Here is a 144,179-nt window from a genome sequence, read left to right on the forward strand (position 1 = left end):
GTCTACTCTGGTCTGGTCCAACAGGTAAATTAGCTAGTCTGGTCTCCACTAACGTTAGTGAAAGTGTTGTTATGAATGATATTAAACAACAACACAACACGGACGAACCATTTTTGTCTTCTTTTTCTGTTTTTGTCTTCAACACGTCAGTTTGTGCCGTCCACCGCCATTATAATGTGTGGACCTCAGGGGTACCCGGAAGTAAATGTAAACATCCCTGCTGATTTGGTCTATAGGAGAAACTGCGATGCCAGGGGCCTGTACTACGAATGTTGTATAAGAAGATCCAGGATCTGTCCCTTGATCTGGTTTGTCTAAACCAGATCAGCTCGATTGTAGTTAACTTGTACTACCAACGTCGATTGCCACTCGTTAACTCGAACCAGGTTTTTCTAATCAAGCTCTCAGCTCGTGCACATAAAAATGCCCGTGCACTGGAGCTCGTGCCCGCAAAAGAGGCGTGGTTTTTAACAACTGCCAATCAGAGTGCAATATGGACTGCTCCAACTCCTACAGCGCAAGACACGCCTATTTCCTCATTGAATGAAACCGCAAATGCAAATCTGCGTTGGATATTATTACTGTTCCCGAATGACTGTCTAAAGTGACCACTTTTATCCACACCAGTAATTTCTTTGAAGAGCGGTTTCGTAGGCTATCTACAGCTCTCTATCTACAGTCTTTTGTGGAAGCAATGTGTAATCTATCTCAGTCCAAAATCCGTATGTAGCTATAGACCATTTAGGCTCAATGAATAATAATGATCCGTGTCTGTACTTTGTTCAGTATATTGTATTTCAATTTGTAACCGTCAAATAAAATAAAATAAAATAAAATAAAATAAAATAAATGTGTTTAGTCGCACTGATTGAATAATTCCTATAGGCTAATCAATAAAAAAAAGAATGATAATAAAATAAAATAAATGCTTCTGAACTGAATCGACACGGTACGTGCGGGCATAGATTTAATTTATAAAAAATAGCCTATTTTGTGGTCACATATTGTCAGCAGAGTCGCATATCTCCATATTTCATATAATGATGCTGGAAATATGAAGTTCAATCGAATCATACAGGCCAAAAGCAACAGAGTTGCAGCTGCAAAATGCAGGAGTAGCCTAGATATGAATCATCTTAATATGGGATCGCCTGTGTGCAGGTGATCCCATATTAAATTGCTTAGATGTAGTAGGCTATTCCAGCATGTAGGCTATGACCATTTCAATTCCAACCCAACGTCAGTCTCAGTGGCGCCGGAACGAGTTTGCAATAAGGGGGACACAAAATTTTTTCATTTTTTTTTTTTTTTTCAAATATATATATATATATTTTTTTCGGGCGCCGTTTTATCGGCACCCGTGAGGGCGCCGATATTGACGTTTCTATGGACGTTTGGATGATTTTTAGCCATATTTAGGTGAGGGCGCCGATATTGACGTTTCTATGGACGTTTGGATGATTTTTAGCCATATTTAGATGAATATCTCATTTTAAATTAACATTAGGATTATACTGTAGTGATGTAATTATTCAGTATTTTTCCTTTTCTCACTCACTTGGTGACCTGCTCTCCCTTTAGGTCATTTTATAATTACACTACAACAGACAGCAACACAGGCAGAAACACTGAACTTATTATTATTATTATTATTATTATTATCACTTCGAAACACAGTGCAAAACTTGTCATCTCAACACAAAAATAAAATAACAATAACCGTATACGATTATAGCAGCAGCCAATGACAGTGTGTGCAGTACAGAGTCCAGGTCTGTCTGTCTCAGGTGTAATAATCCCACAATGATCACGGCTTTAACAAGCATCATAGGCTGTGTAAACAGTGTAAAGTGGGCTCTCTGTAACTTGATCCCTGGGTCTGTCTGTCTCAGGTGTAATAATTCCACAACGATCACGGCTTTAACAAGCATCACAGGCTGTGTAAACAGTGTAAAGTGGGCTCTAAGCGTCAGGGGCAGTTGCCCCCTCAGATTATTATTTTTTTTTTTTCTTTTTTTTTTTTTTAGGGGGACCAAATTTTAAGGGGGACAAAATGTCCCCATGTCCCCCTTGTTCCGTCGCCAGTGTTGCGCACACGGCACCATGCGCTTTGGAGACGTTTATGTAACCTTTTTATGCCGGTTTAGTGATATTTCTCCACTCACTATTCAGCTGCAATCGATCAGCGGGATCAAACAACGTATCTAGGCTACTTAAAAGCACAAAAATGAATATATAAAAACATATTCCAAAGTGGTAAGTAGGGCTTAATTAAAATAGCCAACAAGTGCAAGGCTTTAGTCCTTGATTAACATTAACATTGATTAACATTACTCATTCAACATTACAATTCGTGCTCCTTCCTAGATGGGAAACTCATCCAGAAAGGGGTTGGCCATTTTTCCAAACTGCTGATTTGATTGGTTCGTGGGCGGTGTATTTAAGGTCTAATCTTATCCTTGCAACTTAACCTGCTGCGGACCAGGTTAAGTGTGAAGCATAAGTTGCTATGGAAATATATGTCGGTAAGAAGTTAACTTGCTTTGTAGTACGGCCAAACCAGGTTTAAACCTGAAGTTACCTCGCTAAACCACTAATCTTGCTTTGTAGTACAGGCCCCTGGTTACATAAAAATAATTTTAACAAAAACAACAAAAAAGCTGCAAAAACTGTTGATTGGTGTTCTTTATTTAATGTTTTCATTTAGAAATTCCCCCTGGCTCTGATGTAATGTGTCTGTATGATGTCTTTGTTTGTGATTGTTTTGTCTGTATTCATGTTTTCCAATAGCTATGTAATTTCTGTTGTAAATAAAGATGAAAAAGAAAAATACCTGGTTGCTTGTTTCTCTCACAAGATCTGGCAACACTGGTCGGGCAGTTTGTGGAGTTTGTAGTTTATCAAGGTGGGACCCCCATTTGGTCCATGGACCCCCATTTAATGACATTTTGTGTCTCATACCCAAATCTGTATTGCAGGTAGAGATAACAGAGAAACTATGATCAAAACTGTCTTTTTTAGTAGTAGTACTTTTTTTGTTACATAGTAGCATAGTGTTTCAACATTCTCTATTTTGTTACCTTCTTGTCAATGAAATGATGTTGAAGTTTAACAATTCATCAATTTGCTGGGGTCCCCCTGGAACTCCCTCAAGGACCTCTGGTGGTCCCTGCACCCTACGTTGAGAACCACTGGTCTATGTGATAGCTGAGGTGTCACAAGTTATTTTTTTAACAAAATGAGTGATGACTGAATGAAGGAAAAAAAAAAAATCTTAGACAAAAGGGAAACACAAACTTTGCAATAAATGCATATTTCCGTTTTTTGTAAAAGGAAAAACTGAAAAAAGCATCTTGATTAATTTTTATCTCACCGATTTGAATCTTCACACATTTGTATTGATTTTTAACTGTCTCATGATTAGAGTTGGGCATTTTGAAGCGTTTTCTGAAAATCGTGTTACATTTTTTTAAGTGGTCATAAACGTGGTCCTCATTTGTGAAGATTATCTTGCTGGACAGAAAGTTCACTGTTTCATAAACTTTTGTTAACCACAGACTTATTTCATGCATTTAACCCAAATTCCCAAATCCCATTGGGGTACTAATCGCACTACTAATTGCTTTGGATAAAAGAGGTCCGTGGTTCGATTCCTGTCCAGTCTGCATGTTGAAGTGTCCTTGGGCAAGATACTAAACCCCAAATTGCTCCCGGTGGTGTGCCCTGCGTGGTAGCTTGCCGCCATCTGTGTATGAATGGGTGAATGTACTTACTGATTGTAAAGCGCTTTGGATAAAAGCGCTATATAAATGCAGGCCATTTACCATTTACCATTGCCTTTCCCCCTATGAACCAGCAGCGCAGGGACTTCTGGGTAAGCCTACACATAGATGTCATCCCTACGTTAGTAACTTGTTTTCAGGCGACGTCACGTCGAGGGCAAGACCATTGACCATTGGCTTGTTTGCAAACCATGTGATCATGCTGGATGGCAACCAGCAGCAGGCTACATAGGTGCTAGGAAAGCATTAAGCAAATCGGACAAGTTGCTGGAAAAATGGCTTCTCTTCATTGTACAGTATATGGATCATATCCTATATGTTTCGCAATCTTCTGGCGATACCTGCAGTGTGGAGCGGCATCCAACCCTCTTGCATACTCACTTTCCTAAATTCTCCATAGGAGCTCTGGGAGAGCTGCCCCCAGTGACGTCATTGGTGTCATTGGAATCACATGGTTGCAAACAAGCTATGAAGTGTGCTGCAGGGTCGACCAATCAAACAAGCTATGAAGGCATAGCCTGGGTAAACCCCAGCCTCCACGTGACCTCTATGTGCTATCAGTTACCTATAGGCATAGCCTGTGACGTCACGTTGAAGGCTGGGTTTACCTAGTGTCCTCTAGAGAGAGAGTGGCGTCAGCGGAGGACCAAAATGCGAGACTCATTAGCCAATGAACAGCCAGGAATGGGTCTCACGCTACTTTTGCATGCTAAAATAAAGCTGATAATGTACAATTTGATTCAAGGGGGGAAAAACCCTTTCAGAGTACAACACAAACTGTCTATTTTGCTGCAACTCGACAGTGCTGCTTAATCCAGGACCTATACTTCCTGGAACTCTTGAGCTTAAAAAACTGGTCCATTGGAGTGAATGGAGATGTCGGGACTCTTCTATCTAAAAGGCTCTGGGTTTATCCAGGCTAATGAAGGCAGTGTGCTGCGGGGTCGACCAATCAAACAAGGTATACTAGCAGTGTGCTGCGGGGTTGACCAATCAAACAAGCTATAAAGGCAGTGAGCTGCGGGGTCGACCAATCAAACAAGCCATAAAGAAGAAGGCAGTGTGTGCGGGCTTGACCAATCAAAGAAGCTATAAAGGCAGTGAGCTGCGACCAATCCGCAGCCACAGCTGGCCAATCACTGTTGATTGATTTCACCTGTGGGCATCAAAGATCTCTCACATGACATGACCTCTCACTCTCCATCACACAGGATTACACAGACACACAGAAATGAATAAAAGTGGAATGTTACACAGATAAAATGCACACAGTCCAGGGCCGAGGCCGTAACAGTATGTCTCAGTTAAAATCTTTGAAATTAAACTTCATTAACCAAAGGTGAGCCGCAGGTCAGCATTCTTGTGCATGAACCCCCTTCTGAGTAGTAGGAGTGTCATTCAAACTGATCACCTCAGATAGACAGGTAGGTTATGATCCTGAGTAGTAAGAGTGTCCTTCAAACTGATCACAGACATACATGGTGTCGTCGGTTATGAGACATCTTTGAGTCTGTAGTTTGTGGGACAGCATTAGGATGTAGGCCATCTTCTGAAGTGCTCCGATTACTAAAAGATAAGGTGTAACCTATACTGTGACGCAGTCGCAAAGCCCAGACAATAGCCCTGCTTTGTTCTGCCTTTAGTGAACAAGTTGATATGCCAGCTATTCATTCACTGCAGGAGAGACCAGGACACACATTCTCAACCTTTTTATATCAAGAACCCCTAATTTAGTCCATCAGAGCCACAGCCCCCTGATGATGTCTCTCCAACCCAAATCTGAGCATATTTTTATTGTTGGATACAATTTTGCCCAGAATGACAAGAGTAGCCCATAGAGACACTGCATGAAATAGGCCACGCCCATCACGGGGGAAAGCTCTCCGTGCACTTCCACACACCAGCGTCATATTCCTTGAATTAAACATAACTAAAAGCTGTTGTGTGGTGGGCTGCACAGACAACAAATGTTGGCGAGAAGAAAAATATGGATGTTGCTGTCAATGAAGTAAGTTGGAGTGTTCATCTTCTAGGGTTGTTTTCCCCCGTTTTGGGCGTGGTTTCTCAATGATGACGTGCTCCGCAGTATCTCTATCTGTGTTTTAGTCATCAGCAGGTGCATCATCTCCAGAGTAAGGAGAGTAGAGGGACAGAATGTAGGGAAGAAGCAGTGGATGGATAAATCCAGAAGGAGGCGGTAATGCAACATAAAGGATGCCAACTGCCATTAAACACCACAGAAGAAGGTAGTCATCATCATCATCATCATTCAAATTGGCTAATGGTGTTAGTCACATTTTGGCTGACTAGGATCAATTCCTAGGCTCGCCAGCTATGCTGGCTCGCCCGTCCTGCAGCTCACTGAGCTGCCCCTGCAGCTTGCCAAGCTGGCCCTGCAGCTCGCATTCGCATGCTCGCAACTCGGCTGCTGTGTGGCCAATGAAACCAGCATCACTGATGATGTCAGATTTATGACATGACTGATGATGTCATCAGTGGGATTTATGACATCACTGATGATGTCACAGTGGGATTTATGACATCACTGATTATGTCACAGTGGGATTTATGACATCACTGGGATTTATGACATCACTGATGATGTCACACTGGGATTTATGACATCACGGATGATGTCACAGTGGGATTTATGACATCACAGTGGGACAATCACAGTGGGAGAGAGAAACAAACAGATACCCATTTATATACTGATGGTGTGAGTCACAATTTGTGAGTGACATCATCAGTGATTTGTGACACAAATTTGACGTCATCAGTGACATCATAAATCCCACATGTTGCGCCCATAGCACATCTTCTCCAGAGTCTCCACCCTAGAAATCGAGTGCGCTCTACACAGTGACATCATCAGTGATTTGTGATGCAAATCATGACATCATCAGTGACATCATACTCGTACAGTAATAAATTCCACATGTTGTGCCCATGGCGCACATCCTCTCCAGGGCGCACCTTAGAAATCGAGTGTGCGCTACACAGTGACGTCATCAGTGATTTGTGATGCAAATCGTGACATCATCAGTGATATAAATCCCACAACATCGCGCATCGTCTCCAGTCTCCACCCTAGAAATCCAGCGTGCGTAGATTGCTAGTTCTCCTACATTCATTGTTATCTTACATGAAGTAATGCTGAAGTTGATCAGTTTGCTGGGACCCTACGATAGCCCCTCAAGGACCCATGGTGGTCCCTGGACCCCACGTTCAGAACCAGTGGATTAGACACCTACTCTCAACCTTTTCCTGGCGAGTGAGGAACAATTTCTCGGATGCTAGGCCGAATATGATTTATGAGCCCTTAAAAGAAACCTTGTCCGATATACTGTAGCTTTGATAGTGCGGACGATCACATAGAGAGCCAAAGTCACGCCCTCTTTCGGTTTCGGCATCTGCACCAAGGGATTTCATTCCCCATTAATTTTTCCATATTTTTCCATTTATAGTTTCCTAAAATGCTTATAAAAAGAGCTTTACTTGGTCAAACCATTCGATTCAGCTATTTAGAATCAGGAGAGACCATGGACTATTTCACTCATTTCAGACCAAAACCATTTTCACATTTTTTTCTCCACTCCAGGCTCTGCAATAGTAAGAAATTGTGCTCTTCCAGTCCCGTAAAAGGATGTGGTTATCAGCTTTTGATTGTGGGTGTGGCAGTGGCGAAACAGATACAGGAAGTGACTGGAAGTTGAGGTGTCTCTATATTTAAAAGTCTCTGGCCCGACCTCCCGAGGGCATTAACGCTCCCAGAGCCAGATGGCTTTACCTTCCCCTGTTGGAAAGCTGCCCGCACGGAACTCCGGTCCTCCTCATCTCTTTCCCGTCAGCTTCATCACTGGAGAGAGATTGCCAACATTAACACTCAGGGCCCTCACCAGTGGCCGCAAGCCACCGCTGCATGCTACGTCTCTGCTGGTTACACTGCGGTAACGCTTTATTAAATGGTAAATACCACCCTGCTCCGCGCAGCCTATCATTTACGCTCCCTATGGACTCAGACCATGTTCGCCATGCTTCCAACGTTCCCAGTGAACTCACATTCCATTCCGGTTGTCTAAAGGTTCTTCGCTTGATCATTACCACAGTTTGGGCCTACTCATTGAATGTACTGCAATTTGTGCCCCCGAGTTTGAAAAATGACACTAGTTTAGTAACAGCCCATGCTACATTAGCTGTGCGTTCACACGGTATAGTAACAGCCCATGCTACTACATTAGCTGTGCGTTCACACGGTATAGTAACAGCCCATGCTAGCTGTGCGTTCACACGGTGAGCAACATGATCAACAAGTATATTGCTTTCCTGACCAGGGAAACTCAATGTGATTTTGTTTCATGGACAACAGTTCCACCAGGCAAATGCAAGTGCAATATGGAGAAGCTTCTCCACATTTGAAAGACCACAGGAATAAACATCTCAGAAATTATGCTTGGAGAACGGTATATATGAATGCATCAAAATGATGTAGTGTTACGGAAGGCAATACCAAAGCAATGGAAAATAGTAATGTTGCAGCTGCAGACAACTGCATAGATACAATCTGAGCGTTTGGCCACACCAACAATCGCTCAGAATACCAATATCATCTAACTGCAGCGTCGGAGCACCCATTGCCCTGCCCACCCATTGCCCTGCCCACCCTGTACATTCTCAGATCTGGAAGTGTACGCGTACAGACCCGAGGTCTGCATTCTTACAACGTGGTGCTACCAGCCGAATAAGGTGCCTATGTGCTTATAAAATATGTTGTGCATGGGATCCCACGCAAGGGGTCCATGTGAAATCAGCTGGGTGAGTCACTTGTCGCTTTTAACCTCGTCAAAGTAGGCCAGAAACGGGTCCCAGATAGTTGAGAATATTTTAAGTGAGTTGGTCCTCAGGAACCTAAGTCTTTCCATCCATATAACTGAGACCATGTTCGTCAACCACAGCTGAAAAGAAAGTGGAGAGGGGGACTTCCATTCCTTCAGAATGAGTTTCTTGGCGACAGTCGTCCCCTGTGTCAGGGACTGTTCCACAGCCGTAGTGAGGAGCAGAGAGGATTCCAAGCAGCCGAAGATGACAAGTTCTGCCTCCAGCTGAAGGGTTATTTTGTAGACCTTAAAGTACCAATCAAATATTTTGGCCCAGAATCCCATTAGTGAAGGGCAGAATCAGAAGGCATGAGACAGTGTCCCTCTGCCTCTCTTCTAGATGGATAACTAGCAGTACAGGTGAGAGGAAAAATATGTCTTTTTCATTCTGGGGTGAACTGTCCCTTTAATAGCTAGATTGTTCATACAGAGGGGAAATAAGTAAGAGTTGGTTTAACCAAGTTAGTTCTGATGTGCCAGCGTTTTACCAGACTGTTACAGGCTGTTACAGGCCCATATGATGTGCCAGCGTTTTACCAGACTGTTACAGGCCCATATGATGTGCGTGTGTTTTACCAGACTGTTACAGGCTGTTACAGGCCCATATGATGTGCGTGTGTTTTACCGGACTGTTACAGACTGTGCCATATGATGTGCCAGCGTTTTACCAGACTGTTACAGGCCAATATGTGCCAGCGTTTTACCAGACTGTTACAGGCTCATATGATGTACCAGTGTTTCACAAGACTGTTACAGGCCCATATGATGTGCCAGCGTTTTACCAGACTGTTACAGGCCCATATGATGTGCCAGCGTTTTACCAGACTGTTACAGGCCCATATGATGTGCCAGTGTTTTACCAGACTGTTACAGGCCCATATGATGTGCCAGCGTTTTACCAGACTGTTTCACGCCCATATGATGTGCCAGCATTTTACCAGACTGTTACAGGCCCATATGATGTGCCAGCGTTTTACCAGACTGTTACAGGCCCATATGATGTGCGAGCATTTTACCAGACTGTTACAGGCCCATATGATGTGCCAGCGTTTTACCAGACTGTTACAGGCCCATATGATGTGCCAGCGTTTTACTAGACTGTTACAGGCCCATATGATGTGCCAGCGTTTTACCAGACTGTTACAGGCCCATATGATGTGCCAGCGTTTTACTAGACTGTTACAGGCCCATATGATGTGCCAGCGTTTTACCAGACTGTTACAGGCCCATATGATGTGCCAGCGTTTTACCAGACTGTTACAGGCCCATATGATGTGCCAGCGTTTTACTACTAGACTGTTACAGGCCCATATGATGTGCCAGCGTTTTACTAGACTGTTACAGGCCCATATGATGTGCCAGCGTTTTACCAGACTGTTACAGGCCCATATGATGTGCCAGCGTTTTACTAGACTGTTACAGGCCCATATGATGTGCCAGCGTTTTACCAGACTGTTACAGGCCCATATGATGTGCCAGCGTTTTACTACTAGACTGTTACAGGCCCATATGATGTGCCAGTGTTTTACCAGACTGTTACAGGCCCATATGATGTGCCAGCGTTTTACTAGACTGTTACAGGCCCATATGATGTGCCAGCGTTTTACCAGACTGTTACAGGCCCATATGATGTGCCAGCGTTTTACTACTGTTACAGGCCCATATGATGTGCATGCGTTTTACCGGACTGTTACAGACTGTTACAGGCTGTTACAGGCCCATATGATGTGCCAGCGTTTTACCAGACTGTTACAGGCTGTTACAGGCCCATATGATGTGCCAGCGTTTTACCAGACTGTTACAGGCCCATATGATGTGCATGCGTTTTACCGGACTGTTACAGGCTGTTACAGGCCCATATGATGGGCCAGCGTTTTACCAGACTGTTACAGGCCCATATGATGTGCGTGTGTTTTACCAGACTGTTACAGACTGTTACAGGCCCATATGATGGGCCAGCGTTTTACCAGACTGTTACAGGCCCATATGATGTGCGTGTGTTTAGGCCCATATGATGGGCCAGCGTTTTACCAGACTGTTACAGGCCCATATGATGTGCATGCGTTTTACCGGACTGTTACAGGCTGTTACAGGCCCATATGATGGGCCAGCGTTTTACCAGACTGTTACAGGCCCATATGATGTGCATGCGTTTTACCGGACTGTTACAGACTGTTACAGGCCCATATGATGGGCCAGCGTTTTACCAGACTGTTACAGGCCCATATGATGTGCGTGTGTTTTACCAGACTGTTACAGGCTGTTACAGGCCCATATGATGTGCGTGTGTTTTACCGGACTGTTACAGACTGTGCCATATGATGTGCCAGCGTTTTACCAGACTGTTACAGGCCAATATGTGCCAGCGTTTTACCAGACTGTTACAGGCTCATATGATGTACCAGTGTTTCACAAGACTGTTACAGGCCCATATGATGTGCCAGCGTTTTACCAGACTGTTACAGGCCCATATGATGTGCCAGTGTTTTACCAGACTGTTACAGGCCCATATGATGTGCCAGCGTTTTACCAGACTGTTACAGGCCCATATGATGTGCCAGCGTTTTACTAGACTGTTACAGGCCCATATGATGTGCCAGCGTTTTACCAGGCTGTTACAGGCCCATATGATGTGCCAGCGTTTTACCAGGCTGTTACAGGCCCATATGATGTGCCAGCGTTTTACCAGACTGTTACAGGCCCATATGATGTGCCAGCGTTTTACCAGGCTGTTACAGGCCCATATGATGTGCCAGCGTTTTACCAGACTGTTACAGGCCCATATGATGTGCCAGCGTTTTACTAGACTGTTATAGGCCCATATGATGTGCCAGCGTTTTACCAGACTGTTACAGGCCCATATGATGTGCCAGTGTTTTACCAGACTGTTACAGGCCCATATGATGTGCCAGTGTTTTACTAGACTGTTACAGGCCCATATGATGTGCCAGCATTTTACTAAACTGTTACAGGCCCATATGATGTGCCAGCGTTTTACTAGACTGTTACAGGCTGTTACAGGCCCATATGATGTGCCAGCATTTTACTAGACTGTTACAGGCCCATATTTATTTTCATTTATTGAGTTTAAAATTACAGGGACAGTGCACATTAATAAATATTTCTGTAAATGTGCCAGTTTAGCCAGCTTGGCTAGTTTTCAACCGTAGTCCCTGGGCAGGCATGGTGACAACTGCAAAGACATAAAATACATTAAAACAGGAACAGCAGACACTGTACCTATAGTGCAGCACACTTCATAAAATCACATACAATAACGGGATTGTCTCTCAACCAAGATTTTATGTTGACTTTAAAGAATGATAAGTGTCATAGTCTCTGAACTGTGATGGGAGACTGTTCCATGTGTGAGCTGCTCTCACTGAAAAGACTGCTTGACCGAAGGCAGACCTCCTCATAGGAATTATACAATCCCCTCTTGCCACAGACCTGGTGCGTCTGTGATCAGTTGTTTTTTGCTTTATAAAAGCACTAATGGGGGGAGGAGCCAATCCATGTAGAATCTTATAGACAAGACAGGCATCTGATAATTTAATGAAATTATCCCAGCTCAGTAGATTTTGACTTCTTAAGGTGCGTTCACACCGAGATATTTATTTTGCTCTCAATTAAAAATACGTTACATCAATCAAACCAATCAGATTCCCTTCTCGCATTCCCTTTAGTACAGTTTGAGCGGTGCATGCTGTAATTCTCTCCATGCGAAATTTGGACATCTCACAACAACACCATCACATCATATACCTGTTGAAAACATCTGTGATTTGCAGCTTTTAATTGATGAAATTCTGGTTCTTTGGTTGACTGAAAAATAGGGACATTTGATTGGCAATAATATTGCAAGTAGGCTACAATGTCCAAGTTTTCTCAATTCATTTCCCATTAACCCCTCTTTGTATTTGTTCCTGTTTATTTGTCCACAGAAAACCCGACAGGTCTGGTTGGATAATGCCTTTCAGTAGAATTTATTTATTTTCTTTATCACTGAGAGGGAGGGCGAGGTAGGCAGTGACAATCATGATGGGTGTTTGGCTTCCTGTCACTTTAAGAGCCTGGCGGTGTTGTAAAGGTTTGAGTGCTGTGTGCCTGTGCCCAGCTAGTCAAACAGTAAGACAGATGTCACATGATCATAGCATGGAAATATAGTGTTGCTGATGTGCAGCGTTTTACCAGACTGTTACAGGCCCATTTGATGCATCACACAAATATGCTTTTAATTTGCACTTGCAGAGACACAGAGGGGTTATTATGGGCTGTTGTGCAAGAAAAACATGTCAGAAAGGCGAGCAGGAGTGAAACGTACGCTTTCGAGTGCATCACCTTTTCATTCAAGCAAGGGTGATAATTAAAAGTGCATAAAACCTCTCTCGGATTTCCCACATAATACCCAAAGTTGTTGAATGATGGGAGTGGAAGGGAAGTTTTTGGAGAAGTTGCTGTTTGCAGACAATCCTGTACTGTCTTGCCTCTGTTGATGACTGTCACATCAGAGTAGAAGAGCTGTTGATTTTTGACCTCCTTGAAACAGGACCCTTTCAAAACTGGACTGTGATATAAGACTAGCGTAAAACATAGGTTATATCGGCACTATGCCTATTTCTGGACTGGACTTTTTAACCATAATAACCTCTGAAAAGCACAATAACAACACAAGAAAGACTACTATTCAAAATCAAATAAAACATTTATTTCACAGCAGCAGGCAGCAGATTAAGGCATTAATAGAGCTGAGCTTTGCATAATGTGAAATGCGGGACCTGTCTGGAGCACTCTGAACATATATGTCTATATGAAAAGTCATAAACAATTGCTGCAAAAATCGACAAAAAAATAAACAAAATAATAGCCAGTCAGTGCCAGGTTCATTAAATTAAAGAAATAAAGTGATCAGATGCGTTGTCTCCACCTTTCTGCTCATGGCATGCTGTGTGCTTGGGTGCAGCTGATTTCTCTCTCTCTGTGTGTGTGTGTGTGTGTGTGTGTGTGTGTGTGTGTGTTTTAATCACGTCATGATCACTACAACATGCAGTGAGGTTCAAATTTAATACATTAAATAGCTACATCTCTGACACCTTGTGACAACCAAAGCACAGCAAATAGCGCTTCCCTGCCAATTCTGAAACAACAGAGCTATGTTTATAGGGGGTAGCCTACATCAACTTAAACTGATCAAATTTGATGAAGACTGCAGAAACAGCAGCCGAAACATGTCAGGTACAAACATTGCCTAACTGGCCTTTATAGATGAACTATTCTATAAAAAAAAAATGGCGCCGGGCCCGCTTTGAGCTAGAGTCCAAGTCAAGTGTCAAGTCTTTTAGCTATAGTCCAAGTCAAGTCTCACGTATTTGGTCACGTTTGGTGTCGTTTGAAGGAAAAATGTGGGAGGAGTAGGGTTTAATTAGTTTTACAGTTTTTGGACTTCATAATTGGCCATAGGTTGCAGCGTACAAAAGTTTCTATCACTTGGGCCCACATTTCAGTGAAAGTTGCAAAGCCGTAGCACGCATGCCTGATTTTTTTTAAATCATTTTTCAAAGTTTGAAACTTTAGACAGTCGCTGTAGCGCCACCATCAGGACTATTGGCACCAGATTTGCATCAACAAAGCTTGGCATGGGTGATGGGACTGGACCTTTGTGCAAAGTTTGGTTTATTTTCATGCATGGGAAGACGAACTTCCCGGGAGAATAATAATACAGTGCACTCCTCTTATAGTGATCACCTTGGGAAAGGTCAAATTGCTATAAGCGGAGGATCATTATAACATATTTTTTTCTTTTTCTTTATTTCTCATGCAGATTGCCATCTAATTGACATTTGTATATGTATTACATGAAGTAAAGGAATGTTATTTACTTTAAAAATCCATACAGTGAGTTAGGCCTCCAGCTGTTTCAAACAGTTCACGTAGACAGAGATGCCGTGCAATAATAATAATAAAATTGCTGTAGTTCTCCCCCCCCCCCATTCTCAGGTGGGACAAGGCCCAAAATGATCACTGTAATGGCCCAATTCCACCGCAGCTAGTAGCGCGGTCCCGCTCCGCTCGACTCGATAAATGGTCTCATCCCACCGGTAAAAACCGGCCCAGCCCGGTTAGATTTGAGGCTGAGTCGTGCTACTTTTGGTCCCTGCCTCGTCGGGGTTCTATTCTGCGAACCCGGGTTCATACGGTGACGTGAAAACATTGTAGATGACTGATTGGTCAGGCAGAATCGTGTTTACTGTCTATCCTACTGACTGTCAATGCAGCGCTGCATACCAGTTTAGTGGGGGCTTACCTTCTCTTCTATTATGTTATTTCCATCAGTCTTTTGTGTTGCTGCCTTCGGCGCTGGTGAAATAAAATCGATCTCCTTGCTCAGCTTTAACATGCGCTCCTCGGGAAGCCCTTTGTAGTTGCCTCCGCTAGGCCGCGGGTCTTGCATGTTGAGCTGCCGCTGGGGTTCTCCTCGTAGCGCCTCTCCCGTCCCCGCGCAGTGCATGCATGTGAGTTTGAGTAACAACAAAGTGATATCCATTCTCCTAGCCGATTGTCACATTTGCCCATGTACACTGTAGGTCATTTAGAGGCACCAGTATTTCATAATCAGTTTAAAAGTTCCGTGTATTGATTTCATTTTAACGTTATACTTATAGCCTACTTCGGCAATGGGCGGAGGGCAGATATGCGGTCGCTATGACGACCAGGTGTGGGCGGAGGCAAGTAAACTTGCTATGGAAACAGAGTCTATATCAAGTAGAGCCGAGTAATACCAGATAGAGTGGAGCTGTACTGTGCTGTTATATGTGGTGGAAATGAGCCATAAGTGGAGTATTGATCACTCTAAGCTAATTATTTAAACAGCATGTGTATAGGAATGATTCAGGACCAAACTTTTTGATCAATATAAGCGTTTGATCACTATAACCGTGATCACTATAAGCGGATCCCACTGTAATAATTATAGCTGCTGCGCAGCAATGGGTCGTGGCCGGGCGGGCACTGACAGAGATGCTCATGTCATTTTTTGCAAGTCCAAGTCAAGTCTCAAGTCTTTGTGCTAGAGTCCAAGTTAAGTCTCAAGTCTTTGGTCACAAGTCCAAGTCAAGTCTCAAGTCTCTTATGGATGAGCTATCATCTGCTGCATGCCATCCAGTCTGCTCAGAACACTGCATAGCTAAAACTAAGGGATTCAAAGCATGTAGGATACTGTATTATCCGCATTGATTAGTTGACATTATTATTAGTAGACCTTTCCTTAATGTTAATACTCACAAAAATAAAGATTGCTCACAAGTCCAAAATCTCAAGTCCAAATCAAGTCTCAAGTCTTTAAGGACTGTGTGTGACTTAACACATTCACTGCCAGCCATTTTTTTTTTACTGTAGGTAGGTTCTGCCAGAGGGTTTTTTTGAGGATTCTGGCTCATCTTTCAAGACCCGAGGATTCTTTTCTGCTAAGATTTTGTGAACACACAATATCTCAAAAGAACTAATAGAATGTGTGCTTTCTCTGTCTAAAAGAGTTAGTTTGTAGAGTTAGTAGTTATGTAAGCATTAGCAGTTGAATACAGCATGGTTTCAGCGTCAGAAAAATTATTCAGAGATAAACGGCTTTTTGTGAAATTCGATAGAACAGTCACTTTAACCATTCATTTTTGGCATCAGTAAGACGTCAGACATCTAAACAATAGTTTTGAACAGTAATTTCCTCCATAACAGCAGGAAACCCCCCTCTGCTTCCAACTCCTCCCTCCGTGGGCGTTCTTCTTGGCTGCAGCGGCCGTGTCACAAGCTTGTCACCAGTCTCACTGCTTTGCTGCTGCTGCCTGTGCCTGTCTGCGCGGCCGCTCTTTGAGGAAGTCTGGATGGACTCGCTCGCTTCTTGGAGTTTTGGTTGAGAGCTTTGATGAAGCTTTTGCGATTCTGGTCATATTTATGCTGCGTGTTTCAAAGTGTGTTCCACCTGTAATATATTATGCAAATTTGCAATCCCGCACTGCCAGCAATCAGCGCGAAAACAAAAGCGTTTTCGCCAATCCATTTTCATGAGAATGGCTTCTTCACACTGCTTTTTGCTTGCCTTCCTCTAGTCAGGAAAGCACTGTCGCCACTTAGTGGGTCGGTGGAATGGGTTGTACACGTTGTACACGTCCAATACTTATATAAGAGATGTAAAAGGGTTAGATGCACATCCCACCGTCAAAAAAACAAAATAAAAATAAAAAAAACAAAAAAAAATTGACGTAAAAACACGTCATTGGCAGTGAACGGTTGGATTCTGTTTGACGTAAAAACACGTCATTGGCAGTGAACGTGTTAAGTGCGACTCAAGTCCAAGTCCCCATCTCTGGGCACTGATGACATCATCAGTGATGTCACAACACTGATGCACAATTGCTAAATGACATCACTGATGACATCATCATAAGTGTTTGTGTTTTCCCAGGATGGCGAGGGCATGTATGTCCCACTGTTCCACAGGATGGCAAAGGCATTGATGCTCTTTAGGCTATATATGAGGGCAGAATTCAAAATATTAGATACAATTCTGAGATTTTACACACTTCAACTACTGTGACAGAAAAACATTGTAAAAGAAATTTGTGAAGTTTCAAGCTTTATTTAGCGAGAATTTGCAGTAGTTGTTTACAGTACCGTTTACAGGAAAACATTTTGATGCACTGTGGGGTCAATTTTGGATCAAACAAAAATCTTGTTTGGTGTCGTTTGAAGAACAAATTTGGGAGGAGTAGGGTTTAATTAGTTTGACAGTTTTTGCGGTTTTAGAGTCTTTGGACTTCATAATTGGCCATAGGTTAGTGTACAAAAGTTCCTCCTCACTTGGGCCCACATTTCGGTGAACGTTGCACAGCCCTAGCACGTATGCCTTATTTATGATTTTTTTTTATTAAGACGTGAACTCTCTCACACACGTACACACAATCAGACAGACAAGGCGAGTCTGAAGCCGTCTGCACCTGCTGCACTCTCTATAGCCTACATGGAGTAAAGAAACGCTTCAATGAGGGAGCCTATGTGCTCTCAAAACAAACATTTAGGAAGGATTATTCGCTGTAATTATTATTTGAAGTGTCCATAAAACTAATGCCACCGCAGATTTTCTGTGTGGACTCGACTGTGATCTATTTGTCAACTTTACTGCAATGTGACCAATTGAGAGCGCATGAGGTAATTAAAAGAAATGGGAAAGAATAAGATCTGTTTCTGTAGCCTACCTACCTGTAACCTAACCCTAACCCTAACCCTTGCGTTCAACGACATGAAAGCAGCCGCGCAACTCATCCAGAGCAGTAAAACTGTTGTCGCGGATGCATGTGAGTGTCTGTGTGTGTGTGAAAGAGAGAGAAAGAGAAGGGGGGGGGGGGGGGGGGGAGACAGTTTGCACACCTTGGAGAGCTCTGCTGCGCTCCTCCTGAGTCCGGAGACATATATTTGCCGTTGCGGGCTGCTGGGTTGGGTTGGGTTGGGTTGGGCATTTTCAGATATTGTAACGGGCCAGGTGGGGCGGACTGGCTCCAATGACGGGTTGGGTTGGTGCGGGCGTTAAATAACCCTGACCCGCACATCATTACTCTCTGCCTTCCAGCCTGTGACAGAGCAGCAGAGCGTCAGGAGGCGAGTGGGTGTGTGAGGGAGTGTGTCTCTGGCTCTGCCCAGCCTGACAATGACACAATGTATTTTTGCTTCAGCGAGCATAACCAGCCCTACCCGACCCGAGCTCTAAATGGTTATTTAAAAATGCGGCCCAACCTCGGAGCCCGTCGGGTTTGGGTCGGGTAGCAGCGGGAGGGGGGGGGGGGGGGGGGGGGGGGGGGTTGGGGGGGGTCAGCCTCACTCAAACGTGAAGGATTTTGTTTTCACCACACACCACGCAACCTGCACGCAACATGTCCATAAGTCACTTGTCCTCAGGAAATAGTAATCCAGTTCCTAAACTCTTGATGCGGTGTAAATTTCAGCCGGTAGATTGCTCCTGACTTACAGTAGCCTACACAGACAACCAGTCGTCCCCCCGCGCAAGATGAATGCGCGATCCGGGCTTCCCTCTCAATGAGCGGGGTGAAACTTTCGCACACCGGTGTTACGATAAAAGCTGTGCCCACGGGTGAGTTTGACCGGAAGGGGAAACAAAATTATTATGGGGTTCATAGTTGAGTGTAACACCGCCAGTATCCACCATCAAAGGCATTTATTCGGGTCAGGAGCCATGAAGATGACTTCTTCATTTACAAATATGCCATTTCCTCCGCTTTCTGGTCAGCCAGAGACTGCTGTTTTTGGTGAAAACTACCTACATTCAGGTATCGATAACTAAAGAACGGAGGAAGGTAGAATCAAACTTTTTTTTTCACATGAAATTCGAGGCTCTCTTTTTTCTTTTGGGATATTCAGTCTTTATGTAGTCATAGAAGAAAATATTCTGTGGGTCTTGGAAAATTAATGAAAATGATCAAAAACCCTGGCGGTGGCTAGTGACTTTTTCCTGAAAAACTCTGTCGGCTAATGAGTTAAGTCACCAAGACCTCGAGGAACACCATTAGAAAAATGTATGCTGTGATTTGCTATCAAAAACGTTTGACATTTGGATATTAACATTTTCTGTAAGAATTGATTTTTTTTGGCGATTGGGTGGCGAGCACTTCTGTTCTCGAAATTGCTCAGCCCCTTATTGTCAGCATACCTAGGAAAAGCCATACATCCCCTGAATGCCCTAGGTTGTGGTTGTAACGTTTCATGATACTGTATAAGCATCTTCACTAAAGTCCCCCCATTGCTCTTTTCCTCTAAAATCTGTAGCATGCCCAATGCAGAATGTGTGTTAACATGAGAGTGATCCATTCATTGTCACATTCCCTCAGTAGCTCCTTAATTATTATCAATTATGCCTGTACTCTTCAAAAGTGGCTGACAAGAAAAGGCCAAAATTGCAGAGAAGTTCTCTATGATTATCTAAAACAAAATACAAAATGCCCAACATGTGATCTGATAGCTCCTAGCCAGAGTTGAATCACAACCCTTAAACCTTTGCAGGCTAAACAAGCTAGCAAGCATGCCAACTTTAGCAACTGAACCAAACATGCTAACCAATTTAACATAATTCAACCATTTAAAACAAGTTGGAAAGAAAGCAACGTTAATGTGCAGTATAAACCTAATAAAAACTACCACAGTTACAAGTCAGCAGTGACTAATATTTACATTTGAGGGATAATGTAACTTACGTTATTCAGAGTTTTCAGCCACGTCATCCGACCTGCATGTGCTACCATGTGATGTGACTGATCTGATCCTGAATATAACTTGTCCCTTTCAGATGGCAATGTTATCTGTTTTGGGGAGCTCTTATAGATAGCCTATAGTTCATTATCAGCTAAAGGACAATGGAAAAAATCATGAGGAAGGTCTTCTTCTGTGGTGTTTTATGGCATCCTTTAGGCCTATGTTGCATTACCACCTCCTTCTGGATGTATCCATTCACTGTTTACCTACGTCCTGTAAAACACAATCCTAGTCCAACATCCAGTCTCCCCCGCCCTGCAGCTCGATCGCTGTGCGGGCATGAGGAAGATCGATCGATCGATCTACGTATCTATCTATGTATCTATCTGTCTCTATAAAAGGGAGCAAGTGGGCAATGTTTGTTCTCTGTTTCAATTTTTGTCCCACTGATGAGGTCATAGGCACTCGAGCAATTGTGGTTTTTGGTTACACACTCGAGCAATTGTGACATCACTGATGATGTCATAGACATTGTGACATCATTGTGATGTCATCAGTGATGCAAAGTTGCGCAATTGTGCGATGCACATGGCAATAGAGCAGGCGAGGCCATGCAGCAGCCGAGCTGTGGGCGAAGACTATTAAACTCCAAACATGTTTTAAGATGTATGAAGACTATACTTTGTTTAATCATTTGTGTGATATGGTTTTTCCACACAAAAAGGTGCACATAATGTGTGAAAGCTGGGAGAGCACGTGTTAAAATCTAGGGAGTAAAAGTAAAAAGTTGTCAGAAAAATAAATACTCAATGAAGTACAGATACCTGAAAATCCTACTTAAGTACAGTAATAAAGTGTTTGTACTTAGTTACTTCCCATCTCTGTTTGTAACAGGGTGAAAAATGCTGTCAAACGATTCTTCCGAGGAAGATGGCTTTCGGGTATTTGTCCCTCAGAGCAGCCCACTGCACAAAGAAGTAGTCTGAGACGGAGTAGAGGATCTGTCCTGACAGCGACAGTGTCTCCACGCGGCAGACGCTCTCCACGTAGACCAGCAGCACTTTCTTCATTCCCAGAATGCCGAGCAGCAGGCCTGCGGCACACAGGGGGACGCAGGTGCCCGGGCCGTTACACAGCACCTGAAACAACACACAGACACAGACACACAAGACTCTCAGTGTGATTATCCGTGGATGTGCGCATACAGATAAAAATAAAAATAAACAATCTGTAGTTGGAACAGCCGCCCTCAAGCAGAACAGCTGGTTTTGCGTCACAAGCCTTAACAGTGGGCGGAGTCTACAATATGCCGTCCATATGCAGATATTTTCCAACTCTTTTGGCGATATATGCGTGCAGTCATGCACCCCCCCCCTAATTTCAGAGAACATCAAGTCCCTCCTGTAGGGAATTATCACGTGCCTACTCTTATCCTGGCCCACACTGGTAGATGCAGACATACATACAATGCTTTGTTTTCAAAATGGACACATTCACTGGGCAAAATAAGAAAACTACTTCAACTTAGGTTATGTAAAACAACCAATATTTTTTCTTATCCCGATTCTTTTCAGGCAGGATCCCAGATCTTATCACAATTCTTTTTCATGCTGGTTAAAGACTATTTTGCAAGTTACTGAACAGTACAACAAGGGCTGAGCGATATATGAACCAAAAATCATATCGCTGTATTTTTAGGCTGAATGGTGATATATCTCTTAGTATTTTGTACGAAGTGGGCTAAATGTCCCGTTGTAAGCAAAAGCCACTGTTCTGCCTCTACAACTTTAGTTTAGTTTGGTTAGATTGTTTATTCTGTAGCATGCCCTGTACCTTTAAGAAACAGACCTTCTTCTGACATCTGCTATGTGATTGGCTCACAAGTGATCACGTGATAGGAAGTTAATTAATGGAAGCACATGGAAATTCCCATGGATGTATTAAAAGAACTGGATAGGGGACGAGTCACGCCCACCCATGCATTCGGACAGACGCTGCTCACTGGCGCATGGAGCCATCATGGGGGGTTTTTCTTCCGGGTTTTACTTCCATGCGGCCCAAGGCGAAGTGCGCATGTGTGCCATGACATATTCGATGACGTCTCCCACCCCTCCCACCCATGGATTGTATTATAAGAAGGAAATACACCCTTATACAGCTCTTAGTGGCTTCTGAAGAAAAAATGACCCCATAAAAAATATTTGATAATTAAAAGAGTCGTTTTATACTTTGAGTGACACCCGGAAAAAATTCCACTGGGTTTAACAGCTGCCGGGATCCCCATGCAAGTGGATGGGAATTTTCCTTTCTGGGCTGCATGCCGTCACGTGACTTGCAATACAGAGCTTCGCCACCATGTTCAAATGGCTTCACAGCCATTCCTGGGGGCTTGGAAATTCCCCTTTTTTTTCCTTTTCGTTTTTGCTCCCCCACTCTTAACAGTCATCAGCTCCACAGTTTAGATGCTGTTCTTTATTTTTCCTGTTTGCTCAAGCAACGTCTGTGAGTATGATTCTTCTTGACATGTTAATATGACTGTTGTGTTATTTTGTGTCTGTATGGGTGTTGAGGAATATGTTTAGGATGGTTGAGTTGCTAAGCTAGCTCTATGCTCTATCTCTATGTTAATATGCTAATTGCCATCAGACTATCTCTGTATCTCCATGCTATTTGGCTAGATACCATAGGATAATTACTTGTGTGTATTGCTTTGTGCTGTTCAGTGATATGCTTTGTTTGTGTTGTATTTGCAGTTTCACAAGATTCTCAGTAAAAACCTCAAAATCAACACCTTTGCCCACAGGGTTTTTCTGGGACGGTTTATCTGGTTGGATAGCTAGCATGTCCAGCTAGTGAGGCCAATTCAGCCACGTTATCAAAACACATCTTCTTAAAACAAGATCAAAATAAAATGCAAAGACAAGGTTTCCATCCCTGACTTGGGGAGACAAACTCCTGGAGAGTGAAAAAGGTGACAGATACCAGGGCAGACACAAAGCCACTCAAAAAATTATTCGCTTGGGGTAAGTGCCCTATGTTGAGATCAAAAAGGCAACTGTCACCTAAAGGTGATTAGTTTGCATCCTGCCTATTGGTGCTTTCACAAAATATTTACACAATGAGATTTTTGATTGATCACTAATGTGGACATGATGACTAAATGGGTAAAGGCAAATAATACAACACCGAGAACAGAGTGGTAAGTAAAAAAGAAATTACATCACTTCACTGTAATGCAGCCTTTAAGACATCATCACCTTACAAGGAAGAGAAAGAGCCGAGTGTTTTTAAGCGTTGGAAACTTCAACACCACAGACTGCCTGATACAAGGTCGCTGTATCACACACAAACAACCTGACAGCAGCAACAGTAAGAGCCACAAAACACACTGCCATCCACGGTCAATTCTTCAGCATAAACACACCACAATATCACGATCAATACGTTACCATTCCCATCTAGAAGTGAAGTCAACTCTACGCACTTTCTGCATAACGAAGCAGCAGATTAACGCTAGGCAAAATAAATCCTAATGAACACACTCCAATAAGTTGCCTCAGCAGTGATCATAAAGTCCTCTCCTCCTGCTGATATTTTAGTCCTTAGTCCTTAATTATAATTAATCCCAAAAGTCAGCATCTTCCTTGAAAACGCCAAATAAAACTAGATTAGCACGTGTGTCCCTGTTTACAAACACCTTGATGTGTAAATTCCCCTCCCCCTTGTTTCACGCAACACCAAAGTAGGGGAGACCAGGGACAGTTGTAACAAGGGAGGTGTGTGTGTGTGTGTGTGTGTGTGTGTGTGTGTGTGAGTGAGAGAGATAGGAGGCTTAAAAAGAAGCAGCATTAGTGCATTACCGAGTCTATGTTCTGGGCTATATAGCCTTTCATTTAGGGAATACATATTGTTCCATAGATTGATGATGTTTAGATGGCTGGGTTAAGCAAAGTGCATTGGTAAATTTATTATTAACAGCTTAGTCGTATAAGCGAGGGAAAAAGATTGGATCGGATTGATATCGGTATCGGCAGATACTCAAGGTTGTGGTATCGGTATCGGATCGGATATGGAAAAAGTGGCATCGTGCCATCCCTAATATCTAGTCTCATATCCTGATCTCAATATAATAATATTGCTATATTGACCAGCATAAATACCAACATAAATAAAAACAATATTTTTTACATAACTTAAGTCAGGGTGGTCAAACTTTTTTGGTTGTGGGCCGCATACAGAAAAATATAAGGAGTTGCGCGACAGTTCTCAACCTGTTTAGACTGAAAGGAGAAATAGACCATGTTCTGTATGTTCTGATCTGTATGTTTTCAAATCTTTTCCTGTTGACAGAGATAATTTCACCAACATTCAGTATTAAAATGTAAAAAATAAAATAAAAAATGAATAGACCAGGTCAGGGTACAAGTAACCCATTTTCCAGTTTTACATGGAAAAAGCGAAATGGGAAAAAAAGTTTTTCAGTTTTTTGTTTTTCCGTTTCCCCGTTTCAAACTTTAACACATTCACTGCCAGACGTTTTTTTTTTACTGTAGTTAGCTTCTGCCAGAGGTTTTTTTTGAGGATTCTGGCTCATCTTTCAAGACCCGAGGATTCTTTTCTGCTAAGATTTTGTGAACACACAATATCTCAAAAGAACTAATAGAATGTGTGCTTTCTCTGTCTAAAAGAGTTAGTTTGTAGAGTTAGTAGTTATGTAAGCATTAGCAGTTGAATACAGCATGGTTTCAGCGTCAGAAAAATTATTCAGAGATAAACGGCTTTTTGTGAAATTCGATAGAACAGTCACTTTAACCATTCATTTTTGGCATCAGTAAGAGTCAGACATCTAAACAATAGTTTTGAACAGTAATTTCCTCCATAACAGCAGGAAACCCCCCTCTGCTTCCAACTCCTCCCTCCGTGTGTGTTCTCCTCCTGCCTCCCTGGCTCTCCAGCGGGCGTGTCACAACGAAGTTGCTGCTGCCTGGCTGCGGCCGCTGTTTGAGGAAGTCTGGGTGGACTCGCTCGTTTCGTGGAGTTTTGGTTGAGAGCTTTGATGCGATTCTGGTCATATTTATGCTGCGTGTTTCAAAGTGTGCATCCAATCTATTCTTGGAACCCCCCACCGTTGCCACCGCTGTGCATCAGCGCGAAAGTGAAAGCGTTTTCGCCATCAATTTTACAGTATGAGAACGGCTTCCTCACGCTTTTCCCTCCAGTTTTGGGTCGCCTCTTTCTACTGTGGAGAGACATGTCGACACTCAGTGGGTCGGTAAAATAGATTATACACATTCAATACCTCCAATTCTGGTGTAGGAGACGTAAAAGGGTTAGATCAACGTCCCACCGTCAAAAAAAAAAAATCGATTCTGAAAACGTGTTAACACGTCGTTGGCAGTCAACAGCTGGATTCTGAAAACGTGTTAACACGTCTTTGGCAGTGAACGTGTTAAAATGGAAAAATGAAAAAACAAAAAAAAGATTCACTGGCCAAAAAAAGAAAAAGAAAATGTAAATTCATGGCGGGCCACTTAAAAACGGGCAGCGGGCCGTGGTTGGCCCGTGGGCCATAGTTTGGCCACCCCTAAGTAGTAGTTTTCATATTTTAATTCAAATCAACAAGGAACGCCAGCACGCAATGAATATCCTTTCAAGGTTTTATTCCGTCATCAAGACCATACACAACGGACGTTTCAGCCAACAGGCCTTCTTCAGCGTTGTCCGTTTATAATGTGTTATAAACGGACAACACGGTGTCAAAAAAACTTGCATCCCTAATCTGCAACTCTCTGCAGGAGAGAGAGACATCCCAGGTGAAATGCATTGGTCACATTTGGGGCCCTATTCTCCCACAGGCCTTCGGCGCTAAAACGGGCCTTAACCGCAAAAAAACGTGCCTTGCGCCTGTTTTGGGACGATATCAACATGGCTTTACGCTGCCAAATGCGCTTTAGGCCGAATGGGCGTGGCGCAGTCCCAGAATGGGCGAGACTAGGCGTGTCGGCGCTAAATACCGGCCTACTGATATCTTCCGACCTGGCGTAAATTTAGCGCTTTGCGCTTTTGAAAAGCAGGCCTATTCAGTGCCGGGGACAGGATAGTGAATGGAGAATAGAATATATAGAAAAAAATAGTTTAGAACACAATAGAATATAAGATTGGAAGATTACAGCATGCAGTGGCAACCCTTCTCAGGCTTTGGGTGAAGCTGCAACGCACAGTTTCATTTATTTAGTTTAGGCTATCATAATAATCCCCATTTATGTGCAGCATCCAGACAGCAGCAGAGTTATATCTGTCAGATCTTTTTCAAATGGGATAGCTGTCTAACTACACATATTTGATGTATAAAAAAATCGTTTTGGAACATTTTGATTAGCAATATTAACTTTGTATTAATATAGCTCAACGTTTTATTACCCCCCCCCCCGAAATTAGCTAGGCTTCTAATATTACTAATATTCCTAATTAATATGTATTATTATTTCATTCAGATAATTGACATTATAGGCATGTATATCGTTTAATGTGAGAGAAAGGGAGAGAGAAAGAAAGAGAGAAAGAAACTGGAGAAACTTTTGTGTAGCGCTTCTTCAAACCCCACTCTCATTACAGCTATTCATTACAGAATTGTCTGTTGTATTTATATTTTCTGTTTGCAAAGCAGAGTAGTTAGAATTATTTCCAAATGTTTCCCCCGTCTGTGGCAGCGGAGCTGTCCGAGGTGCCGTGTAGCCTACATTAAGTGCAAGAAAGAATGAGAAAGAGAGAGGGGGATATTTAATTAGGCTACAATTCTAAATAAAATATGAAAAACAATGACAAAGCAAAAGATTAATTTAACACGTTCACTGCCATTGACGAGATATCTCGTCTTACAAAATCCAACGGTTGACTGCCAATGACGAGATATCTCGTCTTAAAAAAAAAAAAAAAAAATTTGACGGTGGGACGTGGATCAACGCCCCCCACGTCTCCTATAAAAAAATTGGAGCCACCGAATGTGTACAACCCATCCCACCGACCCACTAAGTGGCGACAGTGCTCTCCAGACTAGAAAAAGCAGAGCCAAAACTGCAGGGGAACGCGGGAGGAAACCATTCTCTCATACTGTAAAATGGATTGGCGAAAACGCTTTCGCTTTCGCGCATTATCGCGCTGGGAGCTGGCGGTGGGGGATTGCAAATTTGCATAATAGATTATGGGTGAAACACACTTTGAAACACCAGCAGAAAGCGCAGAATCGCACACAGCTTCATTCCAGCTGAGCTCAACCGAAAACCCAGAAACGAACGAGCCTCATTCTCATACTGTAGGCGAAAACGCTTTCACGCTGGTGCACACGGGCGCACAACGGTGGGGGGTTCCAAAAATAGACTGGGTGGAAAACACACTTTGAAACACGCAGCATAAAGCCTAGAATCGCACAAAGCTTCATCAAAGCTCTCAAACCCAAGAAACGAGTGAGCCCCATCCACACTAGCCGACGAGGGGGCCGCCAGGGAGGGAGGCTGCTCACTGCTCAGACAGGCAGTAGAAACTCGCTTGTGACAAACGCTGCTGAAAGCCACCAGACACGCCCACGGAGGGAGGAGTTTGAAGGAGAGGGCGTTCAGAACTATATTGTTTAGATGTCTGATCTCTCACTGATGCCAAAAATAAATGGTTAAAGTGACTGTTCTGCCTGTTTGATTGAATTTCACAAAACTGCGATTATCTCAGCTTTCAGTCTCAGACGCTGAAACCATGCTGTACTCAACGGCTAATATCTACATAACTACTAACTCTACAAACTAACTCTTTTAGACAGAGAAAGCACACATTCTATAGTACTAATTTAGTACTTTTGTGAACTTTGTGTTCACAAAGTCCAAGCAGAAAATAATCCTCGGCTCTTGTAAAATGAGCCAGAATCCTCAAAAAAACCCTCTGGCAGAAGCTACCTACAGTAAAAAAAAACGGCTGGCAGTGAATGTGTTAATAGGGGCGTCCTCTACGTTCTCCTCTCCCTGCACGGCAGGCCCGGTTCTACGGGGGTGCAAAAGCATGCATTGCACCCTTATTTTAATTGTCTGCATGCTCAGTTGAAAAGTAAAAAAAAAAACTTTTTTTTTTTTTTTTTTAAATAAATGCTACAGCTGCACACTTACTGTTTGAACTTGAATTATAGTTGTTGTTTTTCTTTGTTCTTTGATGTGATTTTATGGCTTTTTGGCACCTATATGTAACCTTTTAAGGTTGAGATAATTGTATTATCATTATATGGTCCAAATATTTCAGTAAAGCACTTGAAACACTTGAAATATTCTTGCTTGGGTGGTATCATTCTACTTGAAATGATGGTCTGCATTATGCATTATTTTTAGTAAAATAACATGTCAAATTTTTCGGGCGGCCGGCCTTTGGCCGGGCATCTGCACCCCTTCCTATCTAGGATGCACCCCTAGTCATCTTGTTCTGGAACCGGCCCTGCTGCACGGGGCCGTCCTCTCCTCCTCACAGGATGCCGGGCATCACGCAGGAGATGCGGGGAGCGGAGCCGCGCTGGTGCGCTATGAGGCGCTGGTGGTCGTGCAGGCGAGTCGTGCAGCAGTGGAGCTGACTGACAAACAGATTGAGTGCTCATACAATTATTTTATTTACAGCAGTGGAAACCACTGAGTCGGAGGGCGAGGGCTATCATCCCATCCACTCCCCCTCCCCTCCACCGGGACCTGGGGTGTGCGGCGCCTACTCCCGCAACCGGCCTGGATCGCCGACAGGCCGCTCGAGGCCCGGCAGCTCCCCTCCCAGGCACCCCCTGGCTTTTAAAGCCAGTCTGATTGATTACTGAAGATTTTATTGAGAATGAACATATTTGTCAGAGCCTGTGGGCAGTAGGTGGGGGGGGGAAAGCATAGGCCAAATAAAATACAAATACTCAATAATAAAATCCAGTAGGCTAAATAAAATAGAATAAAGTAATCAGATCCAGTAAAAGTGATAGGTGTCATTCAGAGGATGTTGCATCGTGCAGTGGGGGAGAAGAGAGAAAACGATATCATTCTGGCCAAATTTCATCTACGGTAATCTCATGACATCCAGCCGGCTATATTTTTTTCTATCCGATGCGTTTAGAACATTATTTTCACTTTGATCTTGCTATAGTGTAGCGTATTTACATGCTTGCAGTATTTAAACTGCAGTTAGATTGGTTTGAGAAGCATCATAATATGGAATAATAGCCGATATATGGAGACAGACGGGATGAAGGGAGGTGGGGGGGGGGGGGGGGATCAGAGGCTTGGGTTTCGTCTGGTTTTGCTGGACCACTGGAATGGAGCTTAAAAGGCAAGCATGCGATTCGTTTATTGCACTTATCCAATGAACTGACGGTGCATAATTTTACGCTTAAAAGGCGTGGTTGTAATGGTTGAGGCTGCGTCTAGCGCCAAGACCAAGATATCAAGTGCGCTGGTCCACGCCCACTGATTTGCGCTGCGCCAGGCGCTCGGCCTAGAAACAGCGCCGATGCAACGATAGGGGCCAACGTGTTTGGGTGACCCGCCGCCCTCCACCCCCGCATATCCCTCTCCGCATTGTTTAGTGTGCTGGTACATCGGCAGTCCACGCCTGGCTGAGAGATCACCGAGCTGAGCCTGCAAAGGAATGTGCTGAATACACAGTCTGCCGATATGAATGCAACGAGAGACAGTAAGAAACAAGTCAAATAGGCGATTCAGACCGGGGGCACTAAAAGCAAGACTAAGAGAGTGAATAAGTGCCTTCAGAGCGAGAGCAGGACGATGGGAGTTTAGGGAGTTGGGGGTTGAGGGGAGAGCAGACAGCGTCGCAGGCCACTGGGTCTGGAGAACTCATCATGAAGCAGTACAGACACACTAGCATTGTAATATCCTGTCCACATGGCTCTGGAAATGATGTGCTCTGCCGTGTGGATGGAAAAGTCACACCATTTATATAACTGTTACTGCAAACTGGAAATGCATACAGTGCAACAATCCTATAACAATCCTATATAATAAGAAGAATGTGAAGACTGAGTGAGTGAGCAGAAATTAGGGATGCGTAACATTTGGATTTTATCGATACCGGTACTGCTTATCGATACCGATACTTATCGATACTCTTATCGATTCTAATCTCCATAATTTGGTGCAAAAAATAAACACATGGCATGAAAAGATGTGTAAAGATTCAAAAGTTATTTTGTTATTGCTGAGTACAAGTTAAATTCCTGAGAAGGTCTATTTCACCGCTGTGATGATTTATTAAACCTTTTCCCCATGTCATTCTTAAGGGGGAATCATACCACAACACCCAGAATGCATTGCGCACCTCACTTACTGGAAACTCGACACCAAGACAAAGTTGGCTGGATTAAACTTTACTGGGCATATTTTCATTTACAAAACGTTTTCTTCATCTGGAAGAATAGAGAATAGATAGAGTCTGGATAAATCCCATCCGTTTTCAAAGGATTATGAAACAAACCAGCGCGATGGAGTCAGTTATCTTATTTGGAGTGGTAAAGTTAACACCATCGCTGTTCATTCTTGTTCTGTATTCAGAGTTGGCAAAGTCCACATAATATTCTGTCAGAAAATAGGTCAGGTTCAGCAAATCACTGTCACGTTTGTGCAACACGAGTTTTCTCGTGTCATGTGATTTAACAGCGCGATGCCTCCTATCATGAAACTAGTTTTCTTCCAAATATACTACTGATCTTTTAAATATTTTAAACATGCCGCAAGCGTAGTGACAGGACAGGAGCAGTGTTGGGGGTAACTCATTACAAAAGTAACATATTACATGTAATATATTAATTTTAGCAGTAACTCAGTAATATAACTTATGACCAATAGGATTTCAGTAATATTATACCAGTTACTTTGTCAAGTAACAAGTTACAAATTGACTTAAAAATAAATAAATAAAAGCACATATTTAAATAAAGATACAATAATTTCCAAATCAAATTGTGTGTTTTTATGCAAACCACTAACTAAATTTTGGATGGTTTACACTGACGTCAAGAGGGTTGAAATTATTTTTCAGGATGGTTCAGGGGCCAGGATGTCATTCTGCTACTGCTGTTATTTTGGTGAAAGTAATCCAAAAGAAAATGTTGTCTATTTTAAAGTAAAATGCTTCAATCTGGTGCACTTTGAGAGCAAAATTAAGAGTCTAGATCTATAAAGAAGTACAGACATCATATTAGATTAATATCCTCTTTACTGTGCTGTTGCTTTAAAATTATACAAAAAATAAATGTCTCCCCATATAATACAATTTATATTATGCATACAGGTCACATGGCAGAATACTGCTCAATTAAATACAATGGCTTATCTACACAAACATCACTTACAGGGGAGTTACTTACCCATTCACTTCAATAGAACTGTCCCCAAAGTCTAGCCCCAATCTAGCCCCAATGCAAAATTTTAACGTTGTGGTGAGTTATGTCTCTTCCTTCTATAGCACACAGAGAGGAAGCAAATTGTTGCATTTCTGATCAACTGTCATATATCATGTTATTTATGAGGGCTTCAAAACATCAATGACAGATGAATAGATCTGGGGGCCATGGCTATTTTTCTAAATATTACCTCAGTATTTGAAAATACCAAGGTCATGACCTCGGTGTCCTCAATGGTAGCTACGGGCCTGCTTTCAAATGAAAGTAACTAGTATGTAGTACCGTATATTACATTTTGAAAGTAACTTGCCCAACACTGGACAGGAGTGTAAACCTCACAACATCAAACGCCTGGTGCAGTTTCGTCATTGTTAGGGAACGCTAAAAAAAAATTAATACTCATAAAAAATAAAATACCGATAGCAGCACCAAACCTCCAGGATGTTATCGATACTCCTGATACCGACCAATCAGGAACCGGTAACAATTGAATACCGGTGCTCGGTACCCATCCTTAGCAGAAATTGTGTTCAGCCACAGCTATGCCATTTTAGGTGCGATTGCGCTGAATCTTTCAGGAAGTGTAAAGAGCACCCCTGCGGGTGACCTAACGGAGCCAGATTTTATGGCTCACTAAAAGGGCAAAAATGTCTAATTAGTGGCCAAAATTAGTCATCACAGGTTCAGCAGCACGGAGAGCTCCATTCGTTAGCTACTGTACTCATGGAGCTCACGTGAGTGGAGGAGCAAAGCTGAGCGAAGTTGGAATCAGCCATGGAAGTAGACTATGAAAAAGCTCTGGGGAGAGAGAAGAGGCATGGCAACTCTGAGCGAGGCCTGACTAAATGGCCAGTGATTGTGTGCTCCAACGGGTATCAGAATCAGAAGTTCAGAACTATAATAAGAATGCAAAGTCTCAGTGTGTGAGTGAGTGAGTGAGTAGACATTTTGTTCGGGTGACTAACGGAGCCAGATTTTTAATGGCTGAATTTGCGATGGCTGTGCAATGGCTGCGCAGGCCGATACACTGCATGGGTATTCTGCTAGTAAAAACAAGACAAAGATTCTAATAACGGCGTGGCTTCCCTGCAATCTTGAGCTATGGATATAGCAAGTTACTCTTTATCAAAAATAATAATAATAATAATTAAAATGATGGCTAATTAAAGGAGAATTTCGTTTTTTTACACCACGGTCCTCATTTCCAGCTTAAAATATGTTGTTTTACTCACCGAAATATGTTTGGCTTCATTCGGATGCCCACGGAAGATTTTGAGCTCGTAGTATCATCCTCAAACAGGCTATAACGAGAGCATACGGGGCAAGGTGCTTACGCTCTGTAAATGTCACTTTTTCGGTCACATCGCGGTTCGTTATGGTTGTAAATATAATTATGAGAACATGAAATCGATATCTAACTAAACCATCCTCTGCTGGGAGTCCCGACAGCCCACTCCGTTTGCTGTCCGGGTGTCCATCACATAACATCTCCCGCTGCTGTTGTTGTCGATATGTGGCATGATTCCACACGAGCGGTAATGGAATTGAAATGTCCATAATCTTGACATCAGATATCTATAATAATGCCAAGCTAAAAGCTAAGCTAACAACAACACAACAGAGAGCGAGTCAACTCTACTCTGCCCCGGATGGGCTTACAGTGCTTATGTACTTCTTCTGTGGTTTCTCTTCTTCTACTGTAACCAAACAGAAGCGCTTCTCACTGCATCTTCCCAAGCACATCCGGGGCACCCGGACAGCAAACATAGCAGGCTGTCGGCACTCGGGAGCAGAGGACGGTTAGTTAGATATCTATTTAATGTTCTCATAATTATATTTACAACCATAACGAACCGCGATGTGACCGAAAAAGTGACATTTACAGAGCGTAAGCACCTTGCCCCGTATGCTCTCGTTATAGCCTGTTTGAGGATGATACTACGAGCTCAAAATCTTCCGTGGGCATCCGAATGAAGCCAAACATATTTCGGTGAGTAAAACATCATATTTTAAGCTGGAAATGAGGACCGTGGTGTAAAAAAAACGAAATTCTCCTTTAATAGATTATGACGATCTGATGTCTATCGCAAATCTCTAATGGCCACGATTCGACGATATAAAAATATCGACGATTGAGCAGCCCTATGAGGTGCGCAGTTGGTGAAAAAAGTGTTAGCTACACATGTGGGCACACACAGGGCTGATGACATCACTCACTGATGACATCATCCCCGGTGACATCACAATAACTCAAGTGACATCACTGATTGATTGATTGAAGATTGATTGAAGATTTTATACAATACCAACATTATACACATCAGCCCACCATTAATAGTTAGGGCCGGCTGTAGCTCAGGAGGTAGAGTGTGTCGTCCACTAATCGCTTTGGATAAAAGAGGTTGGTGGTTCAATTCCTGCCCCCTCCAGTCTGCATGTCGAAGTGTCCTTGGGCAAGATACTGAACCCCAAATTGCTCCTGATGGTGTGCCAGCACCCTGCGTGGTAGCCTGCCGCCATTGGTGCATGAATGGGTGAATGTACCTACTGGTTGTGTAAAGTGCTTTGGATAAAGGCGCTACATAAATGCAGGCCATTAACAAAAGGATTAACGCAAAAAAGCTGATAGCTTGTTTCCATTGCGGTCCGTAATAATAATAACTGTGTGGAATATGTACTGGTGCGTGGGTGCGTGTAATGTAAGAGTGTATGGTAAGACTACCATTGTCAGAGCCTGTGGGTATGCGTGGGTGTGCCCACCACGCAGGGGGGGGGGGGGGGAGAACATAATGAAAATAAAATACACTCAATAATCCCAATAACAAAATCCAGTAAAATAGTTAGAATCAAATAAAATACCGTAAATTCCGGACTATAAGGCGCACCGGTCTATAAGCCGCACCTTCAAAGGTGACTATTTTTTTCTTATATAAGCCGCACCGGTCTATAAGCCGCGGGTGTTTTGATGTTTAATTACCATATGTAAGGCTTCGTGCACAGAGGGGATTGTCGGGAAAGAGATGGCTGTTTGGGGAAGCTCCCATTTATTAACATTTCAACAAAACAAAAGTCAGGTCACTAATCCCCAGACAAAATCACACATTGTGAGATGCTTAAAAATCACCATCGGCGGGAGCTGCTGTGCAGCCAAGAACACAAGTGAAATTCGTTCTCTCGTGACCTGTGGTTCTCAACGTGATGGACGATTCACCTTTCTTGTTAACAGTCCTAGTGAGAGGCAGGTCGAACGTCAAAGGCACTTCATCCATATTTATGATCTGCTCCGGTCCGATGGAATATTCCTTGATCTTTCTTTGTGTGAATTCGCCGAAGTTTGTAATTTTCTCCTGGTAGTCGGGAGGGAGTTGCTGACACACAGTCGTCCGCGCCCTGACGGACAGTCCCTTTCGTCTCGGGTTTGTGCATGATCCTTTGCTGCTGCTGCTGTTGTTGTTCCTGTCTCGCTACTGTCTCAGACATGGCTTTCAGGCTCAATCGCCGCCATCGTCGTAACACAGCCAGTTCTCCATCTTTTGAAGCATGATGTTAGATTACAACGAGCTAGTTGTGTGGCTTAGCCTTCCAAAATGTTGCTGTTAGTTTTTTAGAATGTAATACATAGAATTGGGAATGTTACATTCAATTTCATTCAGACTGTCTTTCAGGCTCAATCGCTGCCTTTTTCCCCCCGGAGCGAGGGAGGAGGGAGGGAGGGTGTTTTACCGTAGTGGCTGAGAGAGAGTAGTGGCACAGTGCTCCAATCAGGTCGCGAGGCACATTTTTTGCAACATCATCCAATCAGGGTCTCGCTCTCATAATGTCTGTCTTGCTCTCGTTCTGCCTCATACCAACATCCATAGATTTTGGAGGTTCCCGAGTGGCCGTTTGCTGGAAAAATCCATAGATAAGCCGCACCGTTATATAAGCCGCAGGGGGCAAAAAAGGCCAAAAAACGGGAAAAAAGCCGCGGCTTATAGTCCGGAATTTACGGTAATAAAAAATCCAGTAAAATAAATAAAATAAAATAATAAAATCTAGGGCTGGCACGGATCACGGATAATCCGTGACCCGTACGGATCAGCCCCCACGGTTCGGAACGCGGTTCGGAACGTCAATGGTCCGCGGACCCCCCCCCCCTTTCGTTTCATTTAACGTTTAACGTTCGTGTATGAGAACGCCTGCAGCGCAGACAGGCATCATCATGGCAAGCACAAGTGAGCTTCCTCATCCCTTGTCGCCGCTGTAAAGTCTCTCTGAAGGCTGTGGCTAGTGGCTACTAAAGACAGCATCACAACAAACTTATTTCAACACCTCTGAAAAAGCACAGGAATGCGATCAGCGTGTTGCGGGCTGCACAAGATAACGAGAGCCACAACACACACACAGGCGCACGCACACTTTTCACGAACACATTAACACCGGACGGTGAAATGTTGCCTTTAGGACACATAACAACAAAACAACACGTGGGGCCACTGAGTAGCTTAACCTAGCATCAATGTTATGTTTCCAGACTCAAGTGACTGCAGGTTAGCAAGCAACAGCCAGGAAGTTATGCATAGCAGTGCCACCTAAAACAGGAAGTTGGGTTGTTCTGCCTTCAGAGTAAAAGCATAAATTGTGTCACTTATGAGAAAAAAATATTTTTTGAGCTGTGCAGGGCAACAAATGGTTAGAGAAGTATAATAGTATTAAAAAATCTAATCGAAAATCTAATTTTGAGAGAAAAAATCTGATATACCGTATTTCCCCAAATAGTAGCCCGGGCGTTTAATACACAAAATCGATTTGGACCTCAGGCGTTTAAAAGAACCAGGCGGCTATTTGCTGCAGGCGTTTATTTATTTTTGCACCAGGCCATTATTCGGTGACAGTTCCTGTCCAGCATGTTTTTTAGTGCAAAGGTCCTCACTCCCATCAACTGCCACCGTCAGCCCACACACCTTGGAGGATACCAAAAATCAGCAATCAGCCGTGGCTACCTACCCTGTAGCCTACACACACACACACACACACACACACACACACACACACACACACACACGTCGTCTTCTACTTCTCTCGCACCCAAATAATAGATATGGTTACACTAAATGGGGCATTTGGCACTGCAACAATGCACTTGCAAATAAGATGACGTTGGTTGACCGACGCAATTCTATCAACACCAGCAAATAGGCTACGACCAGTCTGAACATAGCCACATCCCAAACACAACACTACAACAATGTGCAAAAACACTACACACACCACGGCGGGTGCTGATTAAACATAGTCACACACAATCATTACGCACGTAATCGGTATAAATATAACACAATTTCAGTCTTACCATTGACGTGTCTATTTCCAATAGCCCCTATCTCTTGAACTCATCTGAGACTTCAGTTCAAGTGAAGACCGCGGTAGCCGTTGTCAACAGAACTCTTTACATAATCCAAACATTGTGGAAATGCTTCCATGCCATCAATTTCCCTGCATTGCTTTTGGTAACGTAAGTTGAGCTCCCTCGATTAGCGTTTTCTTTCACGTGTTTCTCCATGCTGTTTCATGTATTGCGCAACACTGGTGTTGCCTTCAAGTGCTGTCAGCAACGTAGTAATTTCGGGGTTACCTTAAGATAATGCAAATAATGGCCCCGGCGTTTACTCGGACCGGCGTTTAATACGCAAAATGGGGTCAGACCCCCGGCGGCTATTAGGTTCCCGGCCACAATTTGCTGCCGGGCTACTATTTGGCGAAATACGGTATATATATTTTTTTTTGCACAGTTTGATTTGAGCTACCCTCTCTTCTACCCTGAGCCACTTGAGGATGTCAAAATGAGACTGTAAAAGGTGAGTCCTGGGATGAAGCTGCAGGATGAGTCTGACCAATTTGTTCTGAGCTGTCTGCAACCTACTTTTCAGTGCTGCGGTGATGCCAGTGTACCAGGAGGAACACGCATAGTCATAATGACATTGAATTAGGGCCCCAGCCAGGACTTCTAAGTCTGACCTGTTAATATAGGACAGGTTGCTACACTGGCGAGGAACTTTATTATTCTCTGGTTTACCTTTGAGACCACTATTTGTGCCATGCTCACCCCTGATGTCTAGAACACAGCCTAGATACTTGACTTCCTCCTTAGCTGATACCTCACTATCCCCTACCAATATTTTGAACCCAGGAAACCTCCTCAGTCGAATGGCAGAGCCAAAAAGAATAGATTAAGTTTTCCCTAGGTGGAGGGATAACCTGTTATCAACCAGCCAATTACTGATCCTGACAAGCTCATGGCTGAGTGTCCTTTCAACTACCCTTTTGTCCTGATGTGAGACCAGGAGAGCTGCATCGTCCGCAAACAGAAATAAAGTGCAATCACAGGGAGATTTCATGTCATTGACAAATATATATATACTGTATATATGGACCTGAAATACTCCTTTGAGGCACCCCACTGCTGGAGTGAAGATGAAATGCTGCCATTCATTTCAACCACTTGTTTTCTGCCCCTCAAGTAAGACTCCACCCAGTTTAAAGAAGCACTGTTAAAACCCATAGCCTTTAGTTTAAATAAAAGTATGATTTACAGTGTCAAAGGCTTTTTGTAAGTCTAATAAAACCATCCCACAGTATTTACCTTTGTCCACCTCTGTTTCCTCCCAGGGAAAGACTGTCCTCTCGCAGATCTCTCCATCTCCATCGACAACACCACTGTACTGCCCTCCCAAACAGCTAAGAACCTTGGGGTGATCCTCGACAACCAGCTGTCTTGCTCTGCCAACATAGCTGCGACAGCACGCTCCTGTAGGTTCTCCCTCTACAACATCCGCAAAATCCGTCCCTTCCTCACAAGAGAAGCGACTCAACTCCTGGTCCAGTCACTTATCGTCCCTCGCCTGGACTACTGCAACGTGCTCCTGGCTGGCCTACCTGCCACCGACATCCGACCGCTTCAGCTCATTCAGAACGCTGCAGCCCGTCTGGTATTCAACCAACCCAAATTCTCTCATGTCACTCCCCTCTTCCGGGACCTCCACTGGCTTCCCATCTCAGCTCGCATCAAATTCAAGACACTGGTACTGGCCTACAGGGCAGTACACCAGTCAGCTCCCCTGTACCTGCAATCTATGGTCAGGTTCCAAACCTCTCACCGCTCCCTTCGCTCCTCCACCAGTGCAGGACGCCTCGCTCCTCCTTCGCTACGGGCGCTCAAAAGTCGCTCATCCCGATCTCGACTCTTCTCCTCCCTGGCACCCCAATGGTGGAACGAGCTGCCACCTTCGGTCAGGACTGCTGAATCACTGCCGATCTTTCGGAAAAGACTAAAGACTCACCTTTTCAGGCTCCACCTGGGCCCTTCTTGATCTAACTTCTTTCTCTCTCTTCTTTCTCTCTCTTTAAAAAAAAATAAATAAAAAATAAAAAAAATCCTAAACTAAAACTCGTACCACTGTTCCTTCAGGATTTGTAGTTGTCATAGACTGTGCTCCATAGTTGATTGCTCTATTGCTGACAAAAAGTGTGTTATTGTAAGTCGCTTTGGATAAATGCGTCTGCCAAATGACGTAATGTAATGTAATGTAATTTGGTCTGTCAGATACAATAAACATGCGTCTGTGGAATATGATGTTCTGAATCCAGACTGGAGCTCAAACAGTAGGTTATTTGTTGACAGGTAACCATTTATTTGATCATGAATGATCCTTTCTAGAACCTTAGACACCGCGCTAAGGATCGAGACAGGCCTATAGTTTAGGGATGTCGAAAATCATAATTTTTCTTGACCGACAACCGACCCTCATTAGCCGACAAGTGTCGGTTAACCGAGAAGATTAAAATGCGCTATTTTACTGTCTGTGCCCCATTAAACCATTACCACAACAAATGTTTGATTTTTTTTCATTAGAAAGCATTTATTTTTACATCTACAAGCAGAAAAAAACACATTAACAAAACGAGAAGACAAGTTGAATCCTCCAGCCATCTAACAAAAACATTCCTCCGATAGGCTATACTGCTTAGAGCTGCATGCTTTGCATATTAAGGACACGTCAATTGACACGCAGCCGCCCCGTGAAGTACTGTTTGAGCGGACGACAGCCCAGGCTGCAGGCGAGGGCGCACTGACAAAGTGCGCATCACTACAGTATCTTCTCTTTTAGCAATAGTCTCACTAATTCCACAGTGGTTTACCTGCTTTTGAGATCTGCAAAAAATAGTTTGCTTCTGTCTCACCCATTCTCCCTCTCTCTTCACACACGCGACGAGGGCTGTGCTCTCTGTGTCTTGCAGGGCTCCACAACATTATAAAAACGAGTCCGCACTCCGCACGCAGTCTCTTGTTGTGAAACAATTTCTCCGAACTGCCATGTGTTGGACAGTAAAGACTAACGTTAATTGATACTTTTCAATCGTCAATATGACCGCTTCATGTCTGCAGTTTTGTAACACGGTAAAAACTACTGTTTCATCATTGAGTGCGAGCGTATGCATGCGTGTGCCTGATGAACATGCACTGCAGAGAGGGAGGGAGATAGTTAGACCGAATGAGACAGTGAAGGAAAAGTAATGACAACAGCACACACGGAGTTAACAAAACTATAGAACATGTATGAGCTGATTGTTTCGCTGGGTGTGTTAATCATTCTGAAATGGTCACCGAGCACATCTGAGCTGTGTGCTCAGACAGGAGCAGCAGAGGGGTGTGGCAGTCAGTGCGCTCACTTCACTGTGACTGCAGCAGGTGTTCAGCTCAGCTGTGTGTGTGCTTCGCTGCGGAATGCGTTTGATCAGACATCAGGTAGATAAAATCAACATTAACCATGTGTTTATTTCCAAATCTAGCTTGATTAACACTTGCCCCATCGTTTAATATACTTATGTTACATTGCTGACCATGAAGGGGGGGGGGGGGGGGGATCGCCACATTGGCAACACTGTTATATGCAAATTAACATGGAAATTGACCGTTTAACCGACATGCTTAACTGACCAAAGACGTTCTCGGCGGTCGGTTAACTGTCGACATCCCTACTATAGTTCCGAGTCTAGTTTATTACCTTTTTTGTAGAGGTATAACTCTGGCTTGTTTGAGATCATGACATCACAATTGTTCGAGTGACATCACTGTCACTACCAGTCTGGACAAATATACCGATGCAGTCAGATCCTACATCAGTTTCTGTGGATACCTGCATTCCAACATGCTCCAGAGTTAAATACAACAAGAGCTGGTTCACTGCTGAACTCAAGAAGCTGATTGGAGAAAGAGGTGTTCAGAAGTGGAGACAAACAGCGGTTTAAAGAGAGCAGGTTTGATAAGCCAACACGAGCTGCTAAACGTGTGTATTCACATCATCTCCATCAGCAGGTCTCGGCCAATGACTCAGCCTGTTTGGAAAGGCTTGAGAGAGATCACCGGCTACAAACGGCCAAACACTCCATCAATGACCCTCCTCATCTAGCCAGCCGCTTGAGTAGCCAGCTATGAGTTCTACTGCCACTTTGACGCAGCCCTCCTGACCCCATCCCCTGCGACACCTCTTCTCAGAACCTGTCAGGGTCCTGTTTGTGGACTTTAGCTCGGGCTTCGACACGATCATACCGGCCCTGCTGCAAGAGAAGCTCTCCCAACTGAGCATGCCAGACTCCATCTGCAGATGGTCCACAGACTTCCTAACAAACAGGAAGCAGCACGTAAGGCTGGGGAAGCATTTCACAGACTCCCGGACCATCAGCACTGGAGGTGCTGTAATGGAAAAATAGCTCACAAGACAAAATACATGTTATCGGTAGGCATGGGTCGATTTCCGGTTTTACCGGTTCGGTTCGGTATACGAGCCCAAACCGGTTTGATCACGTGCAAACCGAAAAAACCTTAAAAAAAAAAAAAAAAAAAAAAAAAAAAAAAAAAAAAAAAATTTGCCAGTCCATTCTGATTGCACTATTGTTCGTATTAGCCTCTTCTCAAGTTGCACTAGTAGGCAAAAGTCTTATTTTGTTTATTATGTTGATGTTTGAAGAAAAGTTAAGCTGAATAGTTATGAGAAATAAAAACAGTGTGTTGTTCAGTTAAAAGGTTCTGCTTATTTGTATTCAGTGTTCGTGCTGGTTGGCAGCATACCAGCTTAGAGGTGCATTATCGCCACCAACTGCAGCCGCTTTTATACGTTTTTTTGGGGAATATCGAACCGGTTTCAAAATGTTCAAACCGACCCATGCCTAGGCCCTATATTGTGTGAATTTGTGAGTTTTGAAGTTTATAAGGCAGCTCAGCTGTAAGCCAATCCATTCTGATTGCACTGCTTGTGTTTTTATTAGCATTTTCTCAAGTTGCACTATAGGCAGAAGTCTTATTTCATTTATTATTTTGATGTTTAGAAGAAAAGTTGAGCTGAATAGTTATGAGAAATAAATACAGGGTGTGTTTGTTACACAGGTGTCCTGCTTCTTTTTATTCAGTATCATTGCTGGTTGACAATACCAGCTTAGAGGTGTATTATCGCTATCAGGTGGACTGAAGTTGCACTACAGACAGTTATGGGCCACACTCGGGAGCCCTGCTTAAATTTTTTTTTTTTTTTTTTTTTTTTAATTACAAAAAAAAATCGGTATACCGGTTCGATCCGGTTTAGACGGCAATATCGAACCGGTTTTAAAATTTTCAAACCGACCCAGCCCTAGTTATCGGCTTCAGGAATGGCTCTGCATGGTGGAGCAGAGTCCATCTTAGAAGAAGCAATCAATCAATAATTTTACTATAACAGTGCCCAGAGCGGCATCCTCTCTTCATACTTTTTCTCCCTGTACACCAACAACCATCAGTCTGTCAAACTCCTGAAATTCAGATGACACCACCCTCATGGTGAAGTCAAAACAACATGGAGCTCAATGCTCAAAAGACAGTGGAGATGGTTGTGGACTAGAGGAGGAACGCAGCACCACCTTACCCGATCACCCTGGGTGACTCCCCAGCCAACACCGTGGAGTCCTTTCCCTTCCTGGGCTCAATCATCAACCGGGACCTGAAATAGGAGCTGAACATCAAAGCTCTCACCAAGAAGGCACAACAGAAGGTGCACTTTCTTCAGGAGCTGAGGAAGTTCAAGGTGCCAAAGGCAGCATTGGCACTTTTCTACACCTCCACCGTCGAGTCCATCCTCACCTCCTGATGTGATCACTGTGCTGCATACTTGCACAAAGTCAAATTCCTCTTTTATAATCTGATTACTCATTATGGCTATTAAAATGAATCTTGAATGTCTACATTGTTTTGTTTTGTTGTTATAAATGTCATCCACATCACCATTACAGCTACATCATCATTGGTCGATGCTAGAAGGGATCGTTCGGAGGGATATGAGGATTGATGATTGGTTGGGTTTAGGCATCGGAAGTGATGATTGGTTGGGATTAGGCGCAGAGGTTGGGTTAGGGTCCCTCCTCCGCCCGACCCATTCTAGCATCAACCATCATTAGGACAACATGGGCACATGTTGATGTCATCACAGATTAGATTAGATTCACGGATTTTTCTATATAATGAAAATCCTTAAAATGAGCGGTATTCCTCTATCAAAATGTCTTCTGTAACATCATCATCATCTCTAACTTTGCTGTTCCACTGTTACAGATACCTTCACTGGTAAAATCTTCAGAGGATCCACAGAGTTAAAGTAGGGAAATAGCCTGTCAGTGAAGGTGTGTGTGAAGGTGTGTATGTGTGTGTTAGTATTAGAATCAGAGAATGACAGCTTTCCTCTATTCCAGTCCAGATGCACTCTGATCCTCTGGAGCTTCTTCACTGAGAGAACAGTGTCTGGAGCTGGTGGGGACCATGCTGTGTATATACCATTATATAACCCGATTCTCCAGAATCCAGACATTATATCTCCCTTCCACTGGACAGACTCTGCTGACACACCCAGTCCCCAGAATGGATTGTCTCCAACCTCAACATCCCAGTTGTGAGTTCCTGAGTTAAACCCCTCAGAGCCGAGGACAGAGCTGTAGAAGTCAACCCTCTCTGGGTTTTCAGGAAGTTTTTCTCCATACCACACACTAGTCAGATCTTCAGACAGGATGAGTTCTGTACCGGCAGTGTTTGGGTTCAGAATCACAGGGGTGTAGGAGACCATCTCCTTCATCTTGTCCCAGACTGTAAAGCTCAGGTTGCCCACATGTTTGGCCTCGTCTATCAGAGCTCCTGGGACCAGCTGTGGATCCTCCGGCAGGGGGCGCTGGATCCTTTCCAATGTAGCCTTGTAGTTCTGCAGGAATGAAACATCTTCAACTTCCAGCTCCTTCTTTATGACTCTGACTGTGTCTGAAAGAGCTGCTATCTCTCTGCTCAGACCCTCAGTCTTCTCCCTCATCACCTGACTCTTCTGTTCCTCTTCCTCCCTCACTGCAGCCATCCTGGCCTCCTCTTCCTCTTGGAGAAACTGATGAAGTTTCTTAAACTCCTCCTTAATCTGCCTCTCTGTGTGTCGAGCCTGGACCTTAATATGCTTTGCAAGATCCTCTTCTGATCTGAAAGGCATTTTGTCTGTCAGTGAAGCTGAAAACAAACTGGATAATTCCATCATCTACTGGTCCTATTTATACCACCAGCAGGGGAGGATTTATGATATCACTGATGATGTCACAATGGGTAAGTAAAGAAAGAGTTACGACATCACTGATGATGACGACATTGGTCACCATTTGATTTATGACATCACTGATGATGTCAAATGGAAGAAGATACCATCTAACTGCCGACGTTGTGACCCACAATTGCTCAACTGAGTATGAGAATGGTGCCCTCTTATAGTATTATATGTCAGTGAGCGAAGTCATGATGTCATCAAGTGATTTTGAAGTCATCCATGATGTTATCAGTGATGTAACTGGAGCAATTGCGATGCCATCAGTGAGTGATGTCATCAGTGATTCAGTGAGTAATACTAGATGTAGATTATCATGCCGCGTAAGACTTCGGCCCGGTGTTGTGTTGTGTGTTCTGGGATTTTATTCTGGTCTGTGTGTTTTGGTCTTTTATTTTGAAGGTTTGGGGCTTTTACCACGTAACAGCCAGACCTAAAACCACGTAACAGCAGACCTAAAACCACATAACAGCCAGACCTAAAACCACATAACAGCCTGGTCTAAAACCACGTAACAGCCAGACCTAAAACCACGTAACAGCCAGACCTAAAGCAACAGCCTGGTCTAAAACCACGGAACAGCCAGACCTAAAACCATTTAACAGCCAGACTTCAAACCACATAACAGCCTGGCCTAAAACCACGCAACGGCCAGACCTAAAAGCATGTAACAGCCTGGTCTAAAACCACGTAATAGGCAGACCTAAAACCACGTAACAGCCAGACCTAAAACGAAGTAACAGCATGGCCTAATACCACGTAACAGCCATACCTAAAACCACGTAACAGCCTGGCCTAGAACCACATAACAGCCAGACCTAAAAACATGTAACAGCCAGACCTAAAAACCACATAACAGCCTGGGCCCGGGCCGCTTGTTATCAGCAAAGGGCCAATGTCACTTTCGTGACACAAAACGTGATGCAAATCATGGCTGACACCGCCCACCTGGGCAATTTTATTATAGGATTTGTGTACACAATAGCTAGCAACCATGGATAATGGCTCAAACGTCCAGTTGATATAGACACACAGCACATATTTTCCTTGCATGAACATAGCCTACTTTTCAGCCCACCTTCATTTGCAAGCGTATACAGTATATGCCAAGTTGAAAGCTCTCTCTCGTTTCTCAAGCTCACTGCACGTCGCCCACATCTATCAGTGGGCCTTTTCCTCCTTCTGATTGGTTGCGCTCATTAAAGGTCAGCAACAAGTACATACAGAGACATACAAGTCCAATGCCATTACCACACACATAGCCTATAATATTATAGCTTACGGTATGTTAAAAAAAAAAAAAAAAAATGTGGACCGGGCTCGCGGCCTGGTACCAAGTGCGTTGCGGCCCGGGTACCGGTCCGCGGCCCGGTGGTTGATATATATATGGGATATGGGTACCCCTAGGGGTACATGAGGGTACTACAGGGGGTACTTGAGAGAAAGAGGAAAATGACAACAAAAAAGAAGAATAAATCATGAAAATAAAAAATAAATCTGCTCAGGGGGAGGTACTAATTGCAACTCTTTCACCCCATTTCTTATTTTAATGTTATATTCTTCAAAAAGGTGGGTTATCATTTATTCATTTCATCATATGCTATAGTTTTCGTCTAAGCAAAATGTTGTAGTCAGGTGAAGGAAGGGGGGTACTTGGATTCAGAAATCAGGAAAAGGGGGTGCTGCAGCCAAAAAAGTCTAGAGGATTTCTTTAGTAGCACTGCATTCATAAGCCTGGCTGGAACATGCCATTCAGCTGTTGAATGATGATCAGCATGCCGAGCAGTGAACACTACCATTTTGTCAACAGACAGATACTGCCCACATGGCACAGTGACAGTGCAGTCAGTTGTGGGAGTGGTCTAGAAAGTATTTTTTACAAGGCCCCCTCCTGCCCACAAGGGAGGGGGCTATGCATCAGTCTGCATTCATTTGTTTGTTGAGTCCGTCCATCACCTGCAATACCTCAAACACCGCTGATCCCATTTCATCTCACACCTGTCTTCTAGGGTATTCACAATCCATAATCTAGACCCCATAAAACTAATTCAAAACCTTTACCTTATACAGCAGATTACCCCTGCTCTAGTCATCAGCCTGTTAGAACACGTTGAGCTTGTTGAAGTAACACATAGTCACCAATGATATAGGGAGGGGATTGTATCAGTAAAAAAGAAAATCGACACTTATTGATACTTTTGACAACCTTACTATGTTCCAGCATTTTTCAAGATTACACTGATTGGTCCAAGGGGATCCTACAGTTACAGTATAGGTCAACACAAGATGCCACTTGTGCCATTTGTTACTGATTGGCCAAGAGGTGGACTGCACCATAGGTGAAGGATATGACCTTGGTCTTTATTGCAACAGACTGACAAACCAGGTATGTTGTTTTGGGGTAGGCAAAATGGCCCTAAAATAATATCACCATATTTCAGGGTATTTCTGCGATAACAATATTCCTGACAATATGACAAAATGCTGTTATTTTTGTTATTAATTTCAAAGCATACAATTGCAACAAAATAAGTGTTATAGTTTTCTACAGTATGTCAGCATAAATGTAACAGTTTGGATTCAAATATTCAAATATGCCTTTAAATATTACCGTGGTTTGTTGTATATGCTATTTTGTAATTAAACCACTTCTACACTACGGAAGACACTCCCCTTTTTTGAATTAACTCCTCCCCCATGGAGCCGCTTTCAACCATGCTTGTTACTTTGCGTACGTCACACATCATTAAATAAACAAGTCGGATTGCCATTATCACAATGTCATGATATGTATTTTTGACGATATGATTAACTGGAATGATATATCGATAACAATACGGCACACCCCTACTTTAAACACAGTCACCCCTATCTTTGCGGTAATTTAGCGTTTGCGCTCGCAAATTGGTGGCGTGCACAAGCGCATGCCTGTTATAATTGTACTGGACATAGGCGTGCCATATGCCAAACCAGGCATTTCAGTGTAAAAATGTGAGGATAGATGGCATTATCCTATCGTCCAAAACAAAATAGAAAAAGAAATCACGGGCAGGGTTCACCGCCTGTGATTTTTTTGAAGATGTACATTGTTTGTTAAAGGATGGGTTTACCGATGGGGAATATGAATATATATTAATTCTTAAAAAATCTTAAATTTCGAATCCGTTGAAATTTTTGAAATTGCTTGTTCACAGCCATTTCACCATTTCATCTAACCTGTTTGTCTTTACGAGTTGGCTGCATTCACCATTTCATCTAACCTGTTTGTCTTTACGAGTTGGCTGCATTCACCATGTCATCTAACCTGTTTGTCTTTACGAGTTGGCTGCGTTCAGCATTTCATCTAACCTGTTTGTCTTTACGAGTTGGCTGCATTCACCATGTCATCTAACCTGTTTGTCTTTACGAGTTGGCTGCGTTCAGCATTTCATCTAACCTGTTTGTCTTTACGAGTTGGCTGCATTCACCATGTCATCTAACCTGTTTGTCTTTACGAGTTGGCTGCATTCACCATTTCATCTAACTTGTTTGTCTTTACGAGTTGGCTGCGTTCAGCATTTCATCTAACCTGTTTGTCTTTACGAGTTGGCTGCGTTCAGCTTCAGCATTTCATCTAACCTGTTTGTCTTTACAAGCTGGCTGCGTTCACCATGTCATCTAACCTGTTTGTCTTCACGAGTTGGCTGCATTCACCATTTCATCTAACTTGTTTGTCTTTACGAGTTGGCTGCGTTCAGCATGTCATCTAACCTGTTTGTCTTCACGAGTTGGCTGCATTCAGCATTTCATCTAACTTGTTTGTCTTTACGAGTTGGCTGCGTTCAGCATTTCATCTAACTTGTTTGTCTTTACGAGTTGGCTGCATTCACCATTTCATCTAACCTGTTTGTCTTTACGAGTTGGCTGCGTTCAGCATTTCATCTAACTTGTTTGTCTTTACGAGTTGGCTGCGTTCAGCATTTCATCTAACCTGTTTGTCTTTACGAGTTGGCTGCATTCACCATTTCATCTCACCTGTTTGTCTTTACGAGTTGGCTGCATTCACCATTTCATCTAACCTGTTTGTCTTTACGAGTTGGCTGCGTTCAGCTTCAGCATTTCATCTAACCTGTTTGTCTTTACGAGTTGGCTGCGTTCAGCTTCAGCATTTCATCTAACCTGTTTGTCTTTACGAGTTGGCTGCGTTCAACATTTCATCTAACCTGTTTGTCTTTACGAGTTGGCTGCGTTCAACATTTCATCTAACCCGTTTGTCTTTACAAGTTGGCTGCGTTCACCATTTAATCTAACCGGTTTGTCTTGATAGAGCGGCAGTTTGCACAGCTGCCTGACACTAACATCTGCCAATGTGACACTTCCTGACATGACTATGTTTGACAGCTAGAGAGTGGTGCAGGGTTCCAGTTACAGGGCTCTCACTTTGTCACTGGAGCTCTGTTGAAACAGTCTATGGTTGAAACAGATGGTGCCATACAGCCTAAACCAGTGGTTCTCAACCTTAGGGTCGCGACCCTAAGTGCCTGGAATTCAAATAGGGTCGCCTGATTTTTTTTTTTTTTACATCACACACAATTTCATACTACCGAAGATGATTAGGGTCACTTGTGATTTTTTATTTATTTACCGTATTTTAGTTTTGAGTTAATCTCTAAGATTTCAGTTTTGTTCTCTTGGGTGACACCTATGGCGATGGGTGGTAATTGCAGGTGAGATCCAAACAGTGTTGTTAAAGTCAGAATTCAAAGTTACTGTCAGAATTTTGAGGAAAAAAGTCAGAATTTTGAGATTAAAGTCAGAATTCTCAGATTAAAGTCAGAATTCATAAAAGGAAAAGGAAAAGATGCATACTATGTGACATCACTGATGATGTCACTGATGATACTATCGATGGTGTACCGGAATTTGAATGTCTCCGTCCCTAGATTTTTGTGACGTCAAAATAGGGTCACAAGCCAAAAAAGGTTGGGAACCCCTGGCCTAAACCCTACTCATCTACCTGTGAGATGTGAAGGTAGACTAGTGACGGACACATTGACTCAGCACAGGAAATAGCTAGTCCCGTTTCCTTGTACTAGAGGTGTAACGGTTCACAAAATTCACAGTTTTGTTTGGTTCGATATGACACAGTGATGTCATGGTTCGGTACGTTTTCGATACAGCAAAAAAGTAGAAAGTAGAAATAGAAAGGTTGTAGAGACTAGAGAGTCGGGAGTTGAGGGGTGGGTAAAAGGGGAGTGGCTAGGGCGATGTGGGAGGTGTGAGGGGGGGGGTGAAGGAAGGGGCGGGGCTAGGGAAAAGGGGCCGTAGGGGGGGGTCGTAGAGTGTCGGGGTTCAAGGGGGGGTAGGGGGAGTGGTTGGGGTGTGTTAGTGGGTCAGGGTTAGGGTTCTGATCTGACTCACAAAATTTGCATATCATAGTAGACTGGAGAGTTGGCCATGGCGGAGGTTTGCACTCTCCTTTTTTACAATGTTTTTACAACGTTCGACTTTTTTGCCTTGTTTTACTTTACCATTATATCCTTCTAGAAGACTTGCACTGTTCAGCAGTGAAAGATTTGTTCGGTTTGTTGGGTTTTCTTGGGCATACAATATGACACAATGCCACAGCTTGGCCACAGTGACAGTCACCTGTTATTTGATTAAAATTACCCCTGCCTATATGGAATACTATGAATTTCCCTAGAGATTTTGCATTTTCCTGATTCTACCTCAACAAGTGCTCCCTATCCTCTCCTTAAAACACATCATCGGGCTGCCTAAGTGACGATTGGCCTGCCCTAATCCCTAAATCAAACACACATAGACTTTACTCAGTGTCAGGTCAGTTGGACCTCTGTGTAACAATATTCCAGACTCAGATTGTGATCATTTCCCGTGATGTAGTTTGGATGGGATTGAACTACTTTTTGAAAGTGGAGGACCACCATCTACCCGGTGGAGTTTGGATGCTGAGGCTTTGTGGGGCTGTCAACCGCATGCCTACTGAGGCACACAGGCGTGATTGAAGGAAAGCACAAGAATGCAAGGAAAGAGCTGGCAGAAGAGGTGGAGAAGGGCAGCTTTTGGCTGTGGCTGAGGAGGGAAACATTTTGGGGAATGAACATCTAACCCAGACGCCAGATGCAGGGGGTTACAGGGAGACGTCCCTGTCACTGCTCCGTCACCAGGAGACGTTCCAGGATTCAAGGAGCGAAATGTTGGTGAATGGTGGTTCCTCGCTGACGACCCTGCAGCTGACCCATGGGCACCGGAGGAGGTGCATCAGGCAGCAATGCGCAGCAGGGAATTCCAGCTACCTGTTCAATCACTGAAAATAATTTTAGTTTGACAAGCTATTTTTTTTGAGTAGTTAATAAGATGTAGTTTAATTACTTTTCATTGTGATGTAGGTCGTAATTTGGTAAACTACAGTAGTTTCCCAACACTGCAAGTCAGGGGGTAAGGTTGTCTCATCTCTTGACAGTGTCTTGACATCACGCATAAACAAATATACACTCAGAATGTCTGATTAGCCTCTATGCCAGTTTTAACATGTTTTCAATTGCATGATTCTTGGTGCTCTCAGGTAACTTTAAACATTACATGAGACGCAGGGGAAGATATCATATTCTTGATCAGAATGTGGTGCACAGTGAGTGAACAGGCCTCTCCATTGTGCCAGGTCGACCTGGCTGCTTAATAAGGTTAAGGTAAACCAGATGGTGAAGCACTCTTACAGCGTTTGGAGAAGGGGAAAAATACAGATTAGCCCTGAGAAAGCTCAAACTGACACAGGGATATCCAAGACTGATGCTACTGCTATGTCCTCTCGGCTGCTGCTGCTGTTGTTGTTGTTTACCTTTATTTTAGGGTTTTCAATATAAAACAAGACAAACACTCAGTACATTACATGAACAACTCGGCACGATTATGTTCAGAATTATAAAAGGAGGGGGGAGACAGGACACAGGACTCCACACACAGGATCGTCTGCTGTTGTTTTATCTATGTTTACTCTACGACACATCATTTAGGGGCCCAATGCACTTACAAAGGTCAGCTGACACAGATGTAAGCATCTCTTAATGGTCAATGGTTAGGCCTGTATAATGTAGGTTTAAGTAGGTTAGGACGTCCAGGACAGGTCCGAGGGTCGCAGGTTCAGCCCCTGTGTCGCCTCCAGCTTGGTCGTGCATCCATACAGGCACAATTGGCCATGTCTGCAGGTGTGGCCATTATATATCACTTAAAGGACTTTACTGGACATTTTATATGGACATGTTACATGGACATTTGCATGGACATTATCCTACCCCAGACTCGCCAATAGCGAGCACACTCCAACGAGAAAAACGTAGGTCAGGTGCAAGGCAAAAACAAACTTATTGGAAAAGAGAACAGGCCAGCACGCTAAACGTCCTTTCAAAAGTTGAATGTCTCATCTGGCTAGGGCTGCACAATTAATCGTATTTTCATCATCATCGCAATATGAACATGCGCAATAAACATATCGCAAAGACTGCCTGAAATGCAATGAATAACAAAGGTGGTTTTATTTACTACCATGTAACTCATGCATTCCCACTCAGCATCTGACCATTTTGTCTTGTGTTGTAAATCCAGCTTACACCTTTCCCTTACAACAGTGCGCTCCGCACCTCTGCCAAAGCCCAAACACGCTGTGTGTAGTTTCAGCTAGAGTCAGTGTGTATTTAATTTCTTTATTCAGTGGGCATAGGCTATGTTTGGGGTCTATGTTAGCATTATAAAGCAGAAAGACATAGGAACTGTATAGCTATATGCATACTTTAATATTTGTTTATTTATCGCAAGTCGTATCGTCATCGCTATATTGAACAATGTTATCGCACATCGCAGATTTTCCTCATATCGTGCAGGCCTAATCTGGGCACAGCAGCAACGGACATTTCAGCCAAAAGCCCTTCTTCAGTGATGTCATCACAATGATTCAGTGCTCAGGTCCACACCTAACTCAAGTCACCTCTCAATATCTGTCAAACTAAATGAATGTCTGCAGAACAGTTTTCAGATATGTGTGAGATCATGTGCAAAATAAATCAACATTGATTTTTCAGTGAAGTGTCAAACTAAATGAATGTCTGCAGAACTGTTTACAGTTTTCAGATGTGTGAGATCATGTAATAAATCGAACATTGATTTTTCAGTGAAGTGTCCCTTTAAGTATGTTTTGACATAAGAGTACTATTTCATGAATTGCATCTACATCAAACCTGTTCAAGCATGTGGGGGAAGCATTAGTCAACTGTAACATGCTCAGATGTATCCATGAGAGTAGCTTAGTTAACATCAATCCAGCTACAGTATTATTGATTTATTTGTGTTAGCCTTGTTGTCTAGAATAGATAGTTGACTAGCAACAGAAACATAGCAACATAGCAATGTTTCTGAATAAAGGGGACGGACATTTTCATGACATTGGATTTACTGTACAGTAAATATGACTGGCCGACTGGGGGAAAAAAGCATTCCTGTCAACCTCCTGGTGGTAATTACAAGTAGGAATGTCAGCAGTTGAAGACAATACAAACCAACCAAGAAATCTGTTATTTTCACAGTAATACAATCAAGTCTACTACAGAAAAGTGAATGACTGTTGCACTTTGTTTATGGTTGACTCTAAATTCATGAATAAATATGATTTTGGAACTAGGAGGCATTATAATGAGTTAAACATGTGAACTAGTAGGTCTTATAATGAGTTAAACACGTGAAAGCTTCTAAGTTGCAACGACATGTCATCCCATTCTTACGCTCGTTCCCATATGACATGAACACATTATTAAATCACATGATCAAGAATGACATGAATTTTCTAATGTTATTTTTAGAGCATGGGCAGTGGGCGGGTGGGGGAGGGGGTAGACTACACAATGGCTGCCTGCACAAACACCATGGCACATTCCTGAGATAAAGAGGACAGTAGTAATGGAGAGAGAAATCTATGAGCTACTTGTTTCCAGGCACAAGGTTGTACTGTTGGCAAGTTAGCAACCACTTGTGTGTGTGTGTGTGTGTGTGTGTGTGTGTGTGTGTGTGTGTGTGTGTGTGTGTGTGTGTGTGTGTCTGATATGCTACAATCCAGCACTGCTTCAATACAATGGAATATTACTCTTCAGAGGTATCGCTGGCTTTGTGTCCCTGCCCTGGAGGATATGGCCAAAATCTATATCTTACATTGATAAGAAGTGACAGCTATTACATCGTTCCAATGCAACATCAGCGCACAGCAAATCCACCATTTTGGCTTGAAGGAGACTACCTCTGATTGGCTGTCATGGTTCTGATGACCATTCTGATGTTGTCCCATTGGCGCAAAGGGGGCACAGAGGGTCGACTCTTGCCTTCAATACTCTTTGGCATCTATAAATGTCATGGGGAAACCTGCCAAGAAATGCCCAGTTGTCACAACAGATGTCTGCACCTACTGTACAAACATGTCTGGAAAAATAAAAACAAATGTGCATTGTGCCAAGTTTATTGTATTCTGCTTGAACACATTGCACTGACTCAGCGCTCTGTAATTAAAGGGTGCTGCACAGAGTCACGACTGATGCTGTAAATCAGGGGTCAGCAACCTATGTGCCACCTCTGGCACGCGAAGGGGTAACCAGTAGCACGGCAGCGGACAGTAGCGATAACTACACAATTGAGATTGCCAAATTACCTACTTCACAGTTGTGTGGCATGTTATTTAGGATATTTATGGTAGTGACCCAATCTCTGCCTCTGATTGGCCTTCCATGGCAGCAGAAAGCAGATGAAAAATGCCGGCGTGGAAGACAGAGAAAGTCCATGCTGTGTATCTTGTATAGTGCTTTCATTCAAATGTCCTGATTTTGGATGGAATAACATTACAGATCCGTTGGAGATTAAAATTTTAACGTACGAGTCATCAATCTTGGTGTGGCACACTGATTTTGTTTGTTTATTTTTGGGGCATTTTGCCTTTATTGATAGGACAGTGGGCTGACAGGAAAGGTGGCGAGAAAATGGACTGTATTTATATAGTGCTTTCATCCAAAGCACTTTACAATGTGCCTACATTCACTCATTCACACATACATTCGAAGGCGGCAAGCTGCCACACAGGGTGCTGGGACAACCATTGGGTGCAATTTGGGGTTCAGTGTTTTGCCCAAGGACACTTCGACATGCAGACTGGAGGAGCCGGGGATCGAACCACTTCTGATTAGTGGACGACCCGCTCTACCTCCTGAGCCACAGCCGAGAAAGGGGATGTGGCAAAGGACGAACCCGGGTCGGCCGCGTGAAGGACAAATCCTACCCGGTGAGCCAGGCACAAATTTACTTTTGCACGATTTATTCATCTATAAAAGTAATGTTACTTAATGTAATGTAATTGTTTGTAGCGTCTGTAACTTTGTGCTGCTTTTCTTGGCCAGGTCCCCCAAATGTTATTTCAGTTATGCTTAAATAACGTTACTCTCCCAGAACATTTTCATATATCAATCTTAAGATACACTACCAATCGACCAGTCAAAAGGTTTGACACACCATATTTTTCTTAAAAAAAAGAACAATTAGAATAACAGTAAAAACATCAAACTATAAAAGAACACAGATGTTATTATGCTGTGACCAAAAAAGTCAAACAAATCAAAGTTATCTTATATTTGAGATTCTTCAAAGCATAGCTGCCCTGACTTCATGACATTTTTCATGACATTTCGTATTATTTTGAAGCAGCGGGGGCCAAGATTTAGCAGCGGAGGGCTGCTGCTGCTAAATGTATATATCAGAAACCCTGGTTGAGTTATAGGGTTATGAACATAAAGGTTTGAGTTACGGCGTTACGAACAGAAAGGTTTGAGTTATGGGGTTATGAACAGAAAGGTTTGAGTTACGGGGTTACGAACACAAAGGTTTGAGTTACAGGGTTACGAACAGAAAGGTTTGAGTTACAGGGTTATGAACAGAAAGGTTTTTGCATGTAAACGTAGCCAGTGGTTGTGGATCACAGCCCACCGTTCATTCCCTCATCCCCCCGGGCCGTCGTCCAGGCCCTCTCCCACCCGGGCCTTGAGACAGGCCCTCTCCCACCTGGGCCGTGAGACAGGCCCTCTCCCACCCGGGCCTTGAGACAGGCCCTCTCCCACCTGGGCCGTGAGACAGGCCCTCTCCCACCTGGGCCGTGAGACAGGCCCTCTCCCACCAGGCCGTTAGACAGGCCCTCTCCCGCCTGGGCCGTGAGACAGGCCCTCTCCCACCCGGGCCGTGAGACAGGCCCTCTCCCACCCGGGCCGTGAGACAGGCCCTCTCCCACCCGGGCCGTGAGACAGGACCTCTTCCACCCGGGCAGTGAGACAGGCCCTCTCCCACCAGGCCGTGAGACAGGCCCTCTCCCACCAGGCCGTGAGACAGGCCCTCTCCCACCAGGCCGTGAGACAGGCCCTCTCCCACCCAGGCCGTGAGACAGGCCCTCTCCCACCAGGCCGTGAGACAGGCCCTCTCCCACCTGGGCCGCGAGACAGGCCCTCTCCCACCTGGGCCGTGAGACAGGCCCTCTCCCACCCGGGCCGTGAGACAGGCCCTCTCCCACCCGGGCCGTGAGACAGGCCCTCTCCCACTCGGGCCGTGAGACAGGCCCTCTCCCACCTGGGCCGTGAGACAGGCCCTCTCCCACCCGGGCCGTGAGACAGGCCCTCTCCCACCCGGGCCGTGAGACAGGCCCTCTCCCACTCGGGATGTGACACAGACCAGTGGGAAGAAACCTGACACTGCCTCCCCTCTGTCTCTCACCTCACCAACTTCACGGTCATGACTGTTAATCACAAACAACACTGTCAAAGCCGTTAACACAATGTAAAACGGTGTATACATTCAAACCATACTCGGCTGAGTCACAAGCATGCGTTTACATGCACACAATAATCAGATAAGTGAGAATAATCAGGTAACTGGCAAAATCTGATTTCCGCATTTACATGCACTTTAGTAAATAGCGGGAACTCACCTCTAAACCTCTCAACATAGTGCTGTTTTTGTCTTTGTTCTAATCATTTTACACAAATACGAACTAATATGTAAAATTGATACAAGTTAACTTGTTATCTTGCATTTATCTTGACTATTTTTTTGCAAAAGAAAAACAAGAAATTAAAAAGGAACACTTATTTCTATCAGTACATTGTGAATAAAATAAAATATTAATGATCTTGCATTTACTGTTATGTATATTTCTTGTCTTTAGGTGAGATTTCTAGATAATTTCTAGATTTCTAGATTTCTTTTTTCTTTGTATACATTTTATTTTCTGTTTAACCTGTTTGCTTTTAAAATGTGCAAATAAACAAAGAAACAAACAAAGAAACAAACCTCAAAGTGCGTGATTGGTCCATGCACTGAATAGAACTGATGATTCAGCAAAAAGCTAGGTGGGTTAATTATCAGATTTCTCATAAAGCGATAACAGCCTTTATCTGATAAAGGATATCGTTTATGCTGTTTACATGACCACTTGAATAATCAGGTAGAAATATGATAATGATCAGTTTATTAGTGTGCATGTAAATGCACTCATTCAAACCCAGGTGAGGGCGTATCAGATATTGTAGTAACCGTTGTGTGTGCCTACTCACAAAGACATACTACATGTTTTTTTCTCTCTCTCTCCCTCCCTCCCTCCCTCCCTCCCTCCCTCCCTCCAGCGGGGGAGCCAGTCAGGTCCTGCCACGGTTTGAACTAGATCCTTCCCCCAACAGTGCTCAGCCCAGGCCGAGGGGAGGCAGTGGGAGGGGGAGGAAAGGCTGAGGGCAGGCAGTGGGCCCATTTTGTTCATTTCTTCAGAGACTGAAGCCAGTGTCTGTGTGGAGAAAAAATACTGCCTTCACATGGTTAAAACAGCACACAAAAGCTTCATAATCGAAAATACTCTTCACCCCAGCTTTCAGATGATAAAAACTACAGAGACTTTGGAAGTAACTCAAGGTTTGGGGATGGACCTGATTTTGACCTGACTTGACCTTCCCTGAATTCTGATGTCACCAACAAGGACATAGCTGCAGAACATTGATGGATTTCTGTGGTTGACACGGTTGTGTTTGCTGCCAAACGTGAATCTTCTCAGTAAATGTATGTGTGGCAAGAGGGGAAAAAGCTGATCAGGAGCAACAAGAGTCCAGAGAAAACTTTAGACTCGGTGTCCGACAGCAAATGCAAAAGATTTTGTAGGCATTAAGGCCAAGTTAAACTTTGCTGATCCGCGAGTCCACCAGGGTCCACGTGATGTAAATGTCATCATCAGAGGGCGTACGCGCAGGCTCTGTGCAGACGGCCACGTTACTCATAACGCGTTACTTCCAAACACTGCTGGGGGATGAAACTGTTCATCAGCCTCCTTGTCTGTGTTTTTGGGGTTCTGTATCTCCTCCCTGATGGTAGCAAGGAGAACATGTTGTTGAGTGGGTGGGTTGAGTCTTTGATTATTTTCCAGGCCCTCTTGAGGCAGCGCAGGGTGTACACGTCCTGCAGTTCCGGCAGCTCGCAGCCTGTTATGTGCTGGGCCGCGCACATCACTCTCCTCAGCACTTTGAGGTCCATCGCGGTGCAGCTCCAGGTGGTGAAGCAGCCGGTCAACAGGCTTTTGATGGTGCCTCTGTAGAAGTCGTTGAGAAGAAGTTGGGCAGCTGTAGCTCAGGAGGTAGAGCGGGTCGTCCACTAATCGCTTTGGATAAAAGAGGTCCCTGGTTCGATTCCCGGGTCCTCCAGTCTGCATGTCGAAGTGTCCTTGGGCAAGACACTGAACCCCAAATTGCTCCCGTTGGTGTGCCAGCACCCTGCGTGGTAGCCTGCCGCCATCGGTGTGTGAATGGTGAATGTACCTACTGACTGTAAAGCGCTTTGGATAAAAGCGCTATATAAATGAAGGCCATTTGATCATTTACCAAGTCTTTGAGTATCTTGGGTCTCAGGCCGAACTTCTTTAGTTGCCTGAGACCGTGCAGGCGTTGTTGGGCCTTTTTGGCAACGGAGGTGGTGTGGCTGGTCCAAGTTAGGTCCTGGTGGATGTTGACACCTAGGTACTTGAAGCTGTCCACTCTACCTCTGTGCCGTAGATGGTGACCCCCCCCCCCCTTCCGTAGTCTATGATAACCTCCTTGCTGGTCTTGGCCACGTTCAGGGAGAGATGGTTGTCCTGGCACCATTGTTCCAAGACACCCACCTCTTTCCTCTTTTTTCGGATCACCAGAGGAATACAAGCAGTCATGCCACGCACTCAGAAAAACAATCAGGCAAGCAAAGAGCCTATGGCATGCAGCTAGAGGCCAGATTGGATACAAATAACCTATCAAAAGTCAACCATGCTGAGTTCATTCATGATTTCTACAGTATGCTGACGTCAGGCAGCAGTACCATAAAATGTCTACCCCATTTCAACCAATAATATCAAACATGACAGCTGTCAATCAATCTTCATGGCTAGGGGAAAATTCTGAGCAGGCAACATGGCTGCCTACATGGGCTGACTTTTTGGCTACCTACATGGACAGTAGTGATGCGCGGGTCACCCAGAACCCACCGGGTCTCGCAGGCTGGTGCGGTCTGGGTTGGCAAATTATGAAAATATCGCGGGTGCGGGCAGGGCGGGCTCAGAACGTGACAAAGCAACATTATAATATAATTTAGTTAGAGCAGTGAAACACGCAGAGCTCTGCTGCGCTCATAGTGAGTCCAGAGACATATTACATTAAATTGGCCGTTTGCGGGCTGCAGAGTTGGGTTGGGTTCTGGTTTTCAGATATTTTAACGGGCGGGCGGGGCGGACTGGTTCCGATGACGGGTTGGGTTGGTGCGGGCGTTAAAAAACCCTGACCCACGCATCACTAATGGGCAGACTTTTTGGCTGCCTACATGCACTGGCGTAGTATAGAGAGCCCCAGGAACGAGTCCGGAAAACATCGATGCTAACACTTCCTGAGATTTCTGAATGGGTTTTTGGCGCAATGCTTCTAATAAGGTCTCTGGGCAACGCAAGCTTAATCAAACGCGAACCAGTGTTCAGTAGGATAATCTTCACACATGAGGACCACTTTTATGAGTTTTTAAGCTTTTACGTGCCATTAAAAAGGGCGTCTAGCTACAAACGGCTAAATGAGACTACACTGTTGAGTCGACGGGGATATTATACGTCAAAAACGTCATCACTTCAAAAGACTTACACGGAAATTCCCTTTCCCTCACCTGGTTCAGCCCGGGGTAATCAGTGCACAGCAGCGCACACATCAACAACACTCCAGGTTGAGTGGTGACGTGACGGGGAAGCCTATGCGATACTGTGTGTAGTCCTGGATTAGCTTAGCTCGAGCTTTTTACTTCTAGGGCTCGCATTTACGCTTCAAAACTCATGAAAGTGGTCCTCATATGTGAAGATTATCCGGCTGAACACTGGTTCGCGTTTGATTAAGCTTGCGTTGCCCAGAGACCTTATTTGAAGCATCGTGGCAAAAACCCATTCAAAAATCCCATAGGCAGAAACAGTGAAGAACCAGGAAGTCCGGGACTTCCGCGTTCCGACTACAAAAATACGTCATCCCTGGGGCTCTCTATTGTATAGGAAAGTGTGGACGATTCCAAGGGTCCTTGACTGACAGGGGCCCTAAAAAAATTAACAGTAGGGACATTTCTGCAGTACGAAATTATTAAACTATCATCATTAATATTTTATTTTATTCACAATGTACTGATAAAAATAAGTGTTCCTTTTAATTTCTTGTTTTTCTTTTGCAAAAAAATAGTCAAGTTCCAAGTTACTGACCAAACACTCTATTTCAGTGATTGCTGATTGATTGCTGTTTCAGACTGAAAACATAGTATCATGTCGATGATTTTATTTGGCAATTCTGGGGACTGGATTGGGCTTTGGCCAATCCAGGCGTGTTCCGCCTCCAAATCGAGTGGGATTCAGTGTTGCAGCGCTCCCCTCGGCAAGAGCCTTTTGACGAGAGGAGCGGAGCTCAGCGAGCCGCAGGCAACCAGATGTCTTCGTGTTGCCGAGCGGAGAGTGCAGCACATCGGCCTGGAATCTCCGAAGTGCAACCCCTGACAACCAAGCTCTCAGATGTGCGCGCCATTATCGCTGCTGTAACGATACGATATCCCTGGAATGCGCGTTTTAACGAGCCAGTTACATTTCTTTGCATTCTTAGAGATTATACTTTTTGTTTTTTGTTCATGTTTCTAACAATTGGCCAAGTTAGTAGTTAGTTTATGGGATAGGAATTCTGGCAGATGACAGGCACTATAGGCGCCATTTTCGACTTCATTTGGAAGAGAAAATTATCCAGAAATTAAGATTTGATTGACAGCTGCATTTCGTGATATGATTGGTTGAAATGGGGTAGAAATATGATAGTACAAGGTGACGTCAGCAAACTGTAAATTACTGTTATCAATGAAATCTTGAAAAACGAACTTTTGATGTGAAAAACTAAAGAAATTAGATTGTTGTGATTTGTTTTGCATACATTATTAAATAGGTGCACTGCATACCCAGGTATTTGAACTAAAAGAAAAGAAAAGTCATTCTTGGGTTCAGCTCGACTTTAACACTTATTTTAACACAAAAACATTGCTGAATGCAGCTTTAATATACTTGGCCAATAAGTATATAACGTACAATATAAAACGAACGGTAATGTCTTCATTTAATGTAGAATGAAAAGACATGTACATGTAACACTGGCTCGTTAACTTGCATTCCAGGAATATTATCGTTATTTACCGCAGCTCGTTGGACGCTTCAAGGCGGGCAGAGTGCTGCTGCTGCTCCCAGAGGCAGCTGACTGCCCGGTCTGCTTTGAGCCTCGCGCAGTGAGCCAGCCAGTGGGTATGCACTCCACAGGGCTGTATTTACATTATATTATATTTATATTGTGTTTGTACATGGACTGTTATCGAAATGTGTCAGATTTGTCTGGTAAATTACATTATTTTGCAGTGCGGAGTGCGGACTGCTCTCTCGCACTGCTCTGACACCTGCTCACACATTCAGTCAGCCAACTCCGGTCCTCATCCCAGACACACCCACTTTCCAACAGTCAAATCAAACTCCTCCACACGCTATGTCCCGCCTCAATACACTGTTTCAGTCTGAATATGTCACGATAAGGAATCACTACCCTGACGAATACTTGACTTTGACAGCTTGACAGCTTGACTTTAATTTCACTATATTCTGCAATGCTGGCTGATTACCCGTTGTACATTTAAACTACACTAGTTCTGCTCAAGAACTCATGGCTCTCTCCTCCTTTTAGCAACTTTCTCACTAATCCCACAGTGTTTACCTGCTTTTGAGATCTGCACTTAGTTTGCTTCTCTCTCTCTCCCTTGCTCCCTCTCTCTCCACATATCCTCATCCAAGCGACTCCAAAAACGAGTATAAACAGAACTACTACTTGTCCGTGGTGTCCGCAGCTGTCCGTGTGCGTGTGCGTGTGCGCGTCCTCTCAGGAGGGACGATAACCAAGGCTTTAGTGTAACACAGTTAGTCTTCGGGCATGGACATCTTAGTTGTGACTGTCACATGGCACAGTTAATGGCGTCACAGGGCACAAGGTTAGGTGGTGGTTTGAAAACATTTGAGACCCTGCTCTTCACATTTGGCCAAGATGTACAATTGACAACACAGTGTTGCTTGTCTCCATCTTTGGTTTCTATAAGCCAAGTAAAGACAACACAGTGTTGCTTGTCTCCATCTTTGGTTTCTATAAGCCAAGTAAAGACAACACAGTGTTGCTTGTCTCCATCTTTGCTTTCTATAGACCCCTTATACGACTACGTCACACTCACATCACGCAGCGTCAATGCGCATGACAGAGGCAGAAAGACAGAGTCCGCGCAGCCCTGGCAAGTAGTTTTCCAGTGGCTGGAAAACTAGATGAGCTAGACATGTCTTTGTGTTGTGCAGTGGGATGCCAGAATCGGAAAGCTATTGTAGCAGAGTATTCGGGTCCGCCTATTCACACTTGGTTAATAAAATAATAAATGATAGAGCCAGGCTGTAACGTTATAACAAGCTTCACCTAATTCTCCCCACATATCCTGTTCTACGGCAACTCGAGGGAACATACACAGCCTCGCATACACACACAATAGAACACAACACAACACTGAACAGACTGTTACACTATCAACAAAGCAAGGACTAAAGTTTTACCGAATCCTGTCAACTCATACTCCTTTTAATGCTAACTGTAGGCATCTTTGGTTGCAAGCCGAAATAAGAAATCATTAAAAATGCCTGACTTTGCAGTGCTCGCTCATTTCATATCAGGTAAGCTGTAGCTGTAGGCTGCTAGTAACAGCCACATCGCTCGGTTAGTTAACAACCAAGTAATGTTACATAATGTCATTATTGAGTTGTGTGCATTATCAACATAACAATATATCTTTGCAAGTTACAGAATAACTATCTACGCTATGTATTGCTGGCCACTCTAGGCTTGGCCATTTCTTCTTGTCTTTTATCCATTGACACAGCGCCAGTGCGTATGGGTCTGTAAGACGTATCCCATTAACCAACGTTAATTTCGATAACATTGCTTATCACTAGGCGATAAGCTGTGGTAGTAAGCCGAGAACTGAATTTTAAAACTAAAATCTAACTGTGTGTCGCAGATGGGCACAGAGCAGTCCTGACAGCGGCGGCTTTTACACAGCTCTCTGTGTCTGTCAATGCTGGGCTCTCTGTTTTTTTCCTCATTGATGCGCGCGCAGCTCCAATGTTGACAGCTGTATAAGGGGTCTATAAGCCAAGTAAACACAACAGTGTTGCTTGTCTCCATCTTTGCTTTCTATAAGTCAAGTAAAGAAAGCCTATAAGCCTTCTCCAGGAGGCCTAGGCCCATTAAACAGAGTAATAGATCTTCTACAGACACACGCACATACGCGTTATATGCACACACACATGTGGCGTTAAATGCACACACTCACGTGCGCGTTATATGCACACATACACACGTTTATATATATATATATATATACACACACACACAAATTGCAAACTGCCGAAAGCAATGTGATAATTATAGCTGCTGCGCAGCAATGGGTCGTGGCCGGGCAAGTCTCAAGTCTTTTAGCTATAGTCCAAGTCGCGTCTCAAGTCTTTAGTCACAAGTCCAAGTCAAGTCTCAAGTCTCTTATGGATGAGCTTTCTATCATCTGCTGCATGCAATCCAGTCTGCTTAGATTAGAACACTGCCGTTCATGACAGGGCTGGGGCAGAAGGCAGCAGGTTAAGTACATGGCAGTTGAACATAGAAGCGGAGAGAGTAGGGACAGTGGAGGCAGAGAGAGATAGACTGAAAAATTGCTTATTTATACTTTGGCAATACAACACTATCATAAGTTAGCACTCATGCTAGGGCTACAAATATTTCTTCGTCTCCAGAAAGGTGTACAGACAGACAAACAGACACACAAGTTACTTGCCTCCTTGCTGTTGTAGAGTCGATGAGGTACTGGGAGAGCTGATGTTATGGAGAGGAAGGCTGAGCGATTTATAGATGACATCATCAGTGATGTCACAAAACTGATGACATCACTGGAGATTCAAGGTTTATTTAGCAAGAATTTGCATTAGCTGTTTAAAGTACCATTTACAGTAAAACATTTTGATGCACTGTGGGCTCAATTTTTGATCTATCAAAAATCTGTTTGATACTTTTGTGGAGGACAGTCTACCGATGCAGATGCTGGAGTTTGGTGTCGTTTGAAGAAAAAATGTGGGAGGAGTAGGGTTTAATTAGTTTTACAGTTTTTGCAGTTTTGCCGTCTTTAGACTTCATAATTGGCCATAGGTTGCATTGTACAAAAGTTTCTCCTCATTTGGGCGCACATTTCGGTGAAAGTTGCAAAGCCATAGCACGTATGCCTGATTTTTTATGAAGTTTCAAAGTTTCAAACTTTAGACGGTCGCTGTAGTGCCACCGTTAGGACTATTGGCCCCAAATTTGCGTCAAAGACATTTGGCATGGGACTGGACCTTTGTGCAAAGTTTGGTTAGTTTTCATGCATGGGAAGTCGAACTTCCCGGGAGAAGAATAATAATACAGGCAAATACAAGAAGGAAGTGGCCCTGCCGCTTCGCTGGCCCGGCCACTAATTAGTAGGCGGGGGGAGGCTTTGGTTGTCAAGGCAGTCCACAATTAGGGTCACAAGAACATTCAGTCAGCTTGCTTGTCCTGTTGCATGGGATAATAATAGCTGGCATGTTGCATTGATTAAGTTGACAGTGTTTTTGTCCACAGAAATTCCTGTGACAATGACAGCATCATCAAAAGGGGGTATTTTTAAATATCTCGTTTTAAAGTGGTAATGGATTTCAAAAGCCAATCTCTAAAAGCGACTTGATTTAACAAGTGTGATCTTGTTGTGTCACATGAGTGCAATGTCAGCATTGTGCCAAGTACATCTGGGAGAAGAAAGGGGGGGAATCTGAAAAGAAAATCAGCATTTCAAGATGAATTGCAAAGTTTAGGTTTGTCTATGTGCGCATCATGTGCGAATTGCCTCCTTGCCTTCTGGCCTGTATGAGCTGGTTTTCTTCATCATCTGCGTATTGACTCCTTGCCTTGTGGCCTGTATGAACTAGTTTTCTTCCAGATCTAGTCACAGCGTATTGACTCCTTGCCTTCTGGCCTGTATGAACTGCTTTTCTTCCAGATCTAGTAATCTGCATATTGCCTCCTTGCCTTCTGGCCTGTATGAACTGCTTTTCTTCATCATCTGCGTATTGACTCCTTGCCTTCTGGCCTGTATGAACTGGTTTATCATCTGCGTATTGACTCCTTGCCTTCTGGCCTGTATGAACTGGTTTATCATCTGCGTATTGACTCCTTGCCTTGTGGCCTGTATGAACTGGTTTTCTTCCAGATCTAGCCACAGCGTATTGACTCCTTGCCTTCTGGCCTGTATGAACTGTATTGACTCCTTGCCTTGTGGTCTGTATGAACTGGTTTTCTTCCAGATCTAGTCACACTATGAAGCAGCTAAAGGCCAGGGTTAACAGCTCCGCAAGACATTTCACAAGCCAGGTGTAGAAGATGATTTTCACAAACTGCTATGGAGGGTTCATGGTTCAGGCATGTTAACTACAAACAATTAGCACAACTGACTGACAGTGACACAGTAGCACCTGACTACCTGATATGAAGTAGTGGATTGCAGTAGCCAGTGTTCTAGTACTCAAGGCTGAGTCCTCATTTTCGGGACTTGTGACTTGACTTGGACTTAAGCACTGATGACTTGGACTTGGACTCGAGCATTCATGCATTTGGACTCGGAAGTTGGAGACAAGGACTTAAGGCTTTTGCATACTGTACCAAGTCGTCCCAATTTTCGTCCGAAATTGTAGCATGTTTAAAAATAAATATGACCTCATGTTGTGTCACCCATGTTTACACACTGACTCCAAAACCTTCGTCCGTCATTAAAGTTTTCGGAACAGGTTAGATTTTCTGTGTTTTTCACATCAGTCAAAAGCCTTTTGCGAGCTGTTTGACCAGTCTGTGTCTGTGTTTGGGGGAGAGAGCCAGAGGAGCAGGGCTCGCTCCACCTCACTGGCCCCTCTCCACGGGGCACGGTGCTGCAGCACCCGGCCATGGCGCACGACAGCTGGCTTGGCAAGGCAAAGTTGAGTACGGAGCTCCTGTCCAGTGAGATATGGCTAACATTCCACAAACTGCTGCCATCTGCCTTCTCCAGTCCACATCACCACTGCTGCAGATCAGCCACTGCTGCCTGTCACCTGTCTTGTTGTAATGTGGATACAGGATTAGGAATATTTGTCTCGTATTGTGAATAGAACGACGAACATAATGATAAGCATTGGACTCAGTATGCAAGGTTCTGGTGCGTTTTTTTTTTCTTCAGATGATGGATGAAGACCTTTAGACTTGTTAATTGATAACAGACCCTAATAATTTGGCATAAGATATTGATAGCTATATTAATACTATGACATTCAATTTTGTGCAAGGGCAGGCATGTGTGTTCCACCTACATGTGGATTCACGCTTAGGTTCAGTAACTCCAGACTCAGGTAATTGGGACTCAACTTGGTGACTCGGACTCGAACACTGGGAACTTGACTCAGACTTGAGATATAGTGACTCGACTACAACACTGGCACTAGTGGCTTATACTTGTTCTGATTGCCTATTAGATCGTATATCAGCAATTGAAGGGATGTTCGCCAATTGGTTTTTCCTTCACTGATATTAAGGCAATTTTAACCAACTTACTATCATAAATCATGAAAAGAATAATCTCTAGAATCTGCGCCCTACTGTGCATTTAGAGTTCTTGTGGAGCATGTCCGCCAACAGAGCATTACAGCAGCATTCCTCTCCTCCCCTCAGCGAGCAGCGAATCAGCCAGAATGTAAAAGTACAGTAGGGATTTCTAAATAAAACCCTCATTGTAACATTAACCTTAACACGTTCACTGCCGTGGACGAGATATCTCGTCAAGCAGAAACCAACGGTTGACTGCCGTGGACGAGATATCTCGTCCAAAATTTTTTTTTTTTTTTTTTTTGACGGTGGGACGTGGATCTAACCCTTTTACATCTCCTATAAAAATATGGAAGGTATTGAATGGTTATAATCTATTTTACCGACCCACTAAGTGGCGACAGTGCTCTCCAGACTAGACGAAGCCAAGCAAAAACAGCAGCGTGAGGAAGCCATTCTCATGAAAATGGATTGGCGAAAACGCTTTCGCTTTCGCGCAGGGAGCTGGCGGTGGGGGATTGCAAATTTGCATAATAGATTATGGGTGAAACACACTTTGAAACACCGGCAGAAAGCCCAGAATCGCACGCAGCTTCATTCCAGCTGAGCTCACAACCGAAAAACGAGCCCCATCCACACTCGCCCAAAGAGCGGCCGCCAGCAGCCAGGCAGCACAGACAGGCAGGAGAGACTCGCTTGTGACAAACGCTGCAAAGCCACCAGAGACACACCCACGGAGGGAGGAGTTTGGAGGAGAGGGGGGTGAGGGTGCTGTTATGGAGGAAATTACTGTTCAAAGAACTATTGTTTAGATGTCTGATGTCTCACTGATGCCAAAAATAAATAGTTAAAGTGACTGTTCTATCGAATTTCACAAAAATGCATTTTTCTCAGCTTTTCTTCTCAGACGCTGAAACCATGCTGTATTCAACTGCTAATGCCTACATAACTACTAACTCTACAAACTAAGTCTTTTAGACAGAGAAAGCACACTTTCTATTAGTTCCTTTGAGATATTTTGTGTTCACAAATTCCTAGCAGAAAATAATCCTCGGCTCTTGAAAGATGAGCCAGAATCCTCAAAAAAAAACCTTGGCAGAAGCTACCTACAGTAAAAAAAAAACTGTTGGCAGTGAATGTGTTAATATTAATTAAGGATTAAGGACCTTTACAGTTGAAGTTTTATGATGAATCCATACTAGTAAAGGTATGGTGGTTTATGTCAGCTGAAAATAGCTTGTTGTGACTGCATGGCCTCTGGGCCAACCTACCATGTCTGGTTTGAGTCTGAAGACCAGGGGAATGGAGTAGCTGACCGCCTTCAGCGTGCTGACGATTGACGAGCTCCAAGACTGGTGCACCTCACGGCTCCGTGGGATCCGCTGGATGGTGAACTAGGCAGAGGGAGGGAGACCACACATGTCTCAAGTTCAACACAAGGCTGAAAACTGCTAAGGCAATAACTTTGCGTAACACTGGCAATTAAAGCCTGTTTCCAAATAGGAGAAACATAAAACACAAATGTGTGATGATGATATTCAAACTGCTTTCAAGTTTGCACCTCTGGTTAAAATGAGTTCAAAAGCATCTCAAGAGAAGTACAGATGGAAAGACTAACCATGCCACCTGCTGACGAATATTAGGGTTGCACCGCAGACATTAGTTTACAGTCAGGGTTCCCGGACCTTCTTAAACATCAAATCATCAAATTCAAGGACTTGTCAAGGACTTTCTAGGGCCAATTCCCTCAAATTCAAGGACTCAACAAATCATAGTTTGAGACATGGATCACCGTTACACTGAGAATGTTTCTAATGAGAACTAGCAGCTTTACAGAAGCTCACAGACAACTATTAAAAAGAGAGAGAGGGGCTTGAATGTATGAACACTTCTCAACTGTGCTGTGTTACACATTAAGTAACTCAGGACAAAAAGGGAAGCACGCACATCTCCGTAAGAATTTGCAGGTGCTGGACTCAAAAATACACACCATAGAAAGAAGAGGAAGTCCGCACCTGATGAAGACCCGAAGGGGTCGAAACGTTGTATACACATTAAGTAAAACATATCAAAAGAACTTCAATTTCTCTTCTTGTACAACCTATAAATTAGATTCAAGCACTTTCAATGACCCATGTCTATTATGTCTATTCTCAAAAACTTCCAAGGCATTGAATCTTCTTTTCTTTTCTCCCAAACTTTCAAGGATTTCAAGAGCCTGTGGGAACCCTGTCCAGTGTCTCCTTCAATTCAATTCAATTCAATTCAGAACAAACAATTCAACCAGTCCACAAAGGCATCCTTCCCTTTCTTTTTTTAACCTTTATTTATCCAGGGGGAGTCTCACTGAGAGCAATGCTTTCTCTCTTTTTCAGGAGCCCTGTGTTCACATTCACACACACATTCACACATCACACCTGGAAGCTGACCAATACAACCACAGTCTGATCTGCTGGCCACTGAGCAGCTCCACTGGAGTGGTTGGGGTTAAGGGGTTAATGAGGGAGGGGCAAGCGCTGTATTACAGGTTTGGTTATATTATAAGCTCGAGTCTAGGGGCAAACAAATGGCACCGCAACTCTGTAATATGAAAGAAATACGGCTGTCATCAAAGAGAAATGAATGTGTGGCTGGTGTGGCGTTGAGGCGCTCCTCTCGAACAGCTCAGGTGATTGAGGATGAGTGGAGATCAGCAACTCCACCTCTGCTTATTTTAGACGCATTACAAAACTCAAAACACACACTGGTAAATAACGTGACATAAAAGAAAGACAGAACAGGGACTCCGAGCGAGCGACTGTCTGGCTCCTCTTCTGCGTAGATTTCAATGAGAGAGCAATCGCAGTTTCCGGGCTTATTAAATACCAGCCCGATACGTCATTTCCTGAGCCCACCCCTTTATCTCAATGACAGCCATCAAAAATATGAACATATATGTAATACATATAAACAATCATAGCATCCTATCTGAGAGGGAGAGTAGCGAACTGTCACATACCCCCACCCCCAGACCCCCACCCCCAGAAGAAGAGATAAACAAAAACATTCATGCGTCACAAAAATTACACTTAGCTTACATAATTAAATACATTTCCGAGTTTACTCCAATTTTCTCTTGTTTGTTTGTTTTTCTCTTAATTTCCTAAACTCATACCGTCTCCAAATTTACACACAAATAGCTTACAGTATTCGTAAATTTACAGCAGAAAAGAAGAAATTATATTCTCGAAATCTCGTAGAACCAGAGGATTCACTCCCACTCTCTCCTACAGGTGGAAGGGTCACTCAATTTAGTTAAAGCAGGGTAAATTTTTTGGCCGGTGTGCGCATGCGCCGCTGGCCCGTCATCTCCACTTGTCCATACAATTTAAGTGCTGATCTGGGGGACCACCTGCGTGCCCATCTGGTCTGGTCATCTCACTGGTCACCGCTGTACGGCGCTGTACTCCGCTTTCAAGTTGTTGCCACGGTAAGTGTATGCCACTACTGCATTAATGGCCGTGTTTGGAGGTATTTCACGCTAGCTACGCCAACCAGTTTGACACAGGGCTCGACATTAACAGCTGCCCAGTTGATAAGGTGACATCACACACGGACCCTCTCTCTCCCTCTCTCATCTCCCTGACGCAGCCCTGCTTGATAAGAGCAACCACAGCTAGTTAACGATCGTTAACGAGCAGCTGTTGCATGCTGTCCAGAGACAATATGTCGGTGAAACGCTGTCCAGAGACAATAATATGGACTGTCTATAACCCTGAAGTTTGCATGAGCACATAGCCTACATGTAAGCTGTGATACTTATGTTGTGAATAATTCTTCCTCATTCTGTTTGTTTGTTTAGCATAGCCTACTTGCCGACGGTCTTGCTCAATTCACTGACGGTTTAAGTACCCTACTTTTCAGATTAAGGGGCACTTTACACGAGGACGGTTTCCTATGGAAACGGGGAATTATTTTATCGTTAGTGCCTCCCTTTTAGACGGCCACGGCGAATTCGCGCTTAGGAAACGACACATTTTAAAACCACCCTCCAGAGTGAAATTGTTGGTGACGCTCCCCGGTGAGCGCTCCATCGCTTTGGAACGGCACATTTCAGAAACTCTGACGTGCCTGCATAGGCGACACACGTGATGCCGTGCGCGAGTTGGCAACCAAATAAAACGTCAGCATGAATTAAGTTTGGCAACATTCAGAATTAAGCTACACTGCGGCCAACTTCAGTTACATGTTCATAACGTTACTGCTGCGAGGAGCCGATGGCTGTACCCGGTTGGCATTTAACTTTATAGTTACAAAGCACGTCGACAGTGTTTTCTCACTGCCAGTAGCAGTAGGGTGACAGATCACAGTCAGCGCTCCCTTACCCCGCCAGCCGGGCGCTTCTGGCTCATACGAGCGCATTAGCGCCCGGCGAACGTCACGCATTTTCCCATTTTACACTGTGACATTTTCACGTCTAGGTCTAAATGCCGGCTCCTACCTGAGTCTTCACGTGAAGTGAAGACACTATCCGATGTAAAACATCCTCTACTTTTAATGACACCTAGTTGTTGCATCCAAATTGTTGCATAAAATCCACTTTTCTGTCTCTCAAAAACCGAAAAGCATTTATCTGGCGCACCGCTTCTTCTTCTTCTCTGATCTGAAGCAACCCGGAACAACGACTTCCGGGTTGCTCGAGGTGCTCCAGATAAATGCTTTTCGGTTTTTGAGAGACAGAAAAGTGGATTTTATGCAACAATTTGGATGCAACAACTAGGTGTCATTAAAAGATGAGGATGTGTGATGCGTGACGTTCGCCGGGCGCTAATGCGCTCGTATGAGCCAGAAGCGCCCGGCTAGCGGGGTAAGCGCTCCCGGTCCTCGCTGCTCGTTAAAGATTTCCAATAGGCGTTATTCTGATAAACTGGTCACATATATGTTACGTTCTCACCCGACAAATATTAAAACTTTAACAGTTTTGGGGGGTTTTTTAGCTTGAAAAAAGCTTTTTGGCAAGTCTAAATGACTGCGGAAAGTGTACTCTACTTCCGCGTTTAAAGCGAAATTACGTCATGCAGTAAGCGTCCTTGTATGGGCAAAGAATAAGGTGATCACACTGCCACCTAGCGACCTGGCATGTACATTACGGCGTTTTAAAAATTCAACAGCGCTCATGTAAACAGGGAGAAGGTGTGAAGGAAAAGGTGTGAAGGAAACGCTATTGTGTCGTTTCTTTCAGAAACTGTCCTCGTGTAAAGGGCCCCTAAGTTACCTTCCCTTATTATCAGTGCTGTTCAGGCTAATGTAGGATTATGTAGGCTAATGTTGATTATTGTGTGCTAATGATAGTAGCCTAATTCTGTATCGCTTTATTGGTGTATGGACACAGTTGAAATGTTTATTACTCTCCCTTATTATGACAATCTGTTAATATGTGCTAAACAAGATAGGTAACGTTAGTTACTTATCTCAATACACAGTGTACTTAGCTATTGTGTAACAGAAATAACTGTTAACATATTTGTTATATTTGGATTTACATTAAACTCAAGACCATTTATTTGCTTATGTTTATTTCAGACCCTGCAATATCTGTATGTTCAACTCAGTTCATGGAAATAATCAAACCTCAAACAACAAAGGATTGTCTGACAGGAATCATTTCCATATTGTACCACCACCTTAATTACTCAAAATATAAGGTGACTAAGAATGGAAACCATATTACAGTTTTGGCAACCAAAAGCTGATGCCTAGCGACTGGAGTCGCAGGGCTGCATCGGGGAGATGAGAGAGAGAGAGTCTGTGTGTGATGTCATCTTATTAAGATTGATTTAGGGTTTTAGGAATATTACAAACATGTTTATTTTGGGGTGCACATTTTGCTGTTTGCTGTCCCTATTTTCTATATGTTAAAATGTGGTTGCCACTGAGGCAACCACAGGCCTATATTTTTTTTTTATGGTTGCCAAGAGCAACTGGACAGCCATTAATGTCAAGCACTGGTATCGGATCGGTACTCGGTATCGGCTGATACTGGACCCCCACATATCGGAATCGGTATTGGAGGCGAAAAAGGCGGATCGGAGCATCCCTAATTTACACCCGGGTACAAATAGCTTCTGCCTTTATGTTTTTTATATCTAATGTCTATGTTTTAGAACGCTGCCGCTACTCTTCAGTGCACGTATGGAGGCTATACACATTTCCATTACCCTGGACATTCAAGGATAAATCTGTTGTACAAATGTGCAATGACAGGATTACATCCTAATCTTCCAACCAGCTTCCTCTGTCAGTTAGGGAAGCCGGTTCTATTGAAATCTTCAAAACTAGACTCAAAACCGATTTATTTGGCAGTGTAGCACTCACATCAATATTCCAACATAAAGAAATAGGAAAAAAAACGCTTTGATTATTCATTCTTAATAAACTACATTTTTTAATTACAGCTTCTCATTTGCTTCTTTTCATGTTCAAGGGCCAAACGTCCAACAGGCTCATCAACGCTTTACCACACCGGCCATATGCTAGGTTTCGACCTAGCCTTGTTTCTTTTCTTTTTTTCAAACTTCCTTCACCCTCTAGACGGAGCGTCTGTGATTTTATTCTTCTTGCCAGAAATGTGTTTGACCAGCAGCTTGTACAGCTGCAGGATGAGACTCCACCGAAACACTCTAGCATTGACAGTTCGAAACCTTGCCAAGAGGACCAGCGGATTGTGATCAGAGCAACAGTCTCACTACTGGCAACGTAAACCTCAAAGTGTTGGACGGCTAACACCAAGGCCAAAGCCTCCTTCTCTATCGTAGAATACGATCGCTTGTTCTCCCCGGAATGTCGCTACACAAGGAGGGATAATCGTCCACTACATGTAAGATGTCCTGCCGCTGTGACTCCGTTAAATTACTTACGTTTCCTTCTATCTCCGCCCTGGCTCGGGAATTGTACAACCGGGGACTGACATCCTCCAATGGAGGTCCGGACCACACCGGGCTGTCCCCATCAGCCCCCTCATCCATCTCCACCACCACAGAGCCAACTACTGCCTCGCGGGTTCGCGGGTTCTCCACTGCCCCCGGTCTCGCCATCTTGACCATTCTCGACGGGTCCAGGAGCCTCTCTAAACAGCTCCTCCAACCCGAGATCTAACCCCTCAGCTAAAACATCCTGCTCCACGTCCACCACAGGCTCTTGGTGCTCACCAGACGCTTGGGCTTCCAACTTCGCCTGAGCTCGAGTGACCATGGCCCCTGGAAACAGCTCTGGATACAGCCCCTCCGGCTGCTCCCTTTCTGGAGAGCCCTCCGGTGGCAAGACAGGCCTCAGGGTAAACCCTCTCCCCAACTGCGTCATTACCCAGGATCCGATCTACCCCACTAAAGGGGAGGGTTTGCACCTCCGCTACTGTTACATAGCATTAGCTCAAAGCTCAGATAAATGCGATGGAGAGGCAGCCTGTTAATCTCACTACATACTCCTCGCACACCCACAACCCGTCCGGTATTGGTGGCCTCAGACAGCTCCATCACCCCGTTACGCAGGGATTGCACTGGTTGCATTTGCGTTGCGTTGCTGCTGTTCTCCGGTTTTGCTCCGTGCTCTGTGCTCCGCCAACACTAACCGGCTGCGTGCAGAGCCCGTCACGGCTCCGCTCCGCCAGACAGCTAGAGTGACGAGACCGACAGGTTCTCACGGTGAAATCGCGCGAGACAATTTCTATGTTGGATAAATACAACAACAAACAGGCAGAAGATCATTGTTCCCAACTGGAGAAGCAGAGGAGGGGTGGGCTTGCTTGGTGTTGTCCTTGTAAAAAGGATGTGTCGTGTCATATATTATTTTGTGGTTTTCCACTTCAATTATTAACTTTTCCTCATACATGTTTGTCCTCTGGCTTGATATTGAATGCTGTAAACACCTCTGCCCTGTTGATTTCATGCCTGGCTCCGCCCAACTTGCTGCGGCTTTGCTCCTTCATCCGTGAAAAATAGAAGCCTTGCGTATCTTTTTCGGAGAGCTCCGGATCGTCGGAGCTGGGACGGAGTAGACACGCAACGCAGCGGAGTAGGTGGGAGTTGACACAATGATTAGAGTGGAAACGTATTGGCTCCGAAGCCGTACCGCAGCGCAGACGGACCGAACACGGACCTAGTGGAATGTAGGCGTTACGGATCAGCGTTTGCATGGCCCCAGTATCTCTGTATATAGTAACCGGTACCTCTGAGCCACCCAAAAGGTGGTGTTCCTCTGACTCTCCCAAAGTCCCCTGTGAGACGAACCGTCCATAGCTCTGGAGGTCACTTAGCCCATCCTGCACCAGATCTATGAGCCCCAACTTCCAACTCGGGCACTGATCCTTCTTGTGGCCCACTTTCTGGCACCTGTACCATCGGATCTCCATGATATCAGTGAGACGCCGCCCAAAAGGTAGAAACGAACCACCAGGCTGGGACTGCCGGGGCCCCGTTGGAGAACGGGGGCGCCACGTTCCATTATCAGTCGGCCTCCTTCCTTGGTGCCCAGCATCCTGCGGCTCATCCAAGGGCCGTTTCTTACTGATAAATCCAAGTCCAGATGAGACTCATCCTTTTGTAGTCGCAGTTCACGAAACTGGCGACAATATAGGCATATAGGCACAGCCTTTCTTAATGCTGTATAATCCAGGGCCGTACGTGAGTCAAGAGCAGCTACTGCTCTCTGAGCAGTGGCGTAACATCATTGCCATGGGCCCCGGTGCAAATATTTGCTCTGGGCCCTACCTAACAATTATATTGTTAAAAAAAATATGAACTCACTCGTAATTTTTTCGTCAGGCAGATTGTTAGCCGTCTATTGTGCGTTAGCAGGACCCCCTGCATGTATCGCATGTTTAAAATGCCATTATTTTGCATTTCAAAGCATTTTTAATTTGATATTAATCATTCTTACCAGTGTGTCATGATCGGGAATCAAATGAATGCAAATAAATGTACTTTGTGATCTTGAATTTTAGATTTATTTTCAATTCAATAGAAGTGCAATGTAGACCAGGCCTGATTTTAGCCTGCTACATTAGGGTGGGCTGGTAAGGGGCAACTTTGGCAGTAGGCTGCCAGAGGTTGTGGGTTCGGGATGGGGATTAAGTTGCATTATATTCTAATGAGTTAAGTGTAATGGGTACACCAAATTGTTCCAGTAGGAGTCAGCCACCTACTTGTGACAGGTTGACAGATATGGGAAGATGTCATTATAATGTTTATGTTTACTATGGGGGACCAACAACTTATTTTATTTACCTTATTGCACTGACAGATAATTTTATAATTTTACTAGTTTCAAATATTTGGGTTTACAGGATGATCTTGTCGCAGAACATCAATTTTGGTTTATTTGGTAAAAGTGGAACTGTATTCCTTCTGGTTTTCTTCATTGTTCATGATTTTGTGGAAAGCATTCACTATAGTCTATAGCAGGGGTGGCCAAACTACGGCCCGCGGGCCAACTGCGGCCCGCTGCTCGTTTTTAACACGTTCACTGCCATTGACGAGTTATCTCGGCTTACAGAATCCGACGGTTCACTGCCAAGGACGAGTTATCTCAGCTTAAAAAAAAATTTTTTTTTTTTGACGGTGGGACGTGGATCAACGCTCCCCACGTCTCCTATAAAAATATTGGAGTCAGCGAACGTGTACAACCCATTCCACGGACCCACTAAGTGGCGACAGTGCTCTCCACACTAGGAAACGCAGAGCCAAAACTGTAGGGTAACGCGCGAGGAAACCATTCTCTACTGTAAAATGGATTGGCGTAAACGCTTTCATCGCGCATTATCGCGCTGGGAGCTGGCGGTGGGGGATTCCAAAAATAGACTGGGTGGAAAACACTTTGAAACACGCAGCATAAAGCCTAGAATCGCACAAAGCTTCATCATAGCTCTCAAACCCAAGAAACAAGTGAGCCCTATCCACACTCGCTGCCAGGGAGGGAGGCTGCTCAAACTCGCAGCAGCAGCAGCAGCAGCAGAACACTCGCTTGTGACAAACACTGCGGAGGAGAACGCCCACGGAGGGAGGAGTTGGAAGCAGAGGGGGGTTTCCTGCTGTTATGGAGGAAATTACTGTTCAAAACTATTGTTTAGATGTCTGACGTCTTACTGATGCCAAAAATGAATGGTTAAAGTGACTGTTCTATCGAATTTCACAAAAAGCCGTTTATCTCAGAATAAATTTCCAGACGCTGAAACCATGCTGTATTCAACTGCTAATGCTTACATAACTACTAACTCTACAAACTAACTCTTTTAGACAGAGAAAGCACACATTCTATTAGTTCTTTTGAGATATTGTGTGTTCACAAAATCTTAGCAGAAAAGAATCCTCGGGTCTTGAAAGATGAGCCAGAATCCTCAAAAAAACCCTCTGGCAGAACCTACCTACAGTAAAAAAAAAAGGCTGGCAGTGAATGTGTTAAGTGGCCTGCCATAAATTTAGCATAATATATATATTTTTTTTCTAAAAACTAGGGATGGGCATCGAATTTCGAATGTTCGAATAATCGTTGTTATTATCAAGGTCGACTTTTATTATTGAAATTCGAAATTCGTTTATTGAATTTTTTTTTAATTTTTTTTGTGTGAGTGAAATGTTGCATTGTCTCCCCTGATTTTAAGTATAGTCGAATCGCTTGGTTTGAGCAAGTAAAACAATTTTTATAAGCAACCTCTCCCTCTTCATGGGATTTCATCCGCCATTCATTTTTCCATAAACCTTGCTTAAAATGCTTATAAAAATAGTTTTACTTGCTCAAACCAAGCGATTCGACTATACTTAGAATCAGGGGAGACAATGCAACATTTCACTCACACAAAAAAAAAAAAAAAAAATACATTTTTTTTTTTTTTTCGAATTTCGATTAAAAGTCGACTTTGGCCAGCGAATTTCGAATAGTGTTTTTGCTAGAAATGCCCATCCCTACTAAAAACGTTTTTCCGTTTTAAAGTTTAAAATGGATTCCCATCCGGCACAGACTGAAATGGTCGGCACCAATGGGAGAGCTAAGTCCACCAGGCTGCTTCAAGCCAGTCAGACTACTGTGTGTGTGCGACTTAAGTCCAAGTCCCAAGTCCAAGTCCCCATCTCTGGTGTGTGGTCGTACCTGGTCCTCAGAGTGTGTGTGGTGTCTTGATGTTTCAAAGCAGCAGATCTTCTGGTGGCTCATGTTGTCAGTGTCTGCGATGACATAGTGACGAGGTCTGTAGGCCCCAGACAGGCTCTCCACCAGCCTCAGCAGCTCTGTGGTGTGTCCACCTGCAATATGACAAATTTGGGCGATACCGATAACCGATATTAACAATGCTGTTATGGCCAATAACTGATATATACCGATGTCGATATAATCTGTATAAAAACAAGTTTCTATGATAATCAAATTTTGTCCATACTGAAAAACACATGTAAACACTGAAAAACTATTTCTAATTTCCAAAACATTTGGAAAAGCCCGTAAATCATTGAGGCCATTTACACCTGGCACTGCGTTTTCTGCCATCAGATTACAATCAGATTGGACTTGACATTAGCACATTAGCCTGATTCCATTTACACCTGCCGTTAACATGCGTTTTCTGCCATCAGATTGCAATCTGATGGAGTCTGATTGCAATCTGATCGCAATCTTGGGGCGGCTGTGGCTCTGGAAGGAGGTAGAGCAGGTCGTCCACTAATCGGAAGGTTGGTGGTTCGATCCTCGGCTCCTCCAGTCCGCATGTCGAAGTGTCCTTGGCTTGGGCAAGACACTGAACCCCAAATTGCTCCCGATGGCTGTGCCAGCACCCTGCGTGGCAGCTTGCCGCCTTCGGTGTGTGAATGGGTGAATGTAGGCACATTGTAGAGCACTTTGGATAAAAGCGCTATATAAACGCAGTCCATTTACAATTTTTTTTACCAATCTGATGGCAGAAATGGCTGTCCTCTCAATCCGCATAAAGTTGCTGTATCCAGATTGAGAGGACACATTGCATTTACGCTTGTGTTCAATGTGTACACAATGCGTCCCTGACTACTTCCAGGGGTGGTTTGGCCGATCAGATTGCAATCCTTCGTCAATGCGTTTTGGGGGTGTTTACACCTGTACTTTCAAGTGATAAAACACAATCTGATTGCAATCTAATGGCAGAAAATGCATGTTAATGCCAGGTGTAAATGGCCTCATAGATTTACCACATTGTTTCCGCTCAATGTGAAAATCTTGGCCGATACCAATAAGCGATATTAACATTGCAACATCATCGGCCGATACGATATGATTGCCGATATATTGTGCATCCCTAGAAAAGCCCATAAATCTTAGCTTTTACTCTCAATGAATTTGGCTGATACTGATAAACAATATTAACATTGCAACATTGGACCGATGCAGATATGTTAAAAAATGACTAACCGATATGATTACCGATATATCGTGCATCCCTATCTGACGTAAGGTTACCCGTTACCATTTTTTGTAATCTGGTTACGTAAACCATTACTCCCCAAGCCTGTTGGACACACAGCACAAGCCTCAGCCTCATCTGCACCAGGCAAGGCACAGCTCACTGGTGAAGTCAAAGGTGCACAAAGGTGGGTGATTTCCCCATACAACAACTTTGAGCTGGTGTCTTTGATGGCTTTTTGTTGTACTGTAATAACATTGTCAGGGCACAGCTTTCCTTCATATTCACTTTTAAAATTCCAATTTCCATCACAAACTGTCGGATTTCCAATGCAAATTCTTTACAGTACTTCTACAAAGAGGAATTTTTTGTTTGACTGGATCATGGAAAAAATTGCAATGTTGCAGACAGTTAACTGACATTATGTCAAATAGATTTTCTTGATATTGCCTCAATGGCATGGCATATCATGTGTATGAATATTTTGACTATATCTAATGTTTAAAAGTAAACCCAATTTAGAGTGTAAAAACCTGCAGTAATACTAAACAGAAGGACAACCATCAAACTGCAGAAACAGCATAGTTACTGCTGTCTGCCTTTAGCCTGATAAAACATCCTGATCACATGAACTCACATTCCGTTTTGCTCCACATTAGAATGTAACCAGGCCAATCAGGGACCTCCGCCATAGTTGACAACATAACCGGCTAATCAGCAAAACAGTAATGACGTCTCCCGAAGCAAGGAGCGGTAACGTTAATGTTAGTAGAGTCAACACTAGGGATGGGTACCGAACTCGGTACTTTTACAGGCACTGACCGAAAGTGGGCGGTACTACCGAGTATCAGTTCACATGACATAAAACGGTACCTCATTTCGGTACTTGAACGCATCTGAGTAATAGAAGAGAGTGGGTAAACTAGAAATTCCGACGGAACCTTAAGGCAACACGCGAGAGCGCGTTACGTCAGTACGTCACTCTACCTGAAACATCAACAAACGGGACCACCCGAAAATGTGGCTACACTTTCCCAAGATAGACTCAGACAACACTGGGTGATGTGAATTGCAAAGCTGGCCAGGGAAACACCTCAAACTTGAGGAAGCATGGTCAAACACAAGATATATTAACAGTAGCTAAATGCTGAAGACTGTAACGTATTGTAACGAATCTGGTATTCGTTCAAGGAACCGGAGACTTGAAGTTGGTACAGGCTTTTATTCTTGGCTTCACAACAGCTCCTAGCCGCTAGCTTCGCTGCTAGCTCTTCATGCAACCACTCCAACCCCCTCTCATGGTTAGACTGACTTCCGCCCCGGCCGCTGGTCACATATATCCCCTTCCCCCTAGGAACACACTAGGGCTGTCAATCTCCCTCTATAATCAAATTCGAATTTCAGTGCTTTATACATTTTAATATTCGAATTATATTCGAATATTTTAATTAATTTTTAATTGAATTAAAAAAAAAAAAAAAAAAAAAATTTGGTCTGAGTGAATTGTTGTCTTCTCTTATGTTATGTTCTGATTCTAAATATAGCTGAATCTTTGGGTTTGACCAAGTAAAACTTTTTCTAAGCATTTTACCAAATGTAGATGGAAAAGTGAATGGTGGATGAATATTCAAAATAATATTAGGCTTATCACAAATAGTCCAGCAATGATGTTTATTTAAGAAAACATGTTCCTTGTACAATGTACATATACATTCATTGCATTAGAAAATAGGTCAGAAAACCAGAGCTTAGTTAATATTCATCAGTGATGTATTGGTGCTGTCTGAAATGCTAAAATAAAATAATTGATAATAAAAAAAGACACAGCCTTTGTTTGAGCTCCTTATCAATAAACAAATAAGTAAACTTTGCCAAAACAACAATGAGCCATGAACAAAAAAAAATCAGTCACGTATTGCACTTAAGAGCTACAGGTTTACATTCAGTATAGCAGCTTCAACAGTCAACTTCAGTTAACAATGAATGAACATACATTTTAAGAGCTACAGGTAGGTTTACATCAGTATAGCAGCTTCAACAGTCAACTTCAGTTAACACTCTTTTCTTCAAGTATGTTGTCAGAACTTGTCACTGTTCTAGTGTTCTAAAAAAAAAAAAAAAAAAAAAAAAAAAAATTAAAAAAAAATAATAATATTCGTTTTTAAAAAATAATAATAATCGAATTTCGTTCATAATTATTAAATTCGAATAATATTCGAATATCAAAATTCGTTTCAACAGCCCTAGAACACACCCACACATATCAGTTCCTAGCTACACACGGAAACCCCACAATACACGTCAAACCCCGAATCGCTACAGTATTACCGTAGATGTGAATGAAGCAGGCAGCGCACCGCAGCTAACGTTAGCAGCACCTCCTCAGCTGTAACGTTGAGAGAGGCATCGACTACAACATCAGGTAACGTTATTTAATTAGCTAGCGTTAGCTGGATAACGTTGACGTTGCTGCAGTAATTGTCAAGGGTTCAACAGAACGTATTTCCTCAGCCTGTATAGTAGCTATCAACATGAAATAAAAAGCATTTGAGAGCTTAAACCCGTGGCTTTTTATTTGGAAGGGTTACATTTGCCGTAATCTTTATTAACATTTCTTAAAATGCATTAGAATCTTTTTATTTTTATTTTTTGGGGTTAAAGATCTTTTTTTTTTAATGAACATTAGAGCAAATATAATACGAAAAGCCAAAGGGTTAAGCTCTCAAATGCTTTTATTTTATGTTTCTATGTGCTACAGAGCCTGAGATATGAAGGCTTTAGTGAATACCGACCGCTCTCTCTGAGAAGTTTGGACTTTTTTTTTTTTTTACAACTGTAATTTTTTTTGTTATTAGAGCGTGTAAAGTACCGAAAATGGTACCGTTTTGGGTACCGTACCGAATTCCAGGTACCGGTATCGTACCGGTATCGGTTCAAATGTGAACGGTACCCATCCCTAGTCAACACAGCCATAAGTGCAGTTATTGCAGAAATAGACTGAACAAAAATGAAACAAGAACAAGAGTACAGTATGCACCAGCGGAGTTTCTCAGTGGAAAAAATGTTTTCGCCATTCTTCTGACTGGATTTGGATTGGATTTGGCAATGCTGATTGGCTGAAGGACTGGATTTGGCGACATTGATTGGCTGAAGTATTTGTCTGTCAAGACAAGCTCCCGCCAACTGAAATCAGTGCGGACGGCTGGAAGTCCAGACTGATACGTAGAGCGAAACATGATGTGAGGTGATGTTATCAGGAGGGTTTTTCCAGGCTATTCTGCCTTTGGTTTCTATCATTTAAATTGGAGTTTAATACTGCAGTATGCCTCAGTTTTCTATGACATTTGCTTGTTTAGGTTCCTCATCAAACAGATGACTAGAAGTGAAGATTATAATATTAGGACACAATTATTGGTCAGTTTCATGTGAATTAGGTTATAGGTTATATTCATATTGAAGTGTGACTTAGGAGTAGGACCAACTAAATAGTGACTATCGGCATGTACACACAGAATCATTTTAGATAAACACAAATTATTAAAATTTTAGTGGACTATAGAAGATTGAAGCACTGAGTCAAAGAATACAGGATTAAATTAAGTGTTTAAGAAAATGAATAACTCTCTTGCAAAACTATAAACCAAACACCCAAATGTCTGACATCATACATACATGATACATGTAGCTAATAGGAAAGGATCAACTAGACTTGGATCGTTAAACTAGGCCAACATAGTAGAGGTCGACCGATATTGCTTTTTCAATGGCCGATGCCGATGCCGATCTTTAGAGAGCAGGGCGGCCGATGGCCGATATATAATGCCGATTATTATTATTTTTTTCATTCGATAAAATACGATTAAAATAAACTCCTCAAAAAAAGTTTGGAAACGTTATTTTGCTTGATTATTTCTCCCCTTTAATAATACCAATTGGTATTGTATTTTATATAGTTGGAAAGCCTGATTAGTCACCTTTACAACGGGGTACAACTTGTAAGGATTGTGCATTCGTGGAATGAGAAACACACAGCTAAACGTGTGGGTAGCGCCCCCAAAAAATGTGCAATATTCTTCTGTTGGTATTTTTTTTTAAAGAAATCTAGTAGCCTAGATTTCCATTATCCATTCATGCACATTGAAAATCGAATATAACATTATACTGTAGGCCTACATCTAATATAAGATGTTATCTTAGCCAGTACAGTAACATGTTTTTGATTATTCTTTTTATTAACACGTTAAGTGCCATAGCCGAGATATCTCGTCTTACATAATCCAACGCTTGAGTGCCAGAGCCGAGATATCTCGTCTTACATAAACATTTATTTTTTTTGACGGTGGGACATCAATCAACAATTTTTACATCTTTGAGATCACTATTGGAGCAAGAGAATGTGTATAATCTATTTTACCGACCACTAAGTGGCGACAGTGCTCTACTGACTAGAGGAAGGCAAGCATTTTTTTAACTTGTCACGCCATTCTCACCCCAGCCATTCTCATGAAAATGGATGTGGGAAAACGCTTTCGTTTTCGCGCTGATTGCTGGCGATGCGGGATTGCAAATTTACATAATAGATTACAGGTGGATCACACTTTGAAACACGCAGCATAAATATGACCAGAATCGCAAAAGCTTCTCTCAACCAAAACTCCAAGAAGCGAGCGAGTCCGTCCCGACTTCCTCAAACAGCGGCCGCGCAGCCACAGGCACAGGACAGCAGCAAAGCACTGTCAGACTGGTGACAAGCTTGTGACGGCCGCTGCAGCCAAGAAGAACGCCCACGGAGGGAGGAGTTGAAGCAACTCTCCCTCTCGCTCTCTCCCTCTCTCTCTCTCTCTCTCTCTCTCTCTCTCTCTCTCTCTCTCTCTCTCTCTCTCTCTCTCTCTCTCTCTCTCTCTCTCTCGAGAGAGAGAGAGAGAGAGAGAGAGAGAGAGAGAGAGAGAGAGAGAGAGAGAGAGAGAGAGAGAGAGAGAGAGAGAGAGAGAGAGAGAGAGAGAGAGAGACAAGGGCAAGAGTGGGAGACAAGGGCACCCATAATCACAGGCACGTGAGGTGGTTCTAAAAATCCATTTATCTCCAAACTCTCTGAAAATCTCTGAAACCATGCTGTACTCAACGGCTAATATCTACATAACTACTAACTCTGCAAACTAACTCTTTTAGACAGAGAAAGCACACATTCTATTAGTTATTTTTAGATGATTGGTGTTCATGAATTCTTAACAGAAAATAATCCTCGGCTCTTGTAAAATGAGCCAGAATCCTAAAAAAAAACCCTGGCACAACTTACCTACAGGATGAAAAAATGGCTGGCACTCAATGTGTTAAATAGAAAAATACATTGGGTTATGCGGTATAGATTTCAGTAGTGACTGGTAGGCTATAGCGAGAGAGCAGTATGTCAGAGAACTCATTCATGCACTGTTCTATACATTAACAATAATAATAATAATAATAATGTAACTGTTTAGATTTGCTGTCATTTGATGGGAGAAGTGTGTTTGCAGAAGATGGTGGTGACTGAGGAAACGTAACGTTACAGTAGGCCAGGGGCACTAAATTAAAATTCTAAGAGGTCCAGATAGAGAAAATGTCCTCAAGCGAAGGTCCGGAACATTGAGCTTGCGTTATGATTCAGTGGCATTGAACTTAGGCTACTTCAATGATTGCAGTAGCCTAATGGTACAACGTCTGTATGTAGTCAATGACTGACTGTTAAATCAAAATAAACATCAATAATGTTTATTTACAGTTTTCATATTTAACTGGATTAATTATAAATAACTAGCCTACACTAATAATAAATACATGTTCTTTTCTCATTTCAAGTACAATAATGGCTGCATTTAGAAATAACACAACAGAGTGCTTTGGAAAAATTTGCATCTTAAAATAAAGTGCTTTAATTTTAGAAAAATAAGTTCCCCCTTGTCTTCCTTTTCTTAACTCCATTTCACATTTTATCAGTCAGGCTCTCAGCCAACAAACCTCCTTTTCTCTTGATAGAAGTGAGCTCCCACTCTGTTTGTCTGTGCCTGCCTGCCTGCCTGCCTGCCTGCCTGTCTGTCTTTCTATCTATCGGTCGCTCGCAATGCAAACTTTGCATGCCAGTGTGTGTGCGCCCTGGATTTGAGTGTGTGTTTGCTCATGTGTGGCACTTCCATAGACAGCTGGTCAGGATCGCATCACACTTCACGAGACATACTGGTTTTGAACTGCTCGTGAGACCAATGAATGAACATGAGTCTGCCTGCTCTGGATTCAAACTAAAGCTTTGTTTTCACGGGCTACTCGTTTCTTTTGAGCACGCGATGTGAAATAGCCTACTTCTCTCGCATTTCTCTGAGTCTCGCCTCTCCTCCGTCCGTGTGTCAACTCTCCCGCAGCCCCGCAGCAGCAGCAGGCAGAATCGATTCGCTTGTTGATTGGCTGAGTAGCATCACGTGTGATGATTTACAGCGCATGCATTGGTCTGTGAGCTTCCTGACAGATAAACCAGTACCGTAAAGGCTAGAAAAGCATGTGCCGGTTAAAATAGAAATGCTCCGTGAAAATGTAACTATTCAGTGATTTGTAGGTTATAGGGCTCGGTCCGGATAGAACGGCGTCTGGGTCCGGATGCGGACCGGAGTCCGGACTTTGAGGATCGCTGCAGTAGGCTCATGGGTGCATGAGAAGACTCACATTCAGTGGCGGACTGCATAATCGGGCACGTCGGGCAAATGCCCGGTGGCCTGGCCTGGCCTGGCCTGCCAAAAAAAAAAAAAAAAAAAAAAAAAAAAAAAAACTTTTTTTTTGCAGGCCGATGCCGATTAATTAAAAATGCCAATAATCGGCCCCAATTAATCGGCCGGCCGATTAATCGGTCGACCTCTACAACATAGAACCATGTAGATAGGCTACTACAGGTTCTGAATGTATGAAAAGGTACATGGAAAAGGTAATGGTATAGGATTGTTTTAAAAACTATACACCCATCTACAAATGAAGGGACATAATGTACAGATTTGTTTATGTGCATTATGCTGTTCAGTGTTCACTGCATCAAAACTCCAGAGGTAGGAACCTCTTATACAGAGGCTTGATAGCTGTTCTCATTCATTATCATAATCACAACACATCTATATATGGATACATAGCATTCGTGGAAAATATGAATGGACACTCTCAGTTATTGTTTAATTGTATCCTGATTGTTAAAGTACTCTGTGAACCATGTTATACAGTTATACCATGTGCTATAGATAAAGCTGTTTAACCGCTATACTGTAGCAGTATAGTGGTGCTCAGTGTTGGGCAAGTTACTTTCAAAATGTAATATACTACATATTACTAGTTACTTTCATTTGAAAGTCATAAGTTACTTTACAATATTACTGTCTGTGTAGAGTAACTCGTTACTTATTACACTACTTTTGCATTACTTTTACCAAAGCAACAGCAGCAGCAGAATGACATCGCTGCCCCGGAACCATCCCGAAAACTAATTTCAACTGCCTTGAAGTCAGTGTAAACAATCCAAAATTCAAAATGTTATTCTTTTCCTTTGTTATTGTCATCTATAGTGGTTATTTGCATAAAACGCACAGTTTGATTCGGAAATGATTGTATCTTTATTCAAATATGTGCTTTGATAAAAATTAAAATTAAACTAAATTTGTAACTTGAGTTACTTGACAAAGTAAATGGTATAATATTACTGAAATCATATAAGTAATAAGTTATATTACTGAGTTACTGCTAAAAGTAATATACATATGTTGCTTTTGTAATGAGTTACCCCCAGGGTTGGGGAGTAACGGATTACATGTAACGCCGTTACGTAATCTGATTACAAAAAAACGGTAACTGTAATCTGTCACAGTACATTTTAAGATGTGTAATCTAGATGACAGTAACGGGGCTATAGTAACAACGTTACAGGCGGGATTACATTCGCCCTTGCCTCTTCATTCATTTTACAAAATAACAACAAGAAACGGTGTAGCCTGGTGCCAGTGACTGACTGTGACGAGGACGAGCGAGGCGGAGCAACAGCACTTTTACGTTCGCTCAGTGTTTAGACAGATCAAGCGCCTTCCACATGGATTCTACTGAAAATGAATCGATGTGGAAGGCGCTTGTGTGTGGGGCTGTCAGCTGAACCTTACGAGCTGCCAGGCAGTGGAAAATCTGCATTGAATGTATCCGCCTGATACCCGTGCTGACAAACGCTGCTCTAGTCGGCATGGGGCGAGAGGTTTTTACTTTCACGGCCACATTCCACTGAGTCCGTGTTCGGTCCGTCTGCGCTGCGGTACGGCTTCGGAGCCGATACGTTTCCACTCTAATCATTGTGTCAACTCCCACCTACTCCGCTGCGTTGCGTGTCTACTCCATCCCAGCTCCGATGATCCGGAGCTCTCCGAAAAAGATATGCAAGGCTTCTATTTTTCACAGATGTCGGAGCAAAGCTGCAGCAAGTTGGGTCAGGCGTGGAGTCAACAGGGCAGAAGTGCTTACAGCATTTCACTTCGTGTTTCAAGATTAAAGCAACAAGCTGCGTCTTCCACTCCACATCATGAAAAATACCCATAACGTAAATTAACACATTCACTGCCAGCCGTTTTTTCAATACTGTAGTTAGCTTCTGCCAAGGTTTTTTTTTGAGGATTCTGGCTCATCTTTCAAGAGCCGAGGATTCTTTTCTGTTAGGATTTTGTGAACACAAAATATCTCAAAAGAACTAATAGAATGTGTGCTTTCTCTGTCTAAAAGAGTTAGTTTGTAGAGTTAGTAGTTATGTAAGCATTAGCAGTTGAATACAGCATGGTTTCAGCGTCTGAAAATTTAAGCTGAGATAAACGGCTTTTTGTGAAATTCGATAGAACAGTCACTTTAACCATTCATTTTTGGCATCAGTAAGACGTCAGACATCTAAACAATAGTTTTGAACAGTAATTTCCTCCATAACAGCAGGAAACCCCCCTCTCCTTCAAACTCATCCCTCCGTGTGTGTTCTTCTTGGCTGCAGCGGGCGTGTCACAAGCTCGTTTCTGCTGCTGCTGCTGCTGCTGCTCCTGTCTGCTGGCGGCCGCTGGGCGAGTCTGGATGGGGCTCGCTCGTTTCTTGGGGTTTCGGTTGAGAGCTTTGATGAATCTTTTGCGATTCTGGGCTTTATGCTGCGTGTTTCAAAGTGTGTTCCACCCAGTCTATTTTTGGAACCCCCCACCGTTGTGCGCCACCAGTTGTGCTCCAGCGCGAAAGCGTTTTCGCCTACAGTATGAGAATGGCTTCCTCAAGCTTTTCCCTGCAGTTTTGGCTCGGATTTCAATAGTCTGGAGAGCACTGTCGCCACTTAGTGGGTCGGTGGAATGGGTTGTACACGTTCGGTGGCTCCAATATTTATATAGGAGATGTAAAAGGGTTAGATCCACGTCCCACCGTCAAATTTTTTTTGTTTTTTTTTAAGACGAGATATCTCGTCAACGGCAGTCAACCGTTGGATTTTTTAAGACGAGATATCTCGTCAACGGCAGTGAACGTGTTAAAGTGGTCTTAAAAATAACTCTTGTTGTATTCTCCTTAACACATTCACTGCCAGCCGTTTTTCAATACTGTAGTTAGCTTCTGCCAAGGTTTTTTTTTGAGGATTCTGGCTCATCTTTCAAGAGCCGAGGATTCGTTTCTGTTAGAATTTTGTGAACACACAATATCTCAAAAGAACTAATTGAATGTGTGCTTTCTCTGTCTAAAAGAGTTAGTTTGTAGAGTTAGTAGTTATGTAAGCATTAGCAGTTGAATACAGCATGGTTTCAGCGTCTGAAAATTTATTCTGAGATAAACGGCTTTTTGTGAAATTCGATAGAACAGTCACTTTAACCATTCATTTTTGGCATCAGTAAGACGTCAGACATCTAAACAATAGTTTTGAACAGTCATTTCCTCCATAACAGCAGGAAACACCCCTCTCCTTCAAACTCCTCCCTCCGTGTGTGTTCTTCTTGGCTGCAGCGGGCGTGTCACAAGCTCGTTTCTGTTGCTGCTGTAACCTCGCGTCACCAGGCTCACTGCTTTGCTGCTACTGTGCCTGTCTGCTGGCGGCCGCTGTGCAAGTCTGGATGGGCTCGCTCGTTTCTTGGAGTTTCGGTTGAGAGCTTTGATGAAGCTTTTGCGATTCTGGTCATATTTATGCTGCGTGTTTCAAAGTGTGTTCCACCCGTAATCTATTATGCAAATTTGCAATCCTGCACCGCCAGCAATCAGCGCGAAAACGAAAGCGTTTTCGCCAATCCATTTTCATGAGAATGGCTTCCTCACACTGCTTTTTGCTTGCCTTCCTCTAGTCAGGAGAGCACTGTCGCCACTTAGTGGGTCGGTGGAATGGGTTGTACACGTTCGGTGGCTCCAATATTTATATAAGAGATGTAAAAGGGTTAGATGCACATCCCACGGTCAAAAAAAAAAAATCATTTTTTTGACGTATTAACTTCATGTTGGTATAAACATTCTTATCTGGTTATCAATGGTAAAACATGCTTCATCTAGTTAAATAAGGGTTTTAGCCAGGACTCTTAACCAGGACTCCCTGGAAGAAGAGATCTTGTATCCCAATGGGACATTCCTGGATTAAAAAAAAAATAAGTAATCCAAAAGTAACTGAAAGTAATCCCTACTTTACTTTTAACACGTTAATTGCCAAGAACGAGTTGAGTCGTCAAACACAATCCAGCTGTTCACTGCCAACGACGAGTTGAGTCGTCAAAAAAATGATTTTTTTTTTTTTGACCGTGGGATGTGCATCTAACCCTTTTACATCTCTTATATAATTATTGGAGCCACCGAACGTTTACAACCCATTCCACCGACCCACTAAGTGGCAACAGTGCTCTCCTGACTAGAGGAAGGCAAGCATTTTTTTAACTTGTCACGCCATTCTCACCCCAGCCATTCTCATGAAAATGGATGGGGGAAAACGCTTTCGTTTTCGCGCTGATTGCTGGCGATGCGGGATTGCAAATTTACATAATAGATTACAGGTGGAACACACTTTGAAACACGCAGCATAAATATGACCAGAATCGCAAAAGCTTCTCTCAACCAAAACTCCAAGAAGCGAGCGAGTCCATCCCGACTTCCTCAAACAGCGGCCGCGCAGCCACAGGCACAGGACAGCAGCAAAGCACTGAGACTGGTCTGGTGACAAGCTTGTGACGGCCGCTGCAGCCAAGAAGAACGCCCACGGAGGGAGGAGTTGAAGCAACTCTCCCTCTCGCTCTCTCCCTCTCTCTCTCTCTCGCTCTCTCTCTCTCCCTCCCTCCCTCTCTCTCTCTCTCTCTCTCTCTCCCTCTCCCCCTCTCACTAGGATTAAACCTAGTGCGTCTCCCTCCCGAGAGGGAGGGAGAGAGAGAGAGAGGGAGGGAGAGCGAGAGGGAGGGAGAGAGAGAGAGAGAGAGAGAGGGAGGGAGAGCGAGAGGAAGGGAGAGAGAGAGAGAGAGAGAGCGAGAGGGGGAGGGAGAGAGAGAGAGAGAGCCAAAAATGAATGGTTAAAGTGACTGTTCTATCGAATTTCACAAAAAGCCGTTTATCTCTGAATATTTTTTCTGACGCTAAAACCATGCTGTATTCAACTGCTAATGCTTACATAACTACTAACTCTACAAACTAACTCTTTTAGACAGAGAAAGCACACATTCTATTAGTTCTTTTGAGATATTGTGTGTTCACAAAATCTTAGCAGAAAAGAATCCTCGGGTCTTGAAAGATGAGCCAGAATCCTCAAAAAACCCCTCTGGCAGAAGCTAACTACAGTAAAAAAAAACGTCTGGCAGTGAATGTGTTAAATAGTGGTAATCGGATTACGTTACTAAGTACAATTTTTAACAAGTAACAAGTAACTTTAAGGGATTCCTATTTAAAAGTAACCTACCCAACCCTGGTTACCCCCAACACTGGTGCTTGTGCATGACGCTAACGTGACGCTAGGGAAGTTAGCTGGCAAGTGCTTGCTTTTTTTTTTTTTTTTAAGTGCTTGCTTATTGACACACAACACCTCACACAAATAACGTAGGACCTATAGGACTAGTCATCGTTAGGGTCTTCTGGTCATTTCGGCATACAGCTGTTCCACCTAGAAGCATCTATTTCCATAACTTTACACTTTAGAAGTGTTTCACACGCTGCGTTTTGGTTGAGGGAGATTATAGATTAGATGATATTCATATTAAACTGTGTTGTTTGGTGGATTACTTGTATGCCGAATTTCTTGATACGTCCTAACGAGTTGGGAAAAGTCATGTTGTTAACTAGCTTCAAAGACTAAGCATGACGTTCGATGCTTAATATGTACAAATGACAATGTTGCATAGCTTTTGGCGTGACGTGTCCTGTATAGGAGAGAACAGCCCGGGGTTAGCTGTGTGTAATGTTTAGTATGTGATGCCATTACCTGAACCTGCGACCAGCAGCACGGTGACCGGACCTCTGGCTCCTGGCTGACATGTTGGCCCGCTCTTCACAACAACATATAACCTTATGACAAACACCACTGCACAAACAATAACAAACAACAAGCCTGCGAAGAGCGACATCATGACAGCTACGGCATCTCGGTAGGGCCAAATGTAGTGCCAAAGGCACGCCCTTTTCCGGGTTCATAGACCAGCGTCAGCGGAGGAATAACCTCGCGTCACCAGGCTCTTCTCGGCGAGAAAGAGCCTGGCCTCAGTTCACAATTGATTTTGTCACCCTGCCTGGTTCCGGCCTAGAGCCCGCCCTAGACAGGAAGTAACAGCGGATATAGCTCGTCAACTTTTACGTTAACTTGACAATTAGACACAACGTATCAGAACGGCAAACGACAAAACAAAAGATGGACGTACGAAGTTTTTGAAGAAGTTCTTGTAGAAACATTGCGGATTCACAATCTCACATCTTTTAAGCCAATACAGAAGCTTTGCATCAGACAATTAATCGAGGAAAGAGACGTCAAGCTAACGGCAACAAAGACGTTTTTTGGCGCACTTCCTTTCGGTGTTCATTGGTTTACGCCCCCATGACAAAAAGCAGGGTGAAAGGTGCCCAGAGTAGCGGAGGAACAAAATGCGTGACTCATATGAACAGCCAGGAAGCGGTCTCGCGCTACTTTTGAATGCCAAAATAAAGCTGAAATGTAGGTACAATTTGATATAAAAAAAATAAAATAAAAATAAAAAACTTTCAAAGTAGGCTACAACACAAACTGTCCATTTTGCTGCAACTCAATAGTGCTGCTTAATCCAGGACCTTACTTCAAGAGTAAAAAAAACTGGTCCATTGGAGTGAATGGAGATGTCGTGACTCTTCTAGCCTAACCTTGCGTCACCAGGCTCTTCGTGAGAAAGAGCCTGGCCTCCGTTTACAAGGGATTTTGTCACTCGGCCTGACAGGTGTCATGCCGAGTTTTACACCCCTGCCGAGAATTGCATCCCCACCACATTTTGGGGCTGTTCTAACTTAAAAACAGGGATGCAAATCTCGGCAGGTAGCCTACAAACCGCCGAGACTTGCATCCCCTTCCATAAAGCCAGGAGAGTCCCCCAGGCCTCGAGGTCACCTGTAGCCGGATTTTAAGCACCAAAGTCGGCCTCCTTGAGCCAGAAGAGAGCCCCAAGCATGGAAGTCACCTCAATGCGGATTTTATGCATCAAAGTTGGTCTCCATGAGCCAGGACAGACCCCTTGGCCTGGAGATAACGTCTACCGACAATTATATAATTTGTAAACAGTTAAGTTTCCGTATAAATCATTACAATATGCTCTCGTGAGGTGGGGATGCATTTGGCGGCGGGGGTGCAAAACTCGGCATGACACCGGCCTAGAGCCCATCCTAGACAGGAAACAAGCAGCGGAAACAATAAGAAAATAAAACGGCAAACAACAAAACAAAAGATGGAGGTAGCTACCGAACAAAGTTTTTTAAGAAGTTCTTGTAGAAACATTGCGGATTCACAATATCACATATTTTAAGCCAATACAGAAGCTTTGCATCAGACAATTAATCGAGGAAAGAGACGTTCTCACGTGTCTACTGGCTTTGGGAAAAGCTTAGTATGACCTGGCCGACAGTGTGTCAACTGCTTGGGAAGAACTTTTCAAACAAATGGCTAGCTGATGGAATAGTTATAGTTGTCTGTCCACTGTTATCGATAATGGAGGATCAAGTATAGGCTACAAGAGTTGAAATCCAAAGGCATCTCTGCTGCCTGCGCTGGGAAAGACATGGATATTGATCATAAGATTTCACATGGCGAGTAGGCCTACTCCATTGTCTTTGGCTCTCCAGAAACCTTCCTCGGCAGTGACTACTGGAGAAATGTGCTAACACTAGCCTACTATACAACTTGTGTTGCTGTTCTTTTTATCAGGTACTAGCTAACGTAACCTCGCTGCGTCAAGCTAACGGCAACAAAGAAGGTTTTTTGGCGCACTTGTTTCCAGTATTGTTTCCAGTTTCCTTGGTTCATGGCCAAAAGCGGTGTAAAGCATGCCCATATAGCCTATATATCTGGACCAGACCAGCACATCCAGGTAATTTGCAAAACATGAAGGCTGTGCCCCTTTTTAGGGGACAACACAAGCAACTCGCGTTGACTTCAATGTAAAATAGCAGTACAAAAACAATCTATAGAAAAAGAACAGAATTAATTTAGTTTATAAATGACCCAAACTAAGACACCATGACATGACAATATATTTTAACTCGGCCGGCTATAGAATATGCGCAAGATACATCGACATGAGGTAGGCTACTTGAACGCTGTATCCAGTTTCCACCAGGTTACATGCATCGTCCACATTGATGGTGTCACCCCTACTCTATTAAAAAATATATATCGCAGATCCGGTTTTTATTTAATTATTGTTAGTGAAACTAACAACACAGCAACTGTTCGGCATATCTCTATCAAATTAAACCGTTTTAAATAGTTTGTTTGAAGTGGTTTCGGCTTCTTGTACAGTCTTTTACTATGGTGGCTTTCCCCTAAAAAGGGGCACGGCCTTGGCGCTGGATGCTTGAAGTGCAGTTCTAGTCTATACGAACCTAGGGATTTCCCCTATGTGGGTCTGAAAGAATTATTTTTTTACAGACATTTCGTAAAATGCTTATGGGTCATCTCCCAAATGAGTTCCGTTTCCACTTTTAAATTGTCAAAATTCTTGTCAAAATTGAGAGTAATATCCCAGCCGCATCAGAATGTGGACATGGTAGAGCGCTAGCCTCAACGCGAGACTCATCAGCCAGTCCCGAAGTTTAGAGCTAACCCTAACCCTAACCATAAAACACAGCCTTCTTCGGCTGTGTCATTTTGGGTTTCAACTGCTCCACAGCGCCGGATGTATCGGTTCAGTGCTCAGTGCTTGTGAGGGTGTGCTGCAGTTTACAATTTTGAGCATCGGCTCCGGCATGTGAATAAGGGCTAGCTATCGCAAACTACGCACTATTTGGGAGTGCCATGGCACCCAAAACTTGGATAACAACATTGTCTCGGGGGTGAGTACAGTTTTATTGTCACGTGTATATCGCGTGCAGCCATTTAGAATGACTGATGAGTCTTGTGTTGAGGCTATGTTAACATAGTTACAAATGTGTTGTCAGTCATAAACCTTTAGTAAATGAAGTGTTCCTCACCTGTTGTAAATGATGTGTAAATAATTTACATTTCATTTACAAGGCTTTCTGCATCTAGTAATCTAAAGTGTATTGGTTGGTGGACTTCTGTTTTGAAGCCTCAAGTATGGCCTCAGTAAACACTTTCGTAATGTGTTTATGGTCTCAATCGCTAGTTTCAGACTATGGGCCCTTTCTTCGCAACGGCGGTAATTTAGCGTTAGCGCCCGTTTTGCGCTGGAATAGCGCTGCGCAAAGCCCTAATTGTGGGCGTGTTGGCCCGCTGTACTTCGTGTCACCTCGGCGCAAACCTCATATAGGCGTGTTTATGCCCAAAACAGTATCACAATTGTGAGATCACTCCCCTTAAAAGCCACAGCGTCACCACCATCACGTCTGTGACAGCAGCTTCTTTCTTGCTGACTACAAGCAGTGAGAGAGTGAGAGAGAGAGAGAGAGAGAGAACGAGAGAGGGAGAGAATTGGAGGATGAACCAGTTCGGATTCGTAACAAAAATTGATGCTTTTGTAATTAGTAATTAGTATTAATTAGTCGTTTCGCTGATATAGGCTATAACATACACATTTAAAAATATTTGTTTCTTTAATAGGGTAGGGATGTGTGAGATTTTAATTCTAGCCTATTTCAGTAGCCTATACCAGAATTATCCACTCGGGTTAAGCTATTGTTGCATGGTGCAATTGCAGGGAGAGAGGTTACTGTATAGCCGGGATCATGTCTATGTTCCCCGGGTTCTATGTTCCCCGGGTTCTATATTCCCCGTTTTTCACTAACCTTTCCCAGCCCCCACGCCAAACCTAACCTCCCCCCATGCCTAAACCTAACCTCCCCCAGACCCTAACCCAAAACCTAACCTCTCCCACCCCCACGCCTAAACCTAAGGTCGGCATTGCGGGTGGTCGGCATAGCGGGTGGACACCATTTGGGAAAAACGGGGAACATAGGACCCGGGGAACATAGGACCCGGGGAACATAGGGATGACCCCGTATAGCCTACTGGCCAGTGTTGTGTCAAAAAGTTATTTGCTGCCAGAAACTGATTTAGATCAGCGGGACCGTGCACAGCGCTGCCTCAGTGCCTCTAGCCACCCTGTGCACCGACCCACCCCCAACACCAAGCCTGCCTACCCGTCCGAGCTCCCACCAGAACCCCCTCCAGGACCCGGCACACTAGCCGAACCCATGCTCACCCCACACTTAAAGGATGGCTTTTCCGGTGTGAATATGAAGATCTAGTAAATGTAACACACCTATGGAGTTGAAATCCGTTGACATTTTTTTAATCGGTGGTTCCTAGCCAGAGAAATCAAAGAAAATCCACTCTGTGGGGTGGGGTGGGGGTGGGAGGGGAGGGGCGGGTGCGAAGGGGCAGAAATACCCCACTTCCCACAATGCACTGGGCTCGTGGCCTTCTAAGTCCACGCCCAGCCCGCAGGCTTGGCCGGTGATTTTACGCTCGCTTGGCTGTCGTAAAAAAAAAACATTCTTCACGCTGATTTGCAAGATAATCTGGTGTAACCCTTACAAATATATTTCTGGCTAAATTCTCTGTATGTGACTACGTAGGATTTGCAGGGGTGCAAATAGTCCCCTTTAGGTGACCGTCACCTTTTTCATCCCAAAATGTGAGGATTTCTGAGTGGTTTTATGTATGCCCTTACCTTTTCACTAGCCAGCCTCCCCTCCCTACATTTTCACTTTCCAGGACTTGCATATATCATGTTCATGGCACCAGAATTTCAATTTGTGTATTATAAAGTTATATATATATTTTTTTTTACATCACTTACCACAGCAAGTCAAGGATTTGAAATCATTCAAATATGTTTTCATTCAGATGTGAATTCCACCCATAAGTAACACAATGACAGAATGTATGACTATTTTGGTCATGGGTTTCATACTTTCTGTAATAAAACATCTCAAGCAAAAATCTTATCAGATGGGGGGCTCTGGAACATAATCTTATCAAATGGGGGTCAGTGGTCTAATTTGGGTCAGTGTAGGGGTCCTTGACATGAAAAGTTTGAGAACCACTGTCTTAGAAAATGAAGTATTTGGGGGATTGTAACATGCAGTAGGATTTCTATTACAAATTGATGGGTGATTTCCACTGGCATAAATGAAGACATTTTATAGGTTGGTGTGAAAATCAACATCTCTGCATCCCATGTGTTTATACTTTGTTTTTACAACAGTAAAAAGTTCACGTTTCTTTGGTTAACACAGTAGTAAGTATTGATGCAGGTGCAGAATGAATAGATGCCAGCAATAACTGCTCAAAGACCTCTAATCTACTGCATATAATGTAAATGTCAACCTATTGGCTGCAGCTTTTACAACCCCATACCGGCATGACTGATTAAAGTGGCAAATAACCAAACTACAAGCAACATATATTTGAAATTTTAATACAAGTTCTGACAATATGTAAACACTATGTAAAATGAAAAATGGATTTTCAAAAAGCATAGTTCAAAGTTCAAAGAGTTCTAATCGGCATTGTCCAAGATGTAGCCTACAAAAAATGAAAAATGAATGCCCTTCTATGTCATGGATTGTTTGCTGGAAGGCATGGTATTGTCCAAGATGTAGCCTACAAAAAATGAAGAATGAATGCCCTTCTATGTCATGGATTGTTTGCTGGAAGACATGTGTAGTGGGTGGGACTTAGGATTGGGTGCACTGGGAAGATAATGAGGAAGTAGGAACAGGTGTCAGTGGGAGGTGCTTAGAGTATAAAAGGCCAAGCTTGGAGTGTTTCTGGCTTTTGCCTTGCACCTCTTGTCAAAACACATGTGGAGAAACGTCCTGAGACCTATAGGGTAAGCCATGCAGTTTGGTGAAGTTTCTCTCTCACACCAGACACGCACACACACATCATGTAGAAGGTTATTTATGTCTATGTCCTTCTTTTAGGACAGCTGCTTTAATACAGCCCTCCCCACTCAAATACAGTCGAGGTAATACTTTACTGTTAGTGGGTAAGTCATGGTTTTGTCTATTAAGCATCCAGGACTATGCATGTATTTTCCCCTATGCTGTGTTTGAATTGTTTGTTTGTTTGTAGAGTGACTGGTCATCTGGTGCTGTGCCTGGAGCCTGGAGGACACATCCCTATAGCTGCCTGGGTTGTGTCAACTTATACCTTTTGTAGTTATGGAAAATTATGAATGTCTACAAGGCAACAATTGTCAAATTTATTGTTGATTTGTTATATGAATGTGCTCTGGCTAACTTGTCTTTGTTCTTTTGATTCCAGTCAAGCGCCGATTATTATCCACTTGTTATAATTGTTTGTTTATTGATGCTGCCCGATTTTAGTATTTTAAATAGACTTAACACTGGTCCTCTGTCCTTCTGTAGGGTTTCCTGGTGGCAGTCGGGGTGCACTGGGGGACGTGTGGTGTGGTACCCAATTGGAGTGGTGTGTTGATAGTTTGGGCGTGGTCACTCTTAAGTTGTGAGTGTACTGTTTATAGTGATCTAATCTCTTCCTAATGGTTGTAGTGATTAATTCCCTTTCTATTGTTTGTAGTGAGTTATTCTATTCTCCCTCATTGGTGTAACACTGTGCTGCCGCCTCTTCACCTATCTTCTATCTCTTCAGTCTTTCCCAGCAGGACCAGCAAATAGTCATTTTATTCCTTTAATAAAACTGCTTTGTAACAGCGCTTGAACTGGTGACTTTGACTGCTGTCTGTTTATTTAGAACTAGATGTAGCTGTATTCATTGTATTTTACATATTGGAGCCCCTGGCTACACATGGTATTGTCCAAGATGTAGCCTACAGAAAATGAAAAATGTATGCCTAATTCTAAGAGTTCAAATAGTTCTTCTGTCATGGATTGTTTGCTGGAAGCCACGGTATTGTCCATCAGGTGAAGGGTACATGGATCGCCTGCACAACACACGCTGGCAAAACAATACGACGATGCCTCCCTCTCTCCCCGTGTAGAACCGACTCGAGGAAATGTCGATAGGCTATCAGGCGACACTGTCAGCAAAAAAAACAAAGAAAAAACATTAGAATGAACGGCAAACCTATTTCAATGTTCTGCTAAATAGTAGTATGCAAAAAACGATTGGTTATCATCATAATCTACTGCAAGCTATCAGGACTAACGTTACACAGACACCAAAACAGTACACTTCGCTCTCGTAACGTAGTTAGACACGCTGCCATAGAGATGCATGCAGAAAAATAATTAAATTTCTAGTTCGCCACTGAATTACCAAATTGATATAACTTTCAACCATTTTGAGCAAAGCTGTTTCCAAACAGGCCACCAGCGTTGGCTAGTTGATATTTATAAAGATATTGCCCCTCTCAAATAAATTATTTTTGAGGCAGTAGGCAAACTGTAATGGCGTCGATTTCCGAAAAAAAATCTTGACTTGAACACAGCCAAAGAGTCTAGTACAGACAAGAGCATATGTAATTTCTTGGTTTTTTCCATAGGTATTTTCAAATCACTGTTCTGATACATATCTGGGGGGTTAGTCCCCCTTTAACTAGCGGAAATGAGTTTGAGTTTGAGTGTGGCTAGCTTCATCGCTCTTGCCAGAGGGGGCAAGTAGCCCTGACTGCAGTACGCAGTGGCTCAACGTGGGCGGAGTCAAATGTTTGACTCCGCCCACTCAAAGTAAAACTCAGCTCTTTCTTCTACCAGAGGGAGGTTCTGAGAAAGCTGGAGCTAGTGTCTGAGCTTGCTGGTCTTATTAACAGCCAGTGTGCGGAGCAGCTGTTTTCGGGGATGAGAAAGAACAATTACTTTTTGAATCAAACTCCACACAGAAAGGCCCTTTCGACGAGATAGCCCACCTCGGCAGTAGGCACTGAAGATATGGGGGCGTCACAACTCCAGCGCCCACAGCGTCCCAGGTGGGAATCGAACCCAGGACCTTCGAGCTGTGAGGCGACAGCGCTTACCACTGCACCACCGTACCCCTCACAGCACTATGTTTGTTGGTTCCGTTTGATAAGCAGGAATTTACAGATTTCCAGACAATGTCATAAAAATACGATCTTGTTCAACATGATTTTTACAGATATCTTCAAGTCAGACACTACTTTGATAAGTGTGTTAAGGGGTCTATAGAAAATACATCAAACATCACTTAAATGTTTATCAGGGCTTATAATTCAAAATTGTCAAGAGGGATTATTGGTGAGCTATATGGGTATATACATGAGCTAAGAGGTCACACAACAGATTATGTAAGGATAAAGTGGGAAGAAGAACTGGGAAATGTTATTACACCTGCTGAATGGTTGGACATTATTTATACACAAATCACCACTACAGCCTCTCAACAGTGGAGGGACTTCTCCTGGAAAAACTGTCAGATTTTTTATTACACCAAAACAAAAGTCCAGACAGACCAGATTACAAGCCAAGTGTTGGAGAGAGTGTGGGGACAGTACGGCGGGCCACACACATATATTTTGGGGATGTCCTGTTCTTAAACCTTTCTGGGAGGATGTACACAGCACCATCAAAGAAGTATTGTGTTATGATATTGAATTCACATGCCTGTCTTTCTACTTGGGGAACATGGACTCAGGAATACCCACAGGACAGGTGACAGATATCTGCTGAAAATCTTTATGGCGGTGAGTAAAAAGGCCATAACGAGGTGGTGGCTCTGTCGGGAACCTCCTACCATCAATCAATGGATGGACATAATTAAAAACATTCAATGTATGGAACGCATGACCTTCAGTCTAAGGCTGCAAAAAGACAAAGGTGATGCTCTTTGGGCAAAGTGGGATGCATATTGTAACTTTACACAAAGAGATGACAACTTGTCTGATAGTTAAGGGAAACTGATTTAAAAATGATACAATCGCCATAACCCACTCACACCCGTTATGTTTTGTTTTGATGTGCGCATATTATTATTTCTTTTTTGTTCAATGTCTCACCTGTATAAAATCATGAAAAATAAAGTAGGCTATTAAAAATAATAATAATAATGTGTTGTAATAACGAATGTGTCTTAAAAACAAGTAGTGTCAACTAATTAAATGCAGTCTGGTAGGGAAAACATGATTTGGGTAACACAAATAATCTTGTTTATTAATGAACTGGTTAATAATATGAATAAACAAAGTGGCTTTATAACAATGTACATTATGTATTACTAATATATATATATTGCCATATACTCGATCACATGTACAATGTGCTGCAGAGATTAGAAGTAGATTATAAAATGTCCTGACGTTTAAATGGAAGTTGTATTTTGAAAGAGTATTGTGGGTACATGATAATCACTGTAAAAAGAGTCACTATGAACTTTATCCTGCGGAGGGCAGTAATACGCCTAGAAGCGTGCACACTGCCGAAAATCTGATAGAAGAAGAAGAAAGAGCTGAGTTTTACTTTGAGTGGGCGGAGTCAAACGTTTGACTCCGCCCAATACCCACAGGATCTGCATACTGCAGTCAGGGGCTTCTCAGAGGGGGGGAGCTTTGCTCCAGAGAGGAGGGGTTTTAGCTCCAGATGGGAGGGGAGGAGATGGACTGCAGCGAGCGGCCTCTCGGCTGGCTGGCTGGCTGGTGGTTGAAGTGGGCGCCCGAGAGCTGCGCGGGCCTGAAATTTCAGCCCCAGCCCAGCCTAGCCCATGACATTCAGGCCCGTGCCCGGTCCGGCCCCATAATGTTGTTATATCCTGTTTATTTATGTCATTGTACGTATGGTATTGCACTTCTATGTTTTTATGTTTCAAGCCTCTATGCCTGCTGTAATCCAATTTGCCCTTTGGGACATTAATAAACTACTTGAACTTGAACTTGAGGAGTTATTAAATGAATTGGCCCCAGGCCGCCACAAGGCGACACATCTCTCTCTCTCTCTCTCTCTGTCTCTCTCTCCCTCTCTCTCTTTGTGATATGTGCATGCCGCTGCGCTGTGGAGAGGCTCTAAACTCGTTGGTCCAAAACGTTGCTATTTTACAATTGTCAGTGAGACTGTGTTGCCTAAAACTCTAAAGACAGCCACCAGCTTTCTCTCTGTCCCCCCCCCCTCTCTCGCTCTCTCTCTCTCACACACACACACACACACACACACACACACACACACACACACACACACACACGCGCGCGCGCACTACCGTAACCTATCAAAATCCATTCCATATAACTGACTGATGCTGAGAAACCCGTCTGTTGACCACACGCAGCTCTGCGCACGTGGTAAAAACAGAAGTCCACAGACCAATGGATCGCCCTCTGCAGGCCATTCGAAAGAGTGCAGGTTTAAGTGCACTTCCACATTGGCTTCAATTTTGACAGAGCCACCCCGTTGTAGGCTATGTAACACATTTATGTGTGATGAATGGTTTACACTTTAGATTAGGGGATACAGAAAGCCTTGTAAATTAATTGTAAATTATTTACACATCATTTATAACAGGTGAGGAACACTTAATTTAGGCTACTAAAGGTTTATAGGCCTAGATGACTTACAACACATTGTGATATGTTAACATAGCATTTATTAATCATCTACAAATGTATATTCATGTTTTGTAATGACTTACGACCAGTGTTGGGCAAGTTACTTTCAAAATGTAATATACTACATATTACTAGTTACTTTCATTTGAAAGTAATAAGTTACTTTACAATATTACTTTCTGTGTAGAGTAACTTGTTACTTATTACACTACTTTTGCATTACTTTTACCAAAACAACAGCAGCAGTAGAATGACATCGCAGCCCCGGAACATCCCGAAAAATAATTTCAACCACCTTGAAGTCAGTGTAAACAATCCAAAATTCTAAATGTTATTCTTTTCCTTTGTTATTGTCATCTATAGTGGTTATTTACATAAAAACACATAGTTTGATTAGGAAATGATTGTATCTTTTTTAAATATGTGCTTTAATTTAATAAAATGTAACTCAATTTGTGACTTGAGTTACTTGACAAAGTAACTGGTATAATATTACTGAAATCCTATAAGTAATAAGTTATATTACTGAGTTACTGCTAAAAGTAATATATTACATGTAATATGTTACTTTTGTAATGAGTTACCCCCCCAACACTGCTTACGACTGAACATTATAAAGTGTTACCCAGGCATGGAATTCGGACAAATAAAATATTCTCAGATTTGGGTCAGAGACACAAAATCTCATCTAATGGGGGTCTGTGACCCTAAATTAGGCGTCTTTGATTGATATGAAAAAGGTTAGAGTCACAGTCACTGGCCTAGTATTTACCATGACGTGAAAGCTGAGGTGAACGGTATTTTCTCGCGGGTGCACAGGACGTACGTGAAGGCATCATGTGTTGCAGACAGATAGCAGAGCAGAGGATGGCCAGCTGGCAGCTGTTTGCGGGATCCATGAGGGCTCAGTGAGAGGTGGGTAAGGCTTATCTGTCTCTCAGACAGACAGACATTGTGTTGTAGACTATTGTGGACGGTGACAGAATGCGTCGACACAATGTGCGTGCGAGTCCTGATGTGAATAGCTGGGTTGCGTCGGTAACCGTGCTGCAGGCAGCTCTACAGGTGCAGTCAGACAGACAGGCTGCGTGCAGTCAGAGACAGGCTGCTGCGTGTAGACACACTGCAGGCTTTGCCCTTCAGAGCAGCGCAGAGCGGTGGGGGTGCTGTGGAAGGTCAGGGGAGAAGCAGCAGTACTCTCTCGGCCGGGCGGCGCGGCGCTGGTGCTGGTGCTGGGGAAGGTCTAGGGAGAGGCAGCAGCACTACACCCGCCCGGCCGATGAGGACCTGAGAGCGGACACGGACAGGCTGCGTCCTGACGGGCTGCACAGATCAGAGGATGGAGAGATCAGCAAGGGAGACGACAGGAAGCGACATTCATTCGTTCCCCTATTGAACTCGATTATTTGGTAACGATTCCTTTTACAGTCCCCTAATTAGGCTTGTCTATTTTCTCTGTGAATCACATGGTAAACCATAGCCTAGGATGCTATATAGGCTATTAGGCTATTGGGTAATTAGCCTACCACTAAAATACAAAGAAACTACAGCTGAAAAGAACCTCCTCCACAAATGTCATCAACTCAACTAAGTTTGTGTTTATTGCATGGGAAACCAGTTACAGGGGATATAAGTGTATCATAGGCAGGCTACCTACTGTAGGCTACTTGCAGTGGTAATTACCCACCATTAATTTATTGCATTTTTAAGGGTAGCCTACAGTAATTAGGGGACTGAGCATTAGATTATTCTAACCACAACCTTTATAGCCGAGAACTTTGATAAATCATCAACACTACTTTTACTGAATATTATAGACCTGGCCATTAGTTTGGGATCACTAGCCTATGCCTATAGGCTATATGCATTGTCTACACAGCCTGCACTCACCGAACACTTTATTAGGAAGACCATAATACTCGGTTCTATAGGTAGCCTATCAGCTTTCAGTTCAGTGTCAAGCGGCTACCAAATTGCCATCTGCCTCCAGGTATGATGTGTTGCATTCTGATGCTCTTCTGCTCTCCACCATAAAGAGGTTGTCAGCTCCAACCATCTGTCCATTCTCCTCTCATCTCTCATCAACAAGATGTTTCTGTCAGCTCCTGGTTGCAGCCATTGAGATATAATATGAATGGAGAGAGCGTGCCTATCTCCTCCCTGTATGGTCTATCTATTGAAGCCAAAATCGTCTCAGATCAGAGAACCAGAGTCGGCGCAGTAGCTCTTTTGGGTTGAAACCTCAGTCGGAGATTGCTCCGAGATAGCAGCCAGACTCCGGGGTGCACTGCTCTGGGTAACAAACCGTCATACAGGGGAAAATTATTATCCGATGAACTGATCTTTGCAGCTCTGTTGATTAGCTAATGTTTCCATAGCATTTGATTAACGTTATGATTTAATTCATTTTGTAACAAATGTTGGTTTAACAGGTGAAATCGAACTGAACCTTTGGCTACGTTGTAACTTGCGTTTACTAACTGGGCAGCCTAGTGCTGCTGTCTCTCATGCCTGGTTCAGACTACACGAATTCAGCCCGATTTTAGACCGATTTGGTCGTGCGCGACAGATTTTCAGCGTCGGGCCCGAATATGACCGTCGGGGATGACGATCGGCCGTCTTCACCTCTTGTAGTGTGACATAATCAAAGACCAGCATCGGGACCAGTCGGGACGTCTAGGACGCCTCACGACGCCCCGACGAAAAGACTGGCATGTCAGTCTTTTGGACATGGTTTCGCCTAGTGTGACACCCCGGAAGACAGGTATCAGGTCCTGGGGAGACCGCTCCCCGCTCGATACAGATTTCACCCGCTCGCACTCACCGCTCCGCTCCGCTCAAAAGAAGAAAAAAGAAAGAGGCCAGGGTGTTTTAATTTGCGTTTAAACGCCTGGGCAATGGGCATTGCTCACTACAAATAACATGAGCTCAACAGTCGGCTGCATGTTCGTTTCTCTTCCTTCTCGTCTCGCAGCAGCTGGCAAGAAAATAGTGGGCGTGCCGTGCACATGAAGTAAGTTGGAGGCTGGTGCGGACATCACAGTGCATCACAGCAGAGCCTGTCACTCATCCAAATAACGTTAATTCTGCAAGGGATATATATAGCACCTGGATTACATACATGTTTCACATAGGGTTGTGTTTGGATTTCAATGTTTTATTTTGCCCAATATTGAAATGTTTTACAATTGCATGTTGTGCTAACATAAACATTATTTCTATCTACCACTTTAGCCTATTTAGGCTGATTTGGTTGCTATTTCTTGTCAATGTAGTGGCCTCAATGCATTCTGGGAGATTTCGTTCACAGGTCCGCCTCCCCGACAACCTGTGAACTCGCTGACGACAGCAGACGACGTGATGACGGTGGCATACGATGCTCTGTCGGTGTAAGCGAGAATACACTTGTAGTGTGGCCAGTCTCCCGACCAAGACATGTCACGAATTTATGGCAGTATGATGGCCTCGTCTGACATGGTGACATCGTGAACGACAAAAAATATCGTGTAGTCTGATCCTGGCATCAGTCGGGTCATTTTTCTAACTAACGTTATAATAATAATAATAATAATAATAAACTTTATTTATATAGCACAATTCAAACATAAGATGCCATTCAAAGTGCTTTACAGAAAGATAAAACAGTTGGATAAAGATAAAGCAGTAAAATAAACAGTTGAATAAGATGAGAACAAATGGGGCCCAGGATAGATAGATACAATAAAACAAGATACAGATTAAAATAAAAAGAAGATAAATGTTAAGAGAATGCCCTTGTAAAAAGATAGGTCTTAAGATTTTTCTTAAAGGCACTATGTGTGATTTTTTTGTCCAGTAGATGTCGCCATTTCAAACCAAAACAAAGGGGTGTTACCCAAACAATCTCGATCCCACCCACCAGCGCGGAGCACTTCCTGCTCCCCCCGCCTCCATGTCATTCCCATGGATGTATTAAAATAACTGGATAGGGGACGAGCCACGCCCACCCATGCATTCGGACGGAGGCTGCTCACTGGCGCATGAAGCCATCATGGGGGGTTTTTCTTCCTGGTTTTACTTCCTGACCATGCGGCCCAAGGCGAAGTGCGCATGTCTACCATGACGTATTCCATGACGTCTCCCACCCCTCCCACCCATGGATGTAGATGTAGATGAAGAAAATACACCCGTATACGGCTCTTAGTGGCTTCTGAAGAAAAAATGCCCCATAAACAATTATTTGATCATTAAAAGATTTGTTTTATACTTTGAGTGACACCCGGAAAAAATTCCCCTGGGTTTAACAGCTGCCGGGGTTCCCATGCAAGTGGATGAGAATTTTCCTTTCTGGGCTGCATGGCGTCACGTGACTTGCAATACAGAGCTTCGCCACCATGTTCAAATGGCTTCACAGCCCAGCGCTATTCCTGGGGGCTTGGTCATCCCCTCCCAAGCAACGGAGAAATAAACAACTATTTTGTGGATAGCCTACCTACTGCAGACGTAAGTACATAAAACAAGCACAAATGCATCTCGGCTATGTCTTTGGCTTGAGTAATGACAAATTTCAGATGATAGTCATAAAACTTTAGGTTAGTCACAATAGTCCGCTTGGTAAGACTGTTATTTGTATCATCTGCTAACCGATCAAAATCCATGTAACATAACCTTTTGCATAGCCTGCCATATTGCTAAGTAAGGTTAGCCAAAACGTTGTCTAAAACTTGTTTGAAATAGCTAAATTAGGATGATTTCAATTCAATGTTGGGGACATCGCTAGCTAACCACAGCTGTCTGTCAACAGTGAGTAGCTTGTAGCCTATGTGTTTTTTGTTAGTCTGCTAATACCAAGACATGGCCAAAATGTATTCATAGTGCAACGCTAGTATTTTCTCATTGTTACAGTTGTTCAAACTAATTTCAAACGCTTGAATCACTGCTGTTTTTTATAGGCAGGCAAACCTAGACCAAGGTGTATGCCTGAAGCCCAGGCTAGCACCAGTGGGACACGGAGGAGAGGAGGCAGGGTCGCAGAGAGGAAGGTCGGCTGCAGGACGATAGCAGATCTTGTCGACATCCTGAAGAACCGCATAGCTGATGGAACTGGTCACGTCATTCTGGTGTAGCCCATATTTTAGTTTTGCAAATAAAGTATTTTTTCTGATAAACGAAGTTGTGAAATGTACTGTGAAACATCACATACACTGTCTATTATATTTCAATCATGAGAGACTCTTAATATAATTTTAACAAACTTTATTGAATCAGAATAGACGGTTTGAGTATGGCGTATGACTCCATGATGTGACGCTCCTCTTGCTTATGAGAGAGGGCGTCGGTGCTGTATGAGATAGGACATCCCCCCTAAGGGGATTTGTTTCCAACAGGAGTCATGACATTGGTGGTGATCTGGGGAGGTGGTGGGATGAAGCTTTTTGCTCTGGAGATGCTGGATGAATGCGTGATGCTGACACAAGGTGAGTGATGACTGCACAAGTGTGATTTAAGCTGTGGTGATGGGGGCTTTATATAGTACCAGGAGAAGGGCATTTATGATGTCATAACTGATGTCATTTATGATGTCATAACTGATGTCATTTGGGAGAAGGGCATTTATCATGTCATAACTGATGTCATTTGGGCAACTGACGTCACACTGCAAAGGTGACGTCATGGAGAAGGTGACGTCGGAGATGGTGACGTCATTTAGTGACGTCATTTGGGCTGAGGGGTATGACAGCATGGGGTGCTCTATTAATGCCTTATTTGGTCTTCCATGATTGAAATTCAGTCTACGACTACACTTCAATCATGAGAGACTCTTAATATAATTTTAACAAACTTTATTGAATCAGAATAGACGGTTTGAGTATGGCGTATGACTCCATGATGTGACGCTCCTCTTGCTTATGAGAGAGGGCGTCGGTGCTGTATGAGATAGGACATCCCCCAAAGGAATTTAAAGTTATTTCAGGAACTGGGAGAGTGAAAACGGGGGTCATGGAACTCGCCTGGGGTATGCTTTAGTCAGGTCGTGGGCTGACACGGGGAGAATTTATGCATGCCGGGAGATGAGGGGCTGACCGGGGTTTTTTAAGGCAAAGCGGGGATGCAAGGGAGTGGATGTGGATAGCCCGGGCATGGGCGCATTGAAGAGAAAAGGAGAGTTTGATCACCACCAATGAAGTGCTTGTTGCCTCTTTAGTCATGGAAGAAGGGATCTTTGGGCTGATAATATGGCGTCTTGCTCTGGACGAATGTAGGATGCATAGGCTGATGAGGACCAGCGCCCCAGTTGTTGAAGGGAGGCGGAGGACACCCCCTGCATGGCTGCTGATGTGGCTGCTCCGATCCTGAAGGAGTGACTGGAATAGTTCTCTGCAGGGATGTTGCATTTCTGGAGTGTGGTCTTGAAGTGAAGGATGAACCAGGATCTTGTCATGTGATGATGGGGAGAGATGAGGAAAAGGGGGCCAAGGGCTGATTGAGGTTTATGCAAATGCCGGAATGATGGGTTATGCAGATTGTCAGGACATTGGCTGACTTGTCAGGACGTGGGCTGACTGAAGTTTAAGCAGGATGCAGGGATAATGGGTTGAGCGAGTTGTCAGGATGTGGACTGACTTCTCAGGACGTGGGCTGACGGTTTAAGCAGAATGCAGAGATAATGGGTTGAGCAAATTGTCAGGACGGGGGCTGACTTGTCAGGACATGGGCTGACTGATGTTTAAGCAGAATGCAGGGATAATGGGTTGTGCAAATTGACAGGACGTGGGCTGACTGAGGTTAAGCAATGGCAAGGACACTTATGGGGTTATATGCAAATTGCCCGGCATGGGCACCAAACGGGGATTGGGAGAGAAGACCACCACCAATGAAATGCATTAATACTTCCTACCAATCATGGAAGGAGGCATATTTGGGCTGATAATATAGCAGCTTGCTCTGGATGGATGTAGGACGCATAGGCTGATGAAGACAGCAGCCCAGTTGTTGAAGGGAGGACCCCCCCAAAAGAAAAAAGGTCAGCGATGACCTGCATTTTTAAGGTCAGTAATGACCAAGGTTGCAACAACCTGCATGAGCATAGCCAGCAATGGCTTAAAGAAGCAATATTTAATCTTTAGCATTATATTATTATAGCATGAAAATGTCTAAAAATGGGTAGACATAATGTTATATTCTTTAGTTGTGCACTTACTTTATCCCAAATTGTATGAGGCAAAGATTGGCTTGATATTTTTCTCATAGTTTTCCTATCTATCTGTTCTATTCCTAATAGATGCACGTTCTGATTTGTGCATTTTGACATTTGGAATATTAAAGGTGGGCTGACCATTGTTAATAAGTACGTTTTCCCCTTGGATTTGACTTTAAGTTGCGTGTCTATGTCTATTATGGGCCTTTTTCATTTGTTTTGACAGTCGTGTACTGTCACTTTGGGAGAGTTGCACCCGCACCCTCGGCTGAGCTGTTGTACGGTGGATTTAGTTCAGTTGAGGCAGAGACTGGCTGTGGAGACACACGGTTTTCGTGCCATGTCCTTTTTGATTACCGTAAAATACCAATTATTAGCCCGGGCGTTAATTGACAAAATATGTAGCCAGACCCCGCGTCAATATGGAACCTGCGGCAGTTTGGGACCTGCTTTAATTATTTTTGTACAAAAATATTGCTCAGCAAAGATTGTAAATAGTATGAAATTGTTTATTTAAACCATTTATTTTAATCAGTTGGCTACAGCCCCCCACACGATTGCTTGTCTATGGGGAGAGCCGCGCCTCCCTCTCAGCGCAGCAGAGCATTGCATGCCAGTTCTGGCCTGTACATGAAATCAAATAAAATTTGAGCTGAACTGTGACCTACCGGTATTTACCACTAAACTTTCTCCGCTGAAGGAGAACATGATCATCATGTGAGCAGATTATTTGTTGCATGCGCTGCCTCCTCCGCTGGCAGGGGAAACATTATAGCCTATCATACTCACATTTCTCAATCAGAGATGTCGGATTTGTAGGCCTACAAAAATCTTCAGAAAATGCCTACACAATTTTCATAACTGTCAGGTGTTGCTGGAAAACGAATTTTTAAAAAGTTCATCACTCACGGAGCCTCATGTGAAAGTGCCGTGAAATACCAATTAGAAGCCGACTTCTATGCCCGCTGGCAGGGAAACATACCATAGGCACATTTCTCAAAAGAATTATTACACCAGAGATGTCGGTTTTAGTGTATAAAAATCTTCAGGAAATGCCTACACAATTTTCAGAATCATCAGATGTTGACGGAAAACGAATTTTGATCAGCAAGTTTCGTGCATGTGTTTTTTTTCCTCGTTCCTCGTTTCCTCGTTGTTCGTCTTCTTCATCCGATTTTTCTTCTTCGTTGTGTTTGGGAGATGCATTCAACAGGATGTCGCAAAGGTAAAAAGAAAACATTGAAAAAACTAACCGGGCGTCAAATTGGGACCTGCTTTTATGTACAAAATATGTATCCAGACCCCGCTTATATATGGGACCCGCGGCAATTTGGAAGTCGGCTTCTAATTGGTATTTTACGGTAGTTTTGACGTCCAGCAGGAGGGGGAGCAGTGAATGTGCTGTATCTGTGAAAAGTTTTAAGTCGTCGGCAGACGAGACGATTTTGTCATAGAAAAATGAGATTCCGTTCCAATTTTCTAAGAGGTGTGCCCAGAATTTGAGATCGGCTCGGCCTCCCTCATTGAGGGTAACTGAGTCAAGGAGGCTGGGGACTGAAGATGCTAAATCGAGCAGCCTGGAAATGAATGACCTCCCTTGGGGAATAATGTGCATGGCAAAATTCAGGTGGCCGAGCAGAGACAGAAGGTCTCGTTTTGAAATGTGGCTGGCTGCTGAATAGGACTGGGCTATTTCGTGGATGCGAGACAATTTCTCGAGGGGGAGGGAGCTTGCATAAGCTTGGTGTCAAGATTAATGCCCAGGAATTCGAGAGATGAGGAGGGCCCGGAGGTTTTTTCCCCAGCTAGAGGGACGCCTTTGACATGGAACTGGAAAACTGGATTGACTTAGGCCGCATGAATGATGTCAGCAATGACTTTAGGCCGCATGAATGAAGTCAGCAATGACTTAGGCCGCATGAATGAAGTCAGCAATGACTTAGGCCGCATGAATGAAGTCAGCAATGACTTAGGCCGCATGAATGAAGTCAGCAATGACTTAGGCCGCATGAATGAAGTCAGCAATGACTTAGGCCGCATGAATGATGTCAGCAATGACTTAGGCCGCATGAATGGAGTCAGCAATGACTCAGCCGCATGAATGGAGTCAGCAATGACTCAGGCCGCATGAATGGAGTCCGCAATGACTCAGGTGCTGAGACCGCATGAGCTTTGCATGTAATGATATGAATGACAAATGCATGAATGAGTTGTTGTAACTCAGTAGCCTGAATGGAGTCAGCATTGACTTAGGTGCTGAGACCGGCATGAGCTTAGCATGAAATAATATGAATGACAAATGCATGAATGAGTTATTGTAACTCAGGTAGCCTGGATGGAGTCAGCATTGACTTAGGTGCTGAGACCGGCATGAGCTTAGCATATGATATGAATGACAAATGCATGAATGAGTTGTTGTAACTCAGGTAGCCTGAATGGAGTCAGCATTGACTTAGGTGCTGAGACCGGCATGAGCATAAGCTGTAATGTTATGAATGACAAAATTAATGCATGTGATTAGCATGACGAGTAAGAACTCCCAGCAGATTTCCAATTTAAATACCATGACCCGGAACGAGGAGTGCCGGGAAAGGGGAGCAGCCCCTTTTACACAGCCAGATGAAATCCCCCCAAAAAGATAAATACACGAATTACAGTACTGATTTGCTTAAATGAAAACCACCAATCACCAGTAATATGCAATGCTTACCAAGTTATTTAAAAATGTAGACATGAATTTGAGGCAAAATTGAGGATCTGTGCTAGCGACAATGGCACATGATCCACCAGTTATAGAATGTTTAAGAGTGAAACTAAAATGACCTGGGTATTTATTAGGACCCCCGGGCGACTCCATCCACAAGCCCCACTCATGGGACGGAGCGGGGAGGAAGCGCATTAAGCCCCCTGCCTCCCCTGGAAGGGGAGTGTGAGTTGGATAGGCACCCGGAGGCGCACGGCAGAGGAGCCGGAGCAGGGCTCCCCGTAGCTAGCCAGGTAGCTAGCGCGCTACTCAGCATAGGCCGGAAAAAGTTTACAAGGGTTTATACTTTATCTAAATGACTGGGATTGGATCGATGGATTGGATGCATAAGAGAGGAAACATGCTATGAAAAGAAAAGGTTGACTGGAAACTGGGACTAGAGGCATGTTGTTAAAAACCCGATTGGACGCGGGAGAGGGATGTGGCCGCGGGCAACGGGGACAGAGTTGCTCAGGGATTGGCACCCGGCCTGAAATGAGTGCAGCAGCATTGCCGCAACGTTGACTGAAACCAGGGACTAAATGCATGTTTGATAATACCCGATTGGACACGGGAGAGGGAAGCGGCCGTATGCAACAGGGCAGAGTTGCTCAGGGATTGGCACCCGGCCTGCAATGAGTGCGGCGCACACACCTGGATTTTGAAGCGGGGCTGGCTGGGCTGATATCACGGAAGAGATGCCGGCTGAAAAGGGGGGATACAAGCCTGAAACCTGGGGCGGTGCTGATTGGGCTGCTGCTGTGGGGAGCGTGGGGCTCCCGAGCGTCCTCAGCCGGGCATCGATGAGGGACCCGACCAGTGATGAAATCGTTGCGATCAGGGGATCTTGGCTCTTTTGCCGCGGCCACGGCCTCCGGAGTGCTACGCGGACTGAGATCCGGGCGAGACGACTTGGACCTCCGTGGCGCTGGATCTCCTTTTGCGGCTGCGGCCCCTGGTGAGAGGAGCGTCCCTTGTGACGCCGAAGATGAAGCCTGGGGATTGGAGATTTGCCCGGGGCTGGCCGGGGCGTTGATCGTGCTCTGGAGGAAGCGTCCACGGCGGAGTTGACCCTTTGCTGCTCGTCTTCAGACTCAGACATGATGATGGACTGCATGAAGCTTTTTGCTCTGGAGATGCTGGATGAATGCGTGATGCTGACACAAGGTGAGTGATGACTGCACAAGTGTGATTTAAGCTGTGGTGATGGGGGCTTTATATAGTACCAGGAGAAGGGCATTTATGATGTCATAACTGATGTCATTTATGATGTCATAACTGATGTCATTTGGGAGAAGGGCATTTATGATGTCATAACTGATGTCATTTGGGCAACTGACGTCACACTGCAAAGGTGACGTCATGGAGAAGGTGACGTCGGAGATGGTGACGTCATTTAGTGACGTCATTTGGGCTGAGGGGTATGACAGCATGGGGTGCTCTATTAATGCCTTATTTGGTCTTCCATGATTGAAATTCAGTCTACGACTACACAAAGTAGGCTATATATACACAGAAACACAAATACTGGTAGCCTACTGTAGCTAGACACACTCAGCTTTAGGCAAATCTAATGTTACAATGGACAACAGACAGTCACAATGGAGAATAGTGGCCAAGAGACATGGATGAAGTCATATCAACTTTATTGGTGTACAGAAGATTGCAGACAGCAAACATCAAAACATCAAAGATGATGGAACATGTTAGCCTAGGTAAACCCATTCCCCACGTGATCTGCTCTCAGAGTTCCCAGTCACTAGGTGTAGTGTAGTGACTGAGAACAGGTCTGAGAGCAGGTCACGTGGAGGCTGGGTTTACCCAGGCTAGGAACATGTATTATACAGGTTTGCTGTTTTATATATTATATATTTGAGATTTCTCCATCTCAAATATCATAATCGTGGGTCCACTTGTTTTCTATCTTGACTATCGTAAGCTCTATCCTCTGGATGACTGGAAATCAGACAAATGGAAATGTGTTTAGTATTCATTTGAATCATCTATTTTGTAGCTGCTAGATATCAAGGCAGGGTTCCTCCACATTGTCATGAATTAGATACTTTTACCAAACCTTGATTTGTTTGGAAGGTGTTACAGCTATTTTCTAATGTAACGTTGCTTAGTGACAGAGAATAGAAAAACAAACTGCTAACATTAGCGAAGCTATCTTTTCTCCATGGCCTTTCTAAGTGTTTACATTACTATACCGTTCTGCGTCATAGTGACAGCAACTGGACGTAATTATAACAGAAAATGCATGCGAAATTTGTAATGGGAAGTAACGTTATGTCATGCATGTCAACTTGTCACGAGAGGCCTGTACTACAAAGCAAGATTAGTGGTTTAGCGAGGTAACTTCAGGTTTAACCCTGGTTTGGCCGTGCTACGAAGCTAGTTAACTTCTTACCGACATATATTTCCATAGCAACTTATGCTTCACACTTAACCTGGTCCGCAGCAGGTTAAGTTGCAAGGATAAGATTAGATCTTAAAAGGCACCGCCCACGAACCAATCGAATCAGCAGTTTGGAAAAATGGCCAACCCCTTTCTGGACGAGTTTCCCATTGATGAAGGAGCACGAATTGTAAGGGGGGTTTTGAGGAGAGAAAGAGTGTTTCGCGACCGGCAGGATCCATTTGATCATTCAGAAAAAGAAAAAAGGACAAAAAAGGCTCCTGTTGAATTAATCAAGGGCTACTGTAAAGCCTTGCACTTGTTGCAGGCTACATTTAAATTAAGCCCTACTTACCACTTTGGAATATGTTTTTATATATTAATTTTTGTGCTCTCAAGTAGCCTATACGTTGTTTGACCCCGCCGATCGATTGCAGCTGAATAGAGTGGAGAAATTTCACTAAACCGGCATAAAAAGGTTACATAAACGTCTCCAAAGCACACAGTGCCGTGTGCGCAACGGAGCTGAGACTGACGTTGGGTTGGAATTGAAATGGTCACACATGCTAGAATAGCTTAAGCAATTTAATATTTAAGCAATTTAATATGGGATCACCTGCACACAGGCGATCCCATATTAAGATGATTCATATCTAGGCTACTCCTGCATTTTGCAGCTGCAACTGTGTTGCTTTTTGCCTGTATGATGTGATTGAACTTCATATTTCCAGCATCATTATATGAAATATGGAGATATACGACTCTGCTGACAATAGCCTATTATGTGACCACAAAATAGGCTATTTTTTATAAATGAAATCTATGCCCGCACGTACCGTGTCGATTCAGTTCAGAAGCATTTATTTTATTTTACTATCATTCTTTTTTTATTGATTAGCCTATAGGAATTATTCAATCAGTGTGACTAAACACATCATGAGATCAGTATTATTCATTGAGCCTAAATGGTCAGAGGATAAGATCAAAATCCATGACAGACCCATATAATCGGCTCTCTGGAGTCACTCACCATTCATATAAGATCGCCATATGAAAAATAGATTTTTATAGATTTTAGACTTTTATGATGGCACTTTTATGATTATATGATTTTATGATTTTATGATTTTTATTTTGATTTAAGATGGCACTTTTATTGTTTACTTCTTGTCTCTGTGAGATGTCTTATTATCCATCCACCAGAGTTGGTTGCATTTTAATGTCAGTATTTGTCCCGTTGACTTTACTGATAATTTCGTTCCATTTTTTTTCTATTCAATTCTTTCTTTTATCGTTTGAACCAGACTTGCTCAAGTTAGGTTGTCCCATGCTATGTTGTCAGTCACATGTCTGTTGTTGTTTTGTTTGCCTGCACTACTGCCTGCTGTAAACCAATTTGCCCTTTCGGGACACTAATAAAGAACTTGAACTTGAACTTGAACTTGATTGCAGTCAACTGAGAATAGAACAAGAAAAACATTCGTGGCTCTGTAGGCTACATAATTAAATTAAGCCTACTTACCACTTTATGTCTCAACAGCTGAACGATGCGTGGAGAAATATGATCACTATTAATCACCGCAGCGCATATCATAAACGGAGCCTCAAATGGAGCGAGGGTGATATTCTCCTACATGCCAGAAAAGCCTATACATATAATATAGATATGGGATAAATATGGGATAGCCCCAATACTAAATATGCAGGCTACTCTTGCATGTTTCAGCTGGAACTTTGTCCTGTAGGCTGTATGCCAATATATGAGCAAAAATAGGCTAGTTTTTATCAATGAAAACTATGCCCGCATCGTCTCAATTCAGTTCAGCAGTTTTCTCTTTTATATTAGGCTATCATTATTTTATATATGAATTATTCGATCAGTGCAACCACACACATAATGAGTGATAGAGATCATTATTCATTGAGCATTCTAAATCTATGGTCTAAATAGGCTTACAGATTGTGGAAATTTATAGACTGAGATTACACATTTACATTTACACTCGCAAAAAGCTGCTGTAGGAGACAGAAATCGCTGATCAAAGTAAATCAAATGACTGATGTGAGCAGCAGACAGTCCTTCAGCAGACTATATCCAACGCGGATTTTCATTCTGACATAGGCTACATTAAATATCCGCTAAAAACTCTGATCACACTGCGCTTCTGCCCGTGGCACTCAGCTGTTCATAATGTGATTGGCTTTCGCGTGGACGCGCGCCTGTGCACGAGCGAAAAACGTGCGCGTGCACAGGCAGATCCCAGATAAATCCAGCTTCAGTTATCGAGTAGAAAACCAGCGTCGTAGTATCCTTAAACTAGATAGCTTTGATCCTGTTCAGTCAAACCAGATCAAAGTGACAGATCGCGGATCTGTTAAGATAGCTTCGTAGTATAGGGCTCATAATGTCTGTGTATAAGTTATACACGAACGACAAGCTACCGTAAATTCCGGACTATAAGGCGCACCGGTCTATAAGCCGCACCTTCAAAGTTGACTATTTTTTTCTTATATAAGCCGCACCGGTCTATAAGCCGCGGGTGTTTTGATGTTTAATTACCATATGTAAGGCTTCGTGCACAGAGGGGATTGTCGGGAAAGAGATGGCTGTTTGGGGAAGCTCCCATTTATTAACATTTCAACAAAACAAAAGTCAGGTCACTAATCCCCAGACAAAATCACACATTGTGAGATGCTTAAAAATCACCATCGGCGGGAGCTTTACTCCAGATGCTGTGCAGCCAAGAAAAAAAGTGAAATTCGTTCTCTCGTGACCTGTGGTTCTCAACGTGATGGACGATTCACCTTTCTTGTTAACAGTCCTAGTGAGAGGCAGGTCGAACGTCAAAGGCACTTCATCCATATTTATGATCTGCTCCGGTCCGATGGAATATTCCTTGATCTTTCTTTGTGTGAATTCGCCGAAGTTTGTAATTTTCTCCTGGTAGTCGGGAGGGAGTTGCTGACACAGTCGTCCGCGCCCTGACGGACAGTCCCTTTCGTCTCGGGTTTGTGCATGATCCTTTGCTGCTGCTGCTGTTGTTGTTCCTGTCTCGCTACTGTCTCAGACATGGCTTTCAGGCTCAATCGCCGCCATCGTCGTAACACAGCCAGTTCTCCGTCTTTTGAAGCATGATGTTAGATTACAACGAGCTAGTTGTGTGGCTTAGCCTTCCAAAATGTTGCTGTTAGTTTTTTAGAATGTAATACATAGAATTGGGAATGTTACATTCAATTTCATTCAGACTGTCTTTCAGGCTCAATCGCTGCCTTTTTCCCCCCGGAGCGAGGGAGGAGGGAGGGTGTTTTACCGTAGTGGCTGAGAGAGAGTAGTGGCACAGTGCTCCAATCAGGTCGCGAGGCACATTTTTTGCAACATCATCCAATCAGGGTCTCGCTCTCATAATGTCTGTCTTGCTCTCGTTCTGCCTCATACCAACATCCATAGATTTTGGAGGTTCCCGAGTGGCCGTTTGCTGGAAAAATCCATAGATAAGCCGCACCGTTATATAAGCCGCAGGGGGCAAAAAAGGCCAAAAAACGGGAAAAAAGCCGCGGCTTATAGTCCGGAATTTACGGTAATCAAATCCAGCAACAGGCCACACTAGCAGTGTAAAGTCATTTGAATAGCCGTGAAAAGCAACAGTTAGCCAACTAGTGATTACAACATTCCCAGAACAAATTCACAATATCGATAACAACTTGTACATTTCGCTATCATGCGTAACGTTACTGAAATGGGACATGCAAAAGCTATAACGTTACTTACACGAGGAGAACTAACGCCAGCTCCGAGTCACTTTGCAGGCCAGATATAGCTGCTCGTAGGGCTCTCCATCTAGTGAAAGCCAGACCAGCAAGGTTGACTCTGGTCTGAGATCTTTCTTTTCGGCGGCGATTTGGCTAAAGTATGCGGTTTCGAAGGTGGATGAGAGTCCCTGGAATGCCCGCATCAGGGGTCCGCCATCTTGGTCTACAAAATTCTGTTTTTGGCTGTGGGCTGGGAGGGGCTCACTAGCTCGGCCTCTCCAGGGAGGGATTTCTATGTAAACAGATCATGGGAGAAAGGATGGCTGGCTATCACAACACAGGGAGGGGGCGTGGCTTAGTTGTAAACACAGAAATGAATCACTGTAATTCCTCAACATATACAAGGTAATGGTTTGGTGATATTTAATAGTGCAGAATCCTACACATACAGTAGTGCCTTTAAAAACATTAATGGAAGAGGAGTTCTGCAACTCTAGAGGAAGGGTATTCCACAGCCTAGGGGCATAAGATCTAAAAGCAGCCTCTCTGTATCTTATTGTTCTGGACCGCGGAATATAGAGTTGTGACGACTCTGAGGACCTAAGGGCTCTGACAGGAACGTAAACTGATAAAAGGTCATTAAGATACGGGGGGGCAAGTCCATGCAAAACTTTAAAAACCACTAAGAGCACCTTAAAATTAATTCTAAAATCAACCGGCAGCCAGTGGAGAGACTTTAAAACAGGAGTTATGTGGTCAAATTTCTTTGTGTTTGTCAGTACTCTGGCAGCTGCATTTTGAACCAGTTTTAGTTTATTAATGACTTTTTTTGGAACACCGGTGAGAAGGGCATTGCAGTAGTCTAAACCAGAGGTTCTCAAATGTTTTTCAGCCAAGGACCCCTTACAAGATAGAAAATATACCGGGGACCCCCTCATTCTGATTTGTGATTTTGGGCTAAGCTTAATTGTTTCCACGGTAACGTGCTTGACTTTTAATTTGATAGGTTTGTTATTAGAATGTAATCCATGAACCATTTTAGATTTAAAGCATGAACTATTTTCGTTGAACTATGAAGATTTTGCAAAAAATATATATATATATATATATTTTTTTTATTACATTACATTTACATTACGTCATTTAGCAGATGCTTTTGTTTTGTCCAAAGCGACTTACAATATCACAATTTGTCAACAGTACAGAAAACCACGATGCAACACAATCAATGACAGCCAAGATATTTTGATAGACTAGCACCATGTAGGAAGTAGTTTGAGAAGGAATAAGTAACATGTAGCACTTTTTTTTGTAATTACAAAAAAAAAAAAAAAAGTTACCTGAAAACTTTTTGCGGACCCCCTGGCAAAGTGCCACGGACCCCTGGGGGTCCGGGGACCCCCATTTGAGAACCACTGGTCTAAACGACTAGAAACAAATGCATGGATTAGTCTCTCAGCATCTTCATGAGAGAGGAAAGGTTTTACTTTGGCGATGTTCTTAAGGTGGTAGAACGCTGTTTTTGTCACATTTCTTATATGGACATCAACATTTAATTCTGTGTCAAATATGACGGTTCCATGTCGCTGTTCCGACCTCTCGCTGTTCCGACCTCCCCTCTCCCAGCCCCCATGCCTAAACCTAACCTCCCCCAGACCCTAACCCAAAACCTAACCTCTCCCACCCCCACGCCTAAACCTAACCTCCCCCAGACCCTAACCCAAAACCTAACCTCTCCCACCCCCCACGCCTAAACCTAAGGTCGGCATTGCGAGTGGTCGGCATAGCGGGTGGACACCAAATATGACACCCAGGTTCCTGGCCTGGGAGGTGACAACATTATCCAGCTGCCTGTCTCTTCTGTATCCTTATACAACAGCTACGAGGAGAGGAGCTTGCGAACATCCCCATAGTAAAAGCACTTCCCAGAGATATCCATATAGGCTAATTAGTCTCCTCGTGCTTCACCCCAAATAAAACCTCTAGTGTCTGTTTGCGACAGGCTAACCCGTTAGCTATTAGCTAATGGCTGGTATTGTGTAGGCCTCATTTTATACCCGGGAGTTGTAACGTTCTAAAACACATTTCCTGGCATACGCAGGCAGTTGGACAACCTGGTAAGTTCTGAAAATATGTGTCTATTGTGTTATCCCAGCTATCGTTTCGGTTGTTAGGTTATAGTAATATCAAGCCGACAAATAATGCAAAACAGCCGGCTAATGCTAGCCTGCATCCGTTAAAACCATTGTGTATTAAAATAACCGATAACGTAGCTGGAGTAACTAATAAAACACATATTTTCTGAACTTACTACTTCAGTCCCCAACCAACGTTACTAACTCGCGCACCTTTCACCAATTTCCCCCCGGGGATCATTAAAGTCTTTCTGATTCTGATTCTGATTCTGATTTCTCAAAACAATGTCCTTTTTATTGCAGTCCGTCTGGTAGATAACAGATCAAGCAGTGTTTTACCAAGCAGTACTGTGTCTTGTCTATGTAACGCTAGATGTATAATATGAAGAGCCTTTCCATTCAATGACGGCTTGAGACTGGCTACCACAGCTGTCAATCATCCCTTTTTATATGTTAAATAACTAATTAAAAACAAACTGATCAGAAAAATGACCACTTGCACAGGCATTAGCATGATAAGACCTATCTAAAATTATACAAACCATCTTTGGGAAAAAAGTATCTGACGTGTACTGTGATTGTTTCGGTTGTCCATTTCCCCATCCACTAACATGGGGAGGCGGGCCTTGTGACCTATTCTGGTATCTGCCGCCAGAGCGGCGATCTAACATGCAGCGGCTTCACTGAACAGGACCAGACCAGACGTCCATCTTTTCTATGTCGATGGTTGGAGCTGACAGAAACATCTTGTTGATGAGAGGTGAGACTGTGAGAGCAGTTTCAGAAATACTCAAAGCAGCCCGTCTGACACTAGCAGCCACGGTCAAAGTCACTGAGATCACCCCCCCAATTCTGATGTTTGACGTGAACGTTAACCAAAGCTGCTGACTATTCTGCATGGTGTTTATGCTGCCGCATGATTGGCTGAATGGATTAATGAAAAAACAGGTGTAGGCCTACAGGTGTTCCTAATAAGTGCTTGGTGAGTAATAGCGTAATTGAGAGAGAATGCATTTTCCCAATTTCATATAATTTAATTCCAGATATAATATTATTGCATATCATAACAATTGATTCACTCAAAATGATTCAATCATTGGCACTCAATGAGTTAAAATAACATTTCAACAAACCAATTATACACCTGCCACTTTACCACATTTGGTAAAGTGGGAAACCCCCCAAATATTTATAAGACTGTTATGTCTTGTTACTCTTATGTTATTATGGTGCGTTTATGGTCCAGTGCCAGCTATGAATGCCATGGAATCTGGATCGGAATGTGGATCGGCAATGTCAGTCCGACATCCGATATGTGAATTATGTCAGTATCTGCACCTGATACTGATATCCCGATACCGATATCCAATCTCTAGTCTGAATGTTGGACTTGCCTATACACTATTACGGCTGATAACCAGTCCATAGTTTTCTTATGATTTATGACTGTGAGATTGACTGTGACACCAGTGAATCACCAATATGACTTAAAGTCGAACTGAACCCGTTCGTCACGTGCATATGAGTCCGTTTCAAACTGAAAACATAGTTTATCTAAGATGACAGGTTGAGATGCGGGTCATAGTATCATGTCGATGATTTTATTTGACAATTCTGTGGACTGGATTGGGCTTTGGCCAATCCTGGCGTGCTCCGCCTCCAAATCGAGTGGGATTCAGTGTGTTGTGGCGCTCCCCTCGGGAAGAGCCTTTTGACGGGAGGTTAGTGGCTGAGTGGAGCTCAGCGAGCCGCAGGCAGCCAGCTGCCTTCGTGTTGCCGAGCGGAGAGTGCAGCACGTCGGCCTGGAATCTCCGAAGTGCGACCCCTGACAACCAAGCTCTCGGATGCGCGCGCCATTATCGCTGCTGTAAATACGATATCCCTGGAATGCGCGTTTTAACGAGCCAGTTACATTTCTTTGCATTCTTAGAGATTATAGTTTTTGTTTTTTGTTCATGTTTCTAACAATTGGCCAAGTTAGTAGTTAGTTTATGGGATAGGAATTCTGCCAGATGACAGGCACTAGGCGCCATTTTCTACTTCATTTGGAAGAGAAAATTATCCTGAAATGAAGATTTGATTGACAGCTGCATGTCGTGATATGATTGGTTGAAATGGGGTAGAAATTTGATAGTACTAGGTGACGTCAGCAAACTGTACATTACTGTTATCAAGGAAATCTTGAAAAATGAACTTTTGATGTGAAAAAGTGTGAAAAACTAAAGATTTTTTTTGCATACATTATTAAAGGTCCCAATTCGTGCAGCTGTAACCTCTTAAAAACATGTGTCTCTGGTCCATAAAACATGATTCTGGATTAATTTGTCGAAAATATAGCAACCCCGTTTGTTGTGACGGAGTTGTCACTTCCTCATCTCGTTGCGTCCCAAGAATGGTCTGTTTCTATAATATATTCAGAACTAACAGTTCCCATTGGCCAATCAGATTAGCGTCTGTGGACCAGCACGCTAGGTTGTGTCCACAACTAACGTTAGCAACGAGCTATTGCTAACTTAACGGTTGCTACGCTAAAGAGGACATCTCAAAATGCCTAGACTTACCGAATGCACCTCCGCAGTTGTTGGATCACGTACAGTTGGCGTCGCTCCAGCTAGAAGTGTTAATTTTGTGGCTACAGACAAAATGGTGCAGGTAGCTTGTGTGAGAGAGACCGCGCGCAGTATGCTTGAGGAAACGACTGACGTCACATTATCCCGTCTGGGGGAACAGAGCGTTAGGGGGCGTGGCTTGAAGGAGACTGCAGGGGGAAGCTGGATAGGGACAAATCCAACTGTGGCAGTTCTGAGCTTGTGACCACTCATTACAGGGAGGGATGACAGCAGTATATATGCATTTACAAGTAAAAACAGCTTTTGCACGGAATGGGACCTTTAAATAGGTGCACTGCATACCCAGGTATTTGAACTAAAAGAAAATAAAAGTCATTTTTGGGTTCAGCTCGACTTTAAATATTACACTTCGCTGTGAATCAACCTCGTCAGCTGAAGACCTGTCATCAGCATATCTATACTATAATTGCGGGAGCGTCTGTCTGTCTCTCTCTCTGTCTCTCTCTCTGTCTCTCTGTCTGTCCTTCGCGTATCTCGAGAACCGTTGGTCGGATCGACTTGAAACTCGGGGGGTGCGCTGATGGCGACTCGACGGAGTGCAGTGCCCTGTTTCCATGCGATTCGGACGCGAAACACGTTCAATATTAATATTTGTGTTGAATCAAGCGTGTGCTCCTTCAAGCCCTGGCTGATCTGGGCTAAGTGTCAACACTGCTGTGAGTACAGTCGTTGAGTAAACAGGGTTGTTAACTAAGTCAACATCGAGTCCTTGAGATTGAATGGGGGGGGGGAGGGTGTTATCTTATAAGGGGTCCTTGGCTGAAAAACATTTGAGAACCTCTGCTCTAGGACAACACCACTTCCGGGAACCCGCATCCTGTGTAAGTAGGGTTCCCAGAGTAAAACCTGGCCATTTCCACCACTGCTTATGGATGAGCATCATCTGCTGCATGCCATTGAGAACCGTTGGTTGGATCGACTTCAAACTTTGGGAGTGTGCCCTATTGTGCAGTGCAGTGCCCTGCTTTTGTGCAATTCGGCATAGCGCCACCTACTGGCAACATAGAAAATGTGGTTTATCTCAAGAACCATTGGTCAGATCAACTTCAACTTTGGGGAGTGTGCTGAGGGGAACTCGACACAGTGCAGTGACGAATTTCGTGTAATTCGGCACAGCGCCACCTATTGGCCACAAAAAAGTGGTTTATCTTGAGAACCGTTCGTCTGATCGACTTCAAACTCGAGGAGTGCGCTTAGGAGGACTCAAGGTAGTGCAGGGAGCTTAATTATGTGCAATGTGGCATAGCGCCACCTACTGGCAAGACAAAAAGCACTTTATCTCCATAGCCATTCTTCTGATCGACTTCAAACTTAAGACTCGGGGAGTGTGCTTAGGGGGACTCAACGGAGTAGAGGGAGCTGAATTCCGTGTAATTTGGCATAGCCCCACCTACTGTCAACACAAAAAGCGGTTTATCTCGATAGCCAGTCATCTGATCGACTTCAAACTTAAAACTCAGGGAGTGCGCTTAGAGGGACTCAACTGAGTGCAGGGAGCTGAATTCCGTGTAATTTGGAATAGCGCCACCTACTGGCAACACAAAAAGCGGTTTATCTCGATAGCCATTCATCTGATCGACTTCAAACTTGGTAAGTGTGCTGCTGGGAACCTGACATAGAGCAGTGCCGAATTTTGTGCAATTTGGCACAGCGCCACCTACTGGCAACACAAAAAGTGGTTTATCTTGAGAACCGTTCATCCGATTGACTTCAAACTTGGGGAGTGTGCTCCTGGGAACCCAAAGTAGTGTGGCGCTGAATTTCTTGTAATTTGACATAGTGCCACCTGCTGGCAACATAAAAAGCAGTTTATCTCGAGAAACATTTGTCCGATTGTGACTTCAAACTTGGGGAGTGCGCTGCTCGGACCCCGATGGAGTGCGGTGCCGCATTTCATGCAATTTGGACTTATTCCAGGACTGTCTGTATGTCTGTCCTTCGCGTATCTCGAGAACCGTTTGTCAGATCGACTTCAAACGTGCGCTTAGGGGGACCTGACAGAGTGCAGTGTGTGTGGGGGGGAAGCGCCCACGGGGTGGTGCATGGGGGAACGGGCACTGCACTAGTGCAAATAATAAGAATAAGCTGAAACTTGAATCTGCATCATTAGTGTAGAGAAGAGCGCAGCATCCTAGTCTATGGCTGGTCATAGATCCAGAAAGGCACTATTAACAGGTTAACAAGCCTCTGTAGGGGGGAGTCAGGCAGCAAAACACCGTGTCACCCACCCTGCCAGACGAACTCAACGCGTTCTACGCCAGGTTCGACCCCTCTGCCAGAGCGCCTCCCCCCCTCCTCTCCCCCCCCCCTCAGCCACCTCTCCCCCCCACCACCCCACCTCCTCTCCTCCCCCCCATCACCCCCCCTCTCTCCTCCCCCCCCCCACCCCTCCTCCTCTCCTCCCCCCATCACCCCCCCCTCTCCTCCCCCCCACCACCCCTCCTCCTCTCCCCCCCCATCACCCCCCCCTCTCTCCTCCCCCCCACCACCCCCCTCCCCCCCTCCTCTCCTCCCCCCCTCCTCTCCTCCCCCCCTCCTCTCCTCCCCCCCTGCCACCTCTCCCCCCCATCACCCCTCCTCCTCTCCCCCCCCCACCCCTCAGCACCCCCACCCCCTCCCATTCACACCCAACAACCAACCCCCCCCCACCTCCCACCCCCCACAGACCCAGACCGCCCTCTCACCATCACTGAGGATGAGGTGCGCCGGACGTTCCTGCGCATCAACCCACGCAAGGTGGCCAGCCCGGACGGCATCCCCGGGCGGGTCCTCAAGGCCTGCGCCCACCAGCTGGCAGGCGTATTCACAGACATTTTCAACCAGTCTCTCTCCCTCCGACAAGTTCCTGCTTCAAAGCAGCGACAATCATCCCCATTCCCAAGCAGCAGAAAGTGACCAGCCTCAATGACTGGCGCCCAATAGCCCTCACGCCAATAGCCAGCAAGTGCTTTGAGAAGCTGGTCATATCACAGATCCGCCCCACACTCCCCCCGGACCACGACCCGCTACAATTTGCATACCGCCCCAACAGGAGCACAGCGGATGCAGTAGCACACGTGCTCCACACCGCCCTGTCCCACCTGGAGGGGAAGGACACCTATGTAAGAATGCTGTTCGTGGACTACAGCTCAGCATTCAACACCATAGTACCCTCCAGGCTGGTACACAAGCTCAAGGATCTGGGACTAAACACAGCAACTGGATCCTGGACTTCCTGACAGACCGCTGCCAGGTGGTGAGGGTGGGCAACCTCACCTCCTCCCCACTGACCATCAGCATAGGAGCGCCCCAGGGGTGCGTCTCCAGTCCCTTCTGGTACGACCTCTACACCCACGACTGCGTGGCGACTCAAACTTCGAACACCATCGTGAAGTTTGCAGACGACACAGCAGTCGTGGGGCTGATCTCGGGGGGCGACGAGACGGCCTACAGAGAGGAGGTGGGGGCCCTGGAACAATGGTGCCAGGACAACCACCTCTCTCTGAACGTCTCCAAGACCAAGGAGATCATTGTAGACTACAGGAGGGGGGGGGGCACACACCCCCCAATCACCATCAACGGCACAGTGGTGGAAAGGGTGGACAGCTTCAAGTACCTGGGAGTCAACATCCACCAGGACCTGACTTGGGCCGGCCACACCGCCACTGTTGTCAAAAAGGCCCAACAGCGAATACACGGACTCAGAAGAAGAGAAGAAGAAATTTGGGCTAAGGCCAGAAATCCTTACGGACTTCTACAGAGGCACCATTGAAAGCCTGCTGACTGGCTGCTTCACCACCTGGTACGGGAACTGTACCACCATGGACCGCAGGGCGCTACGGAGAGTGAGACGCGCGGCCCAACGCGTAACAGGATGTGAGTTGCCAGAACTGCATGAACTGTATAAACAGCGGTGCCTCAGGAGGTCCCTGAAGATCATCAAAGACACAAACCATCCCCACAACAGCCTGTTCTCCCTGCTACCCTCAGCGAGAAGATACAGGGTTCCAAAAGCATGCACAAATCGCTTGAGGAACAGTTTCTTCCCGCAGGCCACGAGACTCCTTAACATACACAAATAGTGAAGTAGCCGTACTGTACCGTACTGTAGCTGCTACCATTACGTATGTCTAATGTTTAATTGTATGTTTAATAAGGAATATGCTATTTGCACCTGTATGTCAAATACGCCGAATTTAAAACGCAGAGTTTAATTGTATGTTTAATAAGGAATATGCTATTGGCATCTGTATGTCAAATACGCCGAATTTAAAATGTTTAAGCACGACATATGCACACGACATGTGCACCTATGTGCAGTGAATATGCCACTGTCTCTGACTTGTCTTATCACTATACTGCCTTATTGCTTGTTGTGTCTCTTGTTGTTTTTGCACTCAAATGCCCTGTTATATTTGTACTATGTTGTAAACGGAGTTCACAGCACAAGAATTTCACACGTGATACTTGTACCATGGAGTGACAATAAAAATCTTGAATCTTGAATCTTGAGTCTGTGTAGTGTAGAGCAGGGGTGGGCAAGTGGCGGCCCGCAGCCCGCATGCGGCCCCCGACCTCACTCAGTGTGGCCCCTGGGTCAAAAAAAAGAGAAAAAAAAGTATATACATTTTTTTATTTTTACAAGGCGGACGTTTTTGGTTAGGTTAGGTCACCCAAATCTGTGTTTTTATTTTACTGTACATCCCAGAACATGACACTAATGGTGTTAGTATTGTCCATCCACATAACTGTTTAACGTTAGCATTTGAGCTAACGCTATTGTACTGTACCAAACTATATGCAGGATGCACATTGCACATGCAACATTACTAATCTGATTAATATGACATATTTGGGTGATGTACCCCATCAAATTGCTGTAGTGGGCTGTTTTAAAGCTAGACCAAAGTTTTGGGCCTCTATCTTCCCAAAAGCACTACTTTTGCATTTGCGCTCGTTTAACGCCGTGCGCAATACAAATTGGGGGCGGACACATGCGCATGCCTGTGATAATTGTACTGGGCATTGGCTGCCCCATGCCAAAGCAGGCGTTTCAGTGCTAAAATGTGGGATAGATGGCGTTACCCTATCGTCAGCAGCGCGCAATTACTTTGCGCTAAGAGCTTACGTGCAAATACCTCTCTGCGCTGGGCGCTCTGCACGGAGATTACGGCTGCGCTCCCAGCGCAGAGAGGTATTTGCGGAGTGAAAAGTGGAATTCCTTTTGGATATGTCATTAAGCACAGCCTTGCCACACCAAGACATCAAATTATGCTGCTAAAATTGGGTATTAGCAGATAATTCAGTGAGGCAATCAACTATAACTCACTGAGAAACTGTTATCACATCGCAAAGAGGGAAATGAATTGAGAACACTTGTGGGACAATGGACATAGGCTATTTACCTTCATAACCCGAAGGGTCATTGGCACGCCGAGAATTGCATCCCCAACATATTTCGGGGCTGTTTTAACTTAGAAATCAGAGAGGTCACGTCTACCAGACAATTATATCACTTTGAAACAGTTACATTTCTGTATAAATCATTACAAGTAGCTCCCGTGGCCGTGAGGTGGGGATGTTTTTTTTTGCTGCTTGGCGGGGGAGCAAAACTCGGCAGAACACCTGGCGGACGGCGCAAGGCGGAATGCTATCTTCCGTGCCTTAAGGCATGCGCAAACAGTTTGCAAAGCGCTATTTAGGGATAGCGCCTGTTGGAAGATAGAGGCCATAGTGTCATCTGAATGGAAGAATTACTAAATTTGAATATGAAAAATATAAATGTTGGTATAATAAACTTTGATTACCAGTCCTTTTCATCAAATTAGTAGCTATAATTGGGAGTGATGGTGTTACAGTAGGCTACTGGTGGAAGTGCACGGTCACAATCTGGCCATCTGGTAGCGAGGACATTTTTTGTGGCCCTCTCTATCATCAAAGTTGCCCATCCCTGGTGTAGAGGTAAAAGCACTCGGCTACCCAGGGTAGACCCGGGTTTAATTCCCAGCAACGGAACTTCCGGTTTGGTCAGAAGTTCCTACAGACACAATTGGCCATGTCTGCGGGTGGGATATGTGGGGTATGTGTCCTGGTGGTTGCACTATTGCCCCCTCTGGTCGGTTGGGGCGCCTGTTTGGGGGGAGGGGAACTGGGGGGAATAGTGTGATCCTCCCATGTGCTAGGATCTGCCACTGAAACACCTCGCTGTCAGGTGAAAAGAGGTGGCTGGCGACTGCACATGTATCGATGGAAGCATGTGCTAGTCTACAACTCTCCCCAGATCAGCAGAGGGGGTGGAGCAATGACTGGGACAGCAAGGGGAATTGGCCAAGTACCGTAAATTCCGGACTATAAGACGCACCGGTCTATAAGCCGCGGGACCAAAATTGACTATTTTTTTCTTCTATAAGCCGCACCGGTCTATAAGCCGCGGGTGTTTTGATGTTTAATTACCATATGAAAGGGTTCGTGCACAGAGAGGAATGTCGGGAAAGCGATGGCTGTTTGGGGAAGCTCCCATTTATTAACATTTCAACAAAACAAAACAAAAGTCAGGTCACTAATCCCCAGACAAAATCACACAACAATAGGCTATATGTGCAGCAAACCTGTAACCAGAGAAGTCAAGTCACTAATCCTCGTCTTCCTCTTCTTCCTGCGTACTGAAACCACCAAAGTCCTCATCTTCAGTGTCGGAAACGAACAGGTTCAGGGTGGCTTCGTCAACCACTCTCCTCTCTCCTTCATTGTCACTCAAAACCAACGAACTCCTCTTCATCACTGTCGGCATCGAACAGCCTCTGAAGCCTCTGACGGCCCTCAGCGCCAGCTGTGGCGGCATCATCCTCTTCATCCCGCAGCAGTCCAGCGTTTTGGAACCCGTTGGTGATTGTGGATGTTTTCACACTCCTATAATATTCCGTGCTGAGACAGTTCCTCCTGCTGCACCGTCCAACGCCTCACCATTGACTCATCGATGCCCAGGTTACGCGCGGCTGCTCTGTTTCCCTCTTTTAATGCGAGATTGACTGCTTTCAACTTGAAGGCTGCGTCGTGTGAATTTCTGCGTACCTTCCCCATGGTAAGTGAGAGTGTTGCTTCTACTGCTCGTTCTCATGCTGTCGAGAACGAGCAAAGCTTTTTTTTGGTGAAAGAATCCTCCAGGGCGCTTCTTGTTAACAGTCCGAGTGAGTGGCAGGTCGAACGTCAAAGGCACTTCATCCATATTTATGATCTGCTCCGGTTCGATGGAATATTCCTTGATCTTCCTTTGTGTGAATTCGCCGAAGTTTGTGATTTTCTCCTGGTAGTCGGGGGAGGGAGTTGATGGCCGAGTGGCCGTTTGCTTACCGTAATTACCATATGTAAGTGGTCACGCACAGAGGGGATTGTGAGATGGCTGTTTGAGGAAGCTCCCATTTACCGTATTACCGTAACATTTCAACAAAACAACATAACACAACACCACCGTTGTTTATTTTTACAGTGCACACAGTGTCCGCGGTGTGGTGAAAAGAGGGCAAGAGAGGAAATTAAAACAGAAGTGGATTTATAGTTAGAAAGAGTGCTAAAAAAGAGAGATTTTATTTGTATTTTTTTTTTTTTTTCTGAAAAAATCCATAGATAAGACGCACCGTTATATAAGCCGCAGGGGCCAAAAAACGGGAAAAAAGCCGCGGCTTATAGTCCGGAATTTACGGTACAATTGGGAGTAAAAATGTGGGGGGAAAAACATCTGTAGTCAAATGAAAAGCGGAGCTGAAGTCTATGAATAAAACCATCTCCAGAGAATTGGACATTTTTATAAGTGAATTGAAATAGGTCAAGATGGTTTCATGTAGAGATTTTGTAGCCTAATTGTGTAAAATATCTACCAGGTTGGCTCTGTCATGGAGGTCCATTGGAGAGTTGACTGTGTGCAAGTAATGTCTAGGCGTAAATAACCAGGCTAGAGAAAGAAAGATACAGTAATGTCTAGGCCTAAATAGCCAGGCTAGAAAGAAACATACTGTAATGTCTATTGTCTAGGCCTAGATAACCAGGCTAGAGAAAAAAGCTAAGTCAAGTCAAGTCAAGTCAACTTTATTTATATAGCACATTTACAAACAGCAGCAGCTGAACCAAAGTGCTTCACAGGTAAAACAGGTAAAGTGCAGGAATACTAAGTAAAAAATGCAACACAATACAGGATATGATAGAGATTAAAAGGAGAGAAAAGAGAGAAGCAGATAAAAGGAGTAAGAACAATAAAATAATTAAGACAATAAAACAATAGAAGCCGGGACTTGACGATGGTTAGGTGGAGGGGAAGGCCAGGGAGAACAGGTGGGTTTTGAGGAGGGATTAAAAAACCTCCAGGCTCTGGGCAGACCTTACGTGGAGGGGGAGGCTGTTCCCCCTGTCTCCCCTAGTTTTTAGCCTAGTTTTGGGGATCACGAGGAGCGACAGATCCGCTGACCGAAGGGATCTAGAGGGGGTGTGGCAGTGCAAGAGCTCAGAGAGGTAGGGAGGGGCCAGTCCATTAAGGGCTTTAAAGACAGGCAACCATAGTTTAAAATCAATGCGGACAGGCAGCCAATGGAGTGAGGAGAGGACAGGGGTAATATGGTCACGCTTCTTGGTCCTAGTGAGGAGGCGCGCAGCTGCATTTTGAACCTGCTGTAGGCGGCGGAGCAGGGACTGGTCGATCCCCACATAAAGTGCATTGCAATAATCTAAGCGCGTTGTTACGAAGGCGTCGATCACCCTCTCCAGGTCTTTCTGGGAGAGGTAGGCCTTGGTCTTGGCCAGGAGTCTGAGATGGTAAAAGCTGCTTTTAACCACGGAGCTCACTTGTTTTTCTAATTTAAAAGTGCTGTCAAAGATTACTCCGAGATTTCTGACAGAGGTGCAGAGGTTTGAGCCCAAGGGGCACAGGGCATCGACAAGGGGGGCCAGAAGGACACTATTAAAGACAATAACCTCAGTTTTGGTCTCATTTAGAGTTAGGAAGTTGTCACTCATCCAACGCTTTATTTCAGCCAGGCAGTCGAGCAGAGGCTGTAGTTAGGTATTGCCTTGATTTGGTTTTAAGGGAAGGTAGACCTGCACGTCGTCGGCGAAGCAGTGGAAGGAGATGTTAAAATTAGCCAATATCTGACCTAGGGGCAGCATGTATAAAAGGAAGAGTGCAGGACCCATAATTGATCCTTGGGGCACCCCACAAGTAAGGGGGGCCACGGAGGAGGAAAAGTCTCCAAGCTGGACTGAAAAAGTCCGGTTAGTTAGGTAGGACCTAAACCAGTCAAGGGCGACGCCCCTGATGCCAACATAGTGTTCGAGTCGGGCTAGTAAAATGGCATGGTCTACCGTGTCAAACGCAGCCGTGAGGTCAAGTAGCAGCAGGATTGAGGAGTTGCCAGCATGGGCGGCTAAGATCAGGTCGTTTAGAATGCGGAGGAGGGCCGTTTCAGTGCTGTGGCGCGGTTTGAAGCCAGACTGAAATTTATCGTGCAAATTATGCAGCTCGAGGAATGATTGGAGTTGTGTATAGACTATACGCTCCAGGACTTTTGAGAGGAATGGTAGTTGAGAAATCGGTCTAAAGTTAGCAAGGACAGAGGGATCAAGGCTTGGCTTTTTTATCCGGGGCTGGACCACAGCATGCTTGAAGGCAGCCGGGACACAGCCAGTGCTAAGGCAGGCATTTAACAGTAACAGTATAACAGGTAGAATAGAATCAGGGATTTCTTTGAGAAGGTGAGATGGAACTGCGTCAGAAGGGCAGGTAGTGGGCCGCAGTTGTTTGATGACGTCAGATAGAGAGGAGAGAGATACCGGCACAAACTGATCGGGGACAGCAGCCAGAGGGTGGGGGGGAGGAGGGGGGAGTGGGGGGGGGGGCGGGAATTTTTTTTTGGATCGGGCTCGCGGCCCGGTACCAAATGCGTTGCGGCCCAGTACCGGTCCACTTGACACCTGTCGCACAATGGTGAGACAGAGGGAAAGATCTTGTGTAATTATGCCTCCGCCAGCGATAGCCAGGCCGGAAGCATTATGGATCCGGGTTGTCCGTACGCCCGTCCAATGTTCGTTAACGCGATATCTTAGGAATGCCTTGACGGAATATCATCAAATTTACATCAAACATCGACTTGGACTCAAGGATGAACTGATTAGATTTTGATGGTTAAAGGTCAAAGTTCAAGGTCACTGTGACCTCACACACCCAATTTCCAAGCTCTGTAACGCAACATCTCAGGAGCGACCAATTTGCCTCAAATGGCGATTTGGACTCAAGAATGAACTAATGGCGGAGGCATAAATCCGCGGTGCGGTCATTCTAGTTTATGCTTGGAATAGTGAAGATGGTGAGCGACTTTGAATTGGATCATGTCTTGGCCTAAATAACCAGTCTAGAGAAAGAAAGATACAGTAATGTCGAGGCCTAAATAACCAGGCAACAAGAAGACAGTGATGGTTAGCTGAGATGGTTGACATGCTGACATACTGTATCTAAACCAAGTCAATCAGATGTATCGGTGATGATGATACAGCAGAGAAATTAACTGTGGTGACTGTTTAAGTCTGTTGTAGAAACACAATCATTCTCAGCCAAGTTGCCCAAGAGGCCCCCTCCTGCGGTTTTCAATATGGCCACCAGAGGGGTGTTACATCACCTGTGAGAATAATTGGTCTATCCCTCATATTTGGGCACAGAGATAATTGTAGATTAATTTCACGACATATGGTAAAACATTAATAAGGAAATATGGTACTAAAACAAAAGGATAAACAGTTATAAGTTATATTGAATTCATTTTGTATTATATAATTGGCACTGAGTAACAGTATAGGCCTAGTGCCTAGGCTTACTACTCTAATCAGCCTGATAGTCTAGTAATTAATATGGTAGCCTACTCACAATTATACATAAATGTATCTAATATTTTAGCACAGTTCTACCATTGGGGTCTGTAAAGTTTGTTCTTATCCTATGAAGAAATTACCAAAAAGCCATCGTTCTGAATTGTGTTTTCATGTTTGTGTATTGCAGATGATATGGAAGCATGAAACAGACCAAATCTATGATTTTGATGAGCAATGACTACTGAAAGGACATTTATTTGAATAACTGTACTGTTGTGCAGTGTATTGTTTCATCTTACTATGTTGGTATTATGTTGTATGTAAATACATATTGTTTTTATGTGTCGGTCGGACCCCAATAAGAATAGCTGTAGCATTTGCTGCAGCTAATAGGGATCCGAATAAACTAAACCAGTGGTTCTCAAACTTTTTCACATCAAGGATCCCACATTAGACGACGGACCCCCATTTGATAAGATTTTGTCCCAGGGTCCCTCATCTGATAAGATTTTTTGCTTTTAGATGTTTTATTACAGAAAGTGTCTGAAACCCATGACCAAAATAGTCATACACTCTGTCATTGGGTTACTTATGGTCATGTAACGGTATGAAAATTTCACATCGCGATTATCGTGACCAAAATGATCATGGTTATCGTATTATCATGGTATTCGTAAAAACAATTGCTAAAAATGTTCAAAAAGCACTGAGAGACTCACTGAAATAATTTTACGTTTTATATTGAAAACTCAGACCCAAACCCAAAAAGGATTGATACACTCACTGAAATCATTCCTCCAAGGCTGCACGTTTGCATCTGGGAGACGGTTGCCAACTTTGGTTGATGATGGACAGTATTTACCATGTTTTCCAAAGCACTGTAATCACAGTACCACGGTAATCATGGTACCACGGTTTTAATGATAATGAAAATTTGAAACGGTACGGTTATCGTAAGGAATTTTATCATGGTTATCATTAAAACCGGTTATCGTTACATCCCTACTTATGGAAGGTATTATGGTGAAAACAAATTACTCCCCTTTTTGCTGGAACCTGGAACCCCCTCAAGGACCCCTGGGGCCCTCGGACCACACTTTGAGAACCACTAAACTAAACCCCCTTATCCACCACTCTCTTTCCCCATAGGACTGCTGAAGTCGTCCTAAGCAGAAAGCGACAGAGAGTGAAAGGATAGGGAGGAAGCATGGACTCCATCTCCATGATGGGCGGTAGCAGCAGTCCCGTCTTCATCACGGCCTCCTCCTCGTCCTCCCAGCACCTGCAGCACAGCCAGGCCTGCTTCCTCCCCAATGGCCTGGAGAAGGCAGTGCGAGTGGGAGACACAGGGCTCTTAGGGGGGGCCTGCAGCATGCCCGCCCGGCCCCCGGTGGCTATCTTGGGCACAGGGGACTTCTCCAAGTGCCTGAGCCTGCGGCTGCTGCGCTGTGGCTTCCATGTGGTGGTGGGAAGCCGGCAGCCCAAACTGGCGGCCCAGTCCTTCCCCCACGTGGTGGACGTGACGCACCACGAGGATGCCGTGGGCAAGGCCAGCATCGTGTTCTTGGCCATCCGTCGTGAGCACTACCCTGCACTGTGGGACCTCAAGCATTTGCTGGAAGGTAGCGACAACCCAACACTGCACCTACATGGAGATAACATTAACACCTCAGCACAAACATGATACAGGGCTGTGTGAGAAATGCTCTATTATCTATGCATTAGCTAACTTCTGCACCTTTAGCTGACTATTACATACATTCCCTAAAGCTAAATCTGGCAGTTGTCTGTAGGATAATGATACAAGTTACACAAACTAAGATGAAAGTGACAGTTTTTTTGAACCAACAGGGAATACTTTCCCTCTTTCCCAGGTTGTTGGCAACATGAAAGTCACTGCACAGTGGATGAATGCACGATTGCTTGCATGGAGCCTACTGTCACTCAACATAGTGTATGCAAAAGTTTTAGCATGGAGCAAATAGGGAAGATCCTGTCAGTAACAACAGTCTGTGTGTTGTCTCTCTGTGTTGTCATGTAACGTTAGGGAAGATCCTGGTGGATGTCAGTAACAACAGGAGGGTGAACCAGTACCCAGAGTCCAACGCTGAGTACCTGGCTTCACTGCTGCCAGACTCCATTGTGGTGAAAGGCTTCAACATCATCTCAGCCTGGGCCATGCAGCAGACCTGCCCTAAAGATGCCAGCACACAGGTACAACCACAATGGCGCATATTTGATTCTATTCTATTCTATTCTTCATACCCAACTTACAGATTTTTCGCTTGCTTGATAAAAACAAGATTTAAAGCAAGATGCCAACATCTTCAGTGATTAGCCTATTTGCCATTTTCCCGATAGTAAGACGAGAAGATAGATGCCCCTCTCTTCTCTGTGCGTGCAGCAGAAAGTAGTGAAAATTTGAAACTTGAAACTAACTTGAAACTTGTGTCTCCAGGACCACAAACACACACACACACACACACACACACACACACACACACACACACACACACACACACACACACACACACACACACACACACTGTGGCGATCTGTCATTTCCACAAACATCACTCCATTCATTCCTCTCTCTCACCCCCCCCTCCTCTCCGATACTATGTATTTCTCAATGGAGACACACACCCCTTGACACGCATCTCCTATCCACTCAATCACAAGTTGACATGCACCTCACCTGATTTCGTCCAATCCCCTCCTTACACATAACTATGGTGTAGCCTAAACCTAAGATGGCGACAACTCACCGCAAGCAGGGGAAGAGGCAGAGACCGTCCCGCAGTGACCGCGCTGTTTAAAATACCCTCGTGCTGAAAAAGTCTGTGTTTAGTAGCGCTGGTACCGCTCGTCCTACGCCAACACTGGATCATCGCATGCCGAGGGAAAACCCATTCACAACTGCACCGGCTTCTCAACTCCGTGCTACTCTGGAGAGTGATCCCGTGACGCAGACTGAGGTAACTGGCTTTGCCAGAGATCGTTTACGTTGGGAAGAGGAGTTTCCGGAGTGGAATTACTTTTTGTTGGGGATTTAAACTGTTTTTGTTGCTCGTTTTGAACTGAACTAATTCTGCTTGCATTGCATTGAACTGAACTGAAATGCAGCGAACCGAACAGTCAATACAGCTTGTTTGCATATACGATCTTTGTGTGTGGTGTGGTGATTATTGCTGTCAAATGCATTCATTCTAACTGTATGGTTGCTTGCTTACAACTATTATGGTTTTCTTGGGTTCATGATATGGTTCTATATATTTGCATTTATACCCATTTTGTTTGACTCTGACTGATTTGACTCAGTCTAATATATGTGACAATGTATATTGTCAGGCCTAAACCTGACTGGCACCCCGGCAATGAGTCAGACCGCTACTACAAAGGGTAGTTAGTGCAGATGAACACCTACAGTACAAAGGGTAGGACTGGTTAGAGATGCTTTTATCGGGCTGCAAGAATTACTCAGAAGGTCAGAAAGGTCACCACCGCACGGGGCACGAGACACCCTGTGCGTAGAGGCACCATACTGGAACAGGTTAGCTGAGTGACCCCTCTGTGATCTGCCACAGAACTGACCTCAAACAGCCCCCGCTGCACTCTGCCACAGAACTGAGCCAAAGTTTATTAGTCAAAGTTTATTCATATTGAACGTGTCGCGTGTCAAAATTGCACCAACAAAGTACTGTAGAAGTACTGTGGTACTTGCTGTGTGACATCGTGTGACATCGATCAGACAAACACTTCTCTATATGCAAAGGACAAACAGACACACACACACACACACACACACACACACACACAGACACACACACACACACACACACACACACACACACACACACAGACAAAGATTCCTTGCTTTATACGTAGTATGATTTATCCATGAAATCTATGATCACCTAAGTACCCTACAGTATGTGACTTTGCTTTAGGTTAAGGAAGCTTCTTTATTGAAGTTGTGTGCAGTAGCTTGACAATCCACTACTACTGAAGAGAGATGAGAGGTTCAATGATCCTCAATGATGTATCAAAGATGGCGACGGCGATGAATATCGGAATGTGGTGGCCAACTTTGTCACATGGTGTGAGCAGAACCACCTGCAGCTCAACGTGTCAAAGACAAAGGAACTGGTGGTGGACCTGAGGAGGGTCAAGGCTCCGGTGACCCCTGTCTCAATCCATGGGGTCAGTCTCGACATAGTGGAGGATTACAAGTATCTTGGAGTGTACATTGACAATAAACTAGACTGGGCTAAGAACTCTGATGCACTCTACAAGAAGGGGCAAAGCCGTCTCTACTTTCTGAGATGGCTGAGGTCCTTCAACGTCTGCCGGACCATGCTGAGGATGTTCTATGAGTCGGTAGTGGCTAGTGCCTTCCTGTATGCTGTTGTGTGCTGGGGCAGCAGGCTGAAGGCAGAGGATGCCAACAGACTCAACAAACTGATCCATAAGGCCAGGGACATTGTGGGGCTGGATCTGGGCTCTCTGACTGCGGTGTCAGAGAAGAGAACGTTGTCCAGGCTACGCTCCATCATGAACAATGACTCGCACCCACTCCACGGCGTGCTAGTCAAACACAGGAGTACGTTCAGTGAGAGACTGATTCCACCTAGATGCAATACGGAGAGGCACAGGAAATCATTCCTGCCTGTGGCCATTGGTCTATTTAATGCCTCTCTTAAAAGAGCACCTCGGAGACGCTCAGTCTCCCTGAGACTGAGCCAGCCGATAGGTTAACTGTGCCTGGCTGAGCCACGTGTAACGTATAGGGCAAGCCGACTTAATATAAGTCCAGGGAGCAATAATGATAATTGACACGGAATGTATACTACTCTACGTATTTTGTATTTTGCTTACTTAGACATTCTACTTATTTTTGCTTCTATCGCATCTACTACTGTTATTCTATGCTATGTTGTGTTCTTCTGCTTATTTTGCTTAATATTGCATTTACTACTGTTTATTTTATGCTATGTGTGTTCTGTGAGCGAGCTACTGTAACTTGTCCCAATTTCCCCCCGGGGATCATTAAAGTCTTTCTGATTCTGATTCTGATTCTGATCCTGATGCTGAAATAGATACAAATGAACCATGCTCTGTCGCCATTAAATGTGTCACCCAGGCACTGATGCTATGTGTGTGTGTGTGTGTGTGTGTGTTGTAGGTGTTCATCTGCAATAACTACCCTTGTACTGTAGGTGTTCATCTGCACTAACTACCCTTTGTACTGTAGGTGTTCATCTGCAGTAACTACCCTTTGTACTGTAGGTGTTCATCTGCACTAACTACCCTTTGTACTGTAGGTGTTCATCTGCACCAACTACCCTTTGTACTGTAGGGCCCCTATTCTCCCACAGGCCTTCGGCGCTAAAACGGGCCTTCGGCGCTAAAAAACGTGCCTTGCGCCTGCCTCGGGAAGATATCAATATGGCTTTACGCTGCCAAATGCGCTTTAGGCCCAATGGGCGTGGCGCACTCCCTGAATGGGCGAGAATGGGCGTTTCGGCGTTAAATATCGGCCTAATGATATCTTCCCACCTGGCGTAAATTTAGCGCTTTGCGCTTTTGAAAACCAGGCCTATTCAGTGCACTGGTTGCGTGGAGCGCTCCACTCTGGCTCCCCTCTGTCACCCTTCTCTGTGTCACTCTCTCCCTCTCTCCTCAGTCTGACAGGCACAATACGACTCTCTCTCTCTGACTCCCTCGCTCAGACAGACACAACACACTTCCCATAGGAAAAATAAGTTGTAAGTTCACTGCCTGGCATGTCCCAGCATGCATTGTGGTACTCCATTTCGCTACTAAATAGCAACCAAATGAGCCGAAAACCTATATAAAGGTAGATCTAAATAATGTGTAATGGTAACACAACCTGCAATTGTAGAACATTTCAATATTGGACCAAATAAAACATCGAAATGAAAACACCACCCTATGTGAAACACATATGTCCTCCTGGACCTATATATATCCCTTGTAGATTTAACGTGATTTAGATAAGTGACAGCGGAACGCGCTTCTACTGTCATCTGCTATACTGTGATGTCCGCTCCAATAACTTGGCCCTACTTCACATTTAGTTTTACAATAAAAACACATTTATGCAATGACTTTACATAATGTAGGGTATATTTATGTGCATCATCCTTCCTGCAGCAGGCGAGAGAAAATTATATCTTTCTGGACAAACTTTCACCAATCTAATAGGCTATATTTTTCTAGCTGATGCATTTAGAACATTCTTTTCACTTTGATCTTGCTATAGTGTAGGGTATTTACATGCTTGCAGTATTTAAACTGCAGTTAGATTGGTTTGAGAAGCATAATAATATGGAATAATAGCCTATATATGGAGACAGACAGACTGGATGAAGGGAGGGGGGGGGCAGAGCGCTTGGCTTTGTCTGGTTTTACCGGATTTGTCCAGGAATTGGAGCTTAAAAGGCAAGCGTGTGACTCTTTACTGCAATTCTCCAATGAGCGGACTATGCATAATTTTACGCTTAAAAGGCGTGGTTATAATGGTTGAGGCTGCGTGTAGCGCCGATACCAAGATAGCGAGTGCGCTGGTCCACACCCACTTACTGCGCTAGGCGGCCTAGCGCTAGGCCTTAAACGCAGTTTCTACGCCGATTGCAACGATAGGGCCCTAGGTGTTCATCTGCACTAACTACCCTTTGTACTGTAGGTATTCATCTGCAATAACTACCCTTTGTACTGTAGGTGTTCATCTGCACCAACTACCCTTTGTACTGTAGGTGTTCATCTGCACTAACTACCCTTTGTACTGTAGGTGTTCATCTGCACCAACTACCCTTTGTACTGTAGGTGTTCATCTGCACTAACTACCCTTTGTACTGTAGGTGTTCATCTGCACTAACTACCCTTTGTACTGTAGGTGTTCATCTGCACTAACTACCCTTTGTACTGTAGGTGTTCATCTGCACTAACTACCCTTTGTACTGTAGGTGTTCATCTGCAGTACCTACCCTTTGTACTGTAGGTGTTCATCTGCAGTACCTACCCTTTGTACTGTAGGTGTTCATCTGCAGTACCTACCCTTTGTACTGTAGGTGTTCATCTGCAGTACCTACCCTTTGTACTGTAGGTGTTCATCTGCACTAACTGCCCTTTGTACTGTAGGTGTTCATCTGCACTAACTACCCTTTGTACTGTAGGTGTTCATCTGCACTAACTACCCTTTGTACTGTAGGTGTTCATCTGCAGTACCTACCCTTTGTACTGTAGGTGTTCATCTGCAGTACCTACCCTTTGTACTGTAGGTGTTCATCTGCAGTACCTACCCTTTGTACTGTAGGTGTTCATCTGCACTAACTACCCTTTGTACTGTAGGTGTTCATCTGCACTAACTACCCTTTGTACTGTAGGTGTTCATCTGCACTAACTACCCTTTGTACTGTAGGTGTTCATCTGCACTAACTACCCTTTGTACTGTAGGTGTTCATCTGCACCAACTACCCTTTGTACTGTAGGTGTTCATCTGCACTAACTACCCTTTGTACTGTAGGTGTTCATCTGCACTAACTACCCTTTGTACTGTAGGTGTTCATCTGCACTAACTACCCTTTGTACTGTAGGTGTTCATCTGCACTAACTACCCTTTGTACTGTAGGTGTTCATCTGCACTAACCACCCTTTGTACTGTAGGTGTTCATCTGCACTAACTACCCTTTGTACTGTAGGTGTTCATCTGCAGTACCTACCCTTTGTACTGTAGGTGTTCACCTGCACTAACTACCCTTTGTACTGTAGGTGTTCATCTGCACCAACTACCCTTTGTACTGTAGGTGTTCATCTGCACTAACTACCCTTTGTACTGTAGGTGTTCATCTGCAGTAACTCGGTGGAGGCTCGTCAGCAGATTATGGAACTAGCCCGCCAGCTCCACTTCCAGCCAGTGGACATGGGTGCTCTGTCGTCCTCGCGGGACATTGAGAACATGCCCATACGTCTGTTCCCTGCCTGGAGGGGTCCTGTCCTGGCCGCCGTGGCCCTCGCTATCTTCTTCTTTGCCTACTCCTTCGTCAGAGACATCATCCACCCATACGTCAACCACAGGCAGAGCGACTTCTACAAGATCCCTATGGAGATGGTGAACCGGACGCTGCCCACCGTGGCCATCACGCTGCTGGCTCTGGTGTACCTGGCAGGCCAGCTGGTGGCCGCACACCAGCTTTACTATGGGACCAAGTACAGACGCTGCCCCCAGTGGCTGGAGGAGTGGCTGCAGAGCCGCAAGCAGCTGGGCCTCCTCAGCTTCTTCCTGGCCTCTGTCCACGTCCTCTACAGCCTCTGTCTGCCCATGAGGAGGTCCGAGAGGTACCTTCTCCTCAACATGGCCTACCAACAGGTCAGAAAGCTCTGTGTGTGTGTGTGTGTGTGTGTGTGTGTGTGTGTGTGTGTGTGTGTGTGTGTGTGTGTGTGTGTGTGTGCGTGCGTGCATGCAGGGCCGTAGCCAGGGGGGGGAAAGTGTGGACGATTCCAAGGGCCCTTGACTGACAGGGGCCCCAAATGGCCAAAATTTTCCGCCGCTGCCCTTCGGACGGCGGCATCCGTGGGCCCGATGTGATATCCTTTCATGGGGCCCAAAATCCCTGGCTACGGCCCTGCGTGCGTGCGTGCGTGCGTGCGTGTGTCTCTGTCTGCTCTTGAGGAGGTCTGAGAGGTACTTTCTCCTCAACATGGCCTATCAACAGGTCAGAAAGCTCTGTGTGTGTGTGTGTGTGTGTGTGTGTGTGTGTGTGTGTTTTTGTGTGTGTGTGTGTGTGTGTGTGTGTGTGTGTGTGTGTGTGTGTGTGTGTGTGTGTGCGTGCGTGCGTGCGTGCGTGCGTGTGTCTCTGTCTGCTCTTGAGGAGGTCTGAGAGGTACCTGCTCCTCAACATGGCCTACCAACAGGTCAGACAGCTGGGGTGAGGGCTGTGGGACTGTGTGTGTGCGTGTGTACGTGCACGTGTGTGTGTGTGTGTTGTGTGTGTGTGTGTGTGTGTGTGCATGTGTGTGTGTGTGGCACGCACGTGTGTGTGTGTGTGTGTGTGTGTGTGTGTGTGTGTGTGTCAGTGTTCTTGTTGCACTTCTATCCTTAGCCACTTTTACACAGAGATCCCACAATATTGCCGTTACGAAGTCAGCGTTGCCTTTTTAAACAGAAAATGCTTTTACACAGCATGAGGAGGCATTTCGGCATGACGTTCTATCATTGCCATGGAGATGTGAACTAGCCTGCTGCCAAGGGAAATACAAATATTGTGGATGGTCTGAGTGGATATCCTCACCTATGACTTACAGAGGGATTTATCAGACGCACACAAAAAAGAAGAAGAAAAAGAGAAAACTTGGGCAAGCTGCTGGGGGCATATTGGGAGAGAAAAAAAACGTTAGAGAGTTCCTCTGACAGATGGGTCATTAAGCTTATTATGTCCAAGGAGTCTATTTAATTTAATTAGCAGCTTTCAATATTCGTTGCATCGACTTTATGGATCACAGAGGCAGCATCATGTAGGCGGTAACACTTTACAATACTGGTGCACACATGCATGAATTGATGCTTACCGCATCATCAACTAATGAAAGGTATGTTTGATGAACAGACTGAGTCATATATGAATTACTATTAATTAAGTAGGCTAAGGCTATGCCGATAACGTCGTCGTCGTCGTCGTCGTCGTCAATATAGACCACTTGGTTTCTTCTTTTAAAAGTTTGACTGGTTATTATGTTTCATCTCTCGCTTGTCTCTGCTTGTGAGGCACGGTGGGTGACGAGAGGTGCACAGCTGCTCGACTCGCCACAGATTATCAGACGAAAGAAAAAAGAATAAGAAAAACCTTGGGGAAGTAGTAGGCTATAAATGCACAGGAATACTATAACGGTAGTTGTTTTTTGTAAGGGAACACACAACTGACTAGATAGACTGCAGTGCTGATATCCCATCTTCTCTAGGGTTAGGCTCACATTCACATTCACACTGGATCCGTCGCTCGCATCCTCTCTCCCCCCGCCCCGCACTCCATTCATAGTCAATGGGGGTAGTCCGGCAGTGGGCGATGCAGGGGTATGCATGAAAAGGAGGGGCTGACTGACTGGGGGAGAAACATGGGGTAGAAAGGACTGTGTGCAAAGTAGCCTAATTTATAGACAGACAAACGTAACCGCTCCAAACTATTCTCTGTGGTTAACCTAACATCCCTACCACACTTGCATTGGTGACTATCTTGACGGGTGTGTCGGACTGAGAGCAGTTCAATTAAAAATCCAGACCGTGAGGACTGCTGAGGAGCTGTTTTTTTTTTTAACGGTGTAACCGGTAACACCGGTGCTGTCACGTGTTTATTACCCGGTGGGGAAATGTCCACACCGTGGCATCCCTAACATCGATTCGGGGCTGATACTACCTCCACTGGCGGAACGAAAGGCGTAACAAAATGACACACCATTCTATCCTTGTGACTTTTAAACAGGAGGCGAGGGGTAATGATGCCGCAATGATGGTGGCTTTCACAGGCTGTGTAAAAGGGGCTCTTGTGAGAAGCAGTTTGAGCTTTAGACAAGGAGGACATCTTTGCACAGTGAAGGTCATTGTGGCGGGGCCTTCTCCAGTGTTGGGCACGTTACTCAGGAAATGTCATTATTACTGAGTTATTAGTGGCCGGGCCAGCGAAGCGGCAGGGCCACTTATTGTATTTGCCTGTATTATTATTATTTATTTTTTTCTTCCTCCCGGGAAGTT

At 44.1% G+C, this 144,179-nt stretch overlaps 2 protein-coding genes across 2 annotated transcripts in view; one reads left to right on the forward strand and one right to left on the reverse strand.

The window, feature by feature from the left end:
• Positions 1-17,315: 17,315 nt before the first annotated feature.
• LOC310772364 (UDP-N-acetylglucosamine transferase subunit ALG14-like) lies at positions 17,316-91,222 on the reverse strand. Its single transcript, XM_083632144.1, has 4 exons — positions 91,065-91,222; positions 77,356-77,507; positions 67,509-67,631; positions 17,316-21,048 (listed from the first exon to the last, which is right to left on the reverse strand). The coding sequence occupies exons 1-4, from the start codon at positions 91,207-91,209 to the stop codon at positions 20,818-20,820; spliced, it is 651 nt and encodes a 216-aa protein (XP_083488270.1). The 5' UTR covers positions 91,210-91,222; the 3' UTR covers positions 17,316-20,817.
• A 43,396-nt stretch (positions 91,223-134,618) lies between these two features.
• steap2 (STEAP family member 2, metalloreductase) overlaps positions 134,619-144,179 on the forward strand; it is a gene marked incomplete at both ends in the record, with an annotated part of 20,887 nt that continues 11,326 nt past the window's right edge. Inside the window, 3 exons of the mRNA XM_083653984.1 lie at positions 134,619-135,033; positions 135,459-135,625; positions 141,276-141,803. Of these exons, the coding sequence (XP_083510110.1) occupies positions 134,619-135,033; positions 135,459-135,625; positions 141,276-141,803 (1,110 nt within the window). The remainder of the gene's footprint in view (positions 135,034-135,458; positions 135,626-141,275; positions 141,804-144,179) is intronic.

This window comes from Poromitra crassiceps (assembly GCF_964638095.1).
Source record: "Poromitra crassiceps genome assembly, chromosome: 2".
Classification (NCBI taxonomy): Eukaryota; Metazoa; Chordata; class Actinopteri; order Beryciformes; family Melamphaidae; genus Poromitra; species Poromitra crassiceps.

Excerpts from the sequence above, each read along its gene's own strand:
- LOC310772364 (XM_083632144.1), bottom strand. The coding sequence starts at position 91,209 with ATGATGTCGCTCTTCGCAGGCTTGTTGTTTGTTATTGTTTGTGCAGTG. Across the intron at positions 77,508-91,064 it reads GCTGCTGGTCGCAGGTTCAG|GTGGACACACCACAGAGCTG; the intron begins GTAATGGCATCA and ends GTCATATTGCAG. Across the intron at positions 67,632-77,355 it reads ACACACACTCTGAGGACCAG|TTCACCATCCAGCGGATCCC; the intron begins GTACGACCACAC and ends CCCTCTGCCTAG.